We start from the raw sequence: 125655 nt of genomic DNA on the forward strand, positions 1-125655 counted from the left end.
TACGCTGAACAAAATGGCTATCTTAAAATTTTCATTGGATGTGTTTGAGGGAATGATGGGCGTGGAGGGGGGACTAGTTGCCCTCCAATCATTTTCGACTATTAAAAAGGGCACTAGAATCCTAAATTTCCAATCAAATGAGCCTTGTTTGAAGTTTCTACGACGACCCCTTCCATATGAAGTGCCTCTGGGGAAAAAATAATAATAAATAAATAATAAAACATTGCAGCCGTATGGCTTTTACTATAGGCAACGCTACAGCGTTGCCTCTGATAAAAACCAAAAGCCTACTGCGTCATTGGCGCTTAACTGAAAACGAATTATATTACAAAAATTTTCTTTTACAGTTCTTACAGCATTGAAAATTAAAATACAATTACAGTGAAATAAATTCTTGAAGTGATAGATCTTTCAACAATTAATATCATTATACATTAAATATTCAATTTGATGTTGTTTATACTTTCAAAAACTATTCAAGACGAATATAGTTTTCAGTAAAGCGCCAATGACGCAGTAGGTTTTAGACTTTTACAGTGAGAGAAGGAGGTCATACCCAAACTCTTGTTTGTAGTGATTTTTGTTCGTTTCAAGCTTGATTCGCATATTCAATTTAAGTTTCACTCGTTTCAAGATTTATTATTGATTTACATTAATATCTACTGTATGTTTGTTTGCATTGATTGTTTATGTAATTTCTGTTCGTTTTAAGTTTCATTTATACTTCAATAGGATTTTTTTTCGTTTTAATCTTGATTTTCATATTCAATCGAAGCATTACTCACTTTAAGATCTATTTATTCATTTATAATATTTCTTGTTGTACGTTTTTGCTATGATTGTTTATTTAATTTCTGTTCGTTTTGGGTTTCATTTATTCTTTAATAGTAGTTTTTGGTCGTTTTGAGTTCGAGTTTTAAAAGATATTTCTATCTGCTGAGCTTAAGTTTAAAATGGTTTTTACTTTTTTTTGAAAAACTTATTTATCGGAAAGTTTTTTTTTATATACTTTTGTTCGTTTTTCATTGCAAAAAATTTCAAGTTTTTAAAAATTCCTTGTTTTAAAATCAAACTTTAAAAAAAAATCAAATATTCATCAAAGTATTAAAAATGGTATCAAAGTAACAATATCAAAGTGAAAAAATAGGTTTGTGTCAACCTCGGAGTTTTTATTATTTGATGTTTGAACTATCTTATAAAATTGCTATCTCAAAATTTTTATCGGATGGGTTTGGGGGAAAAGGGCGTGTGGGGACTAATTAAGCTTCGGTCTCTTTTGACGATTTAAAAGTGAACTAGAACTTTCTATTTTTCAATCAAATGAGCCCTCTCTGAAATTTATACGAGTATCCCTTCTATAAGAACCATATATATCCCAAGAGTATAACTTACAACACCTTCCCTGGGCCCTGGGGGGGTTGTGTCGACCTTGGAGTTTTAATATCTGACTGTTGAACTATTTTTAACAAAATGGTCACCTCACATTTTTATCGGATGGGTTTATCCATCCGATACACCCAAAGGCGTGGAGGGCGTGAGGGGCTAGTTGCCCTCCGACCTTTTTTCACTCTGAGAAAATGAACTACAACTTTTAATTTTCATTCAAATGAACCCTCTCTGAAATTTATACGAGCATCCCTTTCATAAGAACCACATACGGCCCCAGGGCATAGCTTACACTGCCTGCCCCCGGACCCTGGGAGGATCTGTCGACATCGGAGTTTTTGTTATCTGACCTTTGAACTATTTTGAAAAATGGCTCTCTCAAAGTTCTTATTGGATGGATTTGAGGAAAACAGGGCTGGAGAGGGGGGCCAGGTGCCCTCCGATCTGTTTTGACTCTTCGAAAGCGAACAAGAACTTTCGATATCCAATCATATGAGCCCTCCGAAGTTTGTACGAGCATTCCTTCCATAAAAACCATATATGCCCCCAGAACAATATTTACAAAGTCTTCCTCGGGCCCTGAGGGGTGTGTCGACACAGGAGTTTTTTTTATCTGACCTTTGAACTATTTTTACCGAAATGGCTACCTCAAATTCTTTTATAGATATATTTGGGGAAATAGGGCTTGGGGGTCTAGTTGCCCTCCGATCACTTTTGATTCTTAAAAATGGAACTAGAACTTTCAATTTACAATCAAATGAGCCCCCTTTCAAGTTTATACGACGACCCCTTCAATATGAATTGCCTCTGGGGAAAAAATAAATGGAGTGTGGGGTGAGGCTAGTTGCCCTCCAATTACTTTTGACTCTTAAAAAGTGAATAACAACTTTCAATTTCCAATCAAATGAGCCCTCTTGGAAGTTTATACGAGCATCCCTTCCATAACAACTATATATGACCCCAGGGCATAACTTACAATGCCTACCCCCGGGCCTTGGGGGGCTGTGTCGACACCGGAGCTTTTTGTTATCAGAACCTTGAACTGTTTTTACAAAATGTCTATCTAAAATTTGTTATCTGATGCATTTAGGGCGTGGCGGAGGGGTGGGGGGGATAGTTGACCTCTGATCTCTTTTGAATCTTAAAAAGTAAACAAGAATTTTCAATTTCCAATCAAATGAGCCCTCTCCGAAGTTTATACGAGTATCCCTTCCGTAAGAACTATAAATATAATTACTCATAACGCCTGCCTCCGGGCCCTGGCGGGTTCCGTCGACAAAGGAATTTTTCGTATCTGACCTTTGAACTATTTTTAATGAAATAGCTATTATAAGTATTTTATCGGATGGGCTTGGGGAAAAAAGGTGTGTGTGGGGGGGGGGGGCTAGTTGCCCTTGGATACTTGGATATGATTTGACTCTTAAAAAGTGAATTACAACTTTCAATTTCCAATCAAATGAGCCCCCTCTGAAGTTTATACGAGCATCCCTTTCATAAGAACCATATACGCCCCCAGGACAACACTTACAACGCCTATCCCCCGGGCCCTGGGAGTAGTTTTTGTTATCTAATTTTTGAAAAATTTCCAAAAAACTGGTTATCTCAAAATTAGTAGCGGATGGGTTGGGAAAAAGAAAAGGGGGGGGCTAGTTGCCTTAACTCTCTTGACTCTTAAAAAGTGAACTAGAACTTTCAATTTCCAATCAAATCAGCCCTTTATGAAGTTTATACGAGCATCCCTTTCATAAGAACCATACATGCCCTTAGAGCATAAATTAGTACGCCTTCCCCTGGGCCCTGGGGGGTTGTATTGACACCGGATTTTTTCTTATCCGACCTTTGAACTATTTTTAACAAAATATCTATCTCGAAATTTTCATCAGATGGGTTTGGAAAAATAAGGTCTGGGGGGGAGCTGCCCTCGGATCTCTTTTGACTATTAAAAAGTGAGTTCAAACTTTCAATTTCCAATCAAATGGGCCCTCTCTGAAGTTTTTACGAGTATCCCTTCAATAAGAACTATATATTTCCCCAGGGCATAACTTACAACATCTGCCCTCGGGCCCTGCGGGGCTGTGTCGACCCCAGAGTTTTCATTATATGGTCTTTGAACTAGTTTCAAAAAAGAGCTATCTCAAAGTTCTTAGCGGATGGGTTTGAGGAAAAAAGGGCGTGGAGGGGAGGGGGGCTAGGTGCCTTCCAATCTCTTTTGACTCTTAAAAAGTGAACTAGAACTTTTAATTTCCAATCAAATGAACCCTTTCTGAAGTTTATACGAGCATCCCTTCCATAAGACCCATATATGCCCCAAGGCATAACTTACAACGCCTGCCCCCGGGCCCTAGGGGGTTGTGTTGACACCGGTATTTTTTATATGATCTTTGAACTATTTTTAACAAAATAGCTATCTTAAAATTTATATTGGACGTATTTGGGAAAAATAGGTTTTTTTTTGGGGGGGGGGGAGCTGGCTACCCTCCAATATCTTTTGACGCTTAAAAGTGAACTAGAACTTTGAATTTCCAATCAAATGAGCCCTCTCTGAAGTTTATATGAGCATTCCTTCCATAAGAACCATATATGCCCCCAGGGCATAACTTTTAACCCTTGCCACTGAAAACAGTGGGGGGGGGGGAGTTTCCTGCTCAAACATATAATTTCCAGAACTTTCAACTACGTTGAACAAAATGGCTAGATCAAAATTTTGATTGGATGCGTTGGGGGAAATGGTGGGCATGGAACGGGTGTCAGTTGCCTTGGAATCACTTTCGACTATTAAAAAAGGAAATAGCCAGTCAAATTTACATTTGCTTAAGTTTTTTCGGAAGTTTTCACAACAACACCGTCTACACAACACCATTGTGGTCCCCAGGGCATAACTTTAAACCCTTGCCCTGAGGGCTGTGGGGGGTTGTCATCCTCAAAGACCTAATTTCCAGAACTTAAAACTTTTTTGAATAAAATGGCTATATCAAAATTTGCATTGGATGTGTTTGGGGAAAAGGTGGGGGTGATAGGGGGGTTAGTTGCCCCCCAATCACTTTTGGCTGTTAAAAAGGGCATTAGCTTTTTGAATTACCAATCGAATGAGCCTTAATTGAAATTTATACGACAACGCCTTCTATAAAAACCTTACATGCCCCCAGGGCATAACTTACAACCCTTGCCCTGAAGGCTGTGGGAGAGTGCCCTCCTCAAAAACATAATTTCTATACGGAAAACAACTACGCTGAAGAAAATGACTATCTCAAAATTTTTTAGTTGCCTTCCAATCACTTTCGACTAGTAAAAAGGGCACACGTCACGCCAATTTCGAATTGAAAGAGCCCTTTTCGAAGTTTCTAAGACAACTTCTTCGATAAGAAGTGCCCTGCTCTAAAGGAAAAAAAAATAATAAATAATACATTGTGCTAGCATCATTCTTATATGGCACCCGGGCATAACTTCATACCCTTAACCTGAGGGTTTTGGGGAGTGTCCTCCTCAAAAAAAATTTTTTTATCTGGAAATCAACTACGCTGAACAAAATGGATATCTCAAAATTTTGATTGGATGTGCTTGGGGGAATGATGGGCGTGGGGGGACTAGTTGCTTTCCGATCACTTTTAACTCCTAAAAAGGACACTAGAACTCTTGGTTTTCGATCGATTGAGCCCCCTTTAAAGTTTCTACGACGACCACTTCCATATAAAGTGCCTCTGGGGAAAAAATAATAATAAACAATAATAATAAAACATTGGAGCCGTATGGCCTTTACTATAGGCAACGCTATAGCGTTGCCTCTGAAACATTGCATAAGGTTCATAACTTTCAGCCCTTCCCCCGGGGACTTTTGGGGATTAATTTATCCTAAAAGACATAGTTATTATATTTTCGACCATGCTGAACAAAATGGCTACCTCAAAATTTTGATCGGGTGACTTTGGGAAAAAAATGAGTGTGGGAGAGGGCCTAGTTGCCCTCCATTTTTTTTGGTCACTTAAAAAGGGCACTAGAGCTTTTAAGTGCCGTTCGAATGAGCCCTCCCACGATATTCTAGGACCACTGGGTCGATACGATCGCCCCTGGAAAAAAAAACAAATAGATAAATAAACACGCATCCTTGACCTTTCTTCTTGCAAAAAATGCAAAATTCCACATTTTTGCAGATAGGAGCTTGAAACTATAGTTCTCTGATACGCTGAATCTGATGGTGTGATTTTCATTTAAGTTCTATGACTTTTGGGGGTTGTTTCCCCCTTTTTACGAAAATAAGGCAAACTTTCTCAGGCGTAACTTTTGATGGGTAGAACTAAACTTGATAAATTTTATATATTTGAAATCAACATAAAAATCTGATTCTATTGATGTATCTATTGGTATCAAAACTCCCGTTTTTGGAGTTTTGGTTACTATTGAGCCGGGTCGCTCCTTACTTACAGTTCGTTACCACGAAATGTTTGATTAAGTAGAAACAAACAATCTTTTTCAACTGAAACTAAGAAGCAATATTAAAACTCAAAACAAACATAAATTCTTCCGTATATGAAGGGTTGCCCCCTCCTCAAGTCCTTGCTCTTCATGCTAAAGTTTTTAGCACTTTTAAAAAGCTTCCTGTTCTAATTAAAAGGCCCTTTCTGTTTCAGGAGTCGTTCTTAAGGAATTGGAGCTCCTTACTTTAAGTTGAAAATACTTTTTTTTTATTTAACTTCAGATCGTTTTCCAAATAATACCAGTAAATCTTAAAAAATACTACACATAATCAATGGGCAAATTTTATAAGTTCAAGACCTAGCCCCAGGGGCTGGGAGGGGGCTCGTTTTATCTTCAAAGGCATATTTTTAGGATTTTTCAAGTATGCTGAACAAAATGACTATCTCAAAGTTTTGACTGGAAGATTTTGGGAAAAGAGTGGCGTGGGAGGGGAACTAGTTTTCCTGCCATTTCCGTTAAAATAAGCCCTATCCCAATCTCAATGTTCTAGGACCATTGGTTCAATACGATTACCCCTGAAAAAAAAAATAAAAAAAAAACACATATCCCGATATTTCTTCTGACAAAAGATACAAGAGTCTACATTTTTGCAGATAGGAGCTTGAAACCTTTACAATAAGGTTCGCTTATACGGTGTATATGATTGTGTGACTTGCATTAAGGTTCTTTGACTTTTAAGGAATAATCCGAATAGTTTCTGTTCGTTTTAAGCTTCAATGTAGCTCTTCAATTCCATTTAAAACGTTGTTTTTTTAAGTTTTGTCCGTTTTAAATGACATATCCAGGATTAACCTAAATGTGAGGAGGGCTATCCCTCCCTCTCAATCCCTACTCTGTAAATCAAAATTTAACTTTTACGCAGCAATACCTTATGAGAAAGAACTCATTTAACAGCATGAAGGGACATCGGAGATTATATCCACAATCGTCTGAAAATTCTTTGAATTCATACGAAAACTGAGAAATTTCACATTTTTTAGATAGTGGCTTAAGGACCACTTTGTTTTTTTAAACTTACATGTTCAATTTCACTGAATAATTTCCTTAAGAACGCACCCTATTTTGGGGGTGTTTAATTCCGGTTTCGAAAATTATGCATATTTTTCAAGTGCCAGCAATAATGATCAAGAACTTTTAACTAATACATTTTATACAATTAGAATAAACAAGAATAATAGATTTGGTTGTTGCGTATACTGTAAATAAAAATTCGTTTTTAAGCCTAACGGTTTCTATTCAAAAGAGCCGCTCTTTACTTACACTTTGTCACTACGAGCGGTTAGATCCAACGCTCTCTTACATGTAAAGAGGCTACAGCTCCCCCCTTAACCCCCTTTCAGTATTAAAACCCTACAAATGACGTCAGAGTCTTTTTAGACCATTGATTTTTACTAAAACACTGTTATCTGCCAAGAAATTTACACACGGTTTCATTCCGGGAAGGCTTGATATAAAAAAAAAAAAAAAAAAAAAAAAAAAAACAGCATTCCTCCCGTCCTAAATACCGTTTGTTGTGCCAAGGGACACTTGCAGCCCGAGTTTGGAGTTGTCGCGGAAAATAATTTATGAAAAAATTGAGTGGAAAGGCTTGAAATAAATGTAATTATGAACTAAAAATGTTGCCTGAATCTGAGCACATAAAGCAAAAAAGAAAATTTTAAATACATCAGCCACTTTTTTTATATGCATTTTTGTTAAGTTTTTAGGAGTCGAATTTTCTTCTTTTTTTTGGGGGGGGGGAGGTTCAAACCTGGTACCTCCCCGCCTCTTAGATACATTGATGTATGCACATTTTTAATTTACTTTTCTTATGTCTTGTTTCGTAAATCTTATCGATTTCATTCTAGTTTATCCCCAGCTTTACTAGCTATATGCTCTCTGTTGGGAGAAATTAATTTATTTTGAAGCATTGTTTTTTGTCAGTGAATCCGATATAACAACATCACCCAATTTTGTTACTAATTTTCTAACAAAAGTATCGTCCGTGGAAAATACGCTCTAAATACTTAAAAAACGAAAAGAGTAGTCATTTTTGATCGTTTTCGTAATGCCAAATGCCAAACTTTAAAATTAAAATAGCATGACCACCCACAATTGTTTGTTTATATTTAGCAAGGACCCTTTTAAATAAAGGGCAAAATATTACTCTTTAAGATGTAAGTTATAATAATATAAGATGTTTGAAATTTTATAAAAAAAATTAGGATTAAGAACTAACAGTTCTCTGGCATTAAGACAAGTTCCCTGGCACCATGTGGGAGCAAACCTCACAACTCAGGAACGGAGAGAGCGGGTCCTTCCCCAGTTCACTAGTACCAGGGTATTAATTAAGATTATTTTAAAATGTTGTTTTAATGCAAAGTATCTTAATTTGCTCCTTAATTACTTCATGTTGTCATGTTGGTTCATTGTATACTGTTTATCCAAAATAAACGGTTGATATAGACAATTTTTTAAACCTTGATTCAACCAAGTTTATCAAAATTATTTTTGATAAAATCTGGTACAATGAAGTATAATTTCGCAACATCCATTGTGGATTAGAGTTGATGGTTTGCTGTGTAGGGGGAAGGGTACCCGATCCCTCAAAAAGCACATTTTTACACCCAAATATTCCAATTTTCTGTGAGCATGGAGGTAAATATGGAGGATGTTCAGGGGTAGAAAGGAGTGAAAATAAATCTCTGACCTCTCTAGGTTTGGATGAACAATGCAGATTTTCTTTTTTTTTTACATAAAATTTTAAAAGTCCCACCTCATATTTTGGATGGATCATGCTTTAAGATGGTCAAATAAGATATCCAGGCGAGATTTGGAGACATCCAAGAAATAGAATATATAATAATTCCACCAAATTCGTTCCTGCTTTTCCAACAAAAACATTATCCGTGTATAGCATATTACAAATTGGGCAAGACACTTTAACCAAAAATGATAACCCTCAAGTGAAAGGGTGTGTGACAACAATGCTCGTTTTTATTACTGTTTCTACTTTGAAAGCGTTAAGCCCACAGCATATGTTGCTTAAAATGCAACATTTATTTAAAGTAAAAGGCAAATTTAGATTTTTCCCAAAATGTTGCCGTTGTAAGCAACATGTGTTTCAAGCTTTATCAATGAATAGCATTCAACTGTTAGGCATTTGTAGTTCAAACAGCGATGAAAACATCCAAGAAACTTGGTGGTTGACCCAGTTTACCCCACCCCCCTCCCTCTCCACGCTCAGCATTTTCCTTAACACCTCCAATAAAAAATTTGAGGTTATAATTTTATTTATCGTAGTTGACGGTTCGGGAACCTTCAACTACGGGGCACATAAAAATGGTGGTCGTATATGCTTTGGAGGATACTCATTCGATTGGTAATCAAATTATATTGGTAAACATTGCATTGAATCGGCAAATTGGGGCATATAAGGTTCTTTTAAAAAGTAAAAGTATGGTCGTATATGCTTTGAAGGAAACTCATTGGATTAGTAATAAAATTGGATTGGTAAGTGCTGCATTGAATTAGTAAATTGGGCATATAAGATTCATGTAAAAAGAATGGTCGTATATGCTTTGGAGGAGACTCGTTGGATTGGTAATCAAATTGGATTGGTAAACATTGCATTGAATTGGTAGATTGGGGCATATAAGGTTCTTGTAAAATGTATAGTCATATATGCTTTGGAGGAGACTCGTTGGATTGGTAAGCATTGCATTGAATTGGTAAATTGGGGCATATAAGGTTCTTGTGAAATGTATGGTCATATATGCTTTGGAGGAGACTCATTGGATTGGTAATCAAATTGGATTGGCAAGCATTGCATTGAATTGGTAGATTGAGGCATATAAGTTTCTTGTAAAATGTATAGTCATATATGCTTTGGAGGAAACTCATTGGATTGGTAAGCATTGCATTGAATTGGTAAATTGGGCCATATAAGGCTCTTATAAAAGTATGGTTGTATATGCTTTGAAGGAAACTCATTGGATTGGCAATCAAATTGGATTGGTAAGCATTGCATTGAATTGGCAAATTGGGGCATATACGATTCTTGTAAAAAGTAAAAGTATGGTCGTATATGCTTTGAAGGAAACTCATTGGATTAGTAATCAAATTGGATTGGTAAGCACTGCATTGAATTGGTAAATTGAGCATTGTGAGAAGGTAAGAAAGCCATCATAATCTGACTAAATTGTAAAAATAGCAAACTATGACTTTTGAGTAATGATAAAAGTAACAAAGTATTAATTTTCTTTGTGTAAGGAAAACAAACCCAACATTAGATTTGAATAAGAATTACCTTGACCCAACAAGGTACATAAAACGCAAATACAAATACCGTACCGCCTCAAAATCGAGAGGTCAACGGCAAGAATATTACGCGATTTGAATCACATGACAAAACAGGATTTTTTAATAGAGAAAGCAGAAACTAACCTTTAGAACAAAGAACTATTATTAGGATTGCATCAAAACTGGTCTCTGGTCAATGAGAGACAAGATTGACAAAATAAGACAAAGCTTAAAATAGGAATTCGGGAACGAAAACAGGGTAGTCTTATTTGGACAACGAGTAAGAGTATTACTTTGTAATTAAGGTATGCTACCACTGTCTGTCTAAATTTCCCTTGGAGATAAAAGTTTGAAGATAAAATTAAAATAAGAAGAAAACCTCTAAAAGATTTCTGTCACTTGGAGACAACTTTAATACGTATGTAGGAGACAAGAATAACAACTAGTGCTGAAGTCTAACATTTTACTATAAGTTGGAGATTTGGGTTTATAATTTGGTAGTATTTTCACTTAGCCAAGGCTTGAGCCATTTGGACAAAAACAGAATTTTTAAGGTTAGAATAAGCTAAAATAAATTTCTTTCCAGAAATTTAAAACTTGTAGAAAAAGCTTCGAATAACCGAAGGTTCAAAGAGGAGAAAGAACCTTAACCAAGAAATCAACGTTAGGAGAGCCTTTTGTGCTTCCCCTTTTCAGCCTAGAGTTCCTTGGAACTTAGCTTGACTTTTATAAAGACCTTATACCCAGAAAATTGGAATTATCGGACAACAACATTACTTCTCCCCTTGAGCAGTCTTCAGACGTGTAAGGTTGCCCATACTATCAGGGCTGAAATTTGGTAGCGTGTTATAAACTGAAGCGTGTTGGTAAGAATCGGTACTCAGAATTCAGTGACAGCGGATTTTTATTACAAAATAAGATAAAAGGAAAAATATTCTAATTCTAATTATTTTGAATACTTCTAAACCTCTTCTAGGTCTGATGTCTATGGTCTACTTGTTCAATCCATAAATGTTTACCGAAAAGAAAAGGATTAAGTTAGTTCTAGGCAATCGAATGTTTCTAATTAAAAGAGTTACACTTGAATAGCTAGTCAAGGCTTGAGTTCTGGGGTATTAAAATCCTTTAGTTCAAACTATTGCTGAGCTAAGCTAGGAATAACCGTACTTGATTTTATTCCAATTTACATTAACCCAAACCAAGAGATCTTCTTATTATTTCTTGAAAAAGAGGTTTGTGTTCCTTGGACCTTTAGTAAGCGTTAACTTTAGCAGGGAAAACTCTCAATTGAATATATCTGGACATAAAGGTGTGCAAATTCTTAGATTGACAATATTATTCCCTTTTTCCCTAACCTATCTTTATAAACATTGAAGCCACCTTTGTATAAACAGTCAGTACGGGTTTAATGAAATGAAAGAATGATTAAAAAGGGAACAGTGTTCTCCTTCGTATAAACGTCTGAAGACTGATCAAGGGGGAAAGTAATGTTGTTGTCTGATAATTCCAATTTTCTGGGTATAAGGTCTCTATAGAGGTCAAGCTAAGTTCCAAGGAATTCTAGGCTGAAAAGGGGAAGCACAAAAGGCTCTCCGAACGTTGATTTCTTGGTTAAGGTTCTTTCTCCTCTTTGAACCTTCGGTTATTCGAAGCTTTTTCTACAAGTTTTAAATTTCTGGGATGAAATTTATTTTAGCTTATTCTAACCTTAAAAATGCTGCTTTTGTCCAAATGGCTCAAGCCTTGGCTAAGTGAAAATACTACCGAATCATAAACCCAAATCACCAACTTATAATAAACTGTTAGACTTCAGCACTAGTTGTTATTCTTGTCTCTACATACGTATTAAAATTATCTCCACGTGACAGAAATCTTTTAGAGGTTTTCTTCTTATTTAAATTTTATCTTCAAACTTTTATCTCCAAGGGGAATTCAGACAGACAGTGGTAGCCTACCTTAATTACAAAGTAAAACACTTACTCGCTGTTAGTTCCAAAAATGACTACCTTGTTTCCGAGGCTAAACTACCTTGATTTGTCTCTCCCCCGAAGTTTTATTCATTTTGCTACTTGATCCGTTCAGTAACCTTCCCTGCTTTCTTAACCAATCAACCACTTTTTGTTAAAAAGTAGTTTCTTCCAATGTTTCAAGGCCTTGCATTCCTTTTCGTGTTATTACCAAACCGGTCTAAATTAGGTCTCAAATATTTACCACGGGTTCAAAGATCTTTTGATTCTTGGACAAAGAAGTGTCACTACAAGATTTATGACTAGTTACGCAAAGTGAAGCTGTTTTCAAATTCAAGCTAATTTGAAATTTTCGTTTTATTTCTGATCTATTGAAGCGAAACGAAATTCCTAGCTTTACTAAAATTGAGTTACCAAATTACACAAATTTAAGGCCTCCTTACAATCTCCCCCACTTAAAATCTTTTGTTTTAACAATTTTACAATTTGTACAATTTTTGTTTTAAAAGGAATAAACAAAAGGAAACACAAATTTACTACGATCCATTGTAACTCAATTTCTCCTTATACTACTTCTAAATTGAACCCCTGAGATCTTTGGTCTCAATGACCTGTATATAAATTTCTTAATTTTCGGAATATCAGTCCTACTGATAGAAATCCTATTATATATATAAAGAGTGTAAAAATGTTATACTTCGATGTCCCATATGTTGTTACATCTTTCGCTTTTCTTCTTACAAGGAAACTCGTATTTGCCTAACTTCATCCAGGCCAGTGGTTGAACTAAACATATTCTAAAAGTAAATAAAAGATAAATATTCAATTTCGTCTTCCTAATGTAGTTGAAGTTATGAGAGGTTCTCAGCCAGAATCTTTATGAGTTCATGCATATATCTTTTATTCTATGTTTTTTTGTCGTATAATAGCGTCTAAAATCAAACCCCTGCTCTTGTGTTACCAAGCAAAGATAAATGGAGTCTCTCGTTACTTTAAGTTTAAATTGAGCACATCTTTAATAAAAGAAAGATATATTAATTAACCTCTACGAACAGCTGAATTCTATTTCCTTATTTGGGCCTTTTCAAACATTATTCACAATTTTTTTTTAAATTATTATCGGACACTCGAAAGAGTATTTAAAGGGGTCAAAAGGTTCAGTAACAATGGAAGACTTGAAAAATCAAAGGCAAATACATTCTACGATGAAAGAAAAAATCTGTACCCGTTCTCTAAACAATAAGAGTTATGAAATTTTGAGCTTTTCGAACATTCTGAACTCATCTCCTTTGTTGACGACAGAAAATCACAAATTATTACTAATTTAAGTAACATTTGCCTCTCAATTACTTGGACTATCTGTCTTGGCTTTTCTCTGTCTACAATTACCCAGCGTCTTGATACAACCTAAGCAACCTATCGCAAAATACTTGATAACTTCAATTCCACGAAAGTTGCACCGAACTTGAGTACCGCTGCGACCAGTTGTAAGGTTTCCCCTACTATCAGGGCTAAAATTTGATAGCGTGTAGCGTGTTAAAACTGAGGCTTTGGGTAAGAATCGGTAATCAGAATTCAGTGACAACTGATTTTTTATTACAAAAGAAGATAAAAAGAAAAATATTCGAACTCTAATTATGTTGAATATTTCTAAGCCTCTTCCAGGTCTGATGTCTATGGTCTACTTGTTTAATCCACAAATTTTTACCGAAAAGAAAAGGATTAAGTTAGTTCTAGGTTATTGAATGTTTCTACTTAAAAGAGTTACACTTGAATAGCTAGTCAAGGCTTGAGTTCCAGGGTATTAAAATCCTTTAGTTCAAACTATTTCTGGGCCAAGCTAGGAATAACCGTACTTGATTTTATTCTAATTTACATTAACCCAAACCAAGAGATCTTCTCATTATTTCTTGAAAAGGGATGTGTGTTCCTTTGACCTTTAGTAAGCTTTAAATTTAGCAAGGAAAACTCTCAATTGAATATATCTGGACATAAAGGTCTGCAAATTCTTAGATTGACGATATTATTCCCTTTTCCTCTAACCTATCTGTATAAACATTGAGGCCACCTTTGTATAAACAGTCAGTACGAGTTTAACGAAATGAAAGAATAATTAAAAAGGGAACAGTGTTTACCTTCATATAAACGTCTGTAAGGAGGCCTTAAATTTGTGTAATTTGGTAACTCAATTTTAGTAAAGCTTGGGATTCCCTTTCGCTTCAATAGATCAGAAATAAAGCGAAAATTTCAAATTAGCTTGAACTTGAAAATAGCTTCACTTTGCGTAACTAGTCTTAAGTCTTGTAGTGACACTTCTTTGTCCAAGAATCGAACGATCTTTGAACCCGTGATAAATATTTTAAGACCTAATTTAGACCAGTTGGGTTATAAAATAAAAAGAAATGCAAGGCATTGAAAGACTGGAAAAGAAACTTCTTTTTAACAAAAAGTGGTTGATTAGCTAAGAGAGAGGGAAGGTCGCTAAACGGATCAAGTAGCAAAAGGAATATAATTTACGGATGAGAGACAAATCGGAGTAGTTTTGCCTCGGAAACAGGGTAGTATTTTTTGGAACTAGCAGCGAGTAAGGGTTTTACTTTGTAATTAAGGTAGGCTACCACTGTTTGTCTGAATTCCTCTTGGAGATAAAAGTTTGAAGATAAAAATAAAATAAGAAGAAAACCCCTAAAAGATTTCTGTCACGTGGAGATAATTTTAATACGTATGTAAGAAACAAGAATAACAACTAGCACTAAAGTCTAATATTTTATTATATGTTGGTGATTTGGGTTTATAATTCGGTAGTATTTTCAATTATCCAAGACTTGAGCCATTTGGACAAAAACAGAATTTTTAAGGTTAGAATAAGCTAAAATAAATTTCTTTCCAGAAATTTAAAACTTGTAGAAAAAGCTTTGAATAACCGAGGGGTCAAACAGGAGAAAGAACCTTAACCAAGAAATCAACGTTAGGAGAGTCTTTTGTGCTTCCCCTTTTCAGCCTAGAGTTCCTTGGAACTTAGCTTGACTTCTATAAAGACCTGATACCCAGAAAATTGGTTTTATCGGACAACAACATTACTTTCCCCCTTGAGCAGTCTTCAGACGTTTATACGAAGGAAAACACTGTTTTCTTTTTCATCATTCTTTCATATCGTTAAACCCATACTGAATGTTTATACAAAGGTGGCCTCAATGTTTATACAGATAGGTTATGGAGAAAGGGCATAATATCGACTATCTAAGAATTTCCAGACCTTTATGTCCAGATATATTCAATTGACAGCTTTCCCTGCTAAATTTAAAGCTTACTAAAGGTCCAAGGAAAACAAATCCCTTTTTCAAGAAATAATGAGAGGATCTCTTGGCTTGGGATAATGTAAATTAGAATAAAATCAAGTACGGTTATTCTTCGCTTGGCTCAGCAATAGATTGAACTAAAGGATTTTAATACCCCAGAACTCAAGCCTTGACTAGCTATTCAAGTGTAACTCTTTTAAGTAGAAATTTTCGATATCCTAGAATTAACTTAATCCTTTTCTTTTCGGTAAACATTTGTGGATTGAACAAGTAGACTATAGACATCAGACCTAGAAGACGTTTAGAAATATTGAACATAATTAGAATGAGAATATTTTTCTTTTTATCTTCTTTTGCAATAAAAAATCAGTTGTCACTGAATTCTTAGTACCGATTCTTACCAACACGCCTCAGTTTATAACACGCTACCAAATTTCAGCCCTGATAGTAGGGGCAACCTTACAGCATATAAGGTTCATGTAAAAATGGTGGTAGTATATGCTTTGGAGGAGACTCATTGGATTGGAATCAAATTGGACTGGTAAGCATAGCATTGAATTGGTAGATTGGGGCATATGAGGTTCTTGTAAAAAGGGTGGTCGTATATGCTTTGGAGGAGACTCATTGGATTGGGAATCATTGCATTGAATTGGTAGATTGGGGCATATAAGGTTCTTGTAAAATGTATGGTCATATATGCTTTGAAGGAGACTCATTGGATTGGTAATCAAATTGGATTGGTAAGCATTGCATTGAATTGGTAAATTAGGCATATAAGGTTCTTCTAAAATGTATGGTCATATATGCTTTGGAGGAGACTCATTGGATTGGTAATCAAATTGGATTGGTAAGCATAGCATTGAATTGGTAGATTGGGGCATATAAGGTTCTTTTAAAAAGGGTGGTCGTATATGCTTTGGAGGAGACTCATTGGATTGGGAAGCATTGCATTGAATTGGTATATTGGGGCATATAAGGTTCTTGTGAAATGTATGGTCATATAAGCTTTGAAGGAGACTCATTGGATTGGTAATCAAATTAGATTGGTAAGCATTGCATTGAATTGGTAAATTGGGGCATATTAGGTTCTTGTAAAAAGTATGGTCGTATGTGCTTTGAAGAAAACTCATTGGATTGGTAATCAAATTGGACTGGTAAGCACTGCATTGAATTGGTAAATTGGGGCATACAAGGCTCTTGTAAAAAGTATGGTCGTGTATGCTTTGGAGGAGACTCATTGGACTGGTAATCAAATTAGATTGGTAAGCATTACATTGAATTGGTGAATGTGGGCATATAAGGTTCTTGTAAAAAGTATGGTCGTATGTGCTTTGAAGGAAACTCATTGGATTGATAATCAAATTGGATTGGTAAGCATTGCATTGAATTGGTAAATTGGGGCATATAATGTTCTTGCAAAAAGTATGGTCGTATTTGCTTTGGAGGAGACTCATTGGATTGGTAATCAAATTGGATTGGTAAGCATTGCATTGAATTGGTAAATTGGGGCATATAAGGTTCTTGTAAAAAGTAAGGTTGTATATGCTTTTAAGGAAACTCATTGGATTGGTAATCAAATTGGATTTGTAAGCATTGCATTAAATTGGTGAATTGGGGCATATAAGGTTCTTTAAAAAATTATGGTCGTATATGCTCTGGAGGAGACTCATTGGATTGGTAATCAAATTGGATTAGTAAGCATTGCATTGAATTGGTAAATTGGGGCATACAAGGTTCTTGTAAAAAAGGGTGGTCATATATACTATGGCGGAGACTCATTAGATTGGTAATCAAATTGGATTGGTAAGTATTGCATTTAATTGGTAAATTGGGGCATATAAGGTTCTTGTAAAAAGTATGGTCGTATATGCTTTGGAGGAGACTCATTGGAATGGTAATCAAATTAGATTGATAAGCATTACATTGAATTGGTAAATTGGGGCATATAAGGTTCTTGTAAAAAGGGTTGTCGTATATGCTTTGGAGGAGACTCATTGGATTGGTAATCAAATTGGATTGGTAAGTATTGCATTTAATCGGTAAATTGGGGCATATAAGGTACTTGTAAGAAGTATGTTCGTATATTCTTTGAAGAAAACTCATTGGATTGGTAAGTATTTCATTGAATTGGTAGATTGGGGCATATAAGGTTCTTGTAAAATGTATGGTCGTATTTGCTTTGGAGGAGACTCATTGGATTGGTAATCAAATAGGATTGGTAAGCATTACATTGAATTGGTAAATTGGGGCATATAAGGTTCTTGTAAAAAGTATGGTCGTATATGCTTTGAAGGAAACTCATTGGATTGGTAATCAAATTGGATTTATAAGCATTGCATTGAATTGGTAAATTGGGGCATATAAGGTTCTTGTAAAAAGTATGGTCGTATATGCTTTGGAGGAGACACATTTGATCAGTAATCAAATTGGATTGATAAGCATTGAATTGAATTGGTAAATTGGGGCATATAAGGTTGTTGTAAAAAGTATGGTCGTATATGCTTTGGAGGAGACTCATTGGATCAGTAATCAAATTGGATTGATAAGCATTGCTTTGAATTTTTGATCAAAATTTTGAATCGAAATTTTGAGATAGTTTTATGGTTCAGTGTAGTTGTAAGGCCCAAGAACTATATCTATGGAGATAAAATGACCCCCTACAGCACCTAGGGAAAGGTTTTTAAGTTATAAAATGTGTCCATTGTTTCATTTGTTATTTAGAAGTATGCATACATATTTTTAGTGGGGAGGGGAGGATGAATTTTCTGCTGGGAGAATTTTCCATTGAGAGGGTGTTTAAAGGGGGTGAACTTTTCAGGGGAAATTTTACGCTGGGTAAATTTACCAGAACTCATATACGAAATTTCTTAAAATGTCTTGCTTTCTCTTTACCAATTCAATTTCACGCGTAGAGATGTTAAGGGTAGGCTAATTGTCCAGGATAAATTTTCTCCAGGATTGAATTGTCCAAAGGATATTTCTATGGGGAGGGGCATTTTTTCGTGGAGATGGATCCAGGTATCCTGGTGCTATTTAAAAAACGATCAGAAAGTAAAAAGTTTTTTCAACTTAGAGTAAAGAAAAACATTAAAACTTAAAGTGAACAGAAATTATTATGTATTCTAGGGGGGTTGCCCCCTCCTCAATATCTCACTCTTTACGCTAAAGTTTAAATTTTGTCCTAATTCTTTAAAACGACTCCTGGAACACAAGGGTCGTTTAATTAGAACAATTACTAACTCTTTTTGTTAAGTGCCGAAAAACTACAGCATGAAGAGCAAGGTGTTTAGGAGAGGGCAAACCCCCTCATATACCTAATAATTTCTGTTCATTTTTAGTTTTAATGTTGCTTCTTACTTTTAGTCGAAAAAGGATTTTTTTCTTTATTTAATGAAGCTTATAGACAAAATTTTTTTAAAAGCTAACAGAAAAAGTACGTCAACTAAAGTAGAAGTATATAAAAATGAAAAAAGTAAGTAATTACAGAAAATACAAAAAACAATAGCCTAATTGCAGAAACTAAGATATAAACTTCCAGCATTTAGTTCTGCTGAACAATGCCAAAGTGTTGACGGATATTTTTTAACAATTAATCAAAAAAACTTTTGCACAAAATAAGTTTTTCAAAAAAAAGTAAAGAACTCCATTAAACCAAAAATGAACAAAATAGAATCAAATAATCTATCAAACATACAACTACCACAAACCAGTATTAATAAATAAATAAAACCTAAGGTTCTTGTAAAAAGGGTGGTCGTATATGCTTTGGCGGAGACTCATTGAATTGGTAAGCATTGCATTGAATTGGCAACTTGGGGCATATAGGCTAAGGTTCTTGTAAAAAGGGTGGTCATATATGCTGTGGAGGAGAATCATTGGATTGGTAATCAAATTGGATTGGTAAGCATTCCATCGAATTGGTAAACTGGGGCATATAAGGTTCTTGTAAAAAGGGTTGTCGTATTAGCTTTGGAGGAGACTCATTGGATTGGTAAGCATTGCATTGAATTGGTGAATTGGCACATATACGGTTCTTGTAAAATGGCTGGTCGTATATGCTTTGAAGGAGACTCATTGGATTTGGTAATCAAATTGGATTGGTAAGCATTGCATTGAATTGATAAATCGGGGCATATAAAGTTCTTGTAAAACGTATGGTTGCATATGCTTTGGAGGGGACTCATTAAAATGGTAATAATAAGTTCTAGTGCACTTTTTAAGTATCAAATTGATCAGAGCGCAGCTATCCCGCCCCCCCCCCCCCACAAACACACACACAAACACGTCGTGTTTTCCTGACATATATCCAATAGATATTTTGAGGCAGTTCTCTTATTCAAAATGATATGTACAAACCACCAGAGCCTGTGGGCAAGGGTTGTAAGCTATGCTCCTGGGGCATTTAAGGTTTTCATGGAAGTGTTGGCTGTATAAGCTTTAGAGGTGGCTCACTGAAATAACAATAAGTTTGGGACCAATGTTTTGACCATTTTTATACCCAAAAACCATAGATAGAAATTATCATTTTCAACAATCCTAAAAATACTTAAAATTGAATTTGCAAGGGAAACAATTATTATATTCAGAAAGAGCATAAGAAATGGCATCAAGTGTATGCTTATGCGTTTTTTTTTTCACTACACGTCTGATTTGTTTTCTCGGAGAACCTTTCAGAAGTGGAGACTCATCAACTAGTTCAGAGAAGATTTTTTTCTGCTTGAACATGTAAGGGGAGTCCTGAGAAAGATTGGGTATCGTTCTCATGGTTGATGGGCTGATTAGTCGTATCACCGTCAGCAGAAGAAGCAGTGCGTGATGAAGGTTCCATGCACCGTGGTTCGAAGTTGATGGTCGATCAGAGACATATGAACTGAGGAACTCGTGATCCTTGAAAATCTTGGGATTGAAAGGGTAAATGCCGGTGCAGCGAAAACCGCTGATTATATTTTATGGGGTCACTGCTTTGGGATACGCTTTTCCAGAAAGCTCAGAGATGTTATATATTGAGATATTCTTGCATTTATGCTCTATCATAAAAGTCGCAGATTCCCTGTTGTAGAAAGCTTTCAAAGGAAATAATAACTGACCTGTCCAGTGGTTGCAGCTTATGCGTTGTATGAGGCGGAACAGTAAGCATGACAACTCCGTTTTCTCTGGCTACAAGTCAAGCAATTCACTACTGTAACGACTAATGTGATTGTCAAGTATTAGAAGCACAGGGTTAGCCTTACTCGGTCTTGTATGACTGATAAAATGGTTCATCCGAACAATAAATAGCTTGTTACACATCCAACCAGAAGTCGTTTCTAACCCGTGAACAATGGTGCCTGATGGTGCTCCTTTCAGTAAGATTTCGGGGCAATTCTTGCGAGGAAAAATGAGCATAGGAGGGACACTATTACCCATGGCACTAACGCAAACACACATAGTAATATTCTGCCCTCCTTCTGCTAATGTTACCTTGCCAACCTGTTTTGTCCTTTTTCTGCAACAATTTTCCGTGGCTTGTAGACTGTTGATAGTCTGGTTTCGTCTACATTCCAAATATTTTGCGCGGTAAATTTGTAGCGCTCGTACACATCACCAAGATTAAAAAAAAAAATCTCCCAACTATTACACGATAAAAAGCAGTTGCACGGCCGAGACTTTTTACTTCAGGCGCTCTTAAAGTAAGATTTGGGTGTCTTGCCATAAAACCTCAGTACCAATCTTCACCTGCAGTATTTTGATTGTTATTGCTTGTCCATGAATTTGGGATGGTAAATCCTTTGGCAAGAGAATACCTGCAAGCAAGCTGATGAACTTCAAGCGGTGTTAAACCATAATGCATATGGCACAAATACGCAAGTATTTAGCAAGAACATTTTCTTTTTCTTCTGTAAGGATATGTCATGTAGCATAAAGTGGTGAGAAAATGAGAGAGGTAGAAGCTCAATATCTTCATCCTGTTCCTCAGCCTTGGTGACGTATCCCCTCAGAGCCTTGGTATTCCATATTTTTTGCAGCCATTTTCTTGTTCTGTTTCTTTGCAATAACTTTGATTACAGCAGCTCGGACCTTCTTCTTTTCTTCTACTGGAATGGTTTTTCGCATCATTGTGCCTAAAATAAGTTAGAATATGGTAAGCCAGAGAATTCTTTTAGTTTTGTTTTTAATAGTCGTTGGCAAGTAGGAAATTTCATTGAAAGAGTTCAGCTTATATATGGGTGTTGCCTCGTTTGGTTACTCATGGATGATAATTCAATTTGTTGAACACTGTGGAGTATGTTCTTTCAGGTATTTTGATTAAAAAATAACATGCAAAATTTTTTTTAACGTGGATTTTTTTTTAAATTCATCTTGAGACATAAAATTTTCAAGCGTTGATGGGTTGACAACTGTGGTATTAAATAGATGGTATAGAAACTAAACTAAATTGTAGCTCCCTCTACAGTTTTCCCTCTACCAACCATAGTAGAGTTCTACCTCTTGATACTTCAATTTGCCCTAGTAACGTAAACATAGCTTAGGCTACAATAGAAAAGTTTCCATTAAATACAGCGCAATAGCGCTGCCTAAGTAAAGAACGATGCGGGAACAATATATATTTCTTTTTCTTCTGACCAAGGCAGTTCCCATGGAAGGAGTCGAACATAATTTGTGCTTTACTGAAAAATTAATAATTATATGATTTTATTTTTTTAACTTTAATAAATCAAAAATTGTTAAGACTTAAGTAAATATCAGCCCATGTATATTAAACTGGCAATGCACGTCTATTTGGTCCATACCCTCTTTCTTCTGCTGGAAGGGTTTTTCGCATCATTATGCCCTAAAATAAGTTAGAATATTGTTAGCCAGAGAAGTTTTTTATTTTAAGCTTATTTTTATTTTCTTCACCAAGCAATTTTTCTGGGCCAAATAAGGTTTGATCCACCATACTGAATCTCCCAGGCTAAAGTAAATGGGATTGTCGTTTCTTTATTGAGTGTATCTGACAAAATATTAAGTAAACTCGATGAAGTACGTTGCAAAATTTAGCTTTCCAGGTTTGCCAGGCTCAGGATCACCAGTCCTAGAGTGGCGAATCCGTGCTGGTTTTTAGTGGCCAACGTGGGGTTTTCACCTCTTTGGAGAAAAATCAGCACTGTCCAGTTTCTATCGTAGATGGTGGTAAATGTCTATTATTAATAGTTTACTAACTCTCAGACGTTTCTAAAGAGACAAAAAGTTCTCTCTTACCTTTACGTTAGAGACCGACTTTTTCATTTTCCTTTAACACAAAAATTTACTTTTCAAGCTCTAGAAATCAACTTACTTTACAAAATCTGCAAAATGGGGTTCAACTCAAATTTGGATACATTTAAACTTTCGCTACTAGATGGCAACTTAAAAGCTTGTTTATGGAAATTTTTCAATAGATGGCTCCCTAGTTAAAGGCAAATGATGAAACTGGGCTATGGCGAAGCTGGGCCGGTCTCCCCTACACGTAGCAAAGTTGAAAACTGGCTTTTGGAAGGTCAGCAGATCATTATGTGGGGGTAAAGAATTCTTGAAACCTTAAAGCTGCTCTTTGAGATCCAAATTTTCGAGATAAATCCATATGATCAATTTGAGGGGAAAAGGGGGGAAGTGTTAGCACTAAACTCTCCTAATCTGGAACAAAAAATTAGAATAGGCATAAGACTTAGAGGATCAGGGGATGACAGCTCCGCTTTTATTGCAGAAACGTTTTAGTGTGAAATAAAATATCAGATTCCTATGCTTATCTGCGCAAAGGCCGATAGGATGGAACCCTAGCAGAAATATTTATCGAATTTAGACATAATAAGGTGAAAAATCCCCCTTGATCCTAACCCTTCTCTTTTAACGAATTGAAATAGAACACATTTTATATTGGAAATTTTTGTCCAGGTTTTGTTACACAAAAGTTAGATGTTTGCGCAAAAAAGGCAGGATTAGGGAGGTTGCATCTCCTGATCTCCCCCTCCCACCATTTATTATCTTTTACCACCAGAGAGGGTTACACACTCCAAGTCGTATTACTTTGTATACAAATTCATATAAAAAAAAGTACTTCATAGCACAAATTAGTTCTAATTGAGGCACATATCAGAGGCAACGCTGTAGCGTTGCCCATAGTAAAGGCCATACGGCTCCAATATTTTATTATTTATTACTATTTTTTTCCCCAGAGGCACCTCATATGGAAGGGGTCGTCGTAGAAGCTTCAAAAGGGACTCATTCGATTGGAAATTGAGAGTTCTAGTGCCCTTTTTAATAGTCAAAAATGATTGGAGCGCAACTAGCCATTTTGTTCAGCGTAGTTGATTTCCAATTAGAAAATATATTTTTGAGGAGGATACTCCCCCACAACCCTCAGGGCAAGGGTTTTAAGTTATGCCCTTTTGGCATACAAGGTTTTTATTGAAGGTGTTGTCGTAGAAACTTCAAAACAGGCTCATTCGAATAGAAATTATAGAGCTAGTGCCCTTTTTAATAGTCGAAAGTGATTGGAGTGTAACTAGCCCCCCTCCCCCCCCCACGCCCATCATTTCCCCAAACACATCCAATCAAAATTCTGAGATAGCCATTTTGTTCAGCTTAGTTGATTTCCAGACAAAGAATACATTTTTGAGGAGGACACTCCTCCACAATCCTCAGGGCAATGATTATAAGTTATGCCCTGGGGGCATATAAGGTTTTCACAGAAGGTGTTGTCGTAGAAACTTCAAAACAGGCTCATTCAATTGGAAATTAAAGGGTTATTGCCCTTTTTAATAGAACGAAAGTGATTGGAGTGCAACTAGCCCCCCCCCCGCATGCCCATCATTCCCCCAAACACATCCAATCAAAATTTTGAGTTAGCCATTTTGTTCAGCGTGGTTGATTGCCAGATAGAAAATATGTTTTTGAGGAGAACCTTCAGGGCAAGGGTTTTGAGATATGCCCTGGGGCCATATAAGGTTTTTATAGAAGGCGTTGTCGCAGAAACTTCAAAAAAGGCTCATTCGATTGGAAATTCAAAGGGATAGTGCCCTTTTTAATAGTCGAAAATGATTGGAGGGCAACTCGCCCCCCCCCCCACGCCCATCATTCCCCCAAACACATCCAATCAAAATTTTGAGATAGCCATTTTGTTCCGCGTAGTTGATTTTCACATAGAAAAAATGTGTTTGAGGAGGACAATCCCCCAAAACCGTCAGAGCAAAGGTTTTTAGTTATGCCCTGGGGGCATATAAGGTTTTTATAGAAGGTGTTGTCATAAAAACTTCAAAAAAGGCTCATTCGATTGGAAATTCAAAGGGATAGTGCCTTTTTAATAGTCAAAAGTGATTGGAGGGCCATTAGCCCCCCCCCCCTACGCCCATCATTCCCTCAAACACATCCAATCAAAATTTTGAGATAGCCATTTTTGTTCAGCGTAGTTGATTTCCAGATTGAAAATATATTTTTGAGGAGGACACTCCCCCACAACCCTCAGGGCAAGGGTTTTAAGTTATGCACTGGGGGCATATAAGGTTTTTATAGAAGGCGTTGTCGTAGAAACTTCAAAACAGGCACATTCAATTGGAAATTCAAAGGGTTATTGCCCTTTTTAATAGTCGAAAGTGATTGGAGGGAACCTAGCCCCCCCTCCCCTACGCCCATCATTCCCCCAAACACATCCAATCAAAATATTGATATAGCCATTTTGTTCAGCGGAGTTGATTTCCAGATAGAAAATATATTTTTGAGAAGGACACTCCTCCAAAACCCTCAGGGCAAGGGTCTTAAGTTATGCCCTGGGGGCATATAAGGTTTTTATAGAAGGCGGTGTCGTAGAAACTTCAAAACAGACTCATTCGAATGAATATTCCGAGGGCTAGTGCCCTTTGAAATAGTCGAAAGTGATTTGAGGGCACCTAACCCCCCTCTCTCGCCCACCTTTTCTCCAAACATATCCAATCAAAATTTTAAGACAGACATTTTTTTAAACGTATTTTTAAGTTCTGGAAATTAGGTCTTTGAAGATTACAACTCCCCCAAAGCCCTCAGGGCAAGGGTTGTAATTTAAGGATTCTCCGAATTCTTCATATTATTTTTTATAGAAGGGATGCTCGTATAAACTTCAGAGAGGGCTTATTTGATTGAAAATTGAAAGTTCTTGTTCACATTTCAAGAGTCAAAAGAGATTGAAGGGCAACTAACCCCTCTCCCTCCTCCTCGCCCTAAATGCATCAGACAAAAATTTTGAGATAGACATTTTGTTAAAACAGTTCAAAGTTCTGATAACAAAAAACTCCGGTGTCGACACAGCCCACCAGGGCCCAGGGGTAGGCGTTGTAAGTTATGCCCTGGGGCATAACTTATTAAGGAGGGTTTATAATTTATGGGAAGGAGTTTTGTATGGGAAGAACACATTGGAAATCTATTATAATTATCCAATTATAAGGTTAAAATACATACTCTGTGATCGATGCAAAATTGCTTTGGCACACAAATTCCTATTAAAGTCAATTCTAAACATTCGTGATCCCTTTGTGTCGGCAAGTGAAATGGTCTAAACCCCCTTATTGGAGCTATTTTTTCAATCCATTCATTGTTGTCAATCGCTGTCCACAAGTTATGCAAGCTGTCTATTGTTCATATATAAAGTTTTTATCAAAAAGGTAATCGTATTGACTTTGAAAAAACCCTCATTCGATTTATATTGAAGGTTCTAGATCCTTTTTTTAAATTAAAGAATAATCGGAAATTAAGCACCCCCCCCCCCCCTCGCCATAAAAACTTGAAACTTGTTGCAATCAAAAACGACCAAAAATTAATTAAAAAAAAAAGTTTCCGAAAAATAAGTTTTTCAATGAAAAGTAAAGGCCATTTTAAACTTAAGCTCAGGAGATACAAATACCTGTTGAAATTCAAACTCAACACGACCAGAAATTACTATTAAAGAAAAAATGAAACCCAAAACCAACAGAAATTAAATAAACAATCATAGCAAAAAACATACAACAAGTAATAATATAAATGAATAAATAAATCTTGAAGCAAGTAATGCTTAGATTGAATATGATAATCAAGCTTAAAACGAAAACAAATATTTTGCTATTAAAGTATAAATGAAACTTAAAACGAACAGAAATTAAATAAACAATCAATGCAAACAAACATATAATATACATAAATGTAAATGAATAAATAAATCTTAAAACGAGTGAAACTTAAATTGAATATGCAAATCAAGTTTGAATCGAATAAAACTAACTACAAACAAGAGTTTGGGTATCGCCTCACTGCAGAAGCCTAAAACCTACTGCGTCATTGGCGCTTTACTGAAAACGAATTATATTACAAACGTTTTCTTTTGTACTTAATATTGATAATAAATATTAAAATTACAGTAAAATTTTGAACTGATGAGCTTTTAGCAATTAATATCATTATGCATCAAATATTCAGGTTAATTTATTAGCTCTTTTCAAGATTGGTCAAAACAAATATAGTTTCACTACAAGCAAAATTTGGATACTGCCCCCTTCTTTAACTGTAAAACCCTAAAGCCTTCTGCGTCATTGGTGCTTCACTGAAAACGAATTACTCGTATATTACAAATTTATTATTTTCCAGTTCTTACAGCATTGAAAATGAAAGTAAAAATTACAGTGAAAAAAAATCTTGAACTAATGGATCTTCAAACAATTAATATAATTATATATCTAATATTCAATTTGATTTTGTTAATACTTTCCAAGACTGTTCAAGACTCATATAGTTTTGCCATTTTTTTTAACTCTGCCATTTTTTGTAACTAATCGTGTTAGTTTGTTATGAAAATATTCTATAGCTTCTAGGCATTTCTATTTGAGCGGAAAATTGCACCTCAAACTTTGTGGAAAACGCATTTTCTTGCATGAAACATCAAAATATAATAAAATGTTTAAATATAATAAAAGTTTCGGAGTGTTCCGCCACTGTCAAGCAAGGGCCATTGGTATTCTTGAATCCGCATGGTCAATTTAGGGGGTGGAGTGTAGGCTAATTCTCGTAGCAGCCCCATTCCATCGTGGTGTGGTTCACATTTTCAACACCTGGCGTCAGGACTATCATATAATCTACCAAGCATACAACTACCCCAAATCAGTATCAATAAAGAAATGAAACCCAAAACGAACAAAAATTAAAATAAATATTAGAGTCAAACTCAAAACGAGCATAAATTAATGTGATTAGGGTTCAAAACCCCTATGCTTTCAAAAAGACAGAATATAATTTTTACTTTACTGAAAAAAATTCAAATGAGTTTACTGAAAAAAAATGTGCATTGTCAATTTAATATAAATATGCTGATATTTATTCCCTAAAATCTTAATATAATTTTTGATTTCTTAAAGTTACAAAAGTGAAAACATTTCAAAGAATTATTTTCAGTAAAGCGCCAATCACGCAGTAGGTTTTAGGCTTCTGCAGTGAGACGATACCCAAACTCTTGTTTGTAGTTATTTTTATTTGATTCAAACTTGATTTGCATATTCAATTTAAGTCTCACTCGCTTTAAGATTTATTTATTCATTTACATTGATATATATTGTATGTTTGTTCGCATTGATTGTCTATTTAATTTCTGTTAGTTTTAAGTTTCATTTATGCTTTAATAGCAAAATATTTGCTTTCGTTTTAAGCTTGATTTTTATAATCAATCTAAGCATTACTCGCTTTAGGATCAATTTATTCATTTATATCATTACTTGTTGTATGTTTTTGCTATGATTGTTTATTTAATTTCTATTCGTTTTGGGTTTCATTTATTCTTTAATAGTAATTTCTGGTCGTTTTGAGTTTGAATTTTAAAACGTATTTGTATCTGCTGAGCATAAGTTTAAAATTGCCTTTACTTTTCTTGAAAAACTTATTTTTCGGAAAGTTTTTTTCTATTTGCAAATAAGAACTAAGGCCAACTGACTCATGATATTTATAAGAAAAAAAAAATAACAACACGAACACACATGGTTCGACTTTTAGATTTAGTAGAACAAACAAAATATTTTCTTTTCAAGTGATTTTCCAATTTAAATTTATCAATAGTAGGTTCACAGGAATAGAGCACCTTTAGCATAACATTCCATTAAAAGCAAGAAATATATATGAAAAAAAATAAGGATTTATATTACATCACAAGCTACTCATTAAATACAAATATAAACAGCAATTAAATCAGTCAACTCATCACTCAGGATTCATGTTACTCCTTCTTCTTTCTTGCTGATACAGAGGGTTTCTTCTTTTGTTTGTCTCCACCAAAAAAACGAGGTCAACATTTCACTCATTTCAGGAACTTCTAAACGCGGCATTTGCATGTTTTCCATCTCATGAAAAAAAGAGTCAATATTGTCTCAATGTATGAGTGATTCAAACTGCAATTCGTTTACCTTTGTAAAACCAAAAATAGATGAAAGCAACGCTTAGGTATATATACAGTCATATACGTTCCTATCTTCTCTGTTGAAGAGTTTTGGGACAGGTCACGTGTCGCACATCTTTCCTTGGCTTCTCCTTCGCGCGTTCGCAATGACGAATTGCTAGTGATGGATGCTCATACATGCAGTGAAAATATTGGAGATCTGTAGTCATGGTTGCCACACTTAGCAAAATTTTACTAAATTTAGTAAAAACAGACCTGAGTTAGTAAATTTAGTAAATCGAGGTCAAATTTAGAAATTTTTTAATTTGTTTTTAATTTTGTAAGTTCTTTAGCAAAATTACCAGAAAAAGAATTGTTTGGCTCGAAACAATGCTAGAATCATCTAAAGTTTTGTCTTGACGGCAGTTTCTTGTTTGTCAGGCACCAAAAATTACCAACTGCAGTAAACTACAGTCTAGTCAGAGAGCAAATTACTGTGTAATATATGGACCAGCACAAGGCAATAGAAGGATCAATACATTTGAGGTTCTTGAGCGCTTTATTGGTGCCAGGACAGCATCCCGTAAGGAGATGACAACAAAAAGCCCCCAAGTACAGTCAAGGCTTACAAGGCGGGATGTCGCTCGCAATCGGTTTTCGGTAGAATCTTTTCCCCCAGTAAGATAGTGTAGGAGTGGTGAGGCAATTGTTGCCCTTTTGAATTCACCTCTTGCAGGCGCTTACGAACAACTGTTGTCCGACTGGGTCAAGTCTAAAAGAAGTGATTTGAAGAAACAGGACAGTAGTTTACCGACCGGTGAAAATTCACAGTAAATTGTTGTTTCTCTTTCTCCGACTGTCGTGACCGACCCCCATGGAACGAAAATAGTCTAGCAACTGACTTATGAAGGAGTCATAAAAAAGAGACCCTTCAAGGTTGATATTGCTTCGGTACTGCGCAAGCCCGCTACTACCCTTAACTAATCAGGAGTAGCTCCTCGCTTTTTAGGAAAATAAATATTCCACTTCCCCCAACTCCAACGAATTAATGTTGTCATCCTACGCAGCGACATCTGTAGTTTTAATTAGAAAAAACTAAATTAAATAAACTTCTAGTGACAAGCGACAGCAGTAGGCTTATTTGAAGGAAAATGAAAAAAAAAGGGAAAGAGAAAAAAAAGAAATAAGAAAAAAATTGTGAAAATCCTATTGATTATCCTCCAATAGTAAAATTCGATGCATTACGGTGCGCAAAAAATTTGTTGGAGCATTTAGTAAAAACAGATGCGATTTAGTAAATTCTTCCAGGGCACGCTGGCAAGAGTGCTTTAAGTAACTTTCATCCATGTTCTCTACAGACGAAAAGATTTCAAGGAAATCTGAGGAAAAGGCTGCTCCATTAGAATTTTACACTGGACATCATAATTTGAAACAATTGTACTAAAGATATAAGATGAGTCGATTTTTTTCAGGTATTTCAATTTATTTTATACTTTTATTAAAACTTCTTTTTATAATGAACAAACATCAGATTGGAAAAAAATTGTAATTGTGCAGATTTGAAATAGTAACTAAAATATCCTGGAAAGTGTATTAAAGTAATCGTAATTGATCTTTAGGCTTAAAATTGCATGACAACACTTTAACCTCCCCCCCCCAATGGATGGATATACAGTCCACTTTATAGGCCTAGGCTATCCCCAATAATTTAGGAAAAATAGGCTATACCTAACCCTGAATTGGCCTATATAGGGGGGACTGAAATTCATTTCCGATAGAAATGCTTATTATATTTGTAATCAGCATAAAAAAAGGCATCAAATGGTGTATTCACTTTAGTCCTAACTCAATAATATGATTTTGTAGAACTTTACCTGAATATAATAAGCATTTCTATCAGAAATGAATTTCCGCCCCCCCCCTATATAGGCTATACCTAACCTAACCCTGAATTTGCCTATATAGGGGGGGGGCTGAAATTCTTTTCCGATAGAAATGCTTATTATATTTGTAATCAGCATTAAAAAAGGCGGTAAAATTCTACTTTAGCTACTTTTGACTATCCTGGAAAGGGGTGGTAAAGAATAGCATATATTAAATAAATAATCTAACCTAGGTACCTTTTTTCCCCCTAAATTTAAAAAAAAAAAGTTTAAATATTGTAAACACAATGACAAACCACAGTTTGTAATCTAATTCTATATTGAAAAAAACCTGTTTGACTAGTTCATTAAGCGTCTTCCCTGTATAATATATTGTGTGGGTTCCAGCTAATACAACAGTACCCTTCATTTAAGCAGAAGATTTATTTTGTAAGGTTTCACTTTTATAACACACAGATTATTAAAGTTCATCAAAAATCAGGATCCTCTAGAGAGAGGAAGGAGTGGAGGTAGGTACTTCAGAATACCTTCCTGGGACATACTTTAGCCTGCAGACCCATCCTTGAAAATTTCATTTTCCTAACCTAACCCCTTTCCAAGGTAGCCAAAAGTATCTAAAGTATAATTTTACCAGATTTTGGTATATAACATGTCACTATTTTAATGCTGTTTATTTAGCCAAATGGAAAATTGTGGCACCATCTGTAAAATCACCAAAGGAGTCATTAAAACAACTGTGTTTACCAACCAAGTTCAAAATTTCTGTAGATGACATGTTAGTTTTTTTGTGATCTTTATTGATTCAAACAAAGAATTTTAGTGGCATAGGAAAAATTATTGTATGAAGCACCATGATTTAACCAACTTCTTTTTTTTTACAGAGTGACCAAAAACATTGCAGGGGGCATCCCCCCTCCCCCCATACATAATGGCCCTGCTGGCAGTCACATGCATTATGGAGCTGTGATATTAGTTTTGCTCTAATCTAATCTCCAAAATAAACAGAATTGCTGCTACATTGTAGCGTGGCTGTTTTAGGCTACTAATCCTCCATGTTCCAGCTTTTCCATTACCTGCTTTAACTTTGTGTACACCTTGATAGCTACCAGCCTTTTTAAGATTCTTTCAATTGATGAATTAACAGTTTTGAGAGAATTTGGCTATTTGTACAAGATTTGGACAAATATACGCTCTCAATTGAAGAGGAGTAAGTAAAAATTTGTCCATAAGGACAAAGGATAACAACTTAAAAGTAAATTTTCACATAGCTACATTGAAACTCAATGAGCTTTTAGTTCAAGCAAGTTTAAAAAAAAACAGCAGCATGAGAAGAGATATATCTCTTCTTGCAAAAAAGAAGAGATATATACATCTTGTGAGAAGAGATACATCACCTGGTAAAAAACAGAATATCAAAAACGAAAACAAATCTTTTTTGTTTTATACTTGCTCTTTTTTAGAGTTTTGGATCCAGTTGGGTTGACTTACTTACAGTTCATTACCACAAACTGTTTGATCACTCTTCAAACACATATATCAGGTAGCAGAGTAAGAAATAAAGACCAACTGTTTATAAAAAAAAATAAGTCTGAAAATAATATAAAATTTTTACAAGAAAATAAGCTGTTAATGATAACTGAATTTTTACTTTCAGCTATAATATACAATTTTTTATTAATCATGTTTTGGGGTTGCTTCCTTTTTAGTCAACTATTCCCCAAATTTGAATATAATCTATAAATTAATATTGTCTTATTAAGAGGCACTGCAATTTTCATGGTAAGAAGATTATATTTAGGAAAAGTTTTGAATGGCAACTTCAATTTTTAGCCTTCATACAGGGCTAATTGCTGAAGCATTAGAAGTTGAGGAGGTAGGCCTAGGTATTTAAAAAAAAATCCTATGTCCTTATTTGAGCAGAATATCTATTCTGTAAAATTTCATTCACTTATTTGACAACTTGCATGGATGCCCACCAAAAATATTGCAGGAGGGCACCAGAGTAGAAATGGTAAGGAGGAGGAGAGGAATACATTTGAAGATAAAAGGTTATATGCAAAATAAAATTCTCAAGGAAAAAAGAAAAGTACTTAATTTTTACATACCAAATGAAGCAAAATTCAAAAAAAGTTTAAATAGTGAAGATTCCTGACAAAAAATCAATTCCTTTAATCAGCACTCATGTATTATACTGCTGACACTCAAGAAGTGGAGTTAGGTTAATCCTAATTAAAAATACCAAAACTTGATAAAAGTATGATACTTTAGAAACAAATTTGGGCTATATATTTGTACATTAGGGGTGGGGGTAACCTAAACCAACCTACCCCGCCCCCCCTAATGAGCAAATATGTAGCCCAAATTATATAATTCTAATGTATTTTGGCACCTGCCACTTGTTTTCCACTGAGCATAAGCTAATTGTTTCTTAATACAGACAGATAAAACTGGTTTGTTCTAAACTTTTACACAGCATAAACTTGAGTGTTGGCGGTAAAATACATTTGACTTGTTCAATTATTATGCATTTTAAGATGAATATATTATGCCCAATACCTAGAGTAAAAGAAAATGAAACTAAAACTAAATTGCAGAAAATAAGAGAAACAGGTCTCATCTTAAAAAGTCCATTTAATTTTTTAGTAAAACAACAGTTATATTTTGAAAGAACATAAAAAAAAGATATTGTGCGGTATCTTAATCTAATTTATAACTAAATAATGAACATCTCTACCCAATTAACATTAAATCTCCCCCCCCCTCCCCTCGGCAGAGGTATCCTGCTGGGGAAGAGAATAAGGTCGGCAATTTCTATCGGAAGAATATTATATTTAGGAAAAGTTTTGAATGGAAAATTCAATTCTACCCTCAATTTTTTTTTCTTTTGTTTTTATATAAGGATTAACCTTCAGACAGGGCTAATAATTGCTCAAGCATTAGAAGTTGTGCTAGGCATTTAAAAAAATTCCAGTGTCCTAATTTGAGCTGAATATCTATTTTGTAAAATTTCATTCACTTATTTAACAACTTTCCTAGACCATAGAAATATCCTAGACTGAAGTTGAACCACTCAATCAAGCATGGATGCCCACCAAATATATTGCAGGGGAGGGCACCAGAGTAGCAATGATGAGGGGGAGGAAAAGGGGAATACATTTGAAGATAAAAGGTTATATGCAAAATATAATTCTCAAAGAAAAGAGAACAGTACTTAATTTTTACATATCAACTGAAGCAAAATTCAACAAATTTTTAAATAGTGAAGATTCCTGACAAAAAGATCAATTCCTTTAATCAGACTTATGTTTTATACTGCTGACACAAAAGAAATGAAGTTAGGTTAATCCTAATGACAAACACCTAAACACAATGAAAATATGATACTTTAGAAACAAATTTGGGCTATATATTTGTACATTAGGGGGTGGGGAGGGGTGTAACCCAACCTAAACTAACCTACACCCCCCCCCCCCCCCTAATGAGCAAATATATAGCCCAAAGTATATTATTCCAATGTATTCTGTTACCTGCCACTTATTTTCCACTGAGCATAAGCTAGTTGTCTCTTATTGCAGACAGATACAACTGGTTTGTTCTCAACTTTTACACAGCATAAACTTGAGTGTTGGTGGTATAATACACAAGTACACTTTAATCTATCACGTGTTTAATTACTATGTATTTAAGATGGATATATTATGCCCAAAACCTAGAGCAAAAGAAAATAAGACTCAAAGTAAATTGCAGAAAATAAGAAAAAAGCTATCATCTTAAAGAGCCCATTTAATTTCTGAGTGGAACAACAGTAGTATTTTGAAAGAGCATAAAAAAGGTCATAAGTGGTATGTCCGTCTAATTTATTGCTCAACAATGAAAATATCTCCAAACTTATCAAAAAATCCCATCCCCCTTCTCTGCATTGGTACCATGCTTTCACTTTTTGTTTTAGAATACTTTTTCAATCTAACTCTTATATTTTCAGACCTTTGAAAATAACATAATATCAAAAAAAAAAAAAAAAATTAACTCACAGTCCAGCTGTCTAAAATAACTTTGTATTGATGCTCAGAATTACACTGAATGTAAACAAGTTCAAATAAAATTCTTTATCACAAGCCACAAAAGAATTTTTGATGAAATGCTATAGCCTTATAAACATTATTCTTTTACTAGCATAGGAAGAAAGGTCAGTAATTCAATGATCTGTGCCTGGTAGTTGATGTGTAGTAAATAAATAAGACAAAAAATTTGGAAGGCATGAAAAACTTATGTCAAGTTAAGTGAAAGTGATAGTTACTAGGGGTGGATTGTCACTAGTGATAAATCATTAGGGGTGGTAACCCCAAACAAAAGGGGATTTTCGGGAACCAATTTTTTTTTTAGAAGACCTATTTTTTGGGAAATACCCAAAAAATTGGGGATAGTGGAAGCAATGGTATTTTCAGACAAAATATGCCAACAAATTTTACTAGGCCATGAGAACTGCCAAGTAGCATTGCTACTATGCTAACCCACTTTTTGCATGGGAGAGCACAACTTGTGTTTTGTCAGCTTTTCTTTGAGAAAAATTATTTTTATATGTAAAAATTGCATTTTTGGACAAAAACTGCCAAGTAGCATTGCTACTTTCCTACCCCACTTTTTACATGGCTGCCTAGGCGTATTTTATAAGCCTAAGTAACCTAGTCTATTTTTTTAGGCTATTACTTTGGTATTAATGCATAATTGGGGCTCTTGAGAAGGAAACATTGAAGAAGCCCGTAAAATTTAGGAGCTGAACAACCTTTAGGGTAAAATAATTTATACATTTGTGGAGTAATAAGTCTTTCAGTTTGCAAAATTCCTAGCTCCTTTCGTACTAAACGTGTGAACTTATCAGTGGGGTCTGAATCTATGGGCTTGTAAGTATGGGTGTCGGATAAAATATTATTTTATATAAAATAATATTATATTATTATATTATTTTAAATTTTATCCGACACCCATACTTACAAGCCCATAGATTCAGACCCCACCGATAAGTTCACCCGTTTAGTACGAAAGGAGCTAGGAATTTTGCAAACTGAAAGACTTATTACTCCACAAATGTATAAATTATTTTACCCTAAAGGTTGTTCAGCTCCTAAATTCTACGGGCTCCCAAAAATCCACAAAGATGGAGTCCCTCTACGCCCAATTGTGGCTTCTTATAGCTCTCCGACTGCCAGATTGGGGAAATGGTTGTCAACCCTTTTTCGCCCCCTTATGCAAACACAAACTTCATACATAAGAAACTCAGTTCACCTTGTTGAAAAACTAAAAGACATTGAAATAAAAAAAGATACAATTTTGGCCAGTTTCGATGCCATTTCTATGTATACGTCTTGCGATATTAAAAAATGTGAACTAGCTCTTCAAAGGAAATTAGAAGATAATATTGATCAAATAGACTACAAAACACTGGATATAGAAACTATTATGCGTCTCGTCCGTCTTTGCAATAGTTCCTCCTCATATTTCCGATACAATAATCAATTTTTCACCCAAATTAGGGGTTTACCTATGGGTACAAGTCTTTCACCATTTTTGGCAACTTTTTATATGGAATTCATAGAAATCTCTGCTCTGGAAAATTTTCCGATAAAACACCGTTTCTGGGGTAGGTTTGTCGATGATGTTATTTCTCTGTGGGAGCATGGAGGAGAGTCACTTGACTCCTTCTTAACTCATCTAAACACTTTGGACTCTAACCTTCAGTTCACTATAGAACTAGAACATAACCACAAACTTCCTTTCCTAGATGTTTTAATTTTCAATAAGTCTCCTGGCCTTGAATTTTCTATTTATAGAAAGCCTACGCATAACGATAGGTATTTGCATTTTTCCTCCAACCACTCTCCCTGCATAAAAAGAGGAGTTGTTATTTCTTTGGTTGACCGAGTAATAAGAATTTGCTCAGAGCCTCACATAGACTCAGAATTGAACTATATTAAGGACATTTTATTTTGCAATGGCTACCCTATAAAATTACTTGAGACTATTATAGACAGAAGACGAAAAAAGGCAGAGGGGAGGGCATCAGGTCCACAAGCCCCAACAGATACCGTCCCATTGGTGGATGATAAGAAACTTTTCACTGTTCTACCCTACATTCCTAAATTGAGTGACAAATTGAAAAGAATCCTTAAAAAACATAAACTTAGCGTCGCCTTTAAAAATTCAAATATTACACAGAACTTTTTTAACAACGGCAAAGATAAAATCAGCCCCATTCTGGGTAGTGGTGTTTATAGAATTCCTTGTTCTTGTGGCTGTTTTTATGTTGGTAGAACCCAACAGCAATTGGGGGAGAGGTTATCTGAGCACAAGTCCTCAATCAACAAGGCAATGAGGTTACGCCAAAGGCCTGAGGTTTTTGATTCCGCCTTGGCGCAACATGTGTACGAGAATCCACACCATTTCATTTTGTTTGACGAGGCCTCTATCGTTGCCCCCGTTAAAGGTCTCACGCAAGTTTTCAGGGAGGCAGTTGAAATAAAAAAGCACATTCACCAAAAGGTAGCTCTCAATAGAGACACTGGAGAAATTTTTCTAAGTCCCATTTATGACAAAATTATTAATTCTGATCGTTTTTACATACATCCACAAAGTTATATTGTGCAATCGAATAGAGTCTCCGATAACAATCAAACTGGAAAGCGATCAGCCTTTAAAAGTGCTTTACGCAAAATGAAATTCTGAAATGCCATTTAGACTTGTGTTTTTTATTCAGTTACCCTTTCACCGTTACTAGGAAAGGATCATTCAATTTTAGCTTGGTGTTTTAATTTTAAGGTTTGGTTTTATATTTTTATCAGTTTTATTCTGCACTGAGGACGGTCAAGCGGAGGTCTTGACCGAAATATTTGCATAATTTTTCAATTTTTTCACTGGCTGTTAATTGTCCTCGTTTCCTTTCTTCGCGATTTTTTGTTTATCATGATTAGCCAGTGTGGTCTCAGAAATTATTTATATATATATATATATATGTATATATATATATATATATATATATATATATATATATATATATATATATATATATATATATATATGACAATGCACTTTCATTTGTATTTTTTTAATAAAGTGCAAATTATGTTCTGACCTTGGGAAGGCATAAGGGGTTTTAAGCCCAGCTTATGTTAATTTCTGCTCGTTTTGAGTTAAACTCGGTTGTTTATTGTAATTTCTGTTCGTTTTGGGTTTCATTTATATATCGATGCTGATTTGTGGTAGTTTCAATTTTGGTAGATTATTTGATTTTTTTTTGCTCGTTTTTTGTTTAATGGAGTTCTTTACGTTTATTTGAAAAGCTTATTTTGTGGAAAATGTTTTTTTATTAATTTCTGTTCGTTTTATATTGGCATAGTCTTTTCAGAGAGAGAAAAAAAAATAATACTTTAAATCTTTTCGTTTTTTTAAGAATTTATAGTTCGACCTGCTATTTGTATGCTGGAGAAAAATTTTCAGCAATTTTTAACAACATACACCCTTTTAAAAATCTGGACACAAATAGTAGTGTTTAATTTAGTTTCATACCTCCTCTAGTTGACCTGAAATTGAAAACCTGATACCATTTGCAGAAAAATCTGTTTACTTTCTTTGATAGCTTGGATACACTAACACTATTTTGATTTGGTTAAATTTTAAGAGCAGAAGCAGCCCCGGAAGTTTGAACATAATACTTTCAGTTATTCTTGGGATACTGCCAAGATGCCTTATTGGGAATAAGCATTAACACAGTGCATTTTGATTTAATCTTATGGCAATATTTAGTTTTTAAACATAAATTCAAATGGGAAGGTGGGTGTGGGAGTGGGATTAGTTTTCCTTGCCGATCACTTTCGACTATAAAAAAGCATCAGCCCTTTCTATTTTTAATCGAATGAGCCCTTTTTGAAGTACCTATGAGAACTCCTTCGATACAAAGTGCCCTGGTCTAAACAACAACAAAAAAATAATACATTATAGCCACATCAATCTTTACTATAATTAAATAAAAAAAAAACAAGTTTTTTTTAACTGAAAGTAAGGAACGATGTTAAAACTTAAAACGAAAAGAAATTCTTCTATATATGAAAGGGGCTGTCCCCTCCTCAACGCCTCGGTCTTTACGCTAAAGGTTTTTATTAAAAAAAAATAAGAGTTGTGAGAAAGTCAAACTTTAGCGTAAAGAGCGAGGCGTTGAGGAGGGGACAGCCCCTTTCATATACGGAATAATTTCTGTTCGTTTTAAGTTTTAACGTCGTTCTTTTATTTAAAAAAAAACTTGTTTTTTTTATTTAATTTTTGAACGTTTTTGAATTAATGCAGGCTTTGATTTTTGGCTCACCATACATGAATAATTAAAACAAAATTTGCTTATTAATGTTATTTGGTTAAATGGCTTTCTCGAAACTTGTTTAATTTTATTTACGAACGTTTTTATTAGTAATAAATATATGTAACTTACAAATTAACTTACGTAACGAACTTCTATATTCATATATTTTTATTACGTATATTAGGGGGCTCGCCCTCTACTCAATACCTCGCTCTTTAAGCTAAAGTTCGAATTTTGTTCCAATTCTTTAAAAATGACCCCTTAGTCACAAAGGCCGTTATTTAGAATAACAAGCTCTTATGAAAGTACTAAAAATCTTTGGGTTAAAGAGCAAGGTATTGACTAGAGGGTGAACCCAATCATAAACGTAATATTTTCTGTTCGTTTTAAGTTTTGATGTCACTCCTTATTATCAGTTGGAAAACTTGTTTTTTTTATATTTAATTTCTGATCTTTTTTTTAATAATGCTGGGAAATCCGGCGCCCCCTTCATAGAAATGTCCCTTCCCCCATGAAAACTTCCTTCATGGAAAGATCCTCCCACATAACCCCGCCCCCCCCCCCACCCCCCTACTACCAGAAAAAATCCCCCTTGAAAACGTCTGTATACTTCCTAATAACCAATACTATATGTTAACACTGGGTAAAGGTCATAACTTTCAGCCCTCCTCCCAGGAACTTCGGGAGATTAAGTCATCCTAAAGGACATACTTATAATATTTTCAACCTTGCTGAACAAAATGGCCATCTCAAAATTTTGATCAGGTGACTTTGGAAAAAAATGAGCGTGGGAGGGGGCCTAGTTGCCCTCCATTTTTTTGGTTACTTAAAAAGGGCACTAGAGCTTTTAATTTCCGTTCCAGTGAGTCCTCCCATGATATTCTAGGACCACTCGGTCAATACGATCACCCCTGGGGAAAAAAAGCAACAAATAAACATGCATCTGTGATCTTTCTTCTGGTAAAAAATGTAAAATTCCACATTTTTGTTGGTAGAAGCTCGAAACTTCTATAGTAGGGTTCTCTGACATGCTGAATATGATAGTGTGATTTTCATTAAGATTCTATAGCTTTTAGGGGGTCTTTCCTCCTTTTTTCGAAAATCAGGCAAACTTTCTCAGGCGCGTAACTTTTGATGGGTAGGACTAAACTTGATGAAAGTTATACATTTGAATTCAGCATTGAAATCTGATTCTTTTGATGTATCTATTGGTATCAAAAACTCGTTTTCTAGAGTTTCGGTTACCATTGAGCCAGGTCGCTCCTTACTCAGAGTTCGTTACCACAAACTGTTTGAAAATGTCAAGCCTTCCAATCACTTTTGACTATTAACAAGGGCACTAGGCCTTTTGATTTCCAATCAAATGAGCCCTTTTTGAGTTTCTACGACAACACTCCCTATAAACACCTTATATGCCACCAGTGCATAAATTACAACCCTCATCCTCTAAGATCTAATTTCCAGAACTTCCAACTACGTTAAGCAAAATGGCTATCTCAAAATTTTGATTGGATGTGTCTGGGAAAATGGTGGGCATGAGAGGGGCGTTAGTCTTTCTCCAATCACTTTCAATTATTGAAAAAGGCACTAGCCCTTTCAATTTCCAAACAAATGAGCCCCTCTTGAAGTTTTTACGACAACTCTATCATTAAAAACCTTATATGCCCCTGGGGCATAACTTACAACCTTGGCCCTGGGGACTCTGGGGGGTTTGTAATCCTTGAATACATAATTTCCAGAATTTTCAACTACATTGAACAAAATGGCTGTCTCTAAACTTCGATTGAATGTGTTTGGGGAAATGGTGGGTGTGAGAGGAGGGTTAATTACTCTCCTCTCACTTTCAACTATTAAAAAGGGCAATTTTAATTTCCAATCAAATGAGCCCCTTTTGAAATTTCTACAAAAACTTTTTATATAAACCTTATATGCCCCCAGGGCATAACTTACAACCCTTGCACTGAGGGCTCTGTTGGGGTTATCATCCTAAAAGACCCAATTTCCAGAACTTTTAACTACATTGAACAAAATGGATATCTCAAAATTTTGATTGGATGTGTCTGGGAAAATGGTGGGCATGAGAGGGGGTTAGTTGCCCTTCAATCACTTTAACTATTAAAAGGGCACTAGCCCTTTCAATTTTCAATTGAATAAGCCGTTTTTGATGTCTTTACAACATTGCTTTCTATAAAAACCTTACATGCTCCCAGGGCATAACTTACAACCCTTGCCCTGAGGGCTGGGGGGGGGGGATGAGTTGTCATCATTAAAGAGCTAATTTCTAAAACTCAGTTACGATGAATAAATAGCTATCTAACTAATTTGATTGGATGTGTTTGGGGAAAAAGTGGCGTGAGAGGGGGGTCAGTTGTCCTCAAATCACTTTCAAATATTAAAAAGAGTGCTAGCCCTTTGAATTTCCAATCGAATGAGCCCTTTTTCAAGTTTCTACAACAAAGATTCCAATAAAAACCTTATATGCCCCCAGGGCTTAACTTATAACCCTTGCTCTGAAGACTTTGGGGGGAGTTTCCTGCTCAAAGGTATAATTTCATGAATTTTAAACTGCATAGAACTAAATGGCTATCTAAAAATTTTGATTGGATCTGTTTGGGGAAATGGTGGGCGTGGTAGGGATGGTAGTTACATTCCAATCACTTTCGACTATTAAAAAGGGCACTAGCCATTTCAATTTCCTATCGAATGAGCCCTTTTTGAGGTTTTTAAAACAACACTTTCTATAAAAACCTTATATGCCCCCAGGGCATAACTTACAACCCTTGCCCTGAGAGTTGTGGGGGAGTGTCTTCCTCAAAAACATAATTTCTATCTGGAAATCCACAACACTGAACAAAATGGCTATCTAAAAATTTTGATTGGATGTGTTTGAGGAAAAGGTGGGCAAAAGAGGGGGGCTAGTCTCAAATCCCTTTCGACTATTAAAAAGGGCATTAGACCTTTGAATTTCCAATTGAATAAGCCATTTTTCAAATTTCTATGACAAAGATTTGAATAAAAACTTATATGCCCCCAGGGCATAACTTATAACCCTTGCTCTGAAGACTTTGGGGGAGTGTCCTGTTCAAAGGTATAATTTCCTGAACTTTAAACTGCGTGGAGCAAAATGGCTATCTCAAAATTTTGATTGGATTTGTTTGGGGAAATGATGGGTGTGGAAGGGGTGTTAGTTGTCTTCCAATTACTATCGACTATTAAAAAGGGTACTAGCTATTTGAATTTCTAATCAAATGAGCCCTTTTTGAAGTTCATATGACAACACGTTCTATAAAAACCTTATATGCCCCCAGGGCATAACTTACAACCCTTGCCCTGAGGGCTGTGATGGGGTTGTCGTCCTCAAAAACCTAATTTATAGAACTTAAAACTACGTTGAATAAAATTGCTATCTCAAAATTTTGTTTCGATGTGTTTGGAGAAAAGGTGGGCGTGTGAGGGGCTTTGTTGCCCTCCAATCACTTTCGACTATTAAAAACGCCACTAGCCCTTTGAATTTTTAATCAAATGAGCCTTTTTTGAAGTTTCAATGACAACTCCTTCTATAAAAACCTTATATGCCCCCAGGCCCAGGGCATAATTTACAAGCCTTGCCCTGAAGGCTGTGGGGGAGTGTCTTGCTCAAAAAATAATTTCTATCTGGAAATCAACTTTTCAAATCAATTTTTTGAACTTTCAATTACAACACCTTCAATAAAAACCTTATGCCCCCAGGCCCGGGGCCTAACTTACAACCCTTGCCCTGAGGGTTGTGGGGGGGATGGGCTGTCACCCTTAAAAACCTAATTTCCAAAACTTTCAACCACGCTGTGCAAAATGACTATCTCAAAATTTTGATTGGACGTGTTTGGGGGAATGATGGGCATGGGGGGGGGCTAGTTGCCCTTCAATCACTTTTGACAATTAAAAAGGGCAATAGCCCTTTGAATTTCCAATCGAATGAGCCTTTTTTGAAGTTTCTACAACAATGTCTTCTATAAAAACCTTAAATGCCCCCAGGGCATAATTTACAACCCTTGTCCAGAAGGCTGTGGGGGAATGTCCCACTCAAAAACATAATTTCTATCTGGAAATCATTTACTCTGTACAAAGTGACTATCTCAAAACGTTGATTGGATGTGTTTCGGGAAATGGTGGGCGTAGAAGGGATGTTAGCTGCCTTCCAATCACTTTCGACTATTAAAAAGGGCACAAGCCACTCCAATTTCCAATTGATCGGGCCCTTTTCGAAGTTTCTACGACAACTTCTTTGATACAAAGTGCCCTGCTCTAAAGCAAAAAAATAACAAATGGTACATTGTGCCAACATTGTTCTTATATGCCCTCAGGGCATAACTTAAAACCCTTCCCCAAGGGTTTTGAGGGAGTGTCCTCCTCAAAAACATATGTTCTATCTGGAAATCAACTAAGCTGAACAAAATGGGTATCTCAAAATTTTGATTGGATGTGTTGGGGGGAATGATGGGCGTGGGGGGGGGCTAGTTGCCCTCCAATCACTTTAGACCATTAAAAATGGCACTAGCCATTTGAATTTTCAATCGAATTAGCCATTTTTGAAGTTTCTACAACAACGCCTTCTATAAAAACCTTATATGCCCCCAGGGCATAACTTACAGCCCTTGCCCTGAGGGCTGTGGCGGAGTGTTTTCCTCAAAAACATATTTTCTATCTAGAAATCATCTACACTGAATAAAATGGCTATCTCAAAATTTTGATTGGATGTATTTCGGGAAATGGTGGGCATGGAAGGGGTGTTAGTTGCCTTACAATTACTTTCAACTATTAAAAAGGGCACAGGCCACTCCAATTTGCAATTGAATGAGTCCTTTTCGAAGTTTCTATGACAACTTCTTTGATACAAAGTGCCCTGATCTGAAGGAAAAAAATAATAAATGATACATTGTGCCAACATTGTTCTTATATAGGCTACCATCAGGGCATAACTTAAATCCCTTGCCCTGAGGATTGTGTTGGAGTGTCCTCTTCAAAAAACATATTTTCTATCTGGAAATCAACTATGCTGAACAAAATGGCTATCTCAAAATTTTGATTGGATGTGTTTGGGGGAATGATGGGCGTGGGGGGTTGTTAGTTGCCCTCCAATCACTTTCGAGTATTAAAAAGTGTACTAGCCACTCTAATTTCCAATTGAATGAGCCCTTTTCAGAGTTTCTACGACAACTCTTTAATACAAAGTGCCCTGGTATAAAGAAAAAAAAATACATTGTGCCCACATCGTTCTTTACTTAGGCAGCGTTGTCGCGCTTCCTATGATACAAATCCACATTCAATAGGCAACTCTAATATAAATCATTCTCCTATTGTTTCAATTTAAACATGCATTTTTTGCCATTGAAATTTAGCTGGTGACTGACAATAGCATTGAATTTATTGAGAACTGTCTGAATTTGACCAGTCACAGAGTTTTCTTTTTAATCTCCAGCAATAGACAAAGCTGTGATTTTCATTGCAGGAAATGCTTAAGCTTTTACTTCGAATCAAGTGCTAGATTACCAGAATATTTCTAATAATTTACTTGCCAAAATACCTAAAACCTTACCCAATATTATCCTTCAACTATGCTTCATAAATCATAGTGATAGCTCCATTGACATACCCCTAATAAGGAATATTTTGCATATCCTGTAGAATTCAAAAATTTCTCACTAAACTAGCTGAAAACGACAACCTTGGAAACTTTTCTGATTTGATGGTTCAAGGTTGCTTTTCCAAATATAATAATTGCTTTACTCATAAATTCAATTTTAAGCCTTTTATTGACCTTTAATGATGCGAATTTTTTATATTTATGGCTATAAAAAATGTTTAAATATCAGTTTCACACTTAAGCTGCTATTTGATTATAAATCAAATATACTAGTCATAAGTCATTACTGCCATCACTTGCTTTTAAAAAAGAAAAATGATTAATTTTCAACAAAATTGGATTGATAAATGACAACTGACCTGATAAATGACAACTGACCATGCTCTTGTCTTCTAGATTTTATCCTGTTTATATCCAATCTTACAGACATGCAAAACTCAGAGCTATTGTTAGTCAATGGCAAAGTTTTCATGTTGTGAAATTCAGCACTATTGTTAGTTGTTGGCAAAAGATTTCACTTAAATTGAAACAATGGGAAAACGGTTTAAATTGGAGTTATACAATGTAGATTTGTGCTGCTATAAACAAGTATCCGGAGTATATTACTTTTGAACAATTTATTTTTAAACTATTGGATTGTTTTTGACTACTTTCCAAGACCTTTACTTGTGTTGATAGCTTCTTTGTGTGGTTACAAAAATAAGATACCTTTGGGGCCCCTTTAAGGGCTCAAGATGAAATTTGCCTCAGAAGCAATTATTATGCTATGAATGAACATAAAAAAAAAATCACTTTTATACTGACTAAATTATATTGTAAACTGCATATTTACACTAATAATTTACATTACTGGCGCGTGATATGGTCACTGCTGAAAAGTCAAGTTTGTTTAATGCTAATGAAATAAAATAAATAGGATGATTGTATAATAGTTTAGAAACAAATTTGAGCTATATATTTGCATGTTAGGGGGTTGGGAGGGGTAAAGCATAGCATATATTAAATACATAACCTAACCTAGGTACCACATCCTGAACTCCTGTGTTGCATCTGGGACAAGAGTAATTTGTATCTGTGGCCACTTTTTTTCATTTCAAAAACTTTCTAATTTTTTAATGTAGGCAATTTGCTCAAATATAAAACCAGATGATAATATCTTGGGTGATAAATCTAATCTAAAATAGTGTTTGAAACCAAAAACCTCTTTAACCACATAAACTGTAGACAAATAATAAATTAGTTCCTATTTCAGATAATAAAAATATAAAAAAAATATTTTCTTTACTACTACCTACAGCTTCATCAGTAAATTAGTCATATGTGTCTTAGAAAACTTCAGGTGACCTTAAAGCTTTACAGGATGCTGGGGTTTCAACTAGGAAATTATCTTGATGGGTATATTGTTTGAAATTTTCTTTTTAAAATTTATTTTGTTCAAATAGGGGATCTGGGTCATGTAATATTTAAGGTTGTGTTTAAGCATTTCCATTGCCTTTGATGGTTTGTATGTGGATGGAGGGATTTTGTGGTCCATAAAGTCTCAGTGTGGTTGATTTTGTGGTGTATATGACATTTATAGAGACTGGAAGATTATACACTTCTGTCACTAAAGTTTCTGTATTTGAACTTCTTTACAATTTTTTTTATATGGCGTTTTTTTAACTTTAAAAAAAAAAATATAACTATTTTTATTGTTTTTAATTTTTTTTTAATAAAAATCAAGAAAAAATATACATACTATAAATATTGACTGATAAAAACAATAATATATGAAGTACAATTCTACAAAAAAGTATAACATTACTCCACAAATGAGAGGATTTATTGACACCTGCTCTAAATTTTATAAACATTCTGTCAACAGCTGGGACGTTGCCTGAAATTGTGATGCTATTTAGGTTGAGCATATTTCATTTTCCTTCAAATGCTGGCAAGAGGGGTTTTTTCCTTGGTAAGCATTTTCACCCAAATTTAATAGTTTTCTTGAGGAAATATAAAGTATTTATTTGTTATTTTCAGTAAGCTCAGAATCTGAGTCTGATACTGAAGTCAGTGAAGATGAGATCCCATTGAAAGCCCAACCTGTACCAACATATGTTGTAAGTTACAAATTCATATTTTTGCTTACTGTTTTGTGGTGTATTTTTGTTATTTTTCTCTGATTGCATGATTACTCAAGCAAAATGAAATGATGTAGTGGTATTAATAAAATTTATTAAAATAATTATAAGAATCTGGTGACTTTGTCAATAATATTTTATTTTATAGTATGCTCATTTTATATTTTATTTGACAACTATTCTGCCAAAATTAGATTTTGTAATTTCTCAGTATAAGGACTTAATTTGTCGGGAAAAAATGAACTGAGAAAATCTCTTAATCTGTTTTTGACTTTTGAGAACATTCTTATTTAATAAATCCAATTTGTTTTGGTGGTATATTGGCATTGAATCATTATATCTGTAGTGAATATTGTATTTATTTATAGTTAAAGAATAAATTTTGTTTCTGTCATAATAAGTTGAACATTTATCTGGCATTATAAAAAACAATCAATGAATAAATCCCCCACAATATGAGTATACAAATTAGATTAGTTTTTTTGTTTTGAATCAAAATAAATGTTAGAAATTCTACATAATGACATGTTGAGATAAATACAAGATCAGTAGCTAATCCAAGAATTTGACATTCAATAATGTGAGAGATGGAGTTAAAAGATGTAGCCATTTGTTATGTAGGATTTGTCATAATTTCACCTAGGCTATAGGACAGACTAATCTACTCTTCCCTGTATGTGTTTCTGACAAAAATTCAATCCTTTCTGATCGCAAAATTTGTGGCAGCCTTCCATGATAACCAGTCACTTGATAAATATTGATAATAAGCTCTGTGTCTTCATCATGGTTAGCCAACAAAATAGGACAGACAGTGTTTTAATATGTAGTCACTTTTCAATATTAAATATAGATAATATTTATGCCATTGAATCCTAAGGACTATTATTCAAAAGTGTGAAAAGTAAGGTTAGACTTTCTAAAACCAAAAACCGTGAGCACTTCATCCAAAATCCCATTTATTTTTTTTTTAGAAAAAAAGAAAAAGAAATGTTCTATTGTAAAAAAAATAGTTGGAATTGTTGGCAATAGTCTCTTCAGTAGCCAACAACCTATTCATCATTTGTAAGAGAACCACTCGACCAAAGAATTGTTTCAGATTATAGACATTTTAGCAATTTGTTAATAAGTAATTTAAATTTGGTCTTTTTTAAACTGACTTCGTTGTTTATAGTTCAAAAACAAGTAAATTTGAAAATTACTTTTTATCATTGATTTATAATTTTGTATGTGATATATCTTAGTATATAGTGGAGGGAAGTACCTTATCTCACTGCTCCATATGAATAAACTTTGCTTCTCTAGATCTAAATTGAAAAATTTTATAATCCTGATAGAATACCTGGTTTGTCACAGTATTGGATTTAACACCTCTTTGTGAGATTGAATGAATAAATTTTATCATAAATGTATTCAGAAAATTCGAAGACATGCTACTAAGATGACTGTGCATTTTCCCTTGCTTATTTGTCAGCAATGTTTAAAATGCTTAAAATTATGGGTGCAAAGTTGGTGCATTGGTGCAAAAAATTGGTGCATTGGTGCAAAAAACCTCAATTTTATTGGTGCAAAGCAGACATTTAATAAAAGGCAGGAATAATGTGAATTCTAACATTTTTTTTCTGGTTAGTCATTACTCTTCAACCTGGCAGTATCAATATAAAATTTGTCCTACCAGATGGAATAAAAAAATTGTCAAATTTAATTTGTTTATCAAGTGTGTGAACATTGGAACTTGTGCTCCTTCAACTGTTTTTAAAGCTGTTGGTATTGAACTGCCTGGCCACTTCTCAATTTTTGCCTCAGTTTGTACTTTAGTCACAGTTACTTGAAACACTGATTATTCAGATAAATTACAGGATTTTTCTTTTCCTTGTAACATGAAGAATTATATGATTATAAATTTTCATAGAAAAATTGAAGTACAGATGCTGCAACAGCACGGGCCACACGATTTAGGGAGTAAATATTTTTTTTTATAAATTTTAAAAGCTAGTAAGGATTTAAGTTGTATCCTAAATTTATGTATAAGTTTTTTTTCAATTTTGGAATATATAACCAGATAAAAAAAAAAAAAAGTTTAGTTATGGTAAAAGCTTAGATTTTTTAAATATCATTTATTTTTTCTTTCTTTTTTCTAAATTTTTAACTTTTTTTGTGGTATTATGGACTTTATTTTACCACCTTAACACTTAAGTATATTTTTAGGAAAGATAAGATATTTATTTACAAAAATTTCATCACATGCCCTGAATGATCTAATTCGAATTTTGGAGTCATAAAACCAAAAAATAAAAAATTATAAAAAAAAAACAAAACAAATAAAAAACTGGAAAGCCAATGCCAAAAACGACAATATCAAAATGGCAAAACCATTCATTAGTCAAAAATAATTAAATGGCAAAATGTAAGACCCTGAAAAAGGTAAAAACTAAAAAAGAGTGAAATAAAATTAGCGTTAAAAAGTTTAAAAGATAACATATAATAAGGTGGAAAAAAAAAATCGAACAAAACATAAAACTTGGGTATTACCAGTACCACAAAAAAAGGAAAACTAGTGGTTTATTTGATCCGTAATGAAGGGTACAAAGGTTTTTTCATACCTGGAGGTCAAGCAACGGATAGGGGACAAGATAGGGAGGGGTTAACAAACAGCACGTGGCAGGCGGTGTCTGAATGGGGAGTGTCTTTTGAGGAAAATGTTTTCCGATTGCGAAGAGTATATATTGAAGAAAATGCTTATGTTAATGGAAGAAGGATATTTCACGCAAAATGAATTCTTGGACTGACATAGTTAGATTGAGGTTGATGTTAGGCATAACAAATAGCTTCAATACATAAAGTTTGGACTACTTAGAAAGAAACAACAGCAGCCTTATAAGAAAATCGAAATATATTTTCTTGTGATTATTATCTCTTCTAATCAGCAGTTGTACCAAACCAATTCTGCTCAAGTCATCCTCAGGGCTATACTGTGGTGTTTATCCTCCCCATAGTATAGTGCAGACGGTTTGATATCATCTATTCTCCCTTCTTGTTTTTAGTTTTATTTTTGTGTTTTAAAGCTTTTTCCAATAGGCAATGATTAGAAGTCCTCCAAAAAAAAGTCCCCCCAGATCCCAAATCAAATTCCAGTGAAAGTGTCATAGTGAAAGATACCCATCCTGGCTGGTCAAGCACCCTTTCTCAAAGTTCTAATGATAGCTCCAATTCGGAGAATAGGACAATGATAAGTGTAGGGGCTAATGTAACCATAAACGATGATAATGGGTTTCAAGAGGTCCTCTCTAGAAGTTCTAAAAAAAGGAAAAAAATCTCCCCAATCAAAAGCATTTCCCCTCTCCCTGCCCAAGATTCTCCCTCCAAAAACTTAGGAATTTACCCTAAAATTACTCCTACTACCCCCTTTGAAATAAAAATGATCACTGCAATAAGAGTTGCAATTTTTAAATTGCTAAAATCAATGTTCTCTCTTAACATTAACCGTGATGGATCTCTGCTAATAGCTGTATAAGATCAGAAATCAGCAGATAGAATAATTAACCTTAAATCCCTTCTGAATACCCCAATTATTGCATCTAATTGGAACCCAAAACAATCACCAACAAAAATAGTAGTTTATAATGTTCCCCCAGAGATATCTACTCAGGAGTTAAAAGAAGGCCTCTCAGATAGGGCTGGAAACACATTCCCAGTTGAGGATGTTACCCAACTTGGTAAATCTAACTAATGGCATAAAAATAGTAGATTTTTCTTATTCACCCTAATGGATAAAATTGATATCCCAGAAAAATTATTCCTATTTGGGCAAATCAAACCACACAAGGAATACAAACCTAAGCCTATTCAGTGTCAGAAGTGTTTCAAACTGGGACACACAACAAACAAATGCAATGAAATTCTCCAAGAGTAGTAATTGTAAATCTTTCCATCCTAAAGAGCTGACAACTTGCAACAACACTCAGCCTACATGCATCAATTGCAAAGGCCCACATGAATCTACAAATACATCATTATGCCCTGCATACAAGAAAAGAGCTCTAACACTCCAAATCTCAACAGAAAAGGCCAGCCCATACCCCTTTGCAGCAATGGAAGCAAATGCTGCCCAACAATACCAAATAAAGCCTGTAATGAAACCAACCAAAACCCCCAAGTCAAATGCCCCCAATGCATCAAGCACCCCATATAAACCACCAACTTCTAAGCCCCCTAGCTCAAATCCCTATCAGAAGGAATCACCAAGCCAACAAGCCTCCTTGTCCGGTGAGATTAGGCCAGCCTGGCCCTCCCTCCCAAGAAGAAACAAACCAGAAACACTACCCTTAATCAATCACTTAACCAACACACAGTATGCACTAACAAAAATGCAATACCCAAATATATACTTATTCATTCTAAACTGTAATGCAGTTCAGGCCATGAACATACATCAACTACACAAAACAAAAATTATTGCAGAATTGGCAAAAATCTACATCCCAGATGATATGCTCATTCAAGCAAAAAAAGATCTTGCTTTACTTTTAACAAAGCTGAACATTGATACACAGTCATATGAAGAATAAATCAATAACACAACATTTATCAATTCTCCAATGGAATGTAAGATCACTCACAAAAAATAAGCTAAATGAACTAATATCATTTATGAATAATAATTCCATTAATATTTCTTGCCTCCAGGACACTCATTTAACCCAAAATCAACAAATTAAGTCTCTGGGATATACTATCCTGAGAAAGGATAGATCTTCAGAGAGAAAAGGAGGTGGTGTAGCTTTATTAGTTAATAATAATATAAAATTTTGTGGCATCAATTTTCCAGATTTTGAAAATGATGTTGATGCAACTGGTATAAGTGTTTGGCTGAATAATTTAAAAACCTACATAATAAGCTTTTATAACCCTAATGGCCAAACTACAGATGCCAAGGATTTCTTTAATTATGTAAATAATTCTAATATGTTAAAAAATATCATTATTTGTGGTGATTTCAATGCCCACAGCCTTTTGTGGGGGAATAAACCAGCAATAAAGATGGTAAATTTATTGAGCATATGACTTCAAATAAAAATGAATTAGCTGTTGCTACCCCTCCAAACCTGAATACATATTTCAACCCCAAAAGTGGCAAATTCTCCACAATTGACCTACAAATTGTGTCTTTAAATTTTTTAACAAAATTTACATAAATAAAATTGATAGTCTATGTACAGACCACTTTGCTATAGTTTGCTCCCTTAATGAACCTACTGAAACTTCATCTCATACCTCCAAATATATCAACACTAAAGCAAATTGGTCTATTTTCCAAAATAAGCTAAATGATGAAATTACAAGTTCCACCCAAAGTTCATGCATTTCTAACACAACAGTTGACACACATGCTGAAGCGTTGACATCTTTACTAATAAATACAGCTAATCATGCTATCCCCAGGAGAACACCTAAGAAAATATTCCCTAAAAAAATTCCTAAAGCATGGTGGACAAATGAGTGCCTAAATAAATGGAGGATAAAAACGACAGCTAGAACAGAATTCATAAAAAAAACCAACACCTACTACATACTTAAAAAAATTACAAGCAGAATCTAATCTAAAAAGGACTATAATAGATGCTAAATATAAATATTGGAATAATTTTGCAAATAATCTCTCCAGAGAAACGCATGAGCCGATTATACATAAAGTCATAAGCCACATATGTGGGAAAAAGACTTCTCCCAACCCACTCCTGTATGAGCTTATACATAATAATACCCATTATGACAATGATATTGAAAAGGCTAACCTATTTGCAACTCTTTTTGTTAATAAGCTAACATCAAATAATCAAAGCAAACTGTCAACAATTCCTATGAACCCTAGTTACCAACCGCGCCCAGGATCCGAGTACATAACTAATCCATTTTCAATCCAGGAATTGAATAATGCAATACATCATATTAGGTCCAAAACTAGCAGCAGCTATGACAATATACACCCTGCATGGATAAAGAATCTCACACCATCATACAAACAAGAACTGCTAAATTGTTATAATCACGCTTGGGCATCTTCTAGGTTCCCCAATGTATGGAAATGTTCGTCCCTCCTACCAATCCTAAAGAAAAATAAACCAAAAGATAACCCTGAGTCTTATAGGCCCATAATGATTACACCTGTGATGGGGAAAATAATGGAGAAAATGATTTATCACAGACTCCTCTGGTTTGTTGAGAAAAATAACATGATCCCACACACTCAAACTGGATTCAGGAAATACCACTCCTCAACAGATGCTTTCATTTTGCTAACAAATGCAATAAATGAATCTTTTTCAAAAAATAATATCCTAGTGGCAGCTTTCCTAGATTTTGAAGGAGCATATGACAATGTGAACCACCAAATCCTTTTAAATAAACTTGCAAACCTTGGAGTACCTCCTAAGCTAGTATCCTTTATTAAATCCTTCATATAAGTACGAAGTTTCATTGTTTGTGTTGGTTAAGCCTCTTCACCCCAACAGACAATATCCAAAGGCCTACCTCAGGGAGCAGTCTTCAGTTGCCTCCTATTTGCCCTATATCTCTGGGACATGAACCTACCCCACACGAATCTACAATATGCTGATGATCTGGTGCTATGGTCATCTGGATACACCTTTGAGATAGCACAGTCAAATCTGCAAAAGTCACTTTTCCAGTTTGAAAAATTCTTTCAACATTCAGATTTACCCATTGCACCTACCAATTCAAAAATAATCCAATTTCACCGGAAGCGAAACCATGTTAATGCAAAACTAACTCTAAATAAAACAACTACTCCAGAAGATAATAATATTAATTACCTAGGTCTCATGCTTGACCAAAAACTTAATTTCCACCTCCACATTTCAAACACAATAAAAAAATGTTATAGAAAAGCAAATATACTAAAAAGACTTCTTTCCACACCCTGGGGTTGTAAGGAGAAAACCTTACTCCAGTTTTATAAATCACATTTAAGACCCCATATTGACTATGGGTTCATTGTCTATGGTGCATGTGCAAAGACCCAGATGCAAAAAATTGAAACAACACAAAATGATATAATACGTCTCATATTTGGTCTTAGGAAACCCACAAGCACCAAGTTTCTGCTTATGGAGAGTGGATTAACAACAATAAGGGAGAGACGTAGCTTTCTCTTGGTAAAACATCTTACAAAAATTGAATGAAATAGCTCGCACACATTACATAATTGGTTAAGAAATCCAGCCATGTATAGAGGTATTGCAGATGAGTATGCCAATATTCAAAAGAAGTTCCCTCTACCAGCAAAGTCTATTGCACCTACTTTCCCCCAATCCCCTCCATGGAATTGGTCATTTCCCATAATAAATACTGAATTTTCAAAATGGAATAAAGATTTAACCCCCATTGCTTTTGTCGAGAAAAAATTTGCAGAACTTAATACAATTACTTATAAAAAACATTTCCAAATATTTGTTGATGGATCAAAAATTAATGAGAAGGTTGCAAGTGGTGTTTTCCTTCCTCACCTGAACATTGCAATGGGCAAGAGATTATTTAATAATTTATCTATAATGTCTGCTGAGTTAAATGCCATAATCCTGGCATTAGAACACCTTAAGCAAAACCAACCTTTCATTGAAAATTCGAATAATATTATCATCTATTCCGACTCTTTATCAAGCCTTGAGTTGCTGGCCTCAGCTCCTCAATATAAGTTGGACATTGACACTTGTCATTGTCACAGTATTATTGATAATCTTGCTTTACGTGGCATAAAAACTTACTTTCAGTACATTCCTAGCCACTCTGGCATAAGTGGTAATCATCAGGTTGATGAAATAGCAAAAAATGCTATAAATATTGACCAGCCAAGTGGGAGACCAATCCCAATTAGAGATATTTACCGATGGAGGCTATCAGATATTAATTTTAATAAGATTAATCCTATCCTTTCCCCCTTTCCCAATAAGTATCTTTCTAAAATTTATCATAGAATTCGTTCTGACACAAATGGACTAAATTTCCTGGCATTCTCATATAAGCTTTCTAATTCAAGTGGTTCAATTCCCCTGTCCCCTCTTTGCAGGCATTGTAATATGAATAATGAAACAATTGACCATTGCCTATTTGAATGTAATATGCTGATGTCTGCACAGGATACCTTGCTTTGTAAACTTTAAATTTGCTTTAAACACCACAAAATCCCACCATCACCAAAGAGCCTATCCAATTATATCTGCAAATAGAGCATAGAAATCGGCAACTATCATCTCATATTTGTACACCTATAGTCAAAAGATTTGCTGACTGGTATCTGAATGTATATAATAATTATGAGGCAATCAAGCCAGTAGCTCTGTAGCCCACAGAGTGAAGCAAAAGGAAAAGGGCTAAATAGTGTTACTGAAAAGCCCGCCTGCTGTTAAATAGAAGAAGAAAGAAGAAGAAGACTGGTTTAAGGACCTTTTCAGAAAAAAAACATTTATAAGGCATGCTTCCCAGATTTTGTACCCCCTCTTGTTTTTCTAGAAAACGTCTCATGTACGTGCTAAGGGTTGTATCAAAATTATTCTAAGTCTATTCAAAATTATAGGGAAACTTGAATAGGCCTTTCAATATCCTGGTATAGATATTGAAACATGTCCCTATCTGGATATATTTCGCTATTTCTGTCATTCAATATCTATAGCTTAATCAACAGTTCAGTCCTGATTATCTGGTTTTTCTGTCTTGTTTTTAAAAGTACGCTATCTTGTTTTGTTGTACCTTTTTTATCTTTAGTTTTCTTTTCTTTACCTCTTGACGTTTTGTTATAATTAATATGGAACAAAAACTGTTATTTAAATATTATTATTTTTGTCTGAATGCATCATGATTATTTTCCGTCTTGGTGATTTTTTTACTTTATTTAATTCTAATTTTTTTTTAAAAATTTTAGCTGCAGCGTATGACTATTTTTTTAGGTCAGTGATGAAGAAGAAGATGAGAAACGTGTTGTCAAAAGTGCAAAAGACCAGCGCTATGAAGAAATGCAAGAGACAATCCGTCAAATGAGAAATCACAAAAAAATCAAGGATGTTACACACGTGCTTAAAAGTATGTTATAAGCTTCGTGGATAAAAAATTTATCAATACATTAAGTTAGCAAAACTAAGAAAAAATTCTAACAAATGGGTTTTTTTTTTTAATCTGAATTTTTTTTCTGATGACCTTATAAGATAAACAGGGCCATGGATTATTACCGAACCGTGGTAGGTTTGCTACTTTCATGGATTAAATCAACCATACAGTTTTTTGTACCTTTTTTTGGTTTTAGTTTTAAAGCCAAAAAGTTTGAATTTTTTGTTTCATATAATATAAATGCTAAATTTGTATTTCTTTAAAAATTAATTTATATTCTCATTATTTATAAAAATTACTTTTAATTAAACTTTGGACTATTTTAAAGTAGTATATGAGGAATTTACAATTCAAAAATAATTTGAGTCTCTAGATACTTCCGAAAGCCTACGCACCAATTCTGCTAATTAGAAAATGTATATTTTTTTTTTCAAAAAATAATAGTCTTGTGCTAATTATGTTATTGTAAAGTATGTCATTAATGTTTTGGGGGGTTGAAATTGTCTATTAGAGTCTATTCTAGACTATCAAAAAATAAATTGGGTAGGATCTTCAAGTGTTCCTTTGTTTGTGCTTTTTTGCGTCTATTTTGTTGGCAATTTTTACACCACTTATTTCATCTCTTTTAACTATATCTAAAATTGTTTTGTTTCAAAGTTTTAGGCCTTGTTATTGAAGCCAATGTAAGGTGCACAAAGTGATTTTCAACCCTTCCCTATCAGGGAGGGCGAGGCATAGGTCCCCGGTAAAGTGCAACATGTGCTTCATAGCTGACAATTTCAGAGTGCGTCACATAAAAGAAAATATATTTAATGATTGTTTTGACGTAGATGTGGAGAAGTCATGTAACCCCTCTCTTGTTTGAAAATGGATATTTTGCATGGACCTCTTTTTTGTTGGGTTCGGGGCTTTTACCTTTTCTGAGATTACCCCCCCTCCCCCCCGTTAAAAAAAAGGGTGTACAAAATTAAGAATTTGTATTTGGTTTTATTATTTTTATTTCCGTTTGAATAAAAAGGAATTTTTGCATTTGTGTATTATGCGCCACTCACAAGTTTACGCTGTTTAAAATTCGATAACTTACCATTTTTTTCGTCATTTTTTTAATTACTTTATTAATAAATTTGGGCTATAGTTTTGTTTATTGGGGGGGGGGGTAAAGTATAACGGGTCTGCATGCAAAAAGTGTTTTTGTAAAATTATTTTGCATATTAGATAGTTTTTTTTTTTTTTTTTTTTTTTTTTCATAGTTAACAAAATTTCCAGATAACTCCCTATTCCTATTTAATTATTTTTTTGCCACACCAAGAAAGAATTTTTTTATTACTACAACCTGTCCAAATAAGTTACACCCCCCCCCTTATTTATTGCTCAAAATATAAATTTTCCAACGATTCTTTCACAGGATTTTTCTTTTATAGCGCAAATCTGAAAAAAATAACTAAGAAACCCGTTTGTTATCTAGTTTTACACAACGTAAACTTGAGTGAGTTGCCCATAATACAAAAGTACCAAAACTCCTTTCCCCAACGGGAATTAAAACTCAAATAAAATATTCAAATTTGGAAAGCCTTCTTTTCCAGGGGGGGGGGGCTCTTTCCCGGGTGAAACTAGGTAGACAGTTTGAAGTCAGAAAATAATTCTTTCTAGGTATGTATCCACTAAAAAATTACAGAAAAATAGTGAGGTATCTGGAAATATTGTTAACTAAAAAGAAAAAAAAAAATCCCAGTATAAAGTAAATGTAATGTTTCATTTAAGATGGTTTTTTTTAAATGACCACTTTTCCAAGCATTAAGTACTATTATTAGGTTAATGTAGTGTTTCATTTAAGAGTTTTTTTATGATAGCTGATCAAAGTTATGTTATTTTTGCCTTTAATTTATGATATTTTACTATTTTCATGGCTTTATATTTGGATTTAAAATACGCTTCCCTATCTATCTATCTAATATGCAGAATACTTGTACCAAACACATTTTGGATGCAGACCCGATCTACTTTACCCTCCCCCCTCTAATCTGTAAATGTATATCCCAAAATTATTTCTTAATGGACGCCAAAAACACGTTTTTTATCGAATTTTAAAAAGCGTAAAATTTAGTCTGAGGCTTATAATAAACACGTACAAAATTTCCTTGCCCAACCGGAAAAAAATAAAAATAAAACAAAAATATATTTATAAAAGTGTTAAACCCTTTTTTTCCACGGAGGGGGGGGGGGTACAAGCAGGCCCCCCTCGTAGTTCATCTATTTCCCAATTAAAATCACTGCTTTATTTTAAAAACTTTGTGTATTATTTAATTAAATAAATAGATTGCTTAAAATTGAAATTGCTAAGAAATTATGATGCCGCTGGTTCTAGTTAGTAACAGCATAGAGATGTGATATCTTAAAAATGCTCCCATGCTTCTATTGTTTCTCAGTTACTGATAAAATTCAGAAATATTCAGAACTTGAACATGACTAAGCTAATGAAAAGCAAAGATAAGTAAAATTGATTGAATTCATATGTTAGTTCAATTAGACTAAAATTATCACAGAAACTCAAATGATCTTTTTTTTATATTCCTCATATAGTAGTTGAAATAATTCAAACCTTCATTGAAATTCATTTGTATATAAAAAAAGATATATATTACTTTCCAAAGAGATAACTTAAGTACTCTATTGGTCTTTCATTATGCAATAAAGTCAAATTGTCAAAATTTTGACTGCTGTAAAACCAAAAAAAAAAGAAAGTTTAATAGTTGATTATGTCGATTATAATATTTAACTTAATTAATGTTTCTCAAAATATATAAGTATAGGTGTCAAAATGCATTTTTTTCAATTGATATGATATGTAAAGACCTAAACATAGTATTTTGAAAATGTATCTATTGTTCGTCATTGGTAACAAATGAAATCGGTTCATTGTCAATGCTGACAGTGCTTTACCAAAAAGCTACTACATTACCCCATTTACCCATTTGGTAGCTACAAATATTTTACCAATTTTTAAAAAATAAGAGCATTTTCATGTTCTCAACAAAAACACCAAAAAATCGGGTTTGTTCAAGTACACCCCCCGATAAAGCGTGGTGGAGGGTTTTTATAAAATTAAACTTGGGAAGCGTGTCCAAAATAATACTATACCAAGTTTGGGGGGGCACAGGTAAGTGAATTAAAGATATTTATTATCAAAATATTAAAATTATAAAGAGATTTAAAGGTCCCCAATTGGATGTAACGGTCAAAATAGCTCTGACAAGTGTAGGGCAGAGCTACTTCAAATATTTGGAAAATTAAGATGCTAGTTCAGAACTCGAACTATAGCTGAAATATGCAATAGACCCATCCTATTCCACTGTACTAAATTATAGTCATGCTAAAAACGAAGCAAGTCAGATGACAGTCATACAAAAGAAAGAAGAAAAGAAAAACAAAAAAACAGGTGCATATACCCTATTGTGAGGTTTGGAGAAATTTTTTTTTGCAAAATAGTCCAAGATTGGCCCTCCACATTTGTAACTTTTAACAAAAAACGAGTCGATTATAAAGATTTCATGATTATAAATTTTCGAAAGTTTGGCTCAACCACCAAGACCAATCATTGATGGTCTAATACCAATAGTCATGCTTTCTTGTAGGTTATACACTTTTTCTTTATTTGTATATACAAATAAACTGGTTTTCTCTTTAGTAGCAGACACATACAAATCAAATAAAGTAAAATATGTACATGAATCCATTTCCGAATTTCGGCTTAGCAATAAATAAAGCCTAGAGAATATCCGTTTTATCCTGGGCATATTTCTGCTACCTAGTATTCAGTTTAAAGACCAACAACACATTTTTGTGTCTATTTCCTGAAACACTTCCTCAGGAAATGAACCCTGGTCCAATGCTACTTTAGCTTGTAGAAGGCAAGAAGTCAGTGTTCCACCAGTCAGAAAATTAAAAAGCCTCTCACAGTGTTGTATTAGAAAAATTATCATAAAATATCGAAATTTGTTCTAAGGGATTGGTCAGAAATTACAGAGCTGGTGCAACAGCTTTTTCCCTCAACTATCATTAACCATTAAACTCTAAGGATAGAAATTTTTACTGTCAAGTTAGCTGAAACAACTGAAGCTTTACGAACCAGAGATTGAAGTTTAATTCTGTATTGTTTTTTATTGTAATCTCTATAGGTTGAAGCTAAACCAAATAAACGAATTCAGTTTGTTGTCCAGGCCAGTGAGATAGCCTTCCTTTGAAGGATTCTGCTTGGGCCTTAATAGCGAGAGTAAAATTAATTTTCAATACATCTCTAGCCAAGAAGGCATTAGAGGAAATTAACTGGTGAATATTTTGGTAGGAGAGGCAACTCTTCAATCACCTGCCAGAGGCTCTTCGTACCAATCATAAGGATCTCTTACGATTTCCCTTAAGGCTTAGCGATTTCCTGTACAATTTCTTGTATTTTACATATAATTTGGCCAATGTTAGCGTGTTTTACAAGTTCCCCCTCCCCTCTCTTTCATAAATGCTGCGCACATGCCTTCTGTTCAGGACTGTGGAGTCGGAGTTTTAGTAATTTTTTTGATGAATAGAGTCGGAGTAACAGATAGTGTAAGACCCTTTGGAGTCGGAGCTATGTAAACACATAAAAGCTGGAGTCAAGACATAATAAACAAAATAATAATAATAAACAACATGAATATTGTAGGCTAATTACAGATTATAATTAGCCTACACATTCTAGTTGGTTCTTGCAACAACACATTTGCTCAAAACTAATTGATAGAATATAGTCATGTTACCCCATTCCTATGTGTCTGTCCTAGATACACTAAATGGTATCTGTTTGAAGCTTCTAATGTGTTGTTTAAAAGGTAAAATGTTCAAGAATTTCGCTTGGCATTACAAGAACACTCTTTAACTCAATGCAGAAAAAGCGTATTTTATTTATCCCCTAATACAACATATGTACTAACCAAAGAGTCTATTAGACGACATGCATAAACTGTTTTGGATGTAGCATGTAACGTTTTATAGAACCGGCGATAAGTTGTTAGCTCACTTCCCCCGAACATTAACTTCATAGTTCCGTACCCCCCCCCCCACCCCAAAAAAAAATAATAAATCTGCAAGTTCCAACTCGATCCCGAGCCGTGAGACAAAACATGGTATACGTATTTACCAAACTATGTATAAAGTTCGTCTTTTAATGGAACCTACTAACTGTGGGCAATTTCGATAATGAGATGCAGTTGGTTGCTTTTAAGTTTCATGTATGAACAGTAAAAGGAATTCTCTCATTTGAGCATCTGAAAACCAGCTTATTGATTGATTATAAAATTCTCTGAAGAAACCACAACCCTATCTGTACAATCACGCTTTAGTTTTCAGATTAGTTATAGCCTGGTGAGTGTTACTGAAAACTACAAATAAAAGTAAGATTTAAAAACTTCTTTCAACATCGTATGATAGTCGTTTAAAATTGATCTGTGACAAATATCTTCTAGGTTTTGAGGAATTAATTCCTGCTTACAATAAAGCATTGCCAGGTATTCAGAAAGAGGACCATGGCGTCACTCCTAGATTTTTCCTTCGGGCGCTAGCTGAACTAGAAGATTTTGTGAACGAACTCTGGGATCTGGGAAATGAATACAGGAAGAATAGCATGTCCAAAAATAATGCCAAGAGTTTGGCTACGTTAAGGCAAAAACTGAAGAAGGCACTGAAAGAATTTGAGGGTGATCTACAAAAATTCAGGGAAACGGTAGATCTTGAAGACGAAGAGCCAGAACAGGCTAAAGGTATTCGAAACTTTCTTCTTTTTTTTGCGGGGGAAGGAGGCTTTTTTTTCTAGTTTTTTGGAGTACATGAAAAGTAAACGTTTTGCATGTATGCATGTCGAAATCCCTTTAAAGGGTTTTCACTATGATATTTTCTAGCATACTTTAATTGGTATTGATAGGAATTACATACCTGTGCTGTTTCAGTTTTTCTTTGGGAGGAAAGGGGTTGCAAGGTTCTTGAACTTATGCTAGTGGATCGAAAATACAGAAAGATATCTACTTTTATTCATTTTTGTGAATATTTTTCCTTTTTGCATATATTTTGCGTATTTGTGTACCCTAAGGGTACACCTCTTGGCTAACGTGAAACAGTGGTGCTGCGGTAAAGCCAAGTAGATAATGTAGGTTTCTGTCCCCTCTCTATGAAGATGAATTATTTCGTTTATTCTTCCTGCAAAAATCCCATGCCCTTGCAATATGGCTCTGTCCCCGAGAGAAAATTTGTATGACCAGGCTTTTAAACTGTTCTTGGAGGAATAAGATTATTCAATTATTTGAATGTATATACATTGAAGCCTCTGTGAGTTGGTTTGTAGTATTTGTTGGCTGAATAAAATACACTTATGACGCTATGGCTCCGTGAAGCGTTGCAACCATTTTGAGCCAAGGGTCACAGTTGCAAAGCCATACAATAACACAAGTGCTCATTGCATTGGACTCGACTTCTCTAAAGCCACAAAGACAGTCCTAGCTGCTAATCCTCGCGAAATTTAGCTGAGATCTAAAAGACCATTCTTGTGGATCTGATTGACAAGAAATCGAATTACTCCCTCTCAGATGTTGGATTTAATATGAATATCCTAGACCATATCTGTCGTTTTGATACTTAGTATTAATTTCCCAATACTTTGATTTAAATCTTAGTTACATTTTTTTTTAAATTTACTAATTTAAAAAAATGATGCTCCTACCTCCAATTGGTTTTCTCACTGGGAGAATGTATACCTTACAGCTTTGTCATTTGTTAATTAATAAATCTACTATTGTTTGATATACAATCTTTACGTATAGTAACTATTTTCTACTGATCCGGCTTTACCCCCCCCTCCCCTCCTCCAGCTACTTACCAGACCCCCCCTAATTACTTTCAGGGTTGCGTTTACCAAAGGTTACTTTCCGTTTCGTTTGGACGAAATCCGACAATCCATTCTAGTAGATGTCCTGATGACGAGTGTTTTGGGAATTCCCCTCCACGGTCCCTGCGGAAGTCGGATTATATGTGGATGCCATGAGGATACACCTAGAGCACTAGCTTTTTATTTCTATTAATTTTAGATGATTTCGACAACCCTTGATGATCAGTGAGCAATGGACAAAATTCTGGAAAACGTCCCTCCTTTACTCCAACTATGAGCTGCATAAACTCTTTATTTTACTTAATAAAATTATATTCAAAATTGTTAAAATCACTTAAAAATTTGGAAAATTCCATTAAAAAAAAAAAAAAAAAAAAAATTGGTAAAAAAAGTTAAAACTTCGGAATTTGTTGTTTCAAGAATTATTTCAGACCTAGAAGGAATATTTAATTCTTGTATCTAATCTTCAGAAAATTATTTTATGTTCTGCATGAAGCTAAAATTACACGATCTTAAAAAAATATTAATGTCGGAGCTGACAGTTACGTTTTGCCTCTTCTTTATACATTTAGTAGACTAAAAATGGCTGTTTTATAAATACACTATCAGCCCAGTAAAAAGTCCTTTATCAAATTTAGGTAATAATTATTGGCAACACAATAGCGCTGCCAAGTAAAGAGCGATGTGGGCACAGTGTTTTTTTTTTCCTGTGTACTTTGTATAGGGGTTGTAGAAACTTCCAAATGTGGTCATTTGATTGGCAATTGAAGGGGCTAGTGCGCTTTTTAATAGTCGAAAGTGATTGTAGGGCAACTAACCCCCCTCATGTGCCCACCATTCCCCAAACACATCCAATTAAAATTTTGGAGATAGCCATTTTGTTCAAGGCCTTTGAAAGGTCCTGAAATTATGTCGTTGAAGATGACAACCCCCCACAGCCCTCAGGGTCCGGGTTGTAAGTTATGCCCTAGGGGCATATAAGGTTTTTATGGAATGGGCGGTCGTATAAACTTCAGATGTGGCTCATTTGATTTGAGACCAGTAGTTATAGTACCCCTGGTAAGAGTCAAAAGGGAGGTGAGAGCACCCAGCCCCTCCCCCCTCCCCGCCCCGACGGTCTCCACCGACCCCCCCTAAAAAGTTTGGATATATCTTTTTTGTTCAGCTGTTTTTTCCGGTCAATGCCTGTTAGCTTTTTTGTTGACAACCCCCCCCCCTACTGTCCGCCGGGCACGGGGGGGCACTTGTGCCGGTGGGGCCGATACGGTTTTTTGAGAAAGATTGGTAGTATAAACCTCGAAGGGCCTCAGGGGATTGGTAATAAGAAGTTCTAGTGCCCTTTTTAAGAGTCAAAGTGATCGGAGGGCAGCTACCCTCTACACTTCGTATTTTCCCGAAATATATCTGATAGAAATTTTGAGATAGCCATTTGTTCACAAAATACTTCAAAGATCATTGGTAGTGCACGTGCGCTGTTTCAGTAAAGAGTGATGTGGGCGCAATGATGTTTTTTTAAGACCTTGGCACTTGATATAGAAGGAGTTGTCGTAGAAACTTCGAAAGAAGCTCATCCGATTGGACATTGCAAGTTGTATTGCCCTTTCTAATAGTAGAAAGTAATTGGAGGGCAACCATCCCCCCTCCCGACGCCCATCATTTCCCCAAATATGTCCAATCAAAATCTTGAGATAGCTATTTTATTCGGCGTTGTTTAAAGGTCCAGTTATTAAGTCTTTGAATATTTAACCCCCCCCCCGAGCTAAATAGCGACGAAGACCACACTGCCTTTCTATCATAGACAACAATTAGAACAATAGGGAAGTTAGAACAAGTAGAACAATAGGTCGTTTATGTGACACCCCCCCAGCTCCCTCCGGGCCATCGGTATATTGTGGTTCCCATGGGTATATAAGGTTTTTATGGAAAAGGTGGTCACATAAACTTCGAAGGGGCTCACTTGATTAGAAATTGAAAGTTCCAGTGCCTTTTTTAATAATTAAAAGAAATTGGGATGGCAAAACAGCTTCTCGCCCATCAGATCCGCACCCGTATCCAATCAAAATTTTGAGATAGCCATTCTGTTAAGCACATTTGAAAGATCCAGTAACGCTGTCTTTGGGGATGATATCCCCCCCCACGGCCCTCAGGGCACTGGCTATAAGTCACAGGAGTTGCCCGTTTTAAAATGTAAGTTTTGTTTATACTGGGTTTTCGTTTTAAATTTGGCACAATATAATTTTAGTTTACTTTGGAATTTTTATTTTTAATTTTAATATTAAATTTTTTATTGAGGTACCTAAGCCCCCCCCCCCCACTAACCTCACTTTGCAATTTTTGAGCGTAGTCGGTGGTACGTTTGGGTGACAGTTCCGGTAATACGTCCGTTGGGGACGGCAGCCACGGCAACGTCCCCAGAACAAGGGCGGTAAGTTAGGAAGTTTATTCATTGTTTAAATATAGTATATGTTATTGAGAAATGTAATAATGTTTAACCTTTACTTTTCAAAAAACATAAAGGGCATTCAGGCGAGCCATTCAGAGAACGTTGAGGGGAGTGTTGAACTAAATCAAAACACTTGATTTGTATACGGGCTGCGTAAGGGGCGTAACTCAGGAATGACTGAGTGTATTGTTTTGGAACTCTCAGGAAATGATAAGGGAGATGATCAGTGGACCAAAAACGTAATATTTTTACGGTACTACTACAAACACCACCACTACTACTACTGCAACTACAACAACAACAGTTCTACAGTTCAAATATTGAGGGGAAATTTGAACTAAATCAAAAGACACTATGTCTATGCAGATTGTCAAAAGATCATATCTCAAAAATAGATTTGAGTAATAATTTGGAACTTCAGAAAATGCTTAAAGGGGAAGATCAATTGACCAAAAGGCAATGTGTGCATGCTACTACTAATACTACTACCGCTGCTGCTGCTGCTACTTCAACTACTACCTCTATTGCAACTACTTGTAAGGCTATGAGCATTAATATGAAAATCACAAAAGTATATAAATATACTGGTTATCAAAAGGATATATCAGCAATTTCATAGCAATGGCTGGTCGTATTAAGTTGAAATTTCCAGGACTTGATGAAAATAATGTTCAAATCACCAAAAGGCAATGCATACGTATACTATTAATACTACCATTACAGTTACTGCAACTAATGACGCTAAGGGTATTAAGGTGAAACTTTTAAGGGTAGTTTCATTTAAATGAAAAAACAATATACATGCAGGTTTTCAAAGGGGCATGTAAACAAGATCATAGGCAGTGCCGTTCTATACGAGCTAGAAATATCATTGAAACTTTTCAAGGAGCCATTTTGATTCAAGATTAATCGCTCTAGTACTCTTTTTAAGAGTAAAAAAGAGAGTGGAGGGCAAGCAGCCCTCCTTCCATGCAAATTCAATCAAAACTTTGAGATATCCCTTTTGTTAAGCATAGTAGAACAGTCCAGTAGCTATGTCTCTAGGGATATTGGGTTAGTCAACGCCCCACAATTATGAAATTGGCCCAATATACTTTTATTATAATTTTTTATTTAAAAATAAGTAAAAAGTATGGGTTGTTTTGTTCCAAATAATAAAATTCGTAATTATAGCTCGAACGACTGGGGTATTAATTTGAAACTTTCAGGGCTACTACTGTTACTACTTCTGCTCTATCAATTTAAATAAGTCAAAAGAGCATCCAGGTTGTCAAAGAGCATAGACATAATTTTTTGAGGATTATATTGTTGTTGTTGTTTTTTTAGTTAAAATTTAGTTTTTTTAAAATTAAATTAAAAAATTTTATTTTTGCAATTATTAAAATTTTTTAAAAATTATTCTAAAAAAAAAAAATATAAACCAAAACTATAGATTCCCATAGAAAAAAAAACTAAAAGATATGATTTTTTTATTTAAAAGACTATGTAAAATAAAACAAATACTTCCCTTTTCCTAATGATGAATTCTGCATGAAAACAATGAGTAAAGTGCCTAATTTACAATCGTTGCCCCGGGCCAGGGAAGGGGGGCATAGTATTCCTTGAAGTTTAGCCATTATAGCTTTTTACTAGTTTGAACAAAATGACAGTTTCAAAATTTCGATCAGTGTTGAGCAGAGAGGAAAGTTAAAGAGGGTTAGAATAGGTGGTCGTGGCTGCCCTGAAATCACTCTTCAAAATTTCATCAAAATGTCTTGAAAGTTTCAACTTAATACCCTAAGCGTTCCTTTAAATATTAGTGATAATCGCTTTTAACAACCAGCCGCCACATAGTGTGTTTTGATTGTGTTCGGCATCCCTCTCAACGTATCCTTAAGGTTTCATCTGGATACCCTGAGCCTTTTTGGAAACCCGGGATTAAACATGCCCTCTTTTCCAATAAAAGTCCTTATATATTAACAATGAGCAACTTGCATAAATTATAGTCCTAGCCCCAGAGACTGGAGGGGATTTCAACCCTGGAGTACTAGTTATTTGACCTTTGAAGTATTTTGAAACAAAGTGGCTATCAACAACTTTGTATCGAAGGTATGTGGAGGACGATGGCGTGGGGGGGGGAAGGCAGGGGGGTCCAAAAGTGTATTCAATAACCATTTCCGTAAAAACATTAAATTTTTAAAATGGGTACATTGGAAAACTTAATTTAAACCGCAGACTGGCGAGGGAGTGCCTCGGGGGAAAAAAAGACATTGAAGCCTTTTTTCTTTACTATAGGCAATGCTATAGCGTTGCCTCTAATCTCCTTTGAAGCTTCTCAGCCTTGAAGGCTACCTACTGATCTTCTCGTTTTGAATTTATCGACAGTTGCTCACGAACTCTAAACTTGGTAATTGGAATGTTTTTACTCTAGAATCTGTCATTGGAAAGACATTAGAACCATATGGATCATCATCTAAATATTGTCACAGCTATACATGAAACAGAGCGCTCTATAGACTGTGATGACATGGTAGTTCTGATATTCAAAAACGCTCCTTATTTAGTTATTTTTAAAAAGTTATCTTGGATTGTCTGCAATACGGTATAATATACAATTAAATACTTATGTTTAGGCTTTACTATTAAACCAGTGATCCAGCCTGACTGAACCCGAAGTTACAACTTCCTGTTGCTTTCTTATTGATCCTTTGGAGGTTCCAGCTCATTTTTTATGTTAGAAAGAATTCTGTCTTAAAATAAATTCTGAAAATGCAGAAGCTGAGGTACTGCAAAAATTAGTGAAGTACTAGGAAAATATCAGTTCTTTCAGGGTAATATCAATATATCAGGGTAATATCGATATAAGGAAAATATTGATTCCAATCATTTGCTTGGTTTGAAAAAATTTCAACCTGATTTAAGGTGTTAAATTTTAGTTGAAGAACTTCAAAAGCCTCTTTATTCAATCAGTGCTGTATTTTTCATTATAAAAGTAGGTTTTTAGTGCAGTCGACCAACTCATTAATTATACGTAAATATCAGAAAACTTTTATTAGTGGTACATTATTTATTAAGAAATACTTATAAAAATATTTATTTTATAAAAAAAATGTTTTTAGATTTGATCCACTCAAGTACTAACCTCAGAATCTTTCAGCTGAAACTGAGTCTGAATCCGAAGATGAAGAAATAGAAGTAGCTGCAGTAAAGGAGCCCAAAGCCAAAGTCAAACCTGCTAAATTGGAAGATGAAGATTCTGAAAGTGATTATTGGCCCCCAGAGTCAGACTCGGAAGACGAAACTAAATATATAAATATAAGAGAGAAATTTTTATAGGTAATTCAGTCACTTTTAAGTTCATAACATAAAGTAACTACAAATGTTGGCAAATTTGAAGCCAACATTCTTGGTGCCAACAATACCGGTGATGTATGTTAATAATAACCCTATTAACCATAAAATTTTCTTATTTTAACATTTTATTTTACCTATACGGAATTGAAAGTTTCGGATCTGCTCTATTGCCATTAAAAATACTAAAATTGGGCTTTAAATATTTTTTTTTTTTTTTTTTTTTTGTAAATACTCTTATTCAAAACAGTGTTGCCCATGGGAACGTCATTTTCCTGACGTTCGTAAAAAAAAGTAATGAATGATCTGGTATAAATAGATATGGATTTATTTTTCACTTCATAACCAAGGCTTTTATGGTACATTAAGCAAATAGACGAACTTCTAAAGATACAAAATTTAAATTTTTTTTACAAATTTATAAAAAAAATCAATGCTATAACAATGTGTTTTTGAATAGAATAGCTTACTGTATCCGAACTTCTGTGCTTTGATTTGTAGATTCTTTCCAACACCCCTCCCAATCTTACCCGTTGTGGCTGACACTCGTTGACACCGTTGAGGCCTTCCGTGGGAGCGCTTCCAGCCATGCGGGGTGGGATCACAGCATAATACTGTGCTGGTGGGTGTTTCTGTTGGCATGCGGAACAAGTGACCGCACCACCAAAGAGTTTGTGCTGCGAGCTGACGAGAGTTGGGGGATCTGATCTATTAGTGCCAGCAGTCGGGTGATCGGAACGAAGTCGTACCACCTGATTTCTTCAATACGTCTCAGGAACTGTGTCGATGGCATCACGAACAGAAATGGCAGCCGACCTGGTCTCAGCACTGTAGAGAAGAACTTGAGTTGCGGTGGTGTTGTAGATCCGCATTTTTGTTTTTCATTTTCAGTTGATGTTAGGCTTTGACCTTACCGAACAACATATTTGTGCCATAACTGATGTAGCTTTATCGATGCATTACTGAACTTCAGTTTTGACTGAGCCGTCTTCCTCGATGACAGATCAGAGGTAGGTAATGACTTGATGGCTTCAACAGTGTGTCCTGATATGTTGAAAGCTGCTTAGTTGGCCGTGCTACCTGTACGATCAACCGACAGGTTGACCCGACAGGTAGCAGGAAGGTTGGCTCGTGGTTCGATCCATAATCTAATCAATCACTGCGTTGAACAGTTCAGGAGCAGCAACACAGCCTTGCTCTACATCGGTATTTAAATTTATTAGTGAGCTTCGACGACCATTGGTCTGAAAGGGGCTTTTCGTACCAGTGTTAGGCGCCTTAAACAGGCGCCAGAATTTGTCCGGGAGACCTATTGGGTCTAGAGTCAGCCACAGAGACTCACGGTTGACCGAGTCGAAGGCTGCATAAAGTCAACAAAGGCGATGTATGCTGTGTGCAGGAACTCACGAGTTTTCTCAATGACCTGGCGTACAGTGACTCTGCTTGGTAGTAGGTCTGTTGCGCATGACACGTGTTCGCTGAACCCGGCAGTGCTTACGGATGAACTGGGCATTTCTGTCGATCAACGTCATGGCAAACAATTTGCCGGGTTTCGAAAAGAGGGGGATTCCTCTGTAGTTGGAGTAATCACTTCGGCAGCCTTTGCGCATCCGTAGAGGGAGTATTATCCCTTCCTTTCATTCTTGTGGAATCAGCTCGATTGTCTAAACGAGGGAGAAGAACACGTGGAGCCATAGTAGCATCGTCGGTCCTGTGAATTTTAGAAGCTCCAAGGTGATCCCGCAGGTTACTGGCGTTTTACGATTTTTCACAAAGTGCAACGATGTCTTTCGAGTCTTGTTTCCAAAGCTGATACCATTGTGTCTGTGCAATGAACCTGATAATCAGCAATAAAACCGTAACGTATTAGTAGCGTCTTCCAGATATTCTGAAAACTTACAAAATTTCTCTTTGAAAAAATACCTACTCGCAACTAGGAACAAACTTTTATATTAGGATGGCAGTCTGAGTGATAAAACTTGAACAAAATAGTATTCAATAACAAAAGGTTTGATGAGTGATAGCCACCTTTCATCTTTCACCCTATCTTGCGGTGGGAAAGAAATGGACTACATGATTTTTCGTTGTCCCTTAATCCCTTTTATAGGGGACTGGAGGCAACTAAGAGATTTCAAACAGTTGCCCCTAACAGTTTACATATTTGAATTATAAGAGAAAGATTAAGTATGTTATGTTAGAAAATCCTCAAGTCAGCAAGGATCAGGCATCTGAACTCTTTGTAAAATGAAGTATTTCTAGAAGTTTTTGTCTTAAAACCCCACCTATAAGTTTCGAATTCTTTGTCTTCTAATTGGAACATTTTAGAAAAAAAGCTGATGTACAAATATGGTTCATTTTTACTCGAATTCGATCAATAACAAAACAGAACGATCATAATTTCATTTAGTATGATAAATCCTTCGTTAATAAATGACGTTGGCGTTCGTTTAATTTTGTGGCGACAAGCCACTGGCCTAACGTTATTTTGTTACAATAATTATAAATATTGATTCATTATTCATTATTTCTAGAAAACTACGCAAGAGGAAGAAGAAAGAAAAAAGCGTGAGAAAAAGGAAAAGAAAGACAAAGAAAAGGAGAAAAAGAAACTGAAGCAACAAGAGGAAGCACATGAAGAGCTTGAAGGGCAAGGTGACTGGGAAGTTGTGCGACGTATGCTGTTGATATGAAATATGTTTTACTTATTTAATTACTCTGAGGGTCATCCTATTGGGGAGCCCTCCCCCCCCCCTCCAAGAAGAGTAGGAGGAAAATAGAATCTGGCTAATTTTCAATGGTCTAATGTGGTCGATCCACTTCAATTTTTGTCAAAGACACCTGACCTTGTTTACTTCTGAAATTTTTATGGATTATTTCTCAGGAAACCTACGAGAGAACTTGCTGTAAATTTTTGGAAAACTCTGTAAAATTCTGAATATCCCGATAAAATTTTGAAGCCGCCCCTCTATTAGAAAGTTAGGATTAGCTACAGAGGGAACCCTTGTAGTGGTGAAATGCAATGTCATAACAATAGATTCGATGCTTTCTGTTTAAGTCAAGCCTTACCACTTGACCGTTAGGATTCTTAATTCTGGTTGTCGAGTTATCTAGAGATTAAATTTAAAAAAAACGAGTTTTTTCAACTCAAAGGAAGGATTAACATTAAAACTTAAAACGAACAGAAATTACTCCATATATGAGGGAGGCTGCTTCTTCCTCAATGCTCCCATCTTCACATACCCCTCTCTTCTAATCAACGGTCCTTGTGTTTCAGAACTCTTTCTTTAAGAATTGGAAAAAAAGTTCTAATTTTAGCGTAAAGAACGGAGTATTGGGGAAGAGCCAGCCCAACTAATATACGGAATAATTTCTGTTCGTTTTAAGTTTTAATGTTGCTCCTTACTTTCAGTTGAAAAACTCGTTTCTTTTTATTTAGTTTCTCCCCCTCGATAATTCTATCATCGTTGGGAATGCCGCCCCCCCCCCTCCGCTCCCCCTCGAAAAAAATTCTTGTAAACCATTCCGTCAGAAAAATTCTCCTAAGCCTACTGTCATTAGAAAAAAAATTCGTTTTCGTTTAATCTCAGACCGTTTCTATATTCATACCGGAAGTCCCCCCTATATGGAAAATTCCCCCCCCCCCCAAATGGAAAGTTCCTCCCGCGGAAAAATTCCTCATGGAGAATTTCTCCTGGTGGTACTTCGCCATGAAGAATTTCTTCCGTTGAAAATCCCCCTCTACGGAAAAATCCCAAGAAAATTCCAACCCCACTGAAAATTTCCCCTAGGCAGTTCTCCCAAAAATCTCCACATGTAAAATTAAGTTGCCAAAGAGAAAGTAAGACAAATAAAACGAATTTCGTATAGGGATTCCAAAAAATTCTCCCGTGTAAAATTTCTCCTTGAAAGCTCACCCCAGGCCCTTCTCTCACCACGGGCAATTCTATCAGCGGAAATCCCCCACTCCCCCCCGACCAATGTAGCTGTGGGGCAATATACAATAGTAGCTGTGAGCCCTGCGCCCACGTTTGATCGTTCGCCGGTGGGGAACTACTTTTTCAGGCTCATAACTTTTGATGGGTAACATTAGACCTGATGAATCTTGCATATTTATAATCAGCCTGAAAAGCTAATTTTTTTGACAATCCGAGTGTCATTAAATGGTATTTTGGTTTAACAGTGGACTTGTGCTATCATTTAAATCCAGATACAGTGGCAATTTTCACAAATAGAATCTCCCAATAATTTGGGCAATCTTATTGTGGAGTTGAAAATAGGATTGCCAAGCAAAAGGCAATCCTATTGCCTTTATAATGTGACATAAAACACGTTAAATTTTGTAGTTATGGAATTTTTTCCAAGTTTTAATTTTTTGACTGGTCTAGCGGGCCTATTCCACTTAAATCTCTAGAAATTTCTACTTAAAGAAGTGTTTTGTTGAAGTACATGAGTAGAAAGAAATAAGCACGTCTGCTTAGCTCCAAAGTTGAAATCATGATTTTGGGAAATCTGTATGCCTTCCAAATTTCCAGTAAATAATTCTGGGAAAGCTGATCTAAATTCTCTGTCAGGGGACGGGGACGGTTAAAATTTCGTATCATTAGTTTTATTCCTAGGCGGACAACTGTGTTTCCTTCAAGTTTTACCGAGAGCCATAGTTATGGTTTCGGTTGTCTGTTCTGTACCTAACCGCTATCCATCAGAAGGGCTTATTGGATCTCAATTAAGTGTCGTAGGGATTAGCAGCTAGGGGGTCTTGTCGATCAGATTGCTTTTTGTGCTAGAAGCAAGAGTAATATTTATTTTATTCGTTTTATGTGTAATATAGAGTTTTATTTGTTGTTGTTGTTTTTTATTCTTCTATTTTCGTTTCTTGGATAGGGTGTGTCTTTTCATCCGTAAACCACCCGTGTTGCAGACATCATCACTGGTGTCTTTGGGTAATCGAAAAACGTATTTTATGGATACTGAGATCCATGAAAAGCAGTCTTTAGTGCATCTGTACTTTTATTGTCTCATACAGAAAACTTATTTTTGGAACTGTCCAGCCGCCTTGGAAATGAAACTTCAAAGTTTTTTCTCTGTGTGAAATAGTATCGGAAATAGCTGCTGCACCACTTCACGGTGGCCTAGGCAAATATGGTGCCTAGGACACCAAGTATATATTTGGCTTCAAAATTCTACTGGTTTTCCAACTCTGGAATTTAGCCCGAGATCTCTTATACAAATGCGCCGGTGGTATCGTTTTCTTAATATTACGCTTTGAAACAAACTTATTTTTGATAGACGTTGATGACATAATTACCTGGATGTTCGCAATGTATTTGTTGGTTAGTATTTGTTCTAGTTTTTCTTGACCTATAAGGCCGTTCCTGGGATTAGTAGACTAGTCACTTTGCCAACCAGGCACATTGAATCCTTCAATGAGTCCTGTATATCCTCGCCATCGTCGATTGTAAAATAACCTTACTCTTAAATTCATATTACCAGTTGCGTATAGAATTTCAGAAATCAATTTTTCTTTAATGATCAAAGATAAACTTTCTTCTCTACACTGTTTGAAAAATTTTAAAATTTCACGATTTCTGGCTATGGCGCCTTAGAGGGTTGCAATAAACCCCCTCTGGAAGACCAAATATATATAATACTCGCAAAGCGTGTAACAACATTCGAAACAAATTTGATGCTTTCCTAGAAGAAGAAAATATTTCAAGCCTTAGCCCCCCTCCCCTCCCGTCAATTTTGTAGAGTATCCTAACTTCTTTTAGAAACAATTTGTGGGGGTGCTCAGAGATGGCGATGAATTGGCGAGCTAATAAGTAAGTCTCATCTAGCGTCGATTTTGTACTCTAAAATTTTTTAATGTGGTGTCCCGATGCCGACTAAGCCAAAAATGTTCGATAAAAACGCAGAGATTACAGTTGAAAGTGTCTTGAAGAAGCTGAATGAAATAGTTTCTGCAAGAGGCAAAAAGGGAACCAACAAAGCGGAAATGGTAAGAATTGCCCTAATTAAAGATTTCGTTTTTTCCTTGCCTAATTTTTCTTTAATCCAGAGTCTTGGAAGATTTATTTTAATTCTGGCCGAAAGGCCCACGTTGTCGAAAACCAACAATTTATAAGTAAATATTGCTTTTTCGAATGTTGAAAGTTCATATTACATATATAGTTTTTTTATGACAGATTTTAATTATTTTTTTATATCTTAAAATAGTAAAACATTGAAGAATTGGCACCAGTTTTTAAACTACCCTGAAATTATTGTCACAAAAGATTGAAAGTTAAACAATGGTCCAAAATGGTGTTAACTTATCATTGTGTTTCGTTGAAGAAGGGAATCTTTTAAAATAACTTATACTTCAATGTGTGCTAGTGACTTTTTGAGACGCTCTATCGATTCTTCTATTGCTCTTAGATGTTATTTCTGTTGTACCCATACAAGCAGAAATCGGTTATTGATCTTTAGAGGCCTAAGCACAAGATTTTAATTGCTTATAGATAACACTTTAAAGTTACAACAGTTTCATTTCAACAGTTCAAACATTAGGAAAATTTTTAATCTCTTGGAGAAAAAAAAAAGAAAGCCCTTTTTTCTCTTTTAGGTAGACATGCTTCAAGAGCTATTGGAAATCGCTGAAGCTAATAATCTGGGTCCAGGTGTTTCAGTGAAAGTTCGTCTTTCTTTAGTTGCTGCTATTTTTGACTATAGTACCAAAGTATCGGATGCAATGAAGGTTGAACATTGGGACAAGTAAGTCTATTCTAAAATGATCTTTCCTAAACATAAATGAAATGTTTGTTCCTTTACGGGATTCATTTACTTTCTCTTCAGTCACTTTGACGGAATATGACAAATAAGCAGTGTGGGCCTGTGGCCCTAACAGCCCTGCCCTTGTTTTTAGTGTGATAATTTGATTGTTAGTTTAAATTAAATTGGCGATTACGCGCATTGATTGCATTATTATACACTTAGCTTAGATTCATCCATTTTAATTTATAGTATTTTTTTATTCTACTAGTCGTATTATGGAGTAATGTTTAATGTCTTCGATTAAATGAACTGTTTTGAAAATTCCGTTTTTAAGAAACAAAGTTATACTAGGTATATACCCTTGGCTCTCCGTGATTTAGCTAAATTCTTGGGGTGCTATGGAGGGAAACATGAGATTCTTAAAACGCAGACTGAAACACGACAAATTTCCTAATAAAAGAAAAAAATGTGACTTTCTTTAGTGTTGCCCCCATAGAAAAACTCTAGGATACTAAGTCCTCTCTCTCTCTCTCTCTCTCTCTCTCTCTCTCTCTCTCTCTCTCTCTCTCTCTCTCTAGATCTCTCTCTCTCTCTCTCTCTCTCTCTCTCTCTCTCTCTCTCTCTCTCTCTTTCTCTCTCTCTCTCTCTCTCTCTCTCTCTCTCAGTTTTATTTATTGATAGACTATCAAATTAAGTAATTTTAGGATAGGCACGATTTTTTGCTTCTGAAATCAAATTGGCCTTAAAGCTTACAACAGTGAAAAAATGTCATTGATGGCTTGGACATTAATGCTCCAATCGCCTGGTGAAAAAATAGCCACGAGCTTTAGGGATTCCTCATGTACTAAAGTGTGTTTTAAGTATAGATGCTCAAACACTGAATAAAGAAGAAAACGAAAATCACCATTAAATTAACAAAATATGTCACGACGTTTTTTATTACCATATAAATTCCAGTATAAGTGGAATGTTTTTGGCGTAAAAATATTATAGTTTTGTCTATTAAATGGCTCAATTATGGCAGCTAGAATTACAGTGTAAATTGTTCATCTCAAAGAAATATAATTTGAATATGTCTCGTTTTATTTATTATATGTATGTGATGTGACTCATATATTATTCCTTCTTTTTAATACCACATAGCCATAAAGAGGAGATCCCCTAAGCTACGTACACCCTATATAAGGTGTTGGTTTTCCAAGGATAAAAAAACGACCAATAACCTCATTGTGCTCTAAATTGTAAAATTTAGTAATGTTTAAGATAATGTTTACCTATTCCAGCCAATGAACACTTTTGTAAAGCTTCCACGAACTTGAAAACTCCCCCACTCCCCTATCCTCCTATTAAGAATTCTCTTGGTGCCCTTGTATACAATACAATAATACTTGAATAAAATATTGTTTATAAAAGAATATAATATTAAAATAATTAATTTTTTTTAATAATATCTTCCAGGTTTTTTTTTCAAGAGGTTTAAACTAATGAAATGATGACATACTGAAATATTTTTAGGCTACTAGTCACAGTAGATCAACTGATCAAAATGCTGGATAAGCATGACGACATTACTTTGACTGAGCAAATCACAGAAGAGAATGAACAATTTGGTAGTTCACCCTACAGAATTAGGGGCTGTATTCTAACTGTTGTTGAACGACTAGATGCTGAATTCATTAAGATATTGAAGGTATTTTTTACTAAACATTTTTTACATCTTACAAAACATCGAGGTATGGTATGCATACGAATTTCAGTGGGAATTTTCTTTTTTATTAGAACATTTTTGGAGCAGGCAAGTACACCGGCCTGCCAGGTCTCCTGGCTCCCTAAGATTTGAGGATTTTTTTTTCCTTTTCCATTTTTGCTTTAATCTCTATTAAAGTTGCCTTTTTTTGCTGGTGTTAATGAATTTTACCCTATTACTTTTCCTATTTTCGTTTAATGAATCTTGCTCTTTTTACTTTCTTGTTCTATTATAACACCTATATATAGAATTAAACTATTGCAAGTGCGTTATCAAAGCGAATACGAATATAGGTTAGTGGTAAGGGCGCTGCCAGAAATTGTCACTGAAAGTGAATTTCAGTGCCAATTGTTTTTCTGTGAGCTTGCGAACTCTTACCTATGTATTATGATTTTATTATCTTCCCAAAGTCTATTTCTACACAAAAGAATAAAACGTACTAGATTTATTTTATAAATTGTTATAACTCAAATATATCATTTTATATAATTGGCTCCCTGATTCTCCAGCATGTCAACGTCGTACTGATAGGCCTCTAACCTATTTTCCTGGTCAAGATTCGCTTCTTGGTAAAGTTCTTGATTTTCCTTCTATTACATTATATTAAAAAGTTGTTGGGATGATTTGACAAAAAAAAATATTAAATGGATCAAAAAAATATTTTAGTGAAAAATGATTTGTCATACATATTTTTTATATAAATTGTCTGCTTTTGATACTATGTGATTTTTGCGTCAGAGATCACGTTTTTCTTATATTAAGTAGACAATCATAAAATTCAAAACTGACTAGAAAAAATAAAGCTTGTTTTTTTAATCGTCTTTTTTTAGCTTATAATTGTGTGTGACCCTTGAGTAGTAATATACAAATTACATACATACTTACGAACTCTTAATCTTTACAGAGTTAACATAGAATATTCAAACATTATCCTTTCAATATATCTTCTGCAAATCGTTTTATCATTCTCGTTTCATTGTAATAACAGCTCTTGTTTAAAAAAAATTGGTGATGTGGATAGCTTTAGGTGGCTCGTTAGAGAACAAGTTTCCTATGCGCTACGAATTTCTCTTCTCTTCTGACTTGTCAAGTATAATTCATGGTCCATGAAAATCCTGCTCTCAATGTAATCTATCGTGAATTTGATTGGTTAAATTGCCTGCATCAGTTCCATTTTTGTTGTAAAAATCCTTTTCCGCCCCAATCTATTAAAGCTTCACTCTTTACCCCCTTGCAAAAACTTTCAACTTCCTCTAATTCTTGTCTTACGACCTCTTCCCACCTCATTCCATACGGCCTGCTTTCCGTTGGTAAGAACGATATACGACAATCTGCTCATTATAGCCCACTGTATATAAATAATATAACAGTAAGATGACGGCTCAATGATTTTTGGCTACTGCGTCCTCGGCGTGTACAAACAGCTCCTCCCATTTAATCTGCCATCGCGCGTATTTTCGCAGAAACTTTCTCAAAATGCCTTTGAAACCAACTCGAGACTTCGAAACCTACTTGTAATTTCTAAAAACATCTAATAATAACATTACACTAGTAATTACCGATTTTCATATATATGTTGGAATAAATTAAATTAAAATTAGATTCCTTAAAATTTAGTGTTACAAAGGTGAAGCCAAGTTTCGCGTTCAAGAGAAATCTGATTTGTCTACCCTTGTAAAAATCGAATGTCGCCTATTTTTATTATTGTTTAAATGATCTCCGGAGCAGTTTCATCTCGGTCCGGCTTTGTATAATGGTTGAGATAGGGAATGATCATACTGCATTATATTTTTATACAGTATTATAGCCTTAGAAAGTGGAATAGAACCACATTTTTCTTGCAGTTTGTTGTTTAATATAGGGTCAGTCTAATAGGTATCCAAAACTTTCGGTCGACAATTCCTCTAGAAAACATAGAACGAATCCTCCTTGGCCTTCCGAAGCACCCACGTTTTAGATCCATACTTGTAACTATAATAATAATAATGTAATTATAATGTTTAAGTATTACCCATATGTATCCAAATTTATAAATAGTGGCGTAAAACATAAAAGGAAAAAAGTGGAAAAGAATATAAAAAAGTGCATCAACTCAAACAGAAGTTTAAAAAAAATAGTATTTACCTTATATGTCCGATATATAGTTTAATATTTCTGCTATTGTCGAACCCAGAAAAAGGTTGTAAATGCTTGATCTTGTCAGGTTGAATATTTATTGTTGAACTCTTTTCTTTTTTATTAATTACATTGACTAAAATTTTCAGGACCCGACGAGTTTAAATACAATGGACCGACTTTGCAAGTTTATTTGTGGAAAAGATAATACAGACCGCTTGCGTCAGCGAGCAGTTCTTTATCAAATTTATCATTTAAGCCTTCATAATCGGTGGTTTGCCGCTAGGAATTTAATGCTGATGTCCCATCTTCAGGAAACTATTCAGCATTCAGATCCACCCACTCAGGTAAAATTGGTTACTTAGCAACAGTTTAGGACTAAAGCTGTGGCTAATAGGCTGTATAAATGTCGTTCGAGATAGGAAGCTAGTTGATCCTTTCTGTTTTATTTAGGCCTTGGCTGAGCCATTTGTGTTCGATTGGTTAGATTGGCTGCGAATTGTTTTTGAACAATTCAAGAATTTTATCAATTGTTTACTGGGTCGGTTAAAGGCAGAAAGGAATGAATGGAACGAGACTTGTTGGCAATAACCTGTTTTTTGGCAAATAACGTTAACCTGACCAACTCGAAATGAACTATAGTTTTTGCTTTCTAGTTTTTGTCTCGTTTAGACGCAAAGGCATGTTTTCACTATCTACCATGAATTTGCCGCTTTTTTTTAATTATATATTTTTATTTATTTATTTAGAAACTTAAATAACAGAATAATATCAAGCATTCAATCACAAAAGACCGAGAAGATCAATTGATATCAATATCAAACACAAAAGAAAATATTAAGAAAAAACAGTGTTTGAAATGTCCTATCTCCTTAAAGAATAATCTTATTAGTTTGTAGGAATTATTTATTGAAAGAGACATCTTTACCAAAAAGTAAAATTCCATTCTTGTTTAAATTCTGTATTCTCGTATTATCACTTTGCCCCATAGTTTTGTTTTTTTTTTTTTTTTTTTTTTTTTTTTTTTTTTTTAGCGCAATATTGCTTGAAATGTGCCTAATACGTTAGACAAAGATGAGGGCCAAGTTAGAGGAAGGAAGTATTCGCGGGTAGCTAAAAAAAATGTCACACATAATATTTGCAGTTCTTATAATAATTAAGATATTTAAATATTAATTAAGAAATTAAGACTGTTGCCTCAAAGACATTCACTAGATTTTAATATGAATATCCACTCTTATGTCAAAGCTTCCAGTCTTCCTTTCTCTGTCCACAATATCTTTTTTAGGCTATGTATCACTGAATATAAGAAAGGGACTGCAAGATGTCGATGCCCGAGTATATTAGACTAGTTTGACACAAATGGCTAGAACATGCATAGTAATCTCGTGTAAGGATTGTTATAGTCTTGGTTTTGTTTTACATTTATATCCATTAATTGCCATCTGGCCTACCCTTGGCTATTCTATGGATATTATGCTACTTTTTGGCTGCCAATCCTTCATGCTCGGGTATCATGTAGACTTACTCCCTCTTTGAAGTGAATGTTTGTTTTGGTATCAGTAAAGAAAGTAATTATTTTTTTATTTTCTGCTGTATAGTTTTTTTTTAGTTACTTTCTGTTTTGTATCAGATCTTGATAATCATTTTGTATGCGCTTTGCTTTTTGTCTTCGTCAAGACTTCGTGTTCTCGTGTTTTTCTCTCTCCCTCAATGATATAAATATTCACATTTTCTTTATTTATATTTAATTTAGTGAGCTTGAATGCAAAAAAATGCCATTGGTATTTTTCCCAGAATACCATGCCTTTTTTTTCAAAATAAAACAACGATGGGCCAAAGTGCTTTGCTTTTTGTAGGTGTCAAGACTTCGTCGACAATTATAACTGTTTAAATTATACACAAAGATTAATTCACATGTCAGTTCTCGTGTTTTTCTCTTTCCCTCAATGATATAAATATTCAACTTTTCTTTATTTATATTTAATTTAATGAGCTTGAGTGCAAAAAAAATGCTATTGTAATTTTTTCAAGAATATAGTGCCTTTTTTTTCAAAATTAAACAACCATGGGCCAAAGTGCTTGTGCTAGTGAGGCCCATGGGCCGTATGTTGTTTTGGTCAGCTTTAGATAAACACAACATTCTAATTTTAGATCTTGTACAATCGCACAATGGTACAGTTAGGTATGTGTGCTTTCCGCTATGGAAGCATTAAAGATGCTCACAATGCTTTACTGGATATTCAGTCTGGCGGGCGTGCTAAAGAATTGCTTGCTCAAGGTCTGTTGATGACAAGACAGATGGATAGGACTCAGGAACAGGAGAAGCTTGAAAAACAAAGACAAGTGCCCTTCCACATGCAAATCAACTTGGAGCTGCTGGAATGTGTTTACCTAGTTTCAGCTATGCTGATTGAAATCCCGTATATGGCCGGTAAGATCTATTGAGATTCATTTCAGGTTATAGATTGTCTCAGTTTTGGGGGAGAATTTAATTTCTGATCGTTTGAAAAAAAAATTCCAGGATATCCGGCTTTACTTCCACGGACAAATCAGCCTCTCCGCGGAAATATCCTCTGGACAATTCAATCCTGGCGAAAATTTACCCCGGACAATTACCCTTAATATGTCCACACATAAAATTGAATCGGTAAAGAGAAAGCAAGATATTTTATCCCCTCAGCAGAAAATTCATCCTCCCCTCCCACCATAAATATGTATGCATACTTCCTTCCCAATAACAAATACTATACGTAAACAATGGACAAATTTTATAATTTGAAGACCTTTCCCCAGGGGTTGTGGGAGGTCATGTTATCTCCAAAGACATAGCTATTGGGCATTTCAACTACGCTGAACAAAATAGCTATCTCAAAATTTTGATCGGACGATTTTGGGAAAAAAAGTGACGTGGGAGGGGGGCCTAGTTGCCCTCTAGTTTTTTTCGTCAATTTAAGAGTGCACCAAAACTTTTCATTTCCGTTAGAATGAGCTTTCTCCAGACGTTTTAGGCCCACTGGGCTGATACAATCACCTGGGGAAAAAAAATAAATAACAAAAAACAACTAAACACGCATCCGTGATCTTTCTTCTGGCAAAAATTACAAAATTCCACATTTTTGCAGATAGGAGCGTGGATCTGATGGTGTGATTTTTCATTAAAATTTTATGACTTCTAGGGGGTCTTTCTCCCTTTTTTTCGAAAATCAGACAAATTTTCTCAGGCTCGTAGCTTTTGATGGGTCAAACTAAACTTAATGAAACCTATATATTCGGAATCAGCATAATAAGCCAATTCTTTTGATATATCTATTGGTATCAAAATTCCGTTTTTTATAATTTTGGTTACTGTTGAGCCGGGTCGCTCCTTAATTACACTTTGTTACCATGAACTGTTTGAAAGTGTTGTTTTATAGAAAATATCTGACGAATTATGCTTCGTAGGTAAGCTAAATGCTTTGACTTCATTTGTCCTATGGTATTTAAATGTGTATTACACGGTCTTTGAGTTAGAGCGTCGTTTCCAACCTTTTAACCCCTCCCACCGTGAAAAAGAAAAAAAGGAAAGCCTCTTTTTATTATTCGAAGAATTGAATGACTTAAAAACAAAACTTTTGTTTACTTTTGTAATTAACTGTTTTTTTTTTTTCTCATTAGTTATAGGTTGATACACGCCTATTTTTCTAATTTTTATTTATGCATTTAAAAAACTTCTAATTAAAATCTAATAAATAATATTTAAGTTATTTTGTTAACAGGCAATGAGTTTTTTTCTGATTGGCAATGACCCCTAGGCTGAGATTCAAGGGGATAGATGTACCAAAAGTTTGTTATCGGTTTCATCATGGCTGAGCCCCCGCCCCCTGCCCTCCCTACCTCCTATGAAGTAAATACGACCTGTGATTGAACCGCATAGAGAGCTACAAAGATAAAATTAACTCATTTTAAAAAGTATTTGGTTCGCAAATACATCTATTTTTCTGATCAATATGCTTTTTTTTTCACAATTTTTAATTGGATTTTCGTTCCCCTCCCTCCCCCTCCCCTGGTTTTTTTTTTTTTTTTTTTTTTTTTTACAAACATTGGTTGTTGGTTTTAGTACGAAGCTGGAGGATTTATTCAGGCATATTGGCTAAAGTCTGTTCGCCAAATAAATCGAGTTTACATTAAAAACAGATTGCAAGATAATTTCATGCCCTTTTAGCGTTAAGAGACGGATCCAGCTCCCAATAAATCTAAGAATTCCCTTAATAATGGCTGACATATTAAATTCTTTAATGACATATTCATCAAAAAAGATACCGGGTCTTGAGTGGATTCACGTTGTATTGCTTGGTTTGTCTTTCCTACTTTCAATTATTTTCTTATATAGCGCATGAAAGTGATGCTAGAATGCGTATGATTTCGAAAAGTTTCCATCATCAACTTAAAATGTCAGAACGTCAAGCTGTAATTGGTCCGCCCGAATCAATGAGAGAACACGTTGTAGCTGCCGCCAAGGCCATGCGCAATGGCAACTGGGAAGCATGTAAAAATTATCTAATCAATGATAAGATGAATACCAAGGTTTGCTTATAGTTTATTTATTTTGAAAGGTTTTTTTTACAAATTGACCCATTAACCCTTTCCGACGAAGTGGTTCCAACTTGAAACCACCTTTTTAAATAATTTTACCATGATCCGTATGTGGTAAAAATAATAAACCACTGGTCTAGCATATGCCTAGCAACGCTATCTGACGGACAAAATTTTATGGGCAGCCTAATTGATACCTAGTGTGGGGACACCTAGTATTTAGATTGGACCACATGCTGTTTTTTAATAAAAAGTAAGAAAGTTTAAAATACTTGGTAATAGTGGCATCTTCAGTATTTTCTTTCTGTCAATTTGTTCTTTATGTAGTAGATTACAAGTTATTAGCACCACATTTTCCGTAATTAAGCACGATAAGGATTTATTGGAAAGTAGCGGGGGTTAATCCCCAAGGCCAACCTTGCAGCATATGCTAAATTTTTTTTTTTTTTTTTTTTTTTTTTTTGGGTGCTTTTTAGTTTTTTACCGAATAAGCCGCACAAAAAAAAAATTAAAAATAATCAAATTCCCCAAAAATGATCCTATCATATAAAATCTTAAAATGATTTTGCTCATTTTTATTTTTTAATTCTAAATTCTTGATGTAATAGACCACATAGTATTTCAAACAAACTTCTAAGCTACTCAGAAAGGTGTTTCGTTCACCCCAATTACTCGAGATGAAATGAAAGTTTTTTTTAGCAGTATGTATGTTTCTGAGCGTCAGACAGTACCATCTTATTAAGATTTCTGGTCAAGTCATGATGAACTCAGAGATAATTACATCTCTGGACTGATGAATATAAGCCATTTCAGCTGGTTTCTTGCTCATGTTCATCTCAATAACAATTTGATCTTACCTCAGAAAGGAAGTGACAACTATGACAAACTCTACAAGATCAGGCCTCTGATTGAAGAACTACGCTCAAGATTTTGAAAGATTTAAAAGCCTACCAAAGAGCAGGCCGTCGACGAAAGTATGCTCAAATTCAAAGGACACATTGCTTTCAAACATTATATGCCTATGAAGCCCATAAAACGAGGCTACAAGATCTGGGTCAGAGCAGACACGCACGGCTTCGCGTGTGATTTTTATGTCTACACCAGGAAGTTATCTGACACTAGAAAGTTTGGACTTGGAAAAGAAGTAGTTATCAATATTACCACGGGATTGCAAGGCAAAAAATATCAAATTTATTTTGACAATTTCTTCAGTTCAGTAAACCTCATGGAAAAAAGGAAGAACAACAAGCTCTACCGCTGTGATGCACTTCAGGCAAACCATAATGGTCTTTCCAAACTCAAAGCCAAATAAGAGCTGAGACAAGGTGGTTTGGACTACGCTGTGAGTTCAGATGGAATCTTTTGTGTATACTGGAAGGAGAAATGATGTGTACAACTTCTTTTGACGATTCATAAAGGAAGAGAAGTGACACAGATTGGTAGGAAGGAGAAAGATGGATCTATTACCCTAGTTACATGACCAAAGTGGTCATCGAGTGCAACAAGTTTATGGGATGTGTCGACAAAGCTGATATGTTGAAGTCTCTATGGGATTGACAGAAAAAGCAGAAAGTGGTGGCACCGATTACTGTGGCACTTCATAGACATTACAACGATCAATGCCTTTGTCTTGTTCAAGTTGTCCACTATACCAGATGCTAACAAGATGATGTTGAAAGACTTTAGATGTCGCATTGTTACTGGTTTGGTTGAAAGTTATTTGTGCAAGGGAGAGAGGTCGGGCATCCAGAAAATTGAAAGTTTTCCCCAAATTCAAGCCTTACGTTCCTCCATAAAAGAGATTGGATCAATAAAAACACTTACCTGTGCAAGCTACTTCAAGAAGATCTGCTCAATGCAGTACAAAGATTGAGCCCCATCGCACAAAATAGCAATGTTCAGTTTGTAACGTTCCATTGCGAATGAATTGCACAAAGAACTGCTTAAGGTCTTTTCACCAGAAGTGAGGTTTTTTCTGCACATGTTTCAAAGTGGTCTCTACCAGACACCACCTTATATTTCATTTCATAGTTGGAATAAATTTTTTTTAGTTCAATATTTGTCGGTTTCTAAGCCCAGGGACACAGGAAACGTAAAAAAAGGCGAAATTTTCTGACGATTTCATAATTCGTGCCGGAAAGGGTTAAGGTTTGCATTACCTTTGCAAGTCTTGGTGTGTTATTTTTGAACAATCCTTAGGTTTCAATATTTCGATATTAAGTTTAATATTCTAGATTTCATATTTTAAGTTTTAAGCTTAATATTTTATTTAAAGTTTTATATTTTACGTTAATATTTTAGGTTTAATATTTCGATATTAGGTTTTAATATTTGGATATCATTAAGACGACAGATCTGCTGTCATTGGGTGGTTGATATTCAACGTTATCCATCTACCGAACCACATTTTTGAAATTTGTTTTGATTTTTTTTTTAGATTTAAAAACGAACAAACAAAAGTTCAGATGGAGATGAGTCATTTTATTCGAAAGCGAAAACAGATACAAAAAAAAATCTGGATATTTCGGTCACGTACACCAGTGATATTCATCAGCAGATAAACTAAAGTATTACAGTTAAAACTAACGATTTTTGTACAGAACAAAATAATTACTTTCGAGTCTTAAATAGTTTCCGATTCAGTGACTGAATTTTTCTGAGAGAGTGGGATAACAGGGTTCATTCAAAGTCTTGATTTCTAAACTTTTCTCCTTAGATTTAAAAAGAAGTTGAAGATATGTCAGAAACACACAACAATAGAAAAATCTTCCTATTTTTAAGTCAGTTTAGATCATTCTCAAAGCAAAATCTAAGCAGCATTATAATTCTTGCTGTATGAATGGATAAATCTGAAACTAACAAATTCAGTAGTATAATATAAGGATTTTGTACTTTTAGCGCAAGTTAGAGTTGTAGGCTTGTCGCAGGATTGTATGTTTCACAAATAAACCCTTTACCATCAAATGTACCTTTGCAAAGTGACTTATATAATAAGGTTCTGTCAACGTTTAGAATAATTTAACTTGAATTTGAAGCTATTGGTGAAAATTACTTTTGAATAAATGCCGAGGATTAAAGTTAGGTTTGGCCAAAGATCGAACTTCGCTTCGGCAGCTGAGTTTCGTATCGCCGGACAAAAAAAGTGCTTCCTCCGTTATATACGGTCGTCGTCAAACTTCGACCTTAAAGTCGACCTTAAATATTTATACAAAGCCACAATTTACTTAGGAACGATTCAAATAATCAAAAAGACAAGCCGCTTCTAAGAGATGGCTCTTGTTTAATGCTTGCTATTCGAAGTCTGCCTTGTTTTGATTAAAATCCATCTTTTGCGCTAAGCACATCAGAAGAGTCCTCGTTCGCTAAAAAAAAGAATGAATATTTGGAACAAAAATTACACTTACCACTGGATAAACGAAGTAAGTCTAGGTGTTTTCCATTTCATTTCAAAGATTGTGTGTTCAATTTCATAGGCACTGTGCATTTAGTTTTACTTAAATGTTCAATGGTTTTTCATCTTGTTGAATCTAATGCTATCTGTTTATTATTCTTTGTTTTAATATTTCCATTTTCCTCATACTTTAAGTTACTAGCTTCACTAACTCAAGAAATTGCGTGTCTGAGCTATACATAGTGTAATAAAGGAAAGCAAACGCATTTGTAAAAGCTTTTTTATATTGGGCTCCATTTTCTTCGAATTTAAATCAGAAATTAAAGAAAAAATTCTTTTATCCTACTCGAAAGCAAAAAAACTCAAACGTTTTATCGTTGCATTCCTCTGTAAGAAATGTGTATCAGCATCTATGAATGATCATTTTTATAGATAGCCTGATCTGTTTTATGGATTCGGATATCGATGAAAGCAGGTGGCCAAATCAAGGTTTGGATGGTGAAGTCTGATTTCTTTAGAAACTTAATTTGTAAGTACCTATTTATCGGGTATATTGAATCCCCCCCCTTCTTCTCTAAATTAACCGCTTATTCATTTGTAATGGTAGTTTTGTCTTGACTCAATTGTGCTGTACTCTATCAATTCACTGCCTTTTGTAGCATGTGTTAAATATGTATATTATTTTGTTTTAGGTGTGGTCTTTATTCAAGCAAGGAGATGTTCGTCCAACATTGATTCGCAAAATCCAAGAAGAAACAATGCGAACCTACTTGTTTACATTTTCCAAAGTATATGATTCCTTTTCTGTTCGAAGACTTTCTCAGATGTTCCAACTTGAGCTTAGGGATGTTCATTCTATTGTTTCTAAGATGATTATCCGTGAAGAATTGATGGTAAGTTACTTATGACGTTTGATTGAAACCAATTAATTAATATAAAAGTTCTTGAGAATGCTCAAAATGTCCTTGAAGGTGTTGTTAGATTAGAGGGTAAAAAATGCATTTGAGATTTTTTTTGCGTGTTCAGCCTCTTTTTTGGTGTTTTCTTAGTATTTTGAAAAATGATATAAAAATAAAAAAATGCATTGACTACGTTCATGAAAAAAAAACAAGTGCCCGAATACAAACTGAAGAGGCGATGATTTTAACTTAGACTCGAGTGGTATCTATATATAAAAAAAAGATAATTGGGTAGGTTTAGAGGAGGGTTTCTTTTAATTTGGATGCCACTAAAAGGATTATTTTGAATAATTAATCTGAACTTGCTTTTTGGTCACTAGTACGTTGATGTGAACTAAGAATATAAAATATATTTGATTTGGAATATAGAATTAAAAATATATTAAGATGCAGTAAAAAGTTCAATATAGAAAAATTTTGTCTGTACGATAGCTGTCTTTCAACGTCGTTCCAAGTCGCAATTTTTGTAATATTTAAAAGCATTTGAAATTTTATGACCACACGAAGAGTAAGAGGTCTCAGTAGTGAAAGTCAGGTATCATTAATAGAAAAGAACAAATAAAGGTGACCTGGGGCTTAGAAAAAAAAACGAAAGCAAACTTGATCCACTTGCACTCAATAGCTGTTGAAAAAAAGAACGGGTAAGATATTTCAGTTATACCATATCTGAAATACTAGGCTCAGTTACTTGTACTTTGTTCTTCTTAAAAACTGTCTTTGTCAATATAAATCGGCTGAAACTTCAAGTTTATTTAGCAATAACTTAGAAAAGTAAAATAATTCTATCCTCGTTTTTTTTTTTTTTTTTTTTTTTTTTTTTTTTTTTTTTTTTTTGAAAGAGAAAGAATTTAGTCGGTTCATTGATCCATTTTGGAATTTGCTCAAGTAAAAAATGATAAATTAGTTTCAAAGATTTTATTCATTTATGTTTTCATATAATTTTTTTTAATAAAAACTAATTTAATAATGAAATACATATTGAAAAATACTATGCTAGAGTAAGGCTTATAGTATAAATTCTTCTAGTGAAACCCATTTGAGTTAAACGAAATGTATTAAATAAAATTTCTGATAATTTGTCCCTGAAGTTTTATCTTTTGTTCAACCTGTTTAAGTTGTTCATGTTGTTTAGCTTCTATTTAAATTGATAATGAAACTTGAATTGACGAACAGGCGTACTATCTTTTATCTTACTGTATTAAATTAAAAGAACAAGTTTCTTTCCTGAAAAGCAGAAAGGGATTTTTTATCCTAATTTGTGCTGATATTAGCTTACGTAAGGTGTCAAGCCTCTGACGAGCAGAAATTACTATGATTTAGCAAATGGAAGTTAAAAAAAAACAGAAAATACATTGAACAACGATTTCCAAGTTAAAACGAAAATAAATTATAAATATGGTTTTACCAGCCCCCGCCCTTAAACCCCACATAAGGCTAAGATGTCATTGTAACTTAATTAAAAAAAATGAATAATAAAAATGGAGAGAATTGTTTAGCCAATTGTATTTTATGTGTTTGCAAAAAAAAAGAAGATAAAAAAAACACTGACAAGAATGAGGTCTTTGTTAAACAATAAAACCCTGTGATGTCGCTGGTGAGTGATGACGATGATCTAATTGGCAGCATCTCATTTCGTCATAAAAGTTTTATGAAGGAGATTTGATAAAAATAAGTTGCCCCTCCGCCTAACCCCCCCCCCCCCCAAATGATTGTGTTTTTCCTTTAATGAAAAATAAGAAAATAGCTTGAATTGAAAGTTTTGTCTAGTCAAGTCATTTTAATACATTTATAAGAAATTGATTTGAAAGGAGCAAGCTATTTATGAAAATTTATAACAATAACTAATAAAACTCCAATTACTTAGATGCTGAATTCTAGAAAAAAATTCCCCTAGGTTTGTCTAGTAGCTTTCTTAGTTTTTTATAGAAAAAAAAATTTACTTTTGCTAGTATGACAAGGGCAATAGCATTTTGGGGGTTAAAGGAGCTGCAACGCCACCCTTATTTTTCGTATTTGATTTTAATTTTAAAATTTACTTTAGCCTTCATTGTGATTTCTCTGTCTTATAAAATTTCACTCCTTTCATTTTATATTCTTTTCAGTTGACTTTGCTTCCATTTCTTTATTCTATTCTTTTTAGTCTTGGTTTTCGACGTAGGCATATTTCTGATCTCTTGAAATTATAAATTCACTCTCCACTTTCTATGGGGAAAACCTTTTTCCTTTTTTTTCTTCCGTTCGTTTTTAATGAAGTAGTTTTTTGACATATATTATTAATATTTGCAATGGGGGCTAAGAAGTTTTATTTACAATATCAGTTAGCGCTAATTACTGGTAGTGATCATGGTAAGAATACCTGCACAATGATTTTAAGCTTTTATATTACATTATTAGTCTCAGATTTCTAATCAACATGATCAGAAACCTTTAAACACTTATTCTGGCAGAAATATAAAAAAAAAATCGTTGGGAAATATGCACTTAGTGTGGTGATTTAGGATATTCGTGTTTAATACTAATGTCTTATTTTGAATCACTTAGTAAAATTCTTAAATAATCCCTGATGGATAATAAGTCTAAAGTGGCGGAGTATGTGAATTTGAATTAAGTAGGGGGGGGGCATGGATGGAACAAGGGCCCAGCCGCCCAAATTTGGCCCTCCAACCATTATTATCGAAAATCCATCCATTAGTTAGATTGACTTAAAGGCATTGATTCCAGTATTACCTCAGGAAGTATTTACCAAAATTATAGATAAATTAAGTTTATGCTCCGTATTTCTTAGTGTGTCATCGACAATTCCCTTGTTTCTCAAAATATTGAAGCTGATTCTTCGTCTGTTCCTTCAAAAAAAAGTATGGGTGTGTACAGAACAAGTGGACATATTTTATTATATTTTGTGACGGATAATCGTCAATAAAAAAATGTGTATTGCTGTATGCCTAAAGATTCTACAAAATTTGTCAAAAGTCCGTGTACGTAAAATCAAGTTCTAGGTCTTTCTTGTCTCCCAACAGCAAAACCCATTTTTTATGATATGACAACTCTGGTATGAAATTTTATTTTACTTATTTTGCGAAATATCCGGAAAAAGTGGCATCCTGTGTCTGTTATCATTCAAACTAACGAATAGCACATAGACTAGTGGTACCCCTAATGAGGCGTGTTTAATCTTTTTTTACTTCCTTATTTATATTTTACTTATATTCTAATTGATTAGAATGTCCTCTTGTCGGGGGGGGGGGGTAATTTTTAAAAATTTTTTTACATTTACACTTCTCAGTCACGATTTTGGCTCTTCGGTGATTTTGTCTATGATTTATAAAATAATTTTATATTTATAAAGCACCATTTATAAATAAATAGTGTTTTACTGGTTTTTCTTGATGCTTGGCCATCATGCAGGCCCCCACCATTCTTGAAGTTTCTGCTATTTACGGCATCAATATAGGAGTGAATTTATTCGTTTTTATTATTTTTTTTAATAATAGCAATCATCTTCTATTAAAGCAAAGAAAAGCTTCACTACTTATATTATCCCTCTTACTTGCTCATCTCTTCGAGAACTCTTTTTTGGTTAGTAATCTTAAGCATCGTATGGAGATTTCTTATCAGTATTCTGTATGGTATAACTGCAAGAAACAACCCCATTTATAATGAACTTATCAATTCCGATCGTTTTTATATCTGTCCACAGAATCATGTATCACAACCTAATAGAATCTCTGATAATGCCATGTCTGGTAAGCAACTACCCTTTAAAAAAGCTATACATACAATCAAAGTTTGAAATGCCATTCACTATCGGATCATAGATTCAGTTACCCTTTCATCGTTAATTGGAAAGGGTCTTCATACAAGTTTATTGCTTGTTTTAAGGTTTTTTATATGTATGTATTGTCCTGTATTAGAATATTAGAAGCTGTATGTATTGCCAAGATTAGAATATTAGAAGCTACAGTGATGACAGTGGTCAAATATGGCTCGGAAGCATGGGTGCTCCGAAAAGCGAATGAAGATTTGCTAGATGTTTTCCAAAGAAATTGCTTAAGTATTGTTCTGGGTACCCGGCTGACTGACCGTATTTCAAACAATAGGCTATACGAAAAATGTGGTTCAATACCGCTTTCTAGGGCTATAATGAAAGAAAGGTTGGGGTAGCTAGGGTACGTTGTGCGGATGAAGGATGGCAGATTGCCAAAGATTGTTCTTTTCGGCCAACCGTCTAGAGCTAAACAGAAAGCAGGTCGTTCTCGTCTGGGGTGGGAGGACGTCATAAAGAATGATTTAAGGGAAATGGGAACTTCATGGGCGGGCGTAAAAAGGGAGGCTTTGAGTAGATTGGGATGGAGGAGGAGCGTGCGTAGCTGTGTTGGCCGCAGGCGGCTAGGTGCTGCGGTGAGTTGTTAGTAGTAGTAGTAGTAGTAGTAGTATTGTCCTCTGGGCTCTTATCTGTATTTTTTATTATTTTGCACTGAAGCCTGCTGAGCGGGATTTTGTGTTCAGTTGCCCTTTCATCGTTACTTGGAGATGGGATTCTTTTAAGTCTAGTGTTTGTTTTAAGATATTTTTTTATGGTATAATGTCATCCTTTTTCTTTTTTTAATAACACAGGCATCTTTAGATGAGCCAACTCAAAGTGTAGTTATGCATCGAACTGAGCCCAGTCGTCTACAATCATATTCACTTCAGTTAGCTGATCGACTTCTGTCATTGGTTGAAAACAACGAAAGAATACCTGAAATAAAGCAGGGCGGTCGAGTGCCAATGCAACAGGGATATAGGGATAGGCCATATCAAAGGCGAGAAGATGGCAAAGGTGGAGCTTGGCCTGGAAGAGGTGATCGGGAAAGAACTAGAAGGGTAAGCCTTTATGGTTAATGTAAACCTTAGATTAGTTGTCAAAAGAAACAATGCAATTTCAACTTGAATGTTAATAAACAGATTTCCGGTTTCTAAAACATGAATATTTTTAAATCTTCTGGCCGGCACGTACCATTCACGCCCTGAAATGTCCGGTTGTTACTTGGGGGTGGGAGATTAATCGTCAAAGCAGCAGATAAATGACGTGTATAATATGTATATAAAGAATGAGTGTAGAATAAGAGATAAAACTGTTATTTTCATATCTTTATTTTTGGAATGATTCGGTCTTAAGGGCGGTGGTACCATTTTGACTAGCCGTCATAACATCTAACCATCAGAACCACTAACCGTCATAACATCTGAAATTTTTTTAAGTTTATTTAATAGTAATAAGTATATAATAGTTTAGAAACAAATTTCGGATATATATTTGCACATAAGGGGGGGGGGGGGTAAAGCATAGTATATATTAAATAAGTAACCAAACAGAACCTATGTACCTTTTCCCCCAAAAAACCCAAAAAAATAAAGTTTTAAAATTTTAGTTGTTATGACGGTTAGTGGTTCTGACGGATTCTTTTGTTGATGTTATGAAGGAGTTTGTCGATGTCCTGACGTTAGTGCTTCTGTCGGTTAAATTTTATGACTCCTTTCCCTCTCAAGGCATTTGATAAATTTTAACTTAGTCAAACGTTTTTTTATATTTTAAATGAAATAATAACAAATACCCGCTAACTACGCCCCCCCTCCAAAACCAATTACTCGTTTCTAGATCTTGTAATTTCGAAAAAATTTTCTATTTCTTTAATCTAATTTGAAGAAAAAAAAGTGTTTAAATACAGATCATTTGTATTGTCTTAAATTAAAAAATTATATAGTAATTAACATTGTAACCTCGTTGCTTGTTTTCTGAAGTTAACTTACCTGGTATATGAGAAAGTCAATTACTAATAATCCAGAAACTAAACCAAAGGTCAGAAAATCTAAATATAATAGCTGAACCCTATTCCACCCTTTGTGTCAACGATACAACGATCGAAATACAATCAAGTTTTTGTTAGCCATCTCCAAAAAGTTTTGCCTTTTCAAGAAGGCACTTGAGGGTAATTTGACTTTACAAAACACTAGATTAAGCTTTTTACGAACCGGCTTCCAGTTGCAAGACGAGAAGCCAAGAGACAACTGTGATTGTGTCGAATCTCTGGCACAGTGCGAGAAGTTTTGTGAAAATATATCGTGTTGATGGACAATGGTAGCCTAATATTTTTACATTGTGTTATTTTAGTGAAAAGAAAAGGTTAATTTGCATTTGTTAGTGTCTCTTCTTAGAATTCACACTTTTAGAATTCATATACATACTTAATATTATTGTAAATTTTATTCACACTTTTAAAGAATTTTGTTAAGTTTTTAAGAATTATTTTACTTTTGCTTATTCTAAATATGATCTTTTTCTTACTTTTTCCGTTCTATTTTCTGTTTCTCAAGTGTTCTTTGCCTCGAGGGTAAATCTGTTTTTGTGAGTGGTTCCCTTGTTGGTGATAGTTTATTGATGGATTAATAGAATATTCCCCAATAAAAGCAGTTTAGAGGAAGTTTCTTGAAGATTAAATTTCTTCACTTTGCGTATATGTGTTATATGTTTCTTGATTAACAACAAATTTCTTTTCATGCCGGTGGCAAAATATGATACAAAATAAAATATTTGTAAAATAAAACATATAAAATACATTACCGCGTTATACTCTATATGTATTATTTCTAAATTTTTCGGACTTAAATATCATTGGCTTATATTTATTTTATATCAGTTATTTAAACATAAACGACCCTAGTTTTTCAATCTTTGTGGCACTGCTTTTGTTTGGAGAATTGTTAAACAAAACCCTGATGAAGCTGAGTTTGAAGCCACTTTTTCCTGTTAGTGTTTGAATTCACCTATTATGCCGCAGAGGAATATTTTTTCTAAAGAAAAAAAATGTGACTGTTTAAACGCTTGCCTTTGCAGCTTTTGGGACAGAGACTACTGCTCAAGATAAAGAAAAATGTTTGCACAAATGATTGAAGTAGAACTGTCTTACCAATGTTACCTGGATCTGAAAAAAAATCTTTGAGAAGGACAGTGTTCTAGCAATCCTTGAGAATACTTTGGAGTACCTTACCTATAGCGTTTCTCTGATGAATGTGTCATGAGTGAAATATTTAACCACAGCAATATCTACTCTCCGAATATCTACAAGATCGTTGGCTTGTCTGTCAAAGAACTATTGACTTTTATCGTTGTTATATCTTATAATTCAAGCGTCACCCTCCCGCATATGTCAGAAAGGGAATTCTGGGTATTGAGATAATGATGGAGGAGGAGCGTGTGTAGCTGTACTGGCCTCAGGCGGCTGACAAATCCCACAAGATAAGGCCATGAACAGATGAAATTAATGAAAGCAAGAATCAGGTCTGCACCATTATTTATGTGTTTCGATTAGCTTAATGTGTAAAAATTGACTTTTAAGAAACAGAGAATAAGGATTGCTCAACAAACTGATACGTGTAGGACTGTATTAACAAAACTAAGACCCATGGAGGTATTTTCAAGGACCTACTCCACACCCCGCCACGTCTCCCTCCCGCGACTTGAAAAAGTAATGAAGTGCGCGGTCTGGCATAGGTGTATTATGGTCCGGCAGTTATTAATTTATTTGATTATTTTTAATAAATGTCATATTTTTTTAACTTCTTGCTGGGACATTCCCGGAAATATTTGTGAGACAGAACAGGATTTATTTTTCATTTAGAATCGAGAGGATTAACTTCTTTACTATTATTTTCTTTTTCAATTTTTATATTTAGACTATTAAATTCAACATAAACACATTATTTAATATTGTATATTCTCTTCTTTTTTTTAATTTTTTCTATTAATAGTTAAAAAATAAAAAAAATTATTATTTATTATTTAACAATTTTTAAAGTTTATATTAAAATAAACTGTCGAGGTTGTTTTTTTTTATTTTTTCTTTTTTTTTATTTAGAATTTAGTTTTTCTTTTTTTTACGCAAGAAATTGTATATACATTTCGTTTATTTTTTGTAAAATTTTTAAATATTTTTATTCGAAGACTTCAGAACCGGAGACGATGGGGGAAAACCATTCCACCCTCCAAAATAAAAAGCATTCCTTTCGGAAACATGCTTCTGAAAGTTTATTGAAAATAATTTCGCGAATAATGTTCTTTCTTCTTTTCAAATAGAAAAGAAGTCTGAAAATTGTCTGATGTTAACAAAATTATTCATACCAGTGAATGGTAAGTAAAGAGTTACTCTTTTCAATAGTAATTGAAACTATAAGAAACAGAAGGTATCTTCAATCTTAAAACAAGCAATATATATATATATATTCTCGAAAACTGATATTTTTTTTTTTTTTAATCGGCAAGCCAACATTTTATGACCTGAAAAAAAAACGATCTAAATATATTCACGACTTTGAAAAAATTTTTTTCCCGCCCCCCAGCGCCCTTACAGTATTTTTCTTAAATACTATGAAGAAGTGTGGCTGTGACCGGAGAGTCAAAAAACGGTGAGTGAATATTAACCACATCATTACTCTTTTTAAAGGTTGCGACTTGATTTATTTTGTAAAACATTGCGAATGCTTAATTAATTAGTAGCCTAACAGAAGCCTATCCGCCTAAACAGGCAAAAAATAGAGTAAGCGATTGTTACCGGTCTATATATATAATATATATCCTGAGATTGTTTCTAGATCTCAAGGTCTTTCCACTGACGTTGACTTTGTATTTTGGGTTCGGCTCTATTTTTGTCGTTTGTAAAACATCAAGGCATTTTTTACGACCAAACCAGAATTAGACTAAAATAGTCCCGCCTCTGCACTTGACTGTTATGCCAATTGGAGGGGGAGAATTAATCCAGGGTTTGAAAAATACCTTCTCTTTGTGCATTAGAAGACGAGCAGAAACGAAGTCTTATGATGTTACAAGCTATAATTAAAAAATGAGTCTTTTTTTACTGACAAACCAGGCAAAGAAGAGAGTAAGTGATTATTACCGTAATTATGGTTTTGTATATAAGATAAGCTATTCCATAATATATCTTAGGACTCTTTGTTTTAATATAGATATATCTACACGTGTAGAAATTTTTATTTTCGGTTTCTATTTTGTTGTTATTATAATAAATTTATAATAAATTTTCTATTATAATAAATAGCATTTATTATAAGTAACCCTGAAATTAGAACAAGCTCTTTCAGCCCCTGCACGTGGCTGGGATGCCAATTGGAGAAGAATTGACACCCAAAAGTTTAAAAAAAAATACCTTCGCCTTTGGATCTAAAAAAAATAAAACTAAATCTAGAAGAAAAAAATAACAGTTTTGCTTGAATGATATTCTTATTGTTAAGTTCAAAAAACTTGTATACCGTCCCCCCCCTTCCCTCCAGGGCGAGGTCTTCCACCCCCCCCCCATTTCTTCGAATTATTCTTCTTCATTGGGGAATCGAGTCTATGAATCGAAAAACACGAAAATACACTGAAATAGTTGATCAGACTGAATAAAGTTGTCCTTTACCCTACATTTGTATAAATTACCTAATTAATTTATTCTGATGACATATGCAACAAGTCAAAAAATATATGGAAATAAAAATTTATTCTAATACGGAAGATCCCCCCTACAGAAAATTTTTCGCCCTGGAAAATTTTCCCCATGTGTAAAATAACGAAACAGTTAAAAGCCAAATAAAAAAAATATTGGAAAAGAAATTTAATAATTGCGGAAGTGTGTTAGGCGACAGAATTCATATACAACTAACCCGTTAGTTTAATATCCGGGACCTGTGATCGCAAGGAACTGTCAAGTTTTGCAGACCGCGCTCAGCGGGTAGTAAGGGGGGGGGCATTATATACTTAAAATAGGCGCAAGAGTGTACTCAAAAACTTCTTAAAGTTTCTTGGATAGTGGATGAAGAGTATAGCAATGCATACAGGATAGACAGACATTCGTTTTTATTTATTAAAAAAAAGGCCTTTGACCTTCAAAAACTGTATTTTTACATGTCAAAGCACAATTGCTAAGTTTTCCCTGATTAAAAAAAATATTTTTCGGTTTCAATTTTAATCCTGATATAATTCCCAACTGCAAGATTACTTATTTATCATTTCTATTCGTTTGCTTGTTTTATGGAATTATGGCATTGATAGCGATTACATGAATGCAGTTAGTCACATTATATAATCAAGTTTAGTAGCTTTTTTTGCAATTTTGACTATTTATCATTAGTTTTTTTAGAATTTTAGGCTTGAAAACTAATCATGGAAAATATGTTGTAAACGAAATTTAATTGCTTGTCAAGAAATAAAAATTCCTTTTTAGCTAGTATACAGTTTTAGCAGTATTATAGCTAGTAAGACGACAAAATAGGGCTGTAACCAAGGTTTTATCTTACATGTTCGGATCCCTCCCCCCCCCAAAAAAAAAAAATTGCCCGACGAGGCCCAAACTATCCTCTTCCTTTTCATCTCGAATATATTTTTTTAAAAATAAATTAGACACTCAAATATAACTACCCACGCTGATTGAAATAATTTAACCTTCTATCGCTAAAGTTAACAGTTTGTTATCCAGCCTCGGCACTTTTTCTTTTTTTATTCCTATTTGTGTAACCTGTTTCTTTTTCTTCAAAAAAAAAAAAAAACAGAAATGAAAAAAGAAACGCCATCTGTTTTTTTAGGACCTGTTTCTGTTTCTCTTCTTTTTTTTTTTTTTTTAATCTATTTTTTTTCAATTCATGTTTTTATCATTGGCGCGCGCGCTTGAGTTTGCTCTATTGTCTAGCCGATAGAGGTCAGCGAACTTGTATGCTGCTATCTGGCGGCGAAAGCCGAAGCGTCTGGATAACAAAAGAAGAAAACGGAAAGAAACAAGACAAGTATAGTCTGAATAGCAAGGATAAACGATCCAGAGAGTTTTAAAATGTTGACCGTAAGCTTGAATTTGTTTTGCTGTAAGTGTGAATAAACTCAGGTGAACAGAAAAGATTAGCTACCCGAGGTCTGACGTGAGCTGAACCTTAAAACTGCCTTAAATAGTTCATTCTACATCCATAAGGAAGGGGCTACCTGGAAGTAATCGGGGTCGTATTCTCTGCGCATGTTGTCGATTAAAAAATAGATGGATCAGTAGATTTGGGATGGTTTCAAGGCAGTCTTTTTACACTAGCTTGGGAATTGCAGATTATAATCTCGCCAAATATAGATAACCCGTGCGAAATCCTAAAAAAGAGCAATAAAAGCTAAAAAAAAAACCAGGGGCCTTCTTTTTTTCCAAAAAAAAGAACAAAAAGCAGAAACAGGTCATCGGTTTTTGACGGACCTGTTAATTTTCTATTTTCCGTTTCTTTTTTCATGAAAAACAGAAAAAGTGCCGAAGCTTGTATGTGATTGCTTAGTACGTATGTATTTCTGGTAATTAAGAAATCGTTGACGTAACGACAAAGTGGCCTTGCATAACGAAGTCACTTTGTAACTTGGATCATTTTGAGATACGAAATTTTAATACAAAGAATCGCCCCGTTAAGGAACAAAAGCCAGCGCTAAAATGCCGCTGTAGTAAATCTAGCTTGGGAATTGCAGCGTATAATCTCGCCCAATATAGATACCAGGTTGCGACATCCTAAAAAATAGGAAGAAAATCGAAAACAAAAAAACACCGAACTATGAGGATCAAATCGGTCCTCGTAGTTCCGAACGATAATATGGCCAATCCAAATAGAATAATTCGATGAGTAAGATCCATTCGGAAGCTAAGTTGATTAAATGCATTTCTTCAATTTTGTTCGAGGTTTTATAAAGCAACTGATAAGTCTCAACTGTATTGATTGTCGAATGTTGTACTTTCTTACAGTAAGTGCTCAAAAATAATACTTTATAAACTTATATATGGACACAGGATTTTTTTTATGCAAATTTGACTAACCATACGAGAATTTACTTTCTCTAAGTTCAAATAAACTGAAAAGATGTCATTCAGACTTTTACAACAGTTACTTCGCCAGGAAAAATTTTACATTTGCCTTTTTTTAAGTAGAAAAGGTCTAACTAAAGTCAGACTCATAACATCGTTTTAAACAATTATGTAGAGGGACTGTTGTAAATCACCCGAGAGTAAAGGACTCATTTTTGCAATGAGTTTTCTTCTGCCTCTATTACACATACCATTTTGACTTCAAAAAATCGAATTGCGAATAGAAATGCAATGTAAATACTGCACAACTTTCGCTTGATTGTTTTAAATGTCTTCTCGACTTGCCATTAAATCTTTTCTCTATATTCGACCCATAGATTTACTGCCTGAACAAATATCATTTAACACGGAAAATGATTGCAATATGCAAGCAAGTTCATAGCCACCGAAAATATAACAGGAATGGTAGCAACAATGGTGACAGATAATGAACCATAAATTCACATTGGATTTTGTTGCTTTGAGCACCTGGAAAGAAACCACAGGAAACCTCTTGGCGTCGGATGAAAAAAACAAAGGGCCCGAAGAAAGCCACTATATCTGTGGTCTATTACAATTTAATTTGCTTTTGATTCAAACACAGAAACAAACCAGACCTTCAACAGATGTATTTGATCTCATCATCAGTCCTTTTTTGACAACATTCTTCGAGATTTCTTTGACAGAACTAATCCATTTCACGCATATTAACACAAAAAGAAGGTAGTTAATAGTGTATTTAATAAATTACTTACAATTCACAACTTTTTCACAAAGGAATGTGTAAATTTACTACCGAAGAGCGGTAATACAATCACAAATTGAGTAAAAAAAAAAGAAAAGAAAAAAGTGTAAAAACATATAACGCTACTAAGCAATTAAAATACCTATTTATACTATCTACAGTTGAATACAACATTCAAAATACATTTAATGAAACAAAATTTGTCTAGGCCCTATCTACTAATTCATTTTTGAAGGCCGACTGTTCTTAGGGCTTTTCCACTGTCAATCCTGATTCTGGATTGTAACGCCGTTACACTAACAATCTAGACAGTGAAAATGCTGTTATGCTAACAATCAAGATTGTTAGTTCATGATCTCTATTTGACAATGTTGCCCTAAAGCAAGAGTGTAGTTTTGGCTGATTGTAGGTTTTATTTATGTTGCTATTCAACAGTTCGCAAGTCGACGATCTTTTAAACCAGTTTTTACAGCTTTTTAAGCCAGTTTTTACAACCTCCCTTTGTTCTGGTGATAATTTTCAATCGTGTTTCCAGAGCCTGGTATGTCAGTGAAAAAGGCATCTTGTCTAGAAAAGCACACAAATAATTAAAGTACAATCATCCTTTAAGTAAGCTGACATCAGCTCGAAGATTATAGGTTCTACCTTTTTATAGTTCAAATATTTTCTACAATTACATGCTTCAGCCTGTTTTAACCTATAGACCGGCCAAAGCTATTAGAAAATTAAGGGCTTATTGTTACCCTCAGAAAAAAATATATATATTAAAAATCTACAGGTATATCAATAAAACTGTGTTTTACTTGATCTCCCAGTCAGAAAAATCAAAGGACTTAAGAGATAACGTCTCTTGGTCTTTTAAATATAACAAACAGTGGCCAATAGCTGTGCTTAAGAGTATTTGTTATGATCCGGCAACTGCGAGAATTCCTAAAGGTAAGTATAGAGAGCGATGAAAATTTATGGATATTACAGGTTAGGTTTTACGAAAACTTTACTGTGTAGATATGATGTTCGTTTCTATATTGACTGTTGTTATCACTTTATTAAGCACCAAAGCCCAGCCTTCTTTTTCGATAAATATCATATTTAGAGGAAATTCTGACGGCTCAGAAAGTAACAGAGATCAAAGCAGATAGTATTTTACCTGTTAACCAAACATTACATCAGACTGAGACTGGTCACAAGACTAGTCGCTGGAGAATGATGTCTATTATTATAATTGTGTATATTTTCCTGTTTTATGGTCAGTAATAGCTAACTAAAAAATATTTTGAATTTTAAAGTATTTTGTGTATCTAATATAATAATTAAATAAAATTTTATTATTTAGAAATCTTAAAAAAAAATTAAATAAAAAACATAAAATAATATAGATAATAAATTAAATTAAACAAATAATAATGGATCAGCACTTTAAACTCCTATTCGGCGCATTCTGTGCCACCAAGAGCTTTGAAAGATCTTCATCCTTTATCCTTTGAAGGAACATTAAATGAACCGGCCATTATAAAGGGACAACATTCGAATAAAAACAAATTTCCAAGAAAAGTAACCATTTCATTAGTGAGAGAAAAGATTATTCATTGAGCCCAATTTCTCTCCAAAATTTCCTACCAAAATTCCAATGGAAAATCTAACTATAGGCATGTCATATTGCTGGAATATTATCTTTTTCACGCTCATTATATTTTGAAACGAACAAGTTATTGGTCAACGGAAATTTTTGCACTACGCATATTAGTTAAAGCTTAATGTATAAATAATTGGAAATAAGTAGTTTTATCCTTATATTAAATTGTCCTAACAGTATACATTAATCGTACACAAAACAAAAAATGTGTAGTGTAGATTACCAGCTGAGGTCGATTCATTCCTCACCGTATTTTTCATTATTTCCATTTAACCAATAATTATAACTTCAGATTTATACTTTTTTACATGTAATATATGGGAGTTAAGAGAATCAAAGCTCATCATGAGGTGTTTGAACATCATAATTAGTTTTTTGACATAGTTCCAACATCTATTTTATTCGAATCTGACAAAAAGAGCGAAAAAAAATATGATGCACACTATTAATGAAAACAGATATGTAATCAGAAAGAAAAACATAAACGAAAAAGGTTTTTGTAAATAAAAAACTTAGTTACAGTAATTAGTAACAGAATCAAAAACAAATATCTTAAAATAGCGAAATTCATCGATAGCTATAAAATTTTAACAAGTTAATATTTTCACACAAGAAGGACAAGATTAGAGAGAAAAATGACTACGCGTGAGAATTAAATGAAAAGTTAAGAAAAGGCAAGGAAAATAGCAGTGTGACTGAACTTATTTTTACCAATTTTTGGGTCATGACATCAAACAGGCTGGGAAACGAAGACCCAGTTTTTCGTGTAAGAATATAACCCGTCCCCGAGAAACTTTAACACGGTGTCGTAGATGATATTGGTATTCTGATCAAAATTCCGATTTTTAGAATTTCGGTTACTATTGAGCCGGGTCGCTCCTTACTTAAAGTTCGTTAACACTAACTTTTTGATAAAAACCAGGTGAACATTTTTAATTTTTGATAAATTACTACAATATGTTTTAACCCTCATGATAGTTTGAAAAATGACTTTTTTTGTATTTTAAGTCAAAATAATTGAAGATATTGAATAATTATATATTCTTACTTGTGTGTTTTAAAAGGCGTATATAGAAAAAAATCTGGGGGGGGCACTGTGAAAATGTCGCAAATAAGGGGCATAATTTACAATTTTTAAAAAAAAAAGAGTAAAAAAGAGAAAACATAAAAACCTGAGTTCACCAGAACACTTTTGGGGGGCCCACGATTAGGTTCAGTGATATTCTATAGAAACATACATCTATGTTCATTTTTTTGTGACAATAGAGTAAGCATGACTCTCTTATTATATTAATTCTCACTACCCGTGAGAATTAAATGAAAAGTTAAGAAAAGTCAAGGAAAATAGCTCAAAGTATTCGTTTTCTGACTTCTCACATTGGATTGTTGAAATTTGGACAGTCAAGATCGTAATAAGCAGAATTACATCTTTTATGACAATATCTTAAGATAAGCTTAAACAAAGGAAAAAAAATATAACGAGATGCTTTTTTCAGAGTCCAATGCATAATGCAATTTGGATAACAGCAAGGATATAGGAATTCCGAACAGGAGTTGATTTCGCTGATAGTTTCTTGTCGTTCAATCAGTCCAAAGGCCATATTTACAACCAGAGAGAAAAATTTAGTGAGTCCATTTTCAGGCCTCCTAGCACCCTCCTCCCAATAAAATTCGAGGTCCTCGGCCGTGAAAGGCCAAGGAAGATTTGTTAGACGTTCTCCAAAGGATTTGTCTAAGGAGAGTATTAGTTACTCTATAGTTATATTTTTTAATATTCCCATTTATGTTGTAATTTGAACTTCAGCTTGGATATGCAACCCTATAAAGGAATTGACCTCTATCAGGGTCGTTAAAGCACCCATCATGGCACAACCATTTTGAAGGCCGTATTTTGAACTGAGACTATTCGTTGCTTATAAAACACTTCTCATGGAGCGATTTCTTTACTTAGTACGTAACTCATTCGATATTACCAATAAGCTCTCAACAGATCATAAGAGACATGATTATCTCCCCTTCGGCTATCCAAAATCAAAACATACTATGGACATTTTGCATAGTTTTTTAATTAGATGAACGGTATAAAGCGATAAACCCAAAATGGACCAAACTTGCAATGCAGTCAATGCAGTCATGAACTTGCATATCACAAGCAATCATGACCAGTTCTAATTCATTGCACCCGACGAAGCCGATGCCGCATTAGAGATAAAAGACATTTAATTTTCATCATTAGGAAAACTGAATAAAGACATATCATATTTTTTCCGTTAGTTTTGGCCTACATCTAATTATTTTTCTTCGTCATCAAATATAATTAACTGATATTACTGAAGTTTCGTAAGTTTTTGCCTAAAATAAGATGTTAGTTTAGCTTTGTCAAATTCCACTTGCTTTGTCACTGTTGTTAAAATATAAACTAATCAAATACAATCTATTGTTAGGTTCAGTGATATTCTATAGAAATGATCTATATTCATTTTTTTGTAACAATTGGTTCTCACCAAAGAAAAAATAGTTAAAACATGTATTTTCCATAGATATCACGATGTCAGAGGCACATTTGTTTTGCAAACTGGTAAGGGAGACAAATCATGCCAATTTACATAAATATTCGATTTTGAAATAAGGATGTAACTTCCCTAATATTGACACAGGGAGCTTAATAACGAAGCCAGAATTATTCAACATGTCTATAGTTTCTTTGACATGACCTAAACTGTTTTCACCAGTTTCCTATAGCCAAAACTGGTTACATAGGTAATATGTAAAAAATACCTTATCTTAAACAAGCTGAAAACTGAGTAAAAAAGGGGGGGGGAGCAAAAACGTGTTAGAACACATTATCGATAGTGGTATTGGTAGTAATAAAGGAATCAATACCAAAAAATGAAAAAAAAACAACGGTTTAAAAAACAATTGATAAAAACGGAGCACAAGATTTGGCAGAGGACAGCCAGTTTGATTTAATATACGACCTTTTCTCTCTTCCTTTTAGGGTTTAATATGGTTCGTTAATTTCTTTAAACAACTTTTTCTTACCCCTTTTTTGCATTGGTAGACATGTACACGGACATGACATAAATGTTAAACCTTTTTGGAAGCGATTTGGAAGCTTACATTGAACATCATTTATTAAACTGTTTGTTTACTTTGTGTCTGTATACAAATGACTTTGCCATGTTTTGTGCAGGAATCTCTATGACAGTAGTGTACTGACGCATGAGTATGGACATTAAGTTTAGCACCTAATATTTTTAAGTCTGTTTTTCTGGATTCAAGGATCATTTGCAGGGTTCCCGCCCGGTGAAAAAAAAATTAATAGATATTAGGGAGTTCTTGGTTGATTTAGTGATTTCCCTCAATAATCTAGTGATTTATGTACTGATTGAGTGATTTTTTGAAAGGCAATATAAAAAATTACTAGAAATAGTAATAAATCACTAGGGATGGCAACCCTGATCATTTAGAACTGATGATTCTAACAGAATAATGCAGTTGTTATTAGCAAGCGATTAAAAGTTCAACCCAATTTTCCTTGATTGAATACTAACTAAAATCACTTTAAGGTCTATATCCCAAAATCAGGCCATACTATCAAGATACACATTGTTTTTCCAGTACTTCAAATTACCAATACAGGTTTGAAATAATCAGGCATATAGGCATTTGAGAATTTGTGTTTTCGGCAATTTTTATTATTATGTGGATAGGCTTGAGCATGAGTGGGGTGATTTCAGGGCTCCTTACATGGAGAATGCCTCACGCTAGTTAAGAATATCGTACAATTTTCAGTATTGGTTTGCAGAAAGCTCAACATTAAATACATCTACCTCCTAGAAAAATAACGTCAATAATAAATACTAAAAACTACTTCGATGAAGATATCCAACTTTGCAAGAAACAACTTCTCAGAGTTCAATTAAATTAGAAGTTGCCTGTCCCAGTCGTGTATTATACTTTTGTCTAAGCAATACAATTTCCTTTCCAAAGGTTTTGTGAAGCTGAGAAAAAGTTTTGGGAGGTAGAAGTACAGGCGTCTCCAGAAACGGATTAATTCTTGATGTTGGACTTGTAACCACTCTTGCTTGTCTCTGAGCTTTTTCCAATTCTAAAAAAATAATTACATGGAATTAAAAATAAAAATATTACTGTCAGCAGGTACGCATAATTTGGGGGGCAAAGGAAGGATGAGGACCCAACACCTTAAATCTCATAATGCTCTTCACGTTGATCATCTGATTCAATTATTTTTGGTTGTTTTGCGAAGACATCTCCCGAAAAAAACTTTTGTATATGTACCAAAATCGGAACATTTTGAATAAGATTAGTGAGTAAAGCTTTGATAAAATTAATAAAAAATTTTGTGAAAAACATTCTAACCATAAAATACAAATAAACTTCCATTCCGTTCAAAGTGCAGCATTTAGCTGCATATAAGAAAATTCCCCTCGCTATAAATCATCCGAAACAAGAGTAGCGTTGAATTATAAACCCTCTGTTGTTTTTGCCCCCTCCCCAAATAAAAGAATCCACAGTGATACCTACTGTGGTTGGAATACAATCAACCAGAATTAATTGGATTGCCACACAAAATTCCAAACATCGTCATTTACTACATTTTAAACATTCAATTCTCTCTTTGAGTTTAGACATGTCATAAAAATATATAAATGTTTTTACTTTTATAACTTTAATAAATCAAATAATATTAACATTTTGATTACTAAATATCAGTATATGTATATTAAACTGACAATGCACATACATTTGTATTTTTTTAAGTAAAGTGAAAAATATGTTATGGACTTGGGAATTCATAGGGGTCTTGAGCCAAAATTATTTTAATTTCTGCTAGTGTTTAGTTTGACTCGGCTCTTTATTTTCATTTCTGTTCGGGTTGTTTTTCATTTATATATAGAGGCTGATTTGGGTTAGTTTTTTCATTTTTATATTATGTGACTTTATTTGTTATCATTTTTTTTTGAAGGGATTTATTTAATGTTCTTTTAAAAAATTATTGTATTTCAAAATTTTTTTTTTAATTAGTATATTTTCTGTTTATATTTACATTTTCTTTTAATTAAAAAAGAAAATAATTAAAATCTTTTATTTTTTTTAGGATATTATAGTTTGGATTTGGGACGTTTTTTTAGGACTGCTATTTGTATGCTGGACTAAATTTTCAAATAAATTTATACGATTAAACATTGACCTAGGCTAGTTGATTTAAAATCTAATTATCCCTTTGTGAGTTTCTATGACAACGCGGTATATAAAAAACTTATATCGACACAGTGCATAAATTACAACCCTTACTCTCAGGATTGGTAGAGTGGTCGTCATCCTCTATACCTCAGGTCCAGAACTTTGAACTAAGTTAAACAACCGGGCTATCTCCTTTATTGGAAATGTGTGGTGAACTGGTGGGCGTGAGAGCGTGAATTGTTCTCCACTCACTTTCAACAAATAACAAAGTCCCTAGCTCTTTTCAAGGTCCAATCGAAGACACACTTTTTTATTTTATACTACACCATTTACTAACAAAGCATTGTCGGAGAACCTGGAAGAACTAACCCCAAGGGCCAGTAGGGCTGGGGGGGGATGTTCACACCAAAGAACAACAGTCCATACAGTTAACATCCATTTAACCAATGGCCTCGCTGAACAGGTTGATCGGCGGGGTGGGGGAGCCGCGTCGGGGTGAGAGGGGGGTGAGTGAAATGCCACTCGCTTGCGACTAGTAAAAAGGGCAATCTCCATCATACTTGACGAGAGACTGAGACCCTTGGGCAGGGTCTGCGACAGCTCTCTCTATACCCGCCTTCGATGTCCCCCTTCCAGAAATTACACCCTGTGCGCGGGGGGCACGGGGGGGTGAGTCTTCCTTACATACATAATTTCCACACCTGTCACAATCGTTGAACAAAATCTATCCCACTACCATTTGAGTGACTTTGGTTTGAGAAATAATGGGAGTGAGAGGGGGGTTAGTGACACTCCACTCACTTTAGAATATTAAAAAGGACACTCACAATTTCCAATCATCTGATCACAGTCTAATATTTATACAAATCTTGTATATATACAACTCATATGAACACAGTACAGAATTTACAGCACGTGCACTGAGGCCTCTCCGGTTGTAATCATCATCAAAGATCTCAGGACTATGACGTCTGACTACGTTGAACAAACTGAATACCTCAAAATTTTGATGGGATATGATTGGGTAAAAGGTGAGCGTTCGAGTGGGGTTAGTTGCCCTTCTATCACTGTCGAATATTAAAAGTGCACTATTCCATTCACTTTACAATAGACTGAGCCCTTTTGAAGCTTCAACAACCTAGATGTCTATACAAACCTTATAAGACCCCACGTCATAACTTACGCTCAGGGACATGAGGGTTGTGGGGGGTTGACATGATTAAAGACATATGTTCGCCGGCTATAAAATACTTTGACTAAACGGTATCTGTCAAAATTTTGAGCGGATGTTTTTGGTTACATTTTGTGAGTGAGAGGGGGGTTAGTGATGCTCATGTTAATTTTAAATATTAAAAAACGCACAAGACCTTTCAACTTCCAATAAAATGAGCCAATTTCAAATTTTCTACGACAAAGATTTCACTAACGACCTTAGATGCCACCAGGGCATAACTTACAACCCATGCCATGAAGACTGTGGGGTGAGTGCTCAACGAGATAATTTCCTGAACTTTACAATTCGTGAACAACAATATCTATCTCAAAATTTTGAGGGGAGGTATGGGGGTACATTGTGGACGTGGACGGGGTGTTAATTCCCGTCCAATAAATTTCGACTATTGAAGAGGGAACTAGCTATTTCAAGTTAAAATCAAATTAGCCCCTATTTGATGTTTCTAATACACTAAGTTATGTAAACAAATAATTTGCCACCAGGGCTAAATTACTCCCCCACGTCGTAATGGCTGTGGGAGGTGCTACTTCACACAGAAATACTGTAAAGAACTCTCAACTCAATTGACCACATTTATTGTATCAACATAGTGAGTGTCTGGGCTGTGTGACCTGGTGGTCGTGAGAGGGGTGTTTGGTGCCATCCAATGACTGTTGACTCAGAAAAATAGCACTATACTAGTGAATCTTCAATATACCGATCCTATATTGTAGTTTCGAAGGCATCAAGGCATCTAATATCATGATAATCTACCATGGCATAGCTGTCCAACCGTACCCGGATTGATATTGGGGAGAGTAATATCGAAAATCTTACTTTATCGCTTTATCTCCTCTCCTCTTAAAAACAGGAATCTCTCCACTATTGGTGGGGCGGTGTTTGGATAAAGGGTGGGTTTAGAAGTGTTTTTTGTTGACTTCAATTAAATGTATAATTTAGAAAATGGCAAACGACACACAAGGTTCCAAATGAATGAAAAATTTTCGAGATTAAGAGAATACTTCAACGATAATAAGTGCAATTGTATACCGGAAAAAAATAAGCACTCCTGACGGGTGACAACTGACTTCGTATGTACCAACCCTGCAGTAATTAAACCCACGTTCCCTGAGGGGGTTGGGTGAGTGTCATCCTCAACCATATAATTTCTGTCTGGAACTAAACTATGCTTAACAAAATTGTTATCTCACAATATGGAGTCGAAGTATTTCTGGAAATGGGGGGGACAAATGGTTTGTTAGTTGCCTTCCAATCACTTTCGACTATTAAAAAGGGCACAAACCAGTCCAATTTCCAATCGAATGAGCCCTTTTCGAAGTTTCTACGACAACTCCTTCGATACGAAGTGCCCTGGCATGGAAGATAACAAACAAACAAAAATAATACATGGTGCCAACATCGTTCTTTACTTAGGCAGTGCGATTGCGCTGCCTATGAAATGCCCCACATCTTTCTTAAAGCTAACAGAAATCATAGATACTGTCAGCAAATTCAAGGTAATTTTGATAACAGCTCACTAAAAAGAGCAAAGCAAACGTGAACATTAAACGGATTAAATAAAATTTCACAAATAAAGAAAACAAGACAGAGACAATAATCAACTAAAATACAAAATTTGGTCAGAGAGTCAGACCCAGCAACTCTTGTTCAAGATGCCCAAGGGCAATAAGACGTATAGAAACTCAAAGGACAACTTAAATCTTGGATTTCCCGGACATAGAACATATTGCACTAATAAAATAGAAGATAACCATAATTTAGGCCTCTTGTCCAAATTCAAAACTTCAGATTCAAGTACCTTATCTGTAAAAATTGTGTTTCAAATAATAAGGGTTATTTTTTTCCATGGCTACTCACATAGAATAGAATAAGGCTTTATTTTTAAACTTTTCATAAGCGATAAATCGCCGAGTATAAGTTCGTGTCCCAAAAAAACGAACATGAAGTAAACATCAACGATCACAAGCAAATCAATGAAATTAGAATCAGGGACACCAAATCATTAAGAAATATAAACAGATAAAATTATAAACAAATAAAGAAATAAACAAATTAAAAAAGTATTAGAGCAGCTAAACTAATGTCATATCAAATCAGGTCTTGTCATAAACTAAAGGTAAAAATATAGTGTCATAAAACGGCGTATAATATAATAAGTCATTAACCAAATAAAAAAAAATATATAAATAAAATAACAAGAGTGTCAAAAGAGCATAAAAAAGAGTTCGTTAAGAGGTATTGGAGGTGTTAAGGGTTTGAGTGTAGGTTGGTATAAAGCTGTCTAAATATTTTTTGTTTTAGTCTTTACAGGTTCTAGAATGAGGATGAGATTTGTGTCTCTCTTGGGAGAAGTTTCCGTTCAGAACTATTGGAAGGCAGAAACAGGGCTCAGTTCGGAGGCTGATTTAAAAATCGGGGGATCTTTTCTGTTAATAAAAAAAAATATATATAACTAACATAACAAGAGTATCAAAATAGTATAACACAGAGTTCGTTAAGTGTTCTTGGAGGTGTTAAGGGTGTTAGTGAAAGTTGGTATTAAGCTGTCTAAATATTTTTTGTTTTAGTCTTTACAGGTTCTAGAATGTGGATGAGATTTTTGCCTCTCTTGGGAGAAGTTTACGTTCAGAATTATGGGAAGGCGGAAAAAGGTCTTCAGTTTGGAGGTTGATTGAAACATCGGGGGAGCTTTTATGTTAATAAAAAAAAAATATATATAACTAAAATAAAAATAGTATCAAAAGAGCACAACACACAGGTTGTTAAGAGGTATTGGAGGTGTTAAGGGTTTGAGTGTAAGTTGTAATAAAGCGTTCTAAATATATTTTGATATAGTCTTTACAGGATCTAGACTGTGTATGAGATTTTTGCCTCTCTTGTGAGAAGTTTACGATCAGAACTATTGGCAGGCGGAAAAAGTGCTCAGTTTGGATGGTGGTTGAAAAATCGTGGTTGTTTTTATTTTAAGTTAAATTTTTATTTTAAAAAAAATTAATTTGTTCATCAAAAATTTTAAACAAGTAACACATTTAAAACACATCAAAGTTTAATGGGGGCCCCACCGCGCACCCCAAAAACAAACATGCGGGAAGCCGAAACCTCCCACAACCATGGATAATAAGTTCTACTGTGAAGTGTGAGAGACCTGAGTGTTTATTAATTTTTTTTCATTTTGACCTTGAAGACCTGAACCACGGACTATTTTAATTCGTCTTCTTCATTGAGCATGCTAATAAAATTTAAATAAGATTGACCTGTTAGCTCATCAACTTGTCTCTGTAGTTCAGCCACCATCACTTTTAAATAGTCATAGCTAGCACATGTTATCATCTTCATCCAGTTTTCTGCATCGATCTGCGTCTCTGTTCCAAGTACATACGTCCGAAGTCCAGCTGTATTTGGGCCACTAAATACAATTTTAAAGCAATAGCAGCTTTCTTCTTCAGCCAGTTATTAAAAAAAAAAAAGCAACAAAGATTTTGCACATGTCACATGTCTTAGCACTAATTTTTATATTTCTTATTTCACTGAAATCTTATCTCAAGAAAGTTGAACAGAGCCCTACGGTGGTTAGGTAAATAAAATGGATAGAAGTAATCAACAATAGGAAAAGCTTTGAATCAAGACAATGAACTAAATAAAACAATAAAGTACCTTCAAAATTTCGTTTTGAACATTTTGTTTCAAAAAAACGTTACTTTCACTTGATGATTTTTTTTCTAAAGTCAAGGAACAATCAATATTACCTCTATCTAAAAACATAAATGGACTGCAAGAAAATGCAAACGTGTAGCAAATTTAACAATGAATGTCAGTAACTTACATGGAAGAAACTTTGACCAGTATACTTCCTCACAAACAAAAGTCCATCGCTCTATAAAATGATTATATAAAAAAAACAAGTTTTTTTTTGACTGAAAGTAAGGACGACATTAAAACTCAAAACGAACAGAACTTGGACCGTATATGACAGTGGCCATCCCAACATCAACGCCACGCTCTTTACTAGAATTTTTTTTATTGTTTAAAAAAATATAGTTGTGAGAAAGGGTCAAACTTAAGCGTAAAGAGCGAGGCGTTGTGGAGGGGACATCTCCTCCACATATTGACTAGGGGACGAACTCATCATATACGTTCCAGTTTCTTTTCGTTTTAAGTTATGATGTTGAAAAGTTTTTGAGTCGAAAACTTGTTTTTTATTTAATTTTTGATCGTTTTTAAATAATGCTGGGAAATCTGGCGGGGGCGGCAGAAGCCTGTCCCGGCCCCCCGGACACCGTCCTCCATGGAAGGAGCCGCCCCCCCACCCCCGGAGCCAACCACCCAGACCAGAAAAAATACCCCCGGATACAGTCGGTATACTGATTTCTCACGCCTCCTATCTGGACACATTTGTCACTGTTCATAAATTGCAGCCCGTCACCCGGTGCCTGTGGGGATTCATTTAATCACCCAGACATGGTTATTATATTTTTCGACCAAGTTGAATAAAATGGCTATTTCAAAATCTTCATCGGGTGACTGTGGTAAAAAAAGGGGCGTGGGAGGGGGCCTAGTTGCCATCAATTTTTTGGTAGCTTAAAAAATGCAATAGAAATTTTAATTACATTTATAATTAGCCATCATACTTTATTCTAGTACAAGTGGTTATAAAAGATTACCCATGAAAAAAAAAATAAAAAAAATACAACAACGTGATATTTATTATGGCAAAAAAAAATAAACATGTAAAATTTTTTGAATATAGTTGCTTGAAAACACTACATGAGGACTATATGAGGTGATGACTCTGATGGCAAGAGTTTCATTATTGTCCTATGACTTTTAGGGGGTGTGTTCCCTTTTTTTTAAACAGAAGGCAAATTTTCTCAGTCGCGTAACCGTTGATGGGTAAGACTAAACTTGATGAAACTTATATATTTGAAATCAGACTAAAAATCTGATTCTTTTGATTGATCTATTGGTATCAAAATTCCGGTTTTTAGAGTTTTGGTTGAAACCAACTGTTTGATTTCAAATATATAAGATTTCAGAAGAAATTGAACAGGCCTGCACTCCGATCACTTTGACTCTTAAAAAAGGCACTAGAACTTTTGATTTCCAATCTAATGAGCCCCCTCCGGCTCATCTCGCCCAGGCATTTCTACAAAATGTACTTGGCTCCCTTATCAGACGAACACTTGGTATCTTATCTGAAGATAATAGAAATTACTGTCCAAATATTTCCTTTTCACCTAATTAAATATTAAAAACCTGACTTGGAGAGAAAAAAAACAGACACACAAATACAACAGTTTGTGGTAACAAACTCAAGTAAGGAGCAACTTGTGCTAATTGTTATGGAGACTTTAATAAAAGAGTCTGTATAATAAAAAAATACTTAATTTTCTCAAAAGGGGGAAAACATGTCAAAAAAATGTAGTAGCCTTGATGCAAATTACATAATAAACACTCATCCGTGATCTTTCTTCTGGCAAAAAATACAAAATTCCACATTATTGCAGACAAGAGCTTGAAACCCCTACAGTAGGGTTCCCGGAGACGCTGAATCGGATGGTGGGATTTTAATTAAGTTTCTATGACTTTTAGGTACTGGTATCAAAATTTCGAGATTTTAGAGTTTTGGTTACTATTGAGCCGGGTCACTCCTTACTGACAGTTCGTTACCACGAACTGTTTGAAAAATCTTACTGGCAAAGTTAATTTGAAATAGGATGTCATACCATGTTATTAGAGACACTAAAAATCCTAATCTTAAAGTTTTGTGGCCCAAGAGTTTGCTTCGCTCCTAAAATTATCTTCAAACGAGGGATCATCATAAAGATTCCAGAGAGCTAGGTGAACCTCGACGATCTGATATTTTACTGTTTTCAGTGAGCCGATTAGTGCCTCCCAACGTGTTATACAGAGCTCTTTCAATTTCAAAGGAGGCCCAGTACAAGATTCTTTGGACCTCGAAAGACTTTTTAAAAAATAGCTTCAGCGTTTGGTTGAAGAGCTGAATAGGGTTACAGACGCTGGATTTTTCCAAACAGGGCCACTGTTGGAACTGAAGACTTCGCTGCATGACTAACCACCAAGTTTAAGCTGCGAGAACCACAAGGGACCAGAATGGCTCTTTTATTTTGTTTGGTAATTCATTTCTTTAACCCAGAATATTTACCTTTCATGTTGGCCTCATTGTCGTAGCCTTGACCTCTATAATTTTGAATGTCAAGCCGATAGTTTTCTAAGGTCTTAAAAACGGTTTCAGGCATACCTTTGCCAGTGACATCTGTGATTGCAATACATTCAACGAAATTTTTCCCTAAAAGAAGTCTTTCAAAAAAAAATAAAGGGCCACACTAAACCCATTGCGGGTGGTTATAAAGTCAAATAGTAATTATAGTGTAAACCGAACGTAAACCACTATCAATGAACAAGTGAAACCCAAAACGAACAGAAACTACAATAAATAATCAAGCTAAACTTAAAATGAGCAGAAACTACCATAAACAGGAGTAGGGCTAGCTAATCCTGTGTTTGGTTGTCTTTACTATGCCTTATAAAGACCAAAACATCATTTTCACTTTACTGAAAACAAAATACGTTTTTAATATTTTTCTTTTATAACGTTAATAAATAAAAAATTGCTGGGATTTATAGGAATGAGTAGCAATGTGTATTAAACTTTCAAACTGAATTTTTTTATATATTTTCTTTAGTCTTGGTTAATGTAATGATTTTCTTTCTTTCTTTTTTGTTGATGTTGTGACAAATAATAAATCGTAGCTCGAAATAAGAATTGTTTATATACCAATAATAATTGGTATTTACAAGGCATAGGGGATGTTAACCCTACTCCTGTGTGTGGTAGTTTTTGTAAGTTTAAATTGATTATTTATTGTAATTTCTGTTCGTTTTGGGTTTCACTTGTTTACTGGTTGTGATTTATCTTCATTTTACACTTGGACTGCCATTTCACTTAATTTTTGGTCGTCTTAGGTTTCTCTTTACTTTTCTTTGAAAAATTTTTTTGTGGAATTTTTTTTTTATTAATAGCCCATTAGTAAAACAGTGTATTACTGTGTTCAAAAATTGAGACGAAGTAGTCAGTCTGGACTTGTCCCAGTTAAAGTAAAAATGGAGCCTGAATTAGTGATAAGTAAAGTGTTAAAGAGGGATGGACAGAACATTTTCAAAATGTGTGAAGCAGTGGAGAAGTTACAGGAAATGGTATAAAAAATAGTGAAAAAGGGGGTGAGAATGTGGAAGTGATTTACCAAGTACTGTGCACATAAACGATCGATACACCACTAAACTGATAAAAAAAATAATACGCACTCATCAGGGGGGTCCCGAAGGAGGAGGCGGGCGAGGGGGCAGGGTGTCATGCATGACGGGGGGCCAGGGGGATGCCCCAATGTTTCCCTCCCCCCAATTAAAAACATGTGGGCTAGTGACGCCTGTGGGCATCAGCTGCTGAGAGTATGGTGGAAGAGTTTTGAAATTTGACGGTTATGAAGTTAGAGATAAATTGTTGATGAATTTAATATGAATTAATTAGTATAATTGCACTTTTTTGACATTAGCAAGGCTATAGATAAAGTTTTAAGAGAAAGGAGAGAACATCCGTTCTTGCTAGTTTTATTCGCCTTAAACAAAAGTGCTTCCAAGACAGTAAAAAGAGTCTCATCTGGAACTATAGCCATATTCTTCTTAGTCTGGTCTATGATGCTTATTAACTACAAAGGTCTTTGCATTAGCCCAGGTGCAGCTTGGGCCAAAAGCTAGGCCCATTATTGGCAAGAAGAGTCCAGTCCATTGTGCCTACATAGGCTAAATTGTTCTTAAAACCAAAAACGCTGTGAGCCTCTTTGGGCCAAAATTAGTGTTTGGCATCACAGAATGGCAGAGAACGCTGCTTTGTTGTGGTGTAATCTCTTTTGCTAAAAACTGCTTTAGAAGGTCCAATTTCCGTTCAAATGAGCCTTCTGTTGATATTAATTTAAAAAACTTTTCCCATAGAACAAATTTTTCATAGAAAAGTGAAGAGCCCCATTAAGCAAAAAATGAGAAGAAATAAAGTTGAATAATCATCCAAGCGTAAAACTAACACAAATCACTATCAATAATAAAATGAAACTCAAAACGAAAATAAAGAACACAAATGATACGAGTAAAGCAAAAAACAATCAAAAAAAAAACTCATAATTGCTGATTAAAACCAAGGCATAATAACTAATAGAAAACTCGTTTAAATGTTCTGAAAAAAAAAAGAACTTAAAGTGGATTTTAATTTTAACGTAAATATAATGATATTTATTAATTAAATTTTTATTTATTAAATTATGTTATTATATCGAGAAGGCAGGGGGGTTATCAGTAGTAACCACATATGGAATTTGCTTGGCTGTATAGGAAATGCCATGTTATTTGCTTGCCTGTATAGGACCATGCTATTTGCTTGCCTGTATAGGAATTTCAACATTATTCTGGACCTTGCATAACGTGTTATGAAGGACAAGTTTTTCTGACACAATTTACAGACCAGATTTCTACTTCATATATTTTTTTGATAACTTGATAGGTGATTTGAATAAAAGGAATTCAAATATTTTGTCTATGAAAAAGAAGCTAACTCAATTTGCAAAAAGGTATTCCATTTGCACAACTCTGATCTGATTGAATTGTCGCCGACAATGAGATTTAATCACAGCTAAGCCTATTGTTATTGCGAGAGAGTTACCCAATTTACAGTTTAGTGTTAACTGACAGAGTTCCAAATACGAACATTTTGAAAAGCAGACAAGAAATCAGACATTATAATCAGAATTATTTGATTAACATTTAAAAAGGGGTAATGAGATATATGATCTGTATAATACACAAGTGATGTTTGATAAGTATTATCAATTTAAAATAGGATCTGACGTCCCCTTCGTCCCCCCCCTTTTTTGAGGGCAGGGAGGGGAGGAGTCAATTTCGGAGGGCCGAAGGAGTTGTTAACTCGGGTAATTTGTTATATATTTGAAAAATGCCTAAGGACGAATAGAAAATGCATTTTTTCTTTACTTGGTGTTAATTCTATTGAAAGCTAGGAATTCTGTTAAATAAATAATTCTTATATTTTTTTCAGTTCAATTGAACACGAAGATTTCTGTTAAATAAATAATTGTTATACCTTTTAAAACAGCTTTACGGGGTTTGAGGGACTCTGTCGTGTTATTCCGTGTGATTTTTTATTTACATGGTGTTAGTTCAATTGAAATCGAGGATTTCTGTTAAATAAATAATTCTTATATTTTTTCCGTTCAATTGAAAGCGAGGATTTCTGTTAAATAAATAATTGTTATACCTTTTAAAATAGCTTTACGGGGTTTGAGGGACTCTGTCGTGTTATTCCGTGTGATTTTTTCATTACATTGTGTTAGATCAAAAATCGAGGATTTCTGTTAAATAAATAAATATTATATTTTTTACGTTCAATTGAAATCGAGGATTTCTGTTAAATAAATAATTGTTATACCTTTTAAAATAGCTTTACGGGGTTTGAGGGGCTCTGTAGTTTTATTCCGTGTGATTTTTTCTTTACATGGTGTTCGTTCAAAAAAGCGAGGATTTCTGTTAAATAAATAATTCTTTTATTTTTTTCCGTTCAATTGAAAGCGAGGATTTATGTTAAATAAATAATTGTTTAACCTTTTAAAATACCTTTACGGGGTTTGAAGGTGACTGTCGTTTTAGTCCGTTTTATTTTTTCTTTACATGGCTTTCGTTCAAAAAGATAGGAATTCTGTTAACTAAATCATTCTTAAATTTTTTCCTTTAAATTTAAAGCGAGAATATATTGTAAATAAATAAATTTGATACCTTCTAAAATAGCTTTAGGGGGTTTGAGGGGCTCTGTCGTGTTATTCCGTGTGATTTTTTCTTTACATGGTGTTCGTTCACAAAGCGAGGATTTCTGTTAAATAAATAATTATTATATTTTTTTCGTTAAATTTAAATCGAGGTTTTTCTGTTAAATAAATAATTGTTATACCTTTTAAAATAGCTTTACGGGGTTTGAGGGGCCCTGTCGTTTTATTCCGTGTGATTTTTTCTTTACATGGTGTTCGTTCAAAAAGCGAGATCTGTTAAATAAATAATTCTTATATTTTTTCCTTTCAATTGAAAGCTAGGATTTCTGTTAAATAAATAATTGATATACCGCTTAAAATAGCTTTACGGAGTTTGAGGGACTCTGTTGTTTTATTCAGTGTGATTTATTCTTTCCATGGTGTTCGTTCAAAAAGCGAGGGTTTCTGTTAAATAAATAATTGTTATACCTTTTAAAATAGCTTTAAGGGGTTTGAGGGACTTTGTTGTTTTCTTCAGTGTGATTTTTTCTTTACATGGTGTTATTTCAAAAAGCGACGTTTTCTGTTAAATAAATAGTTGTTATACCTTTTAAAATAGCTTTACGGGGTTTGAGGGACTCTGTCGTTTTATTACGTGTGATTTTTTATTTAAAAGGTGTTGGTTAAAAAAGAGAGGATTTATGTTAAATAAATAATTATTATATTTTTTTAAGTTAAATTGAAAGCGAGGATTTGTGTTAAATAAATAATTGTTATACCTTTTAAAATAGCTTTACGGGGTTTGAGGGACTCTGTCGTTTTATTCCGTGTGATTTTTTATTTAAATAGTGTTCGTTCAAAAAGCGAGGATTTCTGTTAAATAAATAATTCTTATATTTTTTACGTTCAATTGAAAGCGATGATATCTGTTCAATAAATAATTGTTATACCTTTTAAAATAGCTTTACGGGGTTTGAGGGGCTCTATCATTTTATTCCGTGTGATTTTTTCTTTACATGGTGTTCGTTCAAAAAGCGAGGGTTTATGTTAAATAAATAATTCTTATATTTTTTCCGTTCAATTGAAAGCGAGGATTTTCTGTTAAATAAAAAATTGTTATACCTTTTAAAATAGCTTTACGGGGTTTGAGGGGCTCTATCGTTTTATTCCGTGTGATTTTTTCTTTACATGGTGTTCGTTCAAAAAGCGAGGATTTCTGTTAAATAAATAATTCTTATATTTTTTCAGTTCAATTTAAAACGAGGATTTCTGTTAAATAAATAATTTTTATACCGTTTAAAATAGCTTTACGGAGTTCGAGGGACTCTGTTGTTTTATTCCATGTGATTTTTTCTTTACATGGTGTTCGTTCAAAAAGCGAGGGTTTCTGTTAAATGAATAATTGTTATACCTTTTAAAATAGCTTGAAGGGGTTTGAGGGACTCTATTGTTTTATTCAGTGTGATTTTTTCTTTACATGGTGTTCGTTCAAAAAGCGAGGATTTCTGTTAAATAAATAATTGTTATACCATTTAAAATAGCTTTACGGGGTTTGAGGGACTCTGTCGTTTTCTTCCGTGTGATTTTTTCTTTACATGGTCTTCGTTCAAAAAGCGAGGATATCTGTTAAATAAATAATTCTTATATTTTTTCCGTTAAATTGAAAGTGAGGATTTCTGTTAAATAAATAATTGTTATACCTATTAAAATAGCTTTAAGGGGTTTGGGGGGCTCTGTTGTTTTATTTCATGTGATTTTTTCTTTACATGGTGTTCGTTCAAAAAGCGAGGATTTCTGTTAAATAAATAATTGTTATACCTTTCAAAATAGCTTTAAGGGGTTTGAGGGGCTCTGTTGTTTTATTACATGTGATTTTTTCAAAAAGTTCAAAAAGCGAGGATTTCTTTTAAATAAATAAGTCTTAATTTTTTTCCGTTAAATTTAAAGCAAAGATTTCAGTTAAAAAAATAATTGTTATAGCTTTTAAAATAGATTTTCTGGGTTTGAGTGTCTCTTTCGTTTTATTCCCTTTGATTTTTTCTTTACCTGGTGTTCGTTCACAAAGCGAGGATATCTGTTAAATAAATAATTCTTATATTTTTTCCGTTCAATTGAAATCGTGGTTTTTATGTTAAATAAATAATTGTAATACCTTTTAAAATAGATTTACGCGGTTTGAGGGGCTCTGTCGTTTTATTCCGTGTGATTTTTTTTTTACATGGTGTTCATTCAAAAAGTGAGGATTTCTGTTAAATAAATAATTCTTATATTTTTTCCGTTCAATTGATAGCGAGGATTTCTGTTAAATAAATAATTGTTATACCTCTTAAAATAGCTTTACGGAGTTTGAGGGACTCTGTTGTTTTATTCCGTGTGATTTATTCTTTACATGGTGTTCGTTCAAAAAGCGAGGGTTTCTGTTAAATAAATAATTGTTATACCTTTTAAAATAGCTTTAAGGGGTTTGAGGGACTCTGTTGTTTTATTCAGTGTGATTTTTTCTTTACATGGTGTTCGTTCAAAAAGCGAGGATTTCTGTTAAATAAATAATTGTTATACATTTTAAAATAGCTTTACGGGGTTTGAGGGACTCAGTCGTTTTATTCCGTGTGAATTTTTCTTTACATTGTGTTCGTTAAAAAAACGAGGATTTATGTTAAAAAAATAATTCTTATATTTTTTTCCGTTCAATTTATATCGTTAATTTCTTTTATTTTATTATTTTCACTACCTTTAAAAGATCTGTACCGGGATCGCATTACTATGTCGTTTCAGCACATTTTATTTTCCAATTGCAAGGTTTTCATTCAAAATTCGAAAATATAAGTTAAATAAATAAATCTTAAATTTTTTCAGGTCGACTTAAATCGAGAAGTTAAGATAATTAAATAATTTTTATACATTTTAACATACCTTTTCGGGAAGTGAGGGTCTCTATAATTTTATTCCTTGTGATTTTGTCATTTAATTCTAGTTGTACTAACACCGATTATTTCTTTTAAATAAATAATTCTTATATTTTTTCATATAAATTTTAATTGAAGATTTCTTTAAAAAAAAAAATTGTATTACCATCTAAAATAGATTTCCGCTTGTTGAGGGGATCTGTGGTTTTATTCCGTGTGATTTTTTATATACCTGGTGTTCGTTAAAAAATCGAGGGTTTCTGTTCAATTAATAATTCTTATATTTTTTCATTTCAATTGAAAGCGAGGATTTCTGTTAATTAAATAATTGTTATACCGTTTAAAATATCTTTACGGGGTTCGAGGGACTCTGTTGTTTTATTCCGTGTGATTTTTTCTTTACATGGTGTTCGTTCAAAAAGCGAGGGTTTCTGTTAAATAAATAATTGTTATACCTTTTAAAATAGCTTTAAGGGTTTTGAGGGAGTTTGTTGTTTTCTTCAGTGTGATTTTTTCTTTACATACTGTTCTTTCAAAAAGCGAAGATTTCTGTTAAATAAATAATTGGTATAACTTTTAAAATAGCTTTACAGGGTTTGAGGGACTCTTTCGTTTTATTCCGTGTGATTTTTTATTTAAATGGTGTTCGTTCAAAAAGCGAGGATTTCTGTTAAATAAATAATTCTTATATTTTTTCCGTTCAATTGAAAGCGAGGATTTCTGGTAAATAAATAATTGTTATACCTTTTAAAATAGCTTTACGGGGTTTGAGGGGCTCTGTTGTTTTATTCCGTGTGATTTTTTCTTTACATGGTGTTTGTTCAAAAAGCGAGGACTTCTGTTAAATAAATAATTCTTATATTTTTTCTGTTCAATGGAAAGCGAGGATTTCTGTTAAATAAATAATTGTTATACCTTGTAAAATAGCTTTACGGGGTTTGAAGGACTCTGTTGTTTTATTCCGTGTGATTTTTTTTCTTTACATGTTGTTCGTTCAAAAAGCTAGGATTTCTGTGAAATAAATAATTGCTATACCGTTTAAAATAGCTTTACGGGGTTTGAGGGACTCTGTTGTTTTATTCCGTTTGATTTTTTCTTTACTTGGTGTTCGTTCAAAAAGCGAGGGTTTCTGTTAAATAAATAATTGTTATACCTTTTAAAATAGCTTTACGGGGTTTGAAGAACTCTGTTGTTTTATTCCATCTGATATTTTCTTTACGTGGTGTTCGTTCAAAAAGCGAGGATTTCTGTTAAATAAATAATTCTTATACCTTTTAAAATAGCTTTACGGGGTTTGAAATAGATACCGAGAGTTCAATGACTATTCCCCACAATAACTTCCAAGGGTTTTATGACTCCTCCCCACAATGAATTCAGATGGTTTTAGTGCTCATCCCCCATAGTCATAACTCCATTCATCCTTGAGCGAAGGTATAAATGTTTGATGAAGTATTTTTCTACTTAACAACTACATTACTAACTTCCAAGATGATAGGACTGAATGACACAGAATTTATCAGTTTGAAAAATCATCCTGTGGTGTTATATTTGAATGTGCGTTTTTATTATTGTCTATGGAACTCGAAGAAATTGACTTTTATCATTGGCTAGTGAACTATAACATGTTTGAGTATGATAAAAGCTTGTGGAGCACTACATAACGTTATACAAACAGACTGGGATTCTATGATAGAGTGATTACATCACTTAATAATGCTGGTCAGGAACTGAGAAATGTTCAGGAGGAAGTCATTGAAATTTGCAGCTTTTTCGGAGTTGAAGCACTCTACGTAAAGGGCAATGTACCTACAGATAAAGTTTTAATTCAAAAGTGTGAGCCTAGGATTCCACTTTTCAATGTAGAAGAGTTTAAGTGTCCTAAATTTGAAGGGGGTTATCACCGTCCTGAAGACGAGGTTAGGTTCTTCTGACAGTGGATACCTAAGAACATGCCTGATGATGATAAATCCATAAGACATGGTAAAAACTATTATGTATCAAGACACCATCGTTTGTGGTTGTTTAAAAGTGAAATCTAAGTACTATTTTTTATGAAAACATTTGCTGTTATTTTTTTTTTTTCTAAAAAAAAATCTTTTTATAAGTGCCATCAATAAATATATTTAAGCCTACACCGTCTTTTTGACTAATAATAGCTCTATTATTTTCAGTAAATTTTTAATAAATTGTAAGTCACAATCGCTTTCTTGAATTCGCTTCCTGGACATAATACAGATATTGAATTCGAGAAATCATGATAAAATCGCAAGTAAGTAATAAACTCTTTACTGTTTTGATATTTAATTCGAGAAATCTCATGAGTTGAATTCAAGAAAGAGTTTGCTACTTACGATACTTTGATTTTGTCAATGCTATCCCAAGTATCTGTCAATAGATGACGATAGAGAATTTATTCATTCTTATACCTAGATTTTCTCTATGTTAACCTATATATCCAATATATGATGTCTGTAAATTCCTTTTCTTATATCTCCGATGTTTTAATAGACATTCTAGATGTTAGATATGCTATCTTACTCTAAAAATAATGAACACATAACAATGTAAGGTATAATATATTTTTAATTAAATAATGTCATGTAGAATTGAACACCTTTTGACATTTTGAATCTGTCAAATAAACTGTTTCGCCATATTCTCTCTTGATATCATAGCTTTTTTATTATAGTAGTTAGTGCTCAGCAGAATGGTATTTATTCCATTTTATAACAAAACAACTTCTTATTAGGGTTTCATCGACAGGCTCAATATTTTCTTTGTCGTTGATCTTATTTTGTTCATTTACAGTTTTATCAATGCTGATAACATTTTCTGGTGTTTCTCTTTTCATTGATTTATTTTGATACTCATTGTTGATATTTTCCGTCGATCTCCTCTTTATTTTTCTTGAAATACCACTGTCTATTATCACAGTATTTTTTAACAGACAACTGTCTTGGCACGGAGAAAGGATAAGGCTTATGATATTAGTAGAAGAATAGACGTTTATGTTCGTGTTTGCTTTTGTTCGAAGGCTAATCCCAAAAAGCTGACGATGTGCTTTAACACTGGGTAACATGTTACCGCAAGCACTAGCAAGATGCCCCTCTTTATCAACTATTATTTTTATATTGGCATTCTCCTTGAGTGTAATCATCTCTGGAGATCTCAATCTTACATATCCACTAGCATAAGAGTGGAATTTTTTTGGTACTCCAAAGAAATTCAAATACGTACTGTCATGACAACGCACCCATACGTTTCCGATAATACTACCACTTGTAATTATTTCATAGATTAAATACTTCTCCTTTTCAGCATTCAATGCTACAATAACACTATCATGTGAACACACTTTCTTAAAATGCTTCATATTCACTCTTTTAGAGATATTAGTTATGTGTTTATCGTTCCACTATGTAAAAAATACTGATTTAATACATGCAATAAACTAGGTAATGTCGATAACCGCCCATAGAGTAATAGTGGGAAAGCCACATCGTGTCTCAGGGACAAGCATAGAGCAAAATTCATTCAAGAAATTATGAAAATATTTGTAAGTAAGCAACAAACTCTTTATTCATTTCACCTCTTGGATATACATTACAGATACTTCATTCAAGAAATTATGAAAAAATCGCAAGTAATTAACTTTTTTATCTTTATCACAAACAATTTTCACCTACTTACACGATGTAGTAATTTAATTCATGAAATTATGAAAAAATTCTCAGTAAGTAACAATGTCTTTATTGAAGTCAACTCTTAGATACACACTACGAGAATTTCATTCAAGAAATTATGAAAAATATTTTGAAGTAAGTAACAAGCTCTTTATTGACTTCACATCTTGAATATACAGTATAGATACTTCATTCAAGAAACGTGATTAAACACGTTTTGAAACTACATGCTATTTGTATGCCTTTCCTTGGCACCTTTTCAAACGAGCGGGGATCTTCCACTGGTTCCTCCGCACTACAATAAGTGAGCAGTACGAAAACTCCACTTTTTCAGCCAGAATAGTTTTTTAGACAACACCCATTTTTTTAGGGACCAATCAGAGACAGCCGAGGTTGCTCAATATACAATAACCATGCAAAGTCGACATAGCTTAATTTCATTTTTTTAAGGTTAATTTAGACGAGGTTACGTG

The 125655-nt window shown here is 34.3% G+C and overlaps 2 protein-coding genes and 1 pseudogene across 2 annotated transcripts; 1 reads left to right on the plus strand and 2 right to left on the minus strand.

Annotated features, from left to right (window-relative positions):
• Positions 1-20426: 20426 nt before the first annotated feature.
• LOC148947664 (uncharacterized) lies at positions 20427-21098 on the minus strand (annotated as a pseudogene).
• Positions 21099-29907: 8809 nt separating this feature from the next.
• LOC148947665 (eukaryotic translation initiation factor 3 subunit C-like) lies at positions 29908-92963 on the plus strand. The gene is made up of 14 exons (XM_089095974.1): positions 29908-30238; positions 46636-46715; positions 55697-55829; positions 61346-61639; positions 68337-68482; positions 71062-71203; positions 74395-74525; positions 75132-75280; positions 76796-76970; positions 79292-79489; positions 81297-81576; positions 83515-83708; positions 87801-88001; positions 92682-92963. Exons 1-14 carry the CDS (start codon positions 30220-30222, stop codon positions 92946-92948), a joined length of 2409 nt encoding a protein of 802 aa, XP_088952100.1. The 5' UTR covers positions 29908-30219; the 3' UTR covers positions 92949-92963.
• Positions 92964-105265: 12302 nt separating this feature from the next.
• Positions 105266-112325, minus strand: LOC148947666 (uncharacterized). The gene is made up of 2 exons (XM_089096185.1): positions 112027-112325; positions 105266-106441 (listed from the first exon to the last, which is right to left on the minus strand). Exons 1-2 carry the CDS (start codon positions 112106-112108, stop codon positions 106242-106244), a joined length of 282 nt encoding a protein of 93 aa, XP_088952311.1. The 5' UTR covers positions 112109-112325; the 3' UTR covers positions 105266-106241.
• Between the last annotated feature and the right edge of the window lie 13330 nt (positions 112326-125655).

Source organism: Artemia sp. Qi Xiang Cuo, chromosome 10 (genome assembly GCF_049724085.1).
Source record: "Artemia sp. Qi Xiang Cuo chromosome 10, ASM4972408v1, whole genome shotgun sequence".
In the NCBI taxonomy this organism is placed as follows: Eukaryota; Metazoa; Arthropoda; class Branchiopoda; order Anostraca; family Artemiidae; genus Artemia; species Artemia sp. Qi Xiang Cuo.

Coding starts and splice junctions, on each gene's coding strand:
- LOC148947666 (XM_089096185.1), bottom strand. CDS start 112,108: ATGAAGATGATAACATGTGCTAGCTATGACTATTTAAAAGTGATGGTG. Junction 106,442..112,026: donor ACAAGTTGATGAGCTAACAG/GTCAATCTTATT, acceptor TTATTTTTTTAG/AATTGGAAAAAGCTCAGAGA.
- LOC148947665 (XM_089095974.1), top strand. Junction 75,281..76,795: donor AAGGTTGAACATTGGGACAA/GTAAGTCTATTC, acceptor AAATATTTTTAG/GCTACTAGTCACAGTAGATC. Junction 79,490..81,296: donor ATTCAGATCCACCCACTCAG/GTAAAATTGGTT, acceptor TTCTAATTTTAG/ATCTTGTACAATCGCACAAT.